The 119,125-nt window shown below is 40.4% G+C and overlaps 13 protein-coding genes across 43 annotated transcripts; 8 read left to right on the top strand and 5 right to left on the bottom strand.

Annotated features, from left to right (window-relative positions):
- Positions 1 to 41,039: 41,039 nt before the first annotated feature.
- On the top strand, positions 41,040 to 43,791 carry LOC119553561 (GA-binding protein subunit beta-1). 2 transcript variants are annotated; one of them, XM_037864005.1, is made up of 9 exons: positions 41,040 to 41,248; positions 41,309 to 41,659; positions 41,725 to 41,937; positions 42,087 to 42,107; positions 42,228 to 42,345; positions 42,402 to 42,730; positions 42,789 to 42,883; positions 42,940 to 43,009; positions 43,124 to 43,791. In XM_037864005.1, exons 1-9 carry the CDS (start codon positions 41,153 to 41,155, stop codon positions 43,586 to 43,588), a joined length of 1,758 nt encoding a protein of 585 aa, XP_037719933.1. In that variant the 5' UTR covers positions 41,040 to 41,152; the 3' UTR covers positions 43,589 to 43,791. The 2 variants fall into 2 exon arrangements, with proteins under 2 accessions (XP_037719933.1, XP_037719934.1); XM_037864006.1 differs by lacking the exon at positions 42,087 to 42,107 and having other exon boundaries at positions 43,124 to 43,790.
- A 158-nt stretch (positions 43,792 to 43,949) lies between these two features.
- On the top strand, positions 43,950 to 46,849 carry LOC119553560 (ATP-dependent RNA helicase DDX54). The gene is made up of 5 exons (XM_037864004.1): positions 43,950 to 44,015; positions 44,071 to 44,620; positions 44,676 to 45,430; positions 45,498 to 45,773; positions 45,831 to 46,849. The coding sequence occupies exons 1-5, from the start codon at positions 44,013 to 44,015 to the stop codon at positions 46,728 to 46,730; spliced, it is 2,484 nt and encodes an 827-aa protein (XP_037719932.1). The 5' UTR covers positions 43,950 to 44,012; the 3' UTR covers positions 46,731 to 46,849.
- Positions 46,850 to 47,377: 528 nt separating this feature from the next.
- Positions 47,378 to 48,644, top strand: LOC119555047 (pyrimidodiazepine synthase). Of its 3 annotated transcripts, none has more exons than XM_037866237.1 (4): positions 47,378 to 47,609; positions 47,675 to 48,258; positions 48,317 to 48,438; positions 48,496 to 48,644. In XM_037866237.1, the coding sequence occupies exons 1-4, from the start codon at positions 47,582 to 47,584 to the stop codon at positions 48,506 to 48,508; spliced, it is 747 nt and encodes a 248-aa protein (XP_037722165.1). In that variant the 5' UTR covers positions 47,378 to 47,581; the 3' UTR covers positions 48,509 to 48,644. The 3 variants fall into 3 exon arrangements, with proteins under 3 accessions (XP_037722165.1, XP_037722164.1, XP_037722166.1); XM_037866236.1 differs by having other exon boundaries at positions 48,488 to 48,644; XM_037866238.1 differs by lacking the exon at positions 48,496 to 48,644 and having other exon boundaries at positions 48,317 to 48,439.
- Positions 48,645 to 48,890: 246 nt separating this feature from the next.
- Positions 48,891 to 51,146, top strand: LOC119555048 (pyrimidodiazepine synthase). Of its 3 annotated transcripts, XR_005219854.1 has the most exons (4): positions 48,891 to 49,049; positions 50,148 to 50,734; positions 50,796 to 50,987; positions 51,040 to 51,146. XR_005219854.1 is itself a non-coding variant. In XM_037866240.1 (3 exons), exons 1-3 carry the CDS (start codon positions 49,019 to 49,021, stop codon positions 50,931 to 50,933), a joined length of 756 nt encoding a protein of 251 aa, XP_037722168.1. In that variant the 5' UTR covers positions 48,892 to 49,018; the 3' UTR covers positions 50,934 to 51,039. The 3 variants fall into 3 exon arrangements, 2 of the variants coding, with proteins under 2 accessions (XP_037722167.1, XP_037722168.1); XM_037866240.1 differs by lacking the exon at positions 51,040 to 51,146 and having other exon boundaries at positions 48,892 to 49,049; positions 50,796 to 51,039; XM_037866239.1 differs by lacking the exons at positions 50,148 to 50,734; positions 50,796 to 50,987; positions 51,040 to 51,146 and adding an exon at positions 49,229 to 50,066.
- On the bottom strand, positions 50,975 to 51,992 carry LOC119555046 (pyrimidodiazepine synthase). Of its 2 annotated transcripts, none has more exons than XM_037866233.1 (3): positions 51,859 to 51,992; positions 51,223 to 51,791; positions 50,975 to 51,169 (listed from the first exon to the last, which is right to left on the bottom strand). In XM_037866233.1, exons 1-3 carry the CDS (start codon positions 51,938 to 51,940, stop codon positions 51,035 to 51,037), a joined length of 786 nt encoding a protein of 261 aa, XP_037722161.1. In that variant the 5' UTR covers positions 51,941 to 51,992; the 3' UTR covers positions 50,975 to 51,034. The 2 variants fall into 2 exon arrangements, with proteins under 2 accessions (XP_037722161.1, XP_037722162.1); XM_037866234.1 differs by having other exon boundaries at positions 51,241 to 51,791.
- Positions 51,993 to 52,359: 367 nt separating this feature from the next.
- Positions 52,360 to 53,944, bottom strand: LOC119555049 (pyrimidodiazepine synthase). The gene is made up of 2 exons (XM_037866241.1): positions 53,836 to 53,944; positions 52,360 to 53,088 (listed from the first exon to the last, which is right to left on the bottom strand). Exons 1-2 carry the CDS (start codon positions 53,861 to 53,863, stop codon positions 52,391 to 52,393), a joined length of 726 nt encoding a protein of 241 aa, XP_037722169.1. The 5' UTR covers positions 53,864 to 53,944; the 3' UTR covers positions 52,360 to 52,390.
- Positions 53,945 to 54,047: 103 nt separating this feature from the next.
- Positions 54,048 to 60,531, bottom strand: LOC119555045. 2 transcript variants are annotated; one of them, XM_037866231.1, is made up of 7 exons: positions 60,394 to 60,531; positions 57,870 to 57,964; positions 56,437 to 57,506; positions 55,718 to 56,262; positions 55,570 to 55,628; positions 55,398 to 55,499; positions 54,048 to 55,343 (listed from the first exon to the last, which is right to left on the bottom strand). In XM_037866231.1, exons 2-7 carry the CDS (start codon positions 57,944 to 57,946, stop codon positions 55,151 to 55,153), a joined length of 2,046 nt encoding a protein of 681 aa, XP_037722159.1. In that variant the 5' UTR covers positions 57,947 to 57,964; positions 60,394 to 60,531; the 3' UTR covers positions 54,048 to 55,150. The 2 variants fall into 2 exon arrangements, with proteins under 2 accessions (XP_037722159.1, XP_037722160.1); XM_037866232.1 differs by having other exon boundaries at positions 60,323 to 60,445.
- On the top strand, positions 58,340 to 59,061 carry LOC119555050. Its single transcript, XM_037866242.1, has 2 exons — positions 58,340 to 58,514; positions 58,570 to 59,061. The coding sequence occupies exons 1-2, from the start codon at positions 58,367 to 58,369 to the stop codon at positions 59,016 to 59,018; spliced, it is 597 nt and encodes a 198-aa protein (XP_037722170.1). The 5' UTR covers positions 58,340 to 58,366; the 3' UTR covers positions 59,019 to 59,061.
- Positions 60,532 to 60,804: 273 nt separating the features above from the next.
- Positions 60,805 to 63,341, bottom strand: LOC119555044 (pseudouridylate synthase 7 homolog). The gene is made up of 5 exons (XM_037866230.1): positions 63,159 to 63,341; positions 62,912 to 63,102; positions 62,479 to 62,850; positions 62,322 to 62,424; positions 60,805 to 62,262 (listed from the first exon to the last, which is right to left on the bottom strand). Exons 1-5 carry the CDS (start codon positions 63,275 to 63,277, stop codon positions 60,843 to 60,845), a joined length of 2,205 nt encoding a protein of 734 aa, XP_037722158.1. The 5' UTR covers positions 63,278 to 63,341; the 3' UTR covers positions 60,805 to 60,842.
- A 248-nt stretch (positions 63,342 to 63,589) lies between these two features.
- LOC119554924 (zinc finger CCCH domain-containing protein 3) lies at positions 63,590 to 65,883 on the top strand. Its single transcript, XM_037866029.1, has 4 exons — positions 63,590 to 64,375; positions 64,492 to 65,040; positions 65,138 to 65,333; positions 65,388 to 65,883. Exons 1-4 carry the CDS (start codon positions 63,699 to 63,701, stop codon positions 65,763 to 65,765), a joined length of 1,800 nt encoding a protein of 599 aa, XP_037721957.1. The 5' UTR covers positions 63,590 to 63,698; the 3' UTR covers positions 65,766 to 65,883.
- Positions 65,884 to 66,362: 479 nt separating this feature from the next.
- Positions 66,363 to 86,384, top strand: LOC119553658 (tetratricopeptide repeat protein 28). Of its 3 annotated transcripts, none has more exons than XM_037864148.1 (8): positions 66,363 to 66,426; positions 67,277 to 67,384; positions 72,066 to 72,256; positions 77,309 to 79,378; positions 79,524 to 80,691; positions 81,009 to 82,671; positions 82,738 to 83,516; positions 83,580 to 86,384. In XM_037864148.1, exons 3-8 carry the CDS (start codon positions 72,125 to 72,127, stop codon positions 85,307 to 85,309), a joined length of 7,542 nt encoding a protein of 2,513 aa, XP_037720076.1. In that variant the 5' UTR covers positions 66,363 to 66,426; positions 67,277 to 67,384; positions 72,066 to 72,124; the 3' UTR covers positions 85,310 to 86,384. The 3 variants fall into 3 exon arrangements, with proteins under 3 accessions (XP_037720076.1, XP_037720074.1, XP_037720075.1); XM_037864146.1 differs by having other exon boundaries at positions 72,060 to 72,256; XM_037864147.1 differs by lacking the exon at positions 66,363 to 66,426 and adding an exon at positions 66,568 to 66,912 and having other exon boundaries at positions 72,060 to 72,256.
- A 669-nt stretch (positions 86,385 to 87,053) lies between these two features.
- On the bottom strand, positions 87,054 to 108,635 carry LOC119553659 (arginine-glutamic acid dipeptide repeats protein). 22 transcript variants are annotated; one of them, XM_037864150.1, is made up of 15 exons: positions 108,090 to 108,634; positions 106,413 to 106,728; positions 96,414 to 96,545; positions 95,166 to 95,399; positions 90,318 to 95,100; positions 90,128 to 90,251; positions 89,908 to 90,052; positions 89,681 to 89,841; positions 89,459 to 89,515; positions 88,866 to 88,949; positions 88,667 to 88,817; positions 88,154 to 88,253; positions 87,953 to 88,047; positions 87,849 to 87,901; positions 87,054 to 87,213 (listed from the first exon to the last, which is right to left on the bottom strand). In XM_037864150.1, exons 3-15 carry the CDS (start codon positions 96,474 to 96,476, stop codon positions 87,198 to 87,200), a joined length of 6,066 nt encoding a protein of 2,021 aa, XP_037720078.1. In that variant the 5' UTR covers positions 96,477 to 96,545; positions 106,413 to 106,728; positions 108,090 to 108,634; the 3' UTR covers positions 87,054 to 87,197. The 22 variants fall into 22 exon arrangements, with proteins under 22 accessions (XP_037720078.1, XP_037720083.1, XP_037720080.1 ...); XM_037864155.1 differs by having other exon boundaries at positions 87,849 to 87,892; XM_037864152.1 differs by lacking the exon at positions 87,054 to 87,213 and adding an exon at positions 87,331 to 87,614 and having other exon boundaries at positions 89,681 to 89,838; positions 108,090 to 108,635.
- A 706-nt stretch (positions 108,636 to 109,341) lies between these two features.
- On the top strand, positions 109,342 to 115,543 carry LOC119554690 (UPF0687 protein C20orf27 homolog). Its single transcript, XM_037865691.1, has 2 exons — positions 109,342 to 109,598; positions 114,460 to 115,543. Exons 1-2 carry the CDS (start codon positions 109,562 to 109,564, stop codon positions 114,963 to 114,965), a joined length of 543 nt encoding a protein of 180 aa, XP_037721619.1. The 5' UTR covers positions 109,342 to 109,561; the 3' UTR covers positions 114,966 to 115,543.
- Positions 115,544 to 119,125: the final 3,582 nt, after the last annotated feature.

Raw genomic sequence — 119,125 nt, 5'->3', positions numbered from 1 at the left:
GTGAGCTTGATGTTGAATTTATGTAAATACCATGTAGAACTAATGTAAATGACATGTAAGTAACAAGCAGAACTCATGCGGATAACATGTATAACTCATGTATATTTCATAGTTCCCCCTATTTGGGCACAAGAAAGTGATGTAACCCCTTATGAAAAATGCAAAATATGGTCTACCATTTATGTCTCCAAAATCTACCTGAAAATTATTTGAATTCTTAGCTCAGGTTGTTAGCAGTTTGAAAAAAATGTTATTTTAACTGAGACCCAATTTATCCAACTGACAACTAAAAAATCAACGTAAAGGTTCCTCTTCTTGTCATAGGTTATGTTTCAAATTTTGCACTAAGTAACATCAGTATTTTGTGCTAGGTAACTTATCATATAGTCCAAATGAGGAGTGTCGTACCGCGTTGAGATCGTAATAAAATTTCCAATCGATTGGTATTCAAACGTAAGAACGTTAGTTTTTCTAAATTTTTGGCAAAAAAAATATGATGTAACCCCTTTTAAAAATAAAATTATTGGCCAAAAATGTAAAACTCCTACATCTACCTGAAATTAATTTGTATTGTATGCTCAGGTTGTTAGCATTTCAAAAAAGTCCTTGCTTTAGCTGAGACCCAATTTAAACAACTTACTAAAAAATATATCGGAAAAATTCGTGTTCTTGCCTTAGATTATAATTTCAAATTGTACACCAAATGCGTCGTACGGCAGCGTATTGCTGACACAATGCGTTAGAAGAAGACAGCAATACGCCCGCCGCCATTTAAACATAAATATGATTTTATTTTAGGGTGGTACCCTTACATATATTATTTTAATTTCCTACTTACGAACTAACACCAACAAATAGGGCTAAATACTAATAGAAGCTAAAATAAAAATAAAATAACCCGACGAATTAAGTCGTATAATTAAAAATATGGAAGTGCACATTATTATATAAGCACATGGTAAGAAGCCAATATTTTAAAAATGTAATGATCACATTTTTTGTTTTGAATTGAAAACAAAATTCGTATTATCTCACAATACTAAACATAATAAAATCCAATTACTCTAAAGTAATATGGCTAGCAGGTTTAAATATTATACGAACGCAGATTGATATTTTTATATGCTCTATTAAAAAAAATCTATATTTGATTGTTGCGATGGATTACATATTCATAATAACTAAATTTTTAAATATATACTTAAAAATAAATTTTTTAACTCTAGAACTAACACAACTAATTCATTTTATTATGTTTTATGTATCTTAAGAGAAAGGCAATGTCGAACCACCCTACAGTATTCGGAGAGCGACACACACGTCGCCATTTTAACAGAACTCGGACGCTGCGATTGGCGTGTTGCAAGCCCAATTTGTTAGAAGAGGACAACAATACCTACGCCGCCATTTTATTGAGGCTTGTGCGTCGTAAGACGGCGTATTGCTGACACAATGCGTTAGAAGAAGACAGCATTACTCTCGCCGCCATTTTAAAATAAATAGCGTCTTATATTAGAGTGGTCCCAAACCATATAATTTTAATTTATCCGACAAAACAACTAACGCCAAACAATAGCTATGAACAACGCCTAAAACTGATCGCAGCTAAAATAAAAATATTCTTTAACGAAAAATGTAGAACTGTATATTATATTATATAAGATACAACGCCTTAATTGCATAAAATTAATCTTGATATTTTTGGGGACTCTATAACGAACAAATTATTTTTAGTTGTTGTGACGCAGTACACAGACTTAAAAAATAACTTTGCTAATTAAATATTCAACAAAATATATTTTTATACTAAAAATATTACAAATTACATTTTTTGGAAACGTTTCATGCGTTTTAGTAAAACTACAATGTGGACAAGGCCAAAAATAATCGCAATTGACTAAAAAAAACCAATGAATTAAAAATCTATTTTAATGAATACACATAGTTATATAAAAGTTAGGGGTACAAAATACAAATTTTTTTAAATTTTCTCAAAAACAAATTTTTTTAATCTAGAACACAACTAATTAATTTTTTTATGTTTCATGTATCTTAAGAGAAAGGCAATGTCGAACCACCCACCTAATTAATTTTACTATGTTTCATTTATCTTAATAGAAAGGCAATGTCGAAGCACCCTACACTATTCGGAGAGCGACACCCACGTCGCCATTTTAACAGAACTCGGACTCTAGAACTAACACAACTAATTCATTATATTATGTTTTATGTATCTTAAGAGAAAGGCAATGTCGAACCACCCTACACTATTCGGAGAGCGACACACACGTCGCCATTTTAACAGAACTCGGACGCTGCGATTGGCGTGTTGCAAGCCCAATTTGTTAGAAGAGGACAACAATACCTACGCCGCCATTTTATTGAGGCTTGTGCGTCGTAAGCCGGCGTATTGCTGACACAATGCGTTAGAAGAAGACAGCAATACTCTCGCCGCCATTTTAAAATATATAGCGTCTTACATTAGAGTGGTTCCAAACCATATAATTTTAATTTTTCCGACAAAACAACTAACGCCAAACAATAGCTATGAACAACGCCTAAAACTGATCGCAGCTAAAATAAAAATATTCTTTAACGAAAAATGTAGAACTGTATATTATATTATATAAGATACAACGCCTTAATTGCATAAAATTAATGTTGATATTTTTGGGGACTCTATAATAAACAAATTATTTTTAGTTGTTGTGACGCAGTACACAGACTTAAAAAATAACTTTGCTAATTAAATATTCAACAAAATATATTTTTATACTTAAAATATTACAAATTACATTTTTTGGAAACGTTTCATGCGTTTTAGTAAAACTACAATGTGGATAAGGCTAAAAATAATCGCAATTGACTCAAAAAAACCAATGAATTAAAAATCTATTTTAATGAATACACATCGTTATATAAAAGTTAGGGGTACAGAATACAATTATTTTTAAATTTTCTCAAAAATAAATTTTTTAAATCTAGAACACAACTAATTTATTTTTTTATGTTTCTTGTATCTTTAGAGAAAGGCAATGTCGAACCACCCACCTAATTAATTTTACTATGTTTCGTTTATCTTAATAGAAAGGCAATGTCGAAGCACCCTACACTATTCGGAGAGCGACACACACGTCGCCATTTTAACAGAACTCGGACGCTGCGATTGGCGTGTTGCAAGCCCAATTCGTTAGAAGAGGACAACAATACCTACGCCGCCATTTTATTGAGGCTTGTGCGTCGTAAGCCGGCGTATTGCTGACACAATGCGTTAGAAGAAGACAGCAATACTCTCGCCGCCATTTTAAAATAAATAGCGTCTTATATTAGAGTGGTCCCAAAACATATAATTTTAATTTTTCCGACAAAATAACTAACGCCAAACAATAGCTATGAACTAAAATAAAAATATACTTTAACGAAAAATGTAGAACTGTATATTATATTATATAAGATACAACGCCTTAATTGCATAAAATTAATCTTGATATTTTTGGGGACTCAATAATAAAAAAAATTCTTTTTAGTTGTTGTGACGCAGTACACAGACTTAAGAAATAACTTTGCTAATTAAATATTAAACAAAATATTTTTTGTATACTAAAAATATTACAAATTACATTTTTTGTAAACGTTTCATGCGTTTTAGTAAATCTACAATGTGAACAAGGCTAAAAATAATCGCAATTGACAAAAAAAACCAATGAATTAAAAATCTATTTTTATGAATACACATCGTTATATAAAAGTTAGGGGTACAGAATACAATTATTTTTAAATTTTCTCATAAATAAATTTTTTAAATCTAGAACACAACTAATTAATTTTTTATGTTTCATGTATCTTAAGAGAAAGGCAATGTCGAACCACCCACCTAATTAATTTTACTACGTTTCATTTATCTTAATAGAAAGGCAATGTCGAACCACCCTACACTATTCGGAGAGCGACACACACGTCGCCATTTTAACAGAACTCGGACGCTGCGATTGGCGTGTTGCAAGCCCAATTCGTTAGAAGAGGACAACAATACCTACGCCGCCATTTTATTGAGGCTTGTGCGTCGTAAGCCGGCGTATTGCTGACACAATGCGTTAGAAGAAGACAGCAATACTCTCGCCGCCATTTTAAAATAAATAGCGTCTTATATTAGAGTGGTCCCAAACCATATAATTTTAATTTTTCCGACAAAACAACTAACGCCAAACAATAGCTATGAACAACGCCTAAAACTGATCGCAGCTAAAATAAAAATATTCTTTAACGAAAAATATAGAACTGTATATTATATTATATAAGATACAACGCCTTAATTGCATAAAATTAATGTTGATATTTTTGGGGACTCTATAATAAACAAATTATTTTTAGTTGTTGTGACGCAGTACACAGACTTAAAAAATAACTTTGCTAATTAAATATTCAACAAAATATATTTTTATACTAAAAATATTACAAATTACATTTTTTGGAAACGTTTCATGCGTTTTAGTAAAACTACAATGTGGACAAGGCCAAAAATAATCGCAATTGACTAAAAAAAACCAATGAATTAAAAATCTATTTTAATGAATACACATCGTTATATAAAAGTTAGGGGTACAGAATACAATTATTTTTAAATTTTCTCATAAATAAATTTTTTAAATCTAGAACACAACTAATTAATTTTTTTATGTTTCATGTATCTTAAGAGAAAGGCAATGTCGAACCACCCACCTAATTAATTTTACTATGTTTCATTTATCTTAATAGAAAGGCAATGTCGAAGCACCCTACACTATTCGGAGAGCGACACACGCGTCGCCATTTTAACAGAACTCGGACTCTAGAACTAACACAACTAATTCATTTTATTATGTTTTATGTATCTTAAGAGAAAGGCAATGTCGAACCACCCTACACTATTCGGAGAGCGACACACACGTCGCCATTTTAACAGAACTCGGACGCTGCGATTGGCGTGTTGCAAGCCCAATTTGTTAGAAGAGGACAACAATACCTACGCCGCCATTTTATTGAGGCTTGTGCGTCGTAAGCCGGCGTATTGCTGACACAATGCGTTAGAAGAAGACAGCAATACTCTCGTCGCCATTTTAAAATAAATAGCGTCTTACATTAGAGTGGTTCCAAACCATATAATTTTAATTTTTCCGACAAAACAACTAACGCCAAACAATAGCTATGAACAACGCCTAAAACTGATCGCAGCTAAAATAAAAATATTCTTTAACGAAAAATGTAGAACTGTATATTATATTATATAAGATACAACGCCTTAATTGCATAAAATTAATGTTGATATTTTTGGGGACTCTATAATAAACAAATTATTTTTAGTTGTTGTGACGCAGTACACAGACTTAAAAAATAACTTTGCTAATTAAATATTCAACAAAATATATTTTTATACTTAAAATATTACAAATTACATTTTTTGGAAACGTTTCATGCGTTTTAGTAAAACTACAATGTGGATAAGGCTAAAAATAATCGCAATTGACTCAAAAAAACCAATGAATTAAAAATCTATTTTAATGAATACACATCGTTATATAAAAGTTAGGGGTACAGAATACAATTATTTTTAAATTTTCTCAAAAATAAATTTTTTAAATCTAGAACACAACTAATTTATTTTTTTATGTTTCTTGTATCTTTAGAGAAAGGCAATGTCGAACCACCCACCTAATTAATTTTACTATGTTTCGTTTATCTTAATAGAAAGGCAATGTCGAAGCACCCTACACTATTCGGAGAGCGACACACACGTCGCCATTTTAACAGAACTCGGACGCTGCGATTGGCGTGTTGCAAGCCCAATTCGTTAGAAGAGGACAACAATACCTACGCCGCCATTTTATTGAGGCTTGTGCGTCGTAAGCCGGCGTATTGCTGACACAATGCGTTAGAAGAAGACAGCAATACTCTCGCCGCCATTTTAAAATAAATAGCGTCTTATATTAGAGTGGTCCCAAAACATATAATTTTAATTTTTCCGACAAAATAACTAACGCCAAACAATAGCTATGAACTAAAATAAAAATATACTTTAACGAAAAATGTAGAACTGTATATTATATTATATAAGATACAACGCCTTAATTGCATAAAATTAATCTTGATATTTTTGGGGACTCAATAATAAAAAAAATTCTTTTTAGTTGTTGTGACGCAGTACACAGACTTAAGAAATAACTTTGCTAATTAAATATTAAACAAAATATTTTTTGTATACTAAAAATATTACAAATTACATTTTTTGTAAACGTTTCATGCGTTTTAGTAAAACTACAATGTGAACAAGGCTAAAAATAATCGCAATTGACAAAAAAAAACCAATGAATTAAAAATCTATTTTTATGAATACACATTGTTATATAAAAGTTAGGGGTACAGAATACAATTATTTTTAAATTTTCTCATAAATAAATTTTTTAAATCTAGAACACAACTAATTAATTTTTTATGTTTCATGTATCTTAAGAGAAAGGCAATGTCGAACCACCCACCTAATTAATTTTACTACGTTTCATTTATCTTAATAGAAAGGCAATGTCGAACCACCCTACACTATTCGGAGAGCGACACACACGTCGCCATTTTAACAGAACTCGGACTCTAGAACTAACACAACTAATTCATTTTATTATGTTTTATGTATCTTAAGAGAAAGGCAATGTTGCAAGCCCAATTCGTTAGAAGAGGACAACAATACCTACGCCGCCATTTTATTGAGGCTTGTGCGTCGTAAGCCGGCGTATTGCTGACACAATGCGTTAGAAGAAGACAGCAATACTCTCGCCGCCATTTTAAAATAAATAGCGTCTTATATTAGAGTGGTCCCAAAACATATAATTTTAATTTTTCCGACAAAATAACTAACGCCAAATAGCTATGAACTAAAATAAAAATATACTTTAACGAAAAATGTAGAACTGTATATTATATTATATAAGATACAACGCCTTAATTGCATAAAATTAATCTTGATATTTTTGGGGACTCAATAATAAAAAAATTCTTTTTAGTTGTTGTGACGCAGTACACAGACTTAAAAAATAACTTTGCTAATTAAATATTAAACAAAATATTTTTTGTATACTAAAAATATTACAAATTACATTTTTTGGAAACGTTTCATGCGTTTTAGTAAAACTACAATGTGGATAAGGCTAAAAATAATCGCAATTGACTCAAAAAAACCAATGAATTAAAAATCTATTTTAATGAATACACATCGTTATATAAAAGTTAGGGGTACAGAATACAATTATTTTTAAATTTTCTCATAAATAAATTTTTTAAATCTAGAACACAACTAATTAATTTTTTTATGTTTCATGTATCTTAAGAGAAAGGCAATGTCGAACCACCCACCTAATTAATTTTACTATGTTTCATTTATCTTAATAGAAAGGCAATGTCGAAGCACCCTACACTATTCGGAGAGCGACACACACGTCGCCATTTTAACAGAACTCGGACTCTAGAACTAACACAACTAATTCATTTTATTATGTTTTATGTATCTTAAGAGAAAGGCAATGTCGAACCACCCTACACTATTCGGAGAGCGACACACACGTCGCCATTTTAACAGAACTCGGACGCTGCGATTGGCGTGTTGCAAGCCCAATTCGTTAGAAGAGGACAACAATACCTACGCCGCCATTTTATTGAGGCTTGTGCGTCGTAAGCCGGCGTATTGCTGACACAATGCGTTAGAAGAAGACAGCAATACTCTCGCCGCCATTTTAAAGTAAATAGCGTCTTACATTAGAGTGGTTCCAAACCATATAATTTTAATTTTTCCGACAAAACAACTAACGCCAAACAATAGCTATGAACAACGCCTAAAACTGATCGCAGCTAAAATAAAAATATTCTTTAACGAAAAATGTAGAACTGTATATTATATTATATAAGATACAACGCCTTAATTGCATAAAATTAATGTTGATATTTTTGGGGACTCTATAATAAACAAATTATTTTTAGTTGTTGTGACGCAGTACACAGACTTAAAAAATAACTTTGTTAATTAAATATTCAACAAAATATATTTTTAGCCGAGACCCAATTTAGCCAAGTTACGACAGAAAAATCAATTGCAAAATTCCTGTTCTTGCCATAAGTTGGGAATCCAAATGTAACACTTCATAATAGTCCAAGTGTGGAGTGTCATACCGCGTTGAGTTAGTAATAAAATTTCTAATCGATTGGCAGTCATACCTGAAAACGTTAACTTTTGTCAATTTTGGAAAAAAAAAGTGATGCAACCGTTATGAAAATGTCAAAAATTGGACAAAAATTTAAAGCTCCTACATCTAGTTAAAAATGATTTTTATTGTAAACGCAGGTGGTTAGCAAATCAAAAAATCATTTTTTTTAGCTGAAACCCAATTTAACCTACTTACGACAAAAAAAATTAAAGAAAAAATTCCTTTTCTTGCCATTAGTTATAATTTTAAATTTTACACTGAATCCGTCGTAAGCCAGCGTATTGCTGACACAATGCGTAAGAAGATAGCAACTCGCCCGTCGCCATTTAAACATAACTTTAATCTTATATTAGGGTTGTATCCTTACATATATTATTTTAATTTCCAACATACGAACTAACATAAGAACTATGGACAAGGCTTAAAAATAATAGAAGCTTAAAAAAAAAAAATTTAATTAAAAATATAGAAGTGCACATTATTAAATAAGCACGGTGCATGAAAACCCGGTATTTTAAAAATTTAATGATCAAATTGTTTGTTTTGAATTGAAAACTAAATTCATATTCTCCTACAATACTAAATATAATAAAGTCCAATTACTCTAAAATAATATCGCTAAAACTACGCAACTTATTAATTTTATTGTTTTATTTGTATTAATAAGAGATAATTTCGAACCACCCTAAAACTATTCGTTAGAAGAGGACAGCGACACACACGCCGCTATTTTAACAGAACTCGGACGCTGCGATTGGCGTGTTGCAAGCCCAATTCGTTAGAAGAGGACAACAATACCTACGTCGCCATTTTATTAAGGCTTGTGCGTCGTAAGCCGGCGTATTGCTGACACAATGCGTTAGAAGAAGACAGCAATACTCTCGCCGCCATTTTAAAATAAATAGCGTCTTATATTAGAGTGGTCCCAAAATATATAATTTTAATTTTTCCGACAAAACAACTAACGCCAAACAATAGCTATGAACAACGCTTAAAACTAATCGCAGCTAAAATAAAAATATTCTTTAACGAAAAATGTAGAACTGTATATTATATTATATAAGATACAACGCCTTAATTGCATAAAATTAATCTTGCTATTTTTGGGGACTCTATAATAAACAAATTATTTTTAGTTGTTGTGACGCAGTACACAGACTTAAAAAATTACTTTGCTAATTAAATATTCAACAAAATATATTTTTATACTAAAAATATTACAAATTACATTTTTTGGAAACGTTTCATGCGTTTTAGTAAAACTACAATGTGGATAAGGCTAAAAATAATCGCAATTGACTCAAAAAAACCAATGAATTAAAAATCTATTTTAATGAATACACATCGTTATATAAAAGTTAGGGGTACAGAATACAATTATTTTCAAATTTTCTCAAAAATAAATTTTTTAAATCTAGAACACAACTAATTTATTTTTTTATGTTTCATGTATCTTAAGAGAAAGGCAATGTCGAACCACCCACCTAATTAATTTTACTATGTTTCATTTATCTTAATAGAAAGGCAATGTCGAAGCACCCTACACTATTCGGAGAGCGACACCCACGTCGCCATTTTAACAGAACTCGGACTCTAGAACTAACACAACTAATTCATTTTATTATGTTTTATGTATCTTAAGAGAAAGGCAATGTCGAACCACCCTACACTATTCGGAGAGCGACACCCACGTCGCCATTTTAACAGAACTCGGACTCTAGAACTAACACAACTAATTCATTTTATTATGTTTTATGTATCTTAAGAGAAAGGCAATGTCGAACCACCCTACACTATTCGGAGAGCGACACACACGTCGCCATTTTAACAGAACTCGGACGCTGCGATTGGCGTGTTGCAAGCCCAATTCGTTAGAAGAGGACAACAATACCTACGCCGCCATTTTATTGAGGCTTGTGCGTCGTAAGCCGGCGTATTGCTGACACAATGCGTTAGAAGAAGACAGCAATACTCTCGCCGCCATTTTAAAATAAATAGCGTCTTATATTAGAGTGGTCCCAAAACATATAATTTTAATTTTTCCGACAAAATAACTAACGCCAAACAATAGCTATGAACAACGCTTAAAACTGATCGCAGCTAAAATAAAAATATACTTTAACGAAAAATGTAGAACTGTATATTATATTATATAAGATACAACGCTTTAATTGCATAAAACTAATCTTGATATTTTTGGGGACTTTATAATAAACAAATTATTTTTAGTTGTTGTGACGCAGTACACGGACGTAAAAAATAACTTTGTTAATTAAATATTCAACAAAATATATTTTTAGCCGAGACCCAATTTAGCCAAGTTACGACAGAAAAATCAATTGCAAAATTCCTGTTCTTGCCATAAGTTGGGAATCCAAATGTAACACTTCATAATGGTCCAAGTGTGGAGTGTCATACCGCGTTGAGTTAGTAATAAAATTTCTAATCGATTGGCAGTCATACCTGAAAACGTTAACTTTTGTCAATTTTGGAAAAAAAAAAGTGATGCAACCCTTATGAAAATGTCAAAAATTGGACAAAAATTTAAAGCTCCTACATCTAGCTAAAAATGATTTTTATTGTAATCTCAGGTGGTTAGCAAATCAAAAAATCATTTTTTTAGCTGAAACCCAATTTAACCTACTTACGACAAAAAAAATTAAAGAAAAAATTCCTTTTCTTGCCATTAGTTATAATTTTAAATTTTACACTGAATCCGTCGTAAGCCAGCGTATTGCTGACACAATGCGTAAGAAGATAGCAACTCGCCCGTCGCCATTTAAACATAACTTTAATCTTATATTAGGGTTGTATCCTTACATATATTATTTTAATTTTCAACATACGAACTAACATAAGAACTATGGACAAGGCTTAAAAATAATAGAAGCTTAAAAAAAAAAAATTTAATTAAAAATATAGAACACATTATTAAATAAGCACGGTGCATGAAAACCCGGTATTTTAAAAATTTAATGATCAAATTGTTTGTTTTGAATTGAAAACTAAATTCATATTCTCCTACAATACTAAATATAATAAAGTCCAATTACTCTAAAATAATATCGCTAAAACTACGCAACTTATTAATTTTATTGTTTTATTTGTATTAATAAGAGATAATTTCGAACCACCCTAAAACTATTCGTTAGAAGAGGACAGCGACACACACGTCGCCATTTTAACAGAACTCGGACGCTGCGATTGGCGTGTTGCAAGCCCAATTCGTTAGAAGAGGACAACAATACCTACGCCGCCATTTTATTGAGGCTTGTGCGTCGTAAGCCGGCGTATTGCTGACACAATGCGTTAGAAGAAGACAGCAATACTCTCGCCGCCATTTTAAAATAAATAGCGTCTTATATTAGAGTGATCCCAAAACATATAATTTTAATTTTTCCGACAAAATAACTAACGCCAAACAATAGCTATGAACAACGCTTAAAACTGATCGCAGCTAAAATAAAAATATTCTTTAACGAAAAATGTAGAACCGTATATTATATTAAATAAGATACAACGCCTTAATTGCATAAAATTAATCTTGATATTTTTGAGGACTCTATAATGAACAAATTATTTTTAGTTGTTGTGACGCAGTACAGACTTAAAAAATAACTTTGTTAATTAAATATTCAACAAATTATATTTGTATACTAAAAATATTACAAATTACATTTTTTGGAAACGTTTCATGCGTTTCAGTAAAACAACAATGTGGACAAGGCTAAAAATAATCGCAATTGACTATAAAAAACCAATGAATTAAAAATCTATTTTAATGAATACACATCGTTATATAATAGTTCGGGGTACAGAATACAATTATTTTTAAATTTTCTGACCAAATTGGTTGTTTTGAATTGAAAATTTAATTTTTATTCTCCAACACAATATTGCACGAATTAAGAACCGCTAATATTTGCCCGAGCAACTCAACAATTTTTTGAAATAAAACAAGGAAGAACGCTATAGTCGAGTACCTAGACTATCAGATACCCGTTACTCAGCTTAAGGGACCAAAGGGAAATGGAAATATGCAAGCAGCAAAGCGAGATTTAAATACGCCACCTACCGGCGGTAGACAGATTTAAGCGTTCTGGGCGTTAGAGTGGGCGTGGCAAATTTGTTTTTGGATCAATCGATAGGTATTGACGAGATCAATACATTTCAGTTAAAATTTTTCATCTAGCATAACAATTGAGGACGCCACAGGTTTGGGCGGTTTGTGGGCGTTATAGTGGGCGTGGCATATTCGCGTGACAAAATTGCGCTGCGTACAAAGCTACAGAATCTAAATCTGAGATCCCGATTCTCTATCTTTGATAGTTTCCGAGATATCCACGTTCATACTTACGATTTTTTGAAGTTTGTGGGCGGTTTGTGGGCGTTAAAGTGGGCGTGGCAAACTTTTTTTTGAGTCAATCGATAGGTATTGATGAGAACAATACATTTCAGTTAAAATTTTTATTCTAGCATCAAAACTGTAAGTGCCACAGTTTTGGGCGGTTTGTGGGCGTTAGAGTGGGCGTGGCACTCTACTGAAACAAACTTGCGCTGCGTAAGAAGCTCAGGAATCTGCACGCCAAATCTCAATAGCCTAGCTCTCATAGTTTCCAAGATCTCAGCGTTCATCCGGACGGACAGACAGACGGACAGACGGACAGACGGACATGGCTAGATCGACTCGGCTAGTGATCCTGATCAAGAATATATATACTTTATGGGGTCGGAAACGCTTCCTTTTGCCTGTTACATACTTTTCGACGAATCTAGTATACCCTTTTACTCTACGAGTAACGGGTATAAAAAGCAAGAAATGTGCCGTTATTGAAGTCTCCTAAATTTATCCGAAAATGATTTGGATCATTAGCTGAGGTAGTTTGCTGGTAAAAACAGTCATTCTTTTAACTCAGGCCGAATTTAGCCAACTTAAGACGAAAAATATCAATCGAAAAATCCCTGCTCTTTTCATAAGTTATGAGTCCAAATATGGCACTAAATAATCAGTATTTGGTTTGAGTTCGTAATAAAATTTGCAATCGATTAGCATTCAAAACTAACGTTAATTTTTGGCAATTTTTAGAAGAAAATATAAATCTGACTTAACCCCTTATGAAAAATGGAAAATCGGCCAATTTTTTAATTCTCCTCAATTTACCCTAAAATTATTTGGATCGTTAGCTGAGATTGTTAGCTGGTAAAAACAGACATGTTCTTAGCTGAGACCCAATTTAGCCAAGTTATAAAAATATATAATTAAAAATATAGAAGTGCACATTATTAAATAAGCACGGTATATGAAAACCCATTATTTTAAAAATTTAATGATCAAATTTTTTGTTTGGAATTTAAAATCTAAATTCATATTCTCTTATAATACTAAATATAATAAAGTCGAATTATTCTAAAGTTATTTCGCTAGAACAAACACAACTTATTAATTTTATTATGTTTCATGTCTTAATAAAAGAAGTAATTTCAAGCCACCCTAGAACTATTCGTTAGAAGAGGACAGCGACACACACGCCGCCACGTGATTGGCGTATTGCCCGCCCAATTCGTTAGAAGAGGACAACAATACCAACGTCGCCATTTTATTAAGGCTTGTGCGTCGGAAAACGGTGTATTGCTGTCACAATGCGTTAGAAGAAGACAGCAATACTCTCGCCGCCATTTTAAAATAAATAGCGTCTTATATTAGAGTGGTCCCAAAACATATAATTTTAATTTTTCCGACAAAATAACTAACGCCAAACAATAGCTATGAACAACGCTTAAAACTGATCGCAGCTAAAATAAAAATATACTTTAACGAAAAATGTAGAACTGTATATTATATTATATAAGATACAACGCCTTAATTGCATAAAACTAATCTTGATATTTTTGGGGACTTTATAATAAACAAATTATTTTTAGTTGTTGTGACGCAGTACACGGACTTAAAAAATAACTTTGTTAATTAAATATTCAACAAAATATATTTTTAGCCGAGACCCAATTTAGCCAAGTTACGACAGAAAAATCAATTGCAAAATTCCTGTTCTTGCCATAAGTTGGGAATCCAAATGTAACACTTCATAATGGTCCAAGTGTGGAGTGTCATACCGCGTTGAGTTAGTAATAAAATTTCTAATCGATTGGCAGTCATACCTGAAAACGTTAACTTTTGTCAATTTTGGAAAAAAAAAAGTGATGCAACCCTTATGAAAATGTCAAAAATTGGACAAAAATTTAAAGCTCCTACATCTAGCTAAAAATGATTTTTATTGTAATCTCAGGTGGTTAGCAAATCAAAAAATCATTTTTTTAGCTGAAACCCAATTTAACCTACTTACGACAAAAAAAATTAAAGAAAAAATTCCTTTTCTTGCCATTAGTTATAATTTTAAATTTTACACTGAATCCGTCGTAAGCCAGCGTATTGCTGACACAATGCGTAAGAAGATAGCAACTCGCCCGTCGCCATTTAAACATAACTTTAATCTTATATTAGGGTTGTATCCTTACATATAATATTTTAATTTCCAACATACGAACTAACATAAGAACTATGGACAAGGCTTAAAAATAATAGAAGCTTAAAAAAAAAAAATTTAATTAAAAATATAGAACACATTATTAAATAAGCACGGTGCATGAAAACCCGGTATTTTAAAAATTTAATGATCAAATTGTTTGTTTTGAATTGAAAACTAAATTCATATTCTCCTACAATACTAAATATAATAAAGTCCAATTACTCTAAAATAATATCGCTAAAACTACGCAACTTATTAATTTTATTGTTTTATTTGTATTAATAAGAGATAATTTCGAACCACCCTAAAACTATTCGTTAGAAGAGGACAGCGACACACACGTCGCCATTTTAACAGAACTCGGACGCTGCGATTGGCGTGTTGCAAGCCCAATTCGTTAGAAGAGGACAACAATACCTACGCCGCCATTTTATTGAGGCTTGTGCGTCGTAAGCCGGCGTATTGCTGACACAATGCGTTAGAAGAAGACAGCAATACTCTCGCCGCCATTTTAAAATAAATAGCGTCTTATATTAGAGTGATCCCAAAACATATAATTTTAATTTTTCCGACAAAATAACTAACGCCAAACAATAGCTATGAACAACGCTTAAAACTGATCGCAGCTAAAATAAAAATATTCTTTAACGAAAAATGTAGAACCGTATATTATATTAAATAAGATACAACGCCTTAATTGCATAAAATTAATCTTGATATTTTTGAGGACTCTATAATGAACAAATTATTTTTAGTTGTTGTGACGCAGTACAGACTTAAAAAATAACTTTGTTAATTAAATATTCAACAAATTATATTTGTATACTAAAAATATTACAAATTACATTTTTTGGAAACGTTTCATGCGTTTCAGTAAAACAACAATGTGGACAAGGCTAAAAATAATCGCAATTGACTATAAAAAACCAATGAATTAAAAATCTATTTTAATGAATACACATCGTTATATAATAGTTCGGGGTACAGAATACAATTATTTTTAAATTTTCTGACCAAATTGGTTGTTTTGAATTGAAAATTTAATTTTTATTCTCCAACACAATATTGCACGAATTAAGAACCGCTAATATTTGCCCGAGCAACTCAACAATTTTTTGAAATAAAAAAAGCAAGAAATGTGCCGTTATTGAAGTCTCCTAAATTTATCCGAAAATGATTTGGATCATTAGCTGAGGTAGTTTGCTGGTAAAAACAGTCATTCTTTTAACTCAGGCCGAATTTAGCCAACTTAAGACGAAAAATATCAATCGAAAAATCCCTGCTCTTTTCATAAGTTATGAGTCCAAATATGGCACTAAATAATCAGTATTTGGTTTGAGTTCGTAATAAAATTTGCAATCGATTAGCATTCAAAACTAACAACGTTAATTTTTGGCAATTTTTAGAAGAAAATATAAATCTGACTTAACCCCTTATGAAAAATGGAAAATCGGCCAATTTTTTAATTCTCCTCAATTTACCCTAAAATTATTTGGATCGTTAGCTGAGATTGTTAGCTGGTAAAAACAGACATGTTCTTAGCTGAGACCCAATTTAGCCAAGTTATAAAAATATATAATTAAAAATATAGAAGTGCACATTATTAAATAAGCACGGTATATGAAAACCCATTATTTTAAAAATTTAATGATCAAATTTTTTGTTTGGAATTTAAAATCTAAATTCATATTCTCTTATAATACTAAATATAATAAAGTCGAATTATTCTAAAGTTATTTCGCTAGAACAAACACAACTTATTAATTTTATTATGTTTCATGTCTTAATAAAAGAAGTAATTTCAAGCCACCCTAGAACTATTCGTTAGAAGAGGACAGCGACACACACGCCGCCACGTGATTGGCGTATTGCCCGCCCAATTCGTTAGAAGAGGACAACAATACCAACGTCGCCATTTTATTAAGGCTTGTGCGTCGGAAAACGGTGTATTGCTGTCACAATGCGTTAGAAGAAGACAGCAATACTCTCGCCGCCATTTTAAAATAAATAGCGTCTTATATTAGAGTGGTCCCAAAACATATAATTTTAATTTTTCCGACAAAATAACTAACGCCAAACAATAGCTATGAACAACGCTTAAAACTGATCGCAGCTAAAATAAAAATATACTTTAACGAAAAATGTAGAACTGTATATTATATTATATAAGATACAACGCCTTAATTGCATAAAACTAATCTTGATATTTTTGGGGACTTTATAATAAACAAATTATTTTTAGTTGTTGTGACGCAGTACACGGACTTAAAAAATAACTTTGTTAATTAAATATTCAACAAAATATATTTTTAGCCGAGACCCAATTTAGCCAAGTTACGACAGAAAAATCAATTGCAAAATTCCTGTTCTTGCCATAAGTTGGGAATCCAAATGTAACACTTCATAATGGTCCAAGTGTGGAGTGTCATACCGCGTTGAGTTAGTAATAAAATTTCTAATCGATTGGCAGTCATACCTGAAAACGTTAACTTTTGTCAATTTTGGAAAAAAAAAAGTGATGCAACCCTTATGAAAATGTCAAAAATTGGACAAAAATTTAAGGCTCCTACATCTAGCTAAAAATGATTTTTATTGTAATCTCAGGTGGTTAGCAAATCAAAAAATCATTTTTTTAGCTGAAACCCAATTTAACCTACTTACGACAAAAAAAATTAAAGAAAAAATTCCTTTTCTTGCCATTAGTTATAATTTTAAATTTTACACTGAATCCGTCGTAAGCCAGCGTATTGCTGACACAATGCGTAAGAAGATAGCAACTCGCCCGTCGCCATTTAAACATAACTTTAATCTTATATTAGGGTTGTATCCTTACATATATTATTTTAATTTCCAACATACGAACTAACATAAGAACTATGGACAAGGCTTAAAAATAATAGAAGCTTAAAAAAAAAAAATTTAATTAAAAATATAGAAGTGCACATTATTAAATAAGCACGGTGCATGAAAACCCGGTATTTTAAAAATTTAATGATCAAATTGTTTGTTTTGAATTGAAAACTAAATTCATATTCTCCTACAATACTAAATATAATAAAGTCCAATTACTCTAAAATAATATCGCTAAAACTACGCAACTTATTAATTTTATTGTTTTATTTGTATTAATAAGAGATAATTTCGAACCACCCTAAAACTATTCGTTAGAAGAGGACAGCGACACACACGTCGCCATTTTAACAGAACTCGGACGCTGCGATTGGCGTGTTGCAAGCCCAATTCGTTAGAAGAGGACAACAATACCTACGCCGCCATTTTATTGAGGCTTGTGCGTCGTAAGCCGGCGTATTGCTGACACAATGCGTTAGAAGAAGACAGCAATACTCTCGCCGCCATTTTAAAATAAATAGCGTCTTATATTAGAGTGGTCCCAAAACATATAATTTTAATTTTTCCGACAAAATAACTAACGCCAAACAATAGCTATGAACAACGCTTAAAACTGATCGCAGCTAAAATAAAAATATTCTTTAACGAAAAATGTAGAACCGTATATTATATTAAATAAGATACAACGCCTTAATTGCATAAAATTAATCTTGATATTTTTGAGGACTCTATAATGAACAAATTATTTTTAGTTGTTGTGACGCAGTACAGACTTAAAAAATAACTTTGTTAATTAAATATTCAACAAATTATATTTGTATACTAAAAATATTACAAATTACATTTTTTGGAAACGTTTCATGCGTTTCAGTAAAACAACAATGTGGACAAGGCTAAAAATAATCGCAATTGACTATAAAAAACCAATGAATTAAAAATCTATTTTAATGAATACACATCGTTATATAATAGTTCGGGGTACAGAATACAATTATTTTTAAATTTTCTGACCAAATTGGTTGTTTTGAATTGAAAATTTAATTTTTATTCTCCAACACAATATTGCACGAATTAAGAACCGCTAATATTTGCCCGAGCAACTCAACAATTTTTTGAAATAAAAAAAGCAAGAAATGTGCCGTTATTGAAGTCTCCTAAATTTATCCGAAAATGATTTGGATCATTAGCTGAGGTAGTTTGCTGGTAAAAACAGTCATTCTTTTAACTCAGGCCGAATTTAGCCAACTTAAGACGAAAAATATCAATCGAAAAATCCCTGCTCTTTTCATAAGTTATGAGTCCAAATATGGCACTAAATAATCAGTATTTGGTTTGAGTTCGTAATAAAATTTGCAATCGATTAGCATTCAAAACTAACAACGTTAATTTTTGGCAATTTTTAGAAGAAAATATAAATCTGACTTAACCCCTTATGAAAAATGGAAAATCGGCCAATTTTTTAATTCTCCTCAATTTACCCTAAAATTATTTGGATCGTTAGCTGAGATTGTTAGCTGGTAAAAACAGACATGTTCTTAGCTGAGACCCAATTTAGCCAAGTTATAAAAATATATAATTAAAAATATAGAAGTGCACATTATTAAATAAGCACGGTATATGAAAACCCATTATTTTAAAAATTTAATGATCAAATTTTTTGTTTGGAATTTAAAATCTAAATTCATATTCTCTTATAATACTAAATATAATAAAGTCGAATTATTCTAAAGTTATTTCGCTAGAACAAACACAACTTATTAATTTTATTATGTTTCATGTCTTAATAAAAGAAGTAATTTCAAGCCACCCTAGAACTATTCGTTAGAAGAGGACAGCGACACACACGCCGCCACGTGATTGGCGTATTGCCCGCCCAATTCGTTAGAAGAGGACAACAATACCAACGTCGCCATTTTATTAAGGCTTGTGCGTCGGAAAACGGTGTATTGCTGTCACAATGCGTTAGAAGAAGACAGCAATACTCTCGCCGCCATTTTAAAATAAATAGCGTCTTTTATTAGGATGGTCCAAAAACATATTTTTATTTTACCGACTAAAGAACTAACGCCAAACAATAGCTATAAACAACGCTTAAAACTGATCGCAGCTAAAATAAATATATTCTTTAACGAAAAATGTAGAACTGTATATTATATAATATAAGATACAACGCCTTAATTGCATAAAATTAATCTTTATATTTTTGGGGACTCAATAATAAAAAAATTCTTTTTAGTTGTTGTGACGCAGTACACAGACTTAAAAAATAACTTTGTTAATTAAATATTCAACAAAATATATTTTTATACTAAAAATATTACAAATTACATTTTTTGGAAACGTTTCATGCGTTTTAGTAAAACTACAATGTGGACAAGGCTAAAAATAATCGCAATTGACTAAAAAAAACCAATGAATTAAAAATCTATTTTAATGAATACACATCGTTATATAAAAGTTCGGGGTACAGAATACAATTATTTTTAAATTTTCTGACCAAATTGGTTTTGTTTTGAATTGAAAATTTAATTTTTATTCTCCAAGACAATATTGCACGAATTAAGAACCGCTAATATTTTCCCGAGCAACTCAACAATTTTTTGAAATAAAAAAAGGAAGAAATGTGCTGTTATTGAAGTCCCCTAAATTTATCCGAAAATGATTTGGATCGTTAGCTGAGGTAGTTTGCTGGTAAAAACAGTCATTCTTTTGGCTCGGGCCGAATTTAGTCAACTTAAGACAAAAAATATAAATCGAAAAATCCCTGTTCTTTTCATAAGTTATGAGTCAAAATATGGCACTAAATAATCAGTATTTGGTCAGAGTTCGTAATAAAATTTGCAATCGATTAGCATTCAAAACTAACAACGTTAATTTTTGGCAATTTTTGGCAAAAAAAAAAGACTTAACCCTTATGAAATATGTAAAAATCGGACAAATATTTTAGTCTTCTAAATTTACCCGAAAATGATTCGGATCGGCAAAAAAAAAAAACACGACTTAACCCTTATGAAATATATAAAAATCGGACAAATATTTAAGTCTTCTAAATTTACCCGAAAATGATTCGGATCGTTAGCTGAGGTTGTTTGCTGGTAAAAACACTCATACTTTCAGCTAAGACCCAATTTAGCCAACTTTCGACATTAAATATCAACGGAAAAATTCCCGTTCTGCCATTAGTTATGAATCCAAAAATGCACTAAATAATATCAGTATTTCGTCCGAGACAACTCAACAAATGGTCCAAATGAGGAGTGTCATACCGCGATGAGTTCGTAATAAATTTCCAATCGATTGACATTCAAACCTAAAAACGTTAATTTTTGTCAATTTTTGGCAAAAAAAAAAAACGCGACTTAACCCTTATGAAATATGTAAAAATCGGAAAAATATTTAAGTCTTCTAAACTTACCCGAAAACGATTCGGATCGTTAGCTGAGGTTGTTTGCTGATAAAAATACTCATACTTTCAGCTAAGACCCAATTTAGCCATCTTTCGACATATGTAAAATATCAACGGAAAAATTCCCGTTCTTGTCATTAGTTATGAATCCGAAATTGCACTAAATAATATCAGTATTTCGTCCGAGACAACTCAACAAATGGTCCAAATGAGGAGTGTCATACCGCGATGAGTTCGTAATAAAATTTCCAATCGATTGGCATTTAAGCCTGAAAACGGCACAAAAAAAAAAACGAATTAACTCCTTATGAAATATTCAAAAATTAAACAAATATTTAAGTCCTTTAAATTTACCCGAAAGTGATTCGGATCGTTAGCTGAGGTGATAACGTTAATTCTTGACAATTTTTGGCACAAAAAAAAAAAACACGACTTAACCCCTTATGAAATATGCAAAAATCGGACAAATATTTAAGTCTTCTAAATTTACCCGAAAATGGATCGGATCGTTAGCTGAGGTTGTTTGCTGGTAAAAACACTCATACTTTCAGCTAAGACCCAATTTAGCCAACTTTCGACATTAAAAATCAACAGAAAAATTCCCGTTCTTGGTCCAAATGAGGAGTGTCATACCGCGATGAGTTCGTAATAAAATTTCCAATCGATTGGCATTCAAGCCTGAAAACGTTAATTTTTGACAATTTTTGGCACAAAAAAAATAACGACTTGACCCCTTATGAAATATGCAAAAATCGGACAAATATTTAAGTCTTCTAAATTTACCCGAAAATGATTCTGATCGTTAGCTGAGGTTGTTTGCTGGTAAAAACACTCATACTTTCAGCTAAGACCCAATTTAGCCAACTTTCGACATAAAATATCAACGGAAAAATTCCCGTTCTTGCCATTAGTTATGAATCCAAAAATGCACTAAGTAATATCAATATTTTGTCCGACGCAACTCAACAAATGGTCCAAATGAGGAGTGTCATACCACGATGAGTTCGTAATAAAATTTCCAATCGATTGACACTCAAACTTGAAATAGTTAATTTTTGTCAATTTTTGGGGAAAAAAAAAACACGACTTAACCCCTTATGAAATATGCAAAAATCCGACAAATAATAAGGTCTTTTAAATTTACCCGAAAATGAATCGGATCGTTAGCTGAGGTTGTATGCTGATAAAAAACACTCACTCACTCACACTTTCAGTTAAGACCCAATTTAGCAACTTTCGACATTAAATATCAACGGGAAAATTCCCGTTCTGCCATTAGTTATGAATCCAAAAATGCACTAAATAATTTCAGTATTTTGTCCGAGGCAACTCAACAAATGGTCCAAATGAGGAGTGTCATACCGCGATGAGCTCGTAATATAATTTCCAATCGATTGGCATTCAAGCCTGAAAACGTTAATTTTTGAAAATTTTTGGCACAAAAAAAATACGACTTAACCCTTTTGAAATATGTAAGAATCGGACAAATATTTAAGTCTTTTAAATTTACCCGAAAATGATTCGGATCGTTAGCTGAGGTTGTTTGCTGGTAAAAACACTCATACTTTCAGCTAAGACCCAATTTAGCCAAGTTTCGACATGAAATATCAACGGAAAAATTCCCGTTCTTGCCATTAGTTATGAATCCAAATTTGCAGTAAGTAATATCAGTGTTTTGTCCGAGGCATTTCAATAAATGGTCCAAATGAGGAGTATCATACCGCGATGGGGTCGTAATAAAATTTCCAATCGATTGGCATTCAAGCCTGAAAACGTTAATTTTTGTCAATTTTTGGCAAAAAAAAAACACGACTTAACCCTTATGAAATATGTAAAAATCAGCCAATTATTTAAGTCTCTGAAGTCTACCCGAAAATAATTTAAATCTTTAGCTGAGGTTATTTGCTGGTAAAAACAATCATTCTTTTAGTTTATAGTTGTCGTTGTATAGTAGTAGTATTATTATTTTAAATTGGAATCAGCAGTATCTGTAGCTAAACTTGAAAGCTGTTTATTTTGCACCATTGTTGATTGTGTTTATTTTTAGTTTTAAACTGTCTGTTTATTTCATGCATTTTATGAATGCACTTTTATTTTTATGTCCACTCACCTGACTTTAAAGTTAGTCCTTGTGTGTCTTGTTGTTAATCCGTTTGTGCCTCGTTAAGCTGTAAAGAAATATAATTAACAAATGAGATATAAGTACATATAACAACAATAAATAAGATATTCATGCCGTTTGCAATATTTAAAGAAATTGGCCAACTTACCGTTTTAAATAAATTGCTTCACCACGCATCCGTTCTCTTTGAGCAGTCCGCTCCAATTGTGCAGTGCTCACGCAGTTTGATCAACAAGAAAACAAGAGAGGGAGAGCGAAAGAAATGATGGCCGTCGGCGCACACTGAATGCTTTCAAATGCACTGTGCCCAAAAATACCTAGTATGAATGTTGTATTACATTTTATTGATTTTTGCTTTTGCGTATATAAATATTTAATTAGTAAATAGCTAATAAATAATGATTAGTTCATTAATGACAAATAAACAGAACGAAATAATAAAAAGTTTGTAATAAATAATTTTGAATTGTACATGAACAAAAATCAATAATTATTATTAATAAAGAGGAACAATTATGGAAAACGCATGGCATTTAAACAACATTTATCCTTAGATATAGATTATTTCTTTATTTCATTTTCTTTAAATTCAACATTCCCTATTTTTCTCCAAGTGCCTGAACCCTCCGCTTCGACCGAGAGAGAGAGAGAGTGGAGTGAGGAATTTAAGGGCAGAGAGTGAAGTGGACACACAGAGAGAACGGAAACGAATGGTACAAAAATAATAAATAATGTTGTATTATATTGAATACTCAATAATAATAAGGTTAATTACAAATAAAAAGAAAATAATAAGTTATGCATGGTATTTAAACAATTATATCTTCGAGTTAGATTATTAAATTTTCATTTTTCTTAAATGTAACATTTCCTTTTTTCTCCAAGTGCGCAAGCCGTTCTCTTCCATAGACACAGTGGGAGAGAAGGAGAGAAGGAGAAAGAGGAATTTTAAGTCAAAGAGAGGAGTGAACAGAAAGAGGCGGGAGGAATACTTTAAATTTTCGTTGAATTCTGTCCATTAAAATATGTTTGTATATATGTATGTAAAACATCTGAATAACGGCCCGCAAAAAAATGAATAAGCAAAGAAAGACTGGTTGGCGCCAAAATTGGTTGCGGTTAATAATGAAATAATGATAGGAAAGTACATATGTATGTATATACAAATGTAAGTAAATGAGCGAAATTGCTTTTGCTTTTTCTGTATTCATTTGTCTATATGTATTTACATATATTTTTGCAACGCCATCGCACAAGTATGTAACAACTTGGCTGTTTGTCAATATATGCAAAAAAACAATGCATGTCTTAAATCTACCCGAAGTCAACCTGAAACGATTTAATGCATTTAATATTTGTGCCGAAACACTGTTTTAATTAATTACGGCCAAAGAACAGTCGTCACTTTTAGTATTTGACGATTTTTGTCAAAAAAAAACGTGAATCAACACCTTATGAATAATGCAAAGATCGAACAAATATTTAAGTATTCTTAATTTACCCGAAAATGATTCGGATCGTTAGCTGAGGTTGCTTGCTGGTAAAAACACTCATACTTTCAGCTAAGACCAAATTTAGCCAACTTTCGACATAAAATATCAACGGAAAAATTCCCGTTCTTGCCATTAATTATGAATCCAAAAATGCACTAAATAATATCAATATTTTGTCCGACGCAACTCAACAAATGGTCCAAATGAGGAGTGTCATACCGCGATGGCTTCTTAATTAAATTTTCAATCGGTTGGCATTCAAACTTGAAAACGTTAATTTTTGACAATTTTTGGCACACAAAAAAAACACGACTTAGCTGAAATATGCAAAAATCGGACAAATATTTAAGTCTTCTAAATTTACCCGAAAATGATTCTGATCGTTAGCTGAGGTTGTTTGCTGGTAAAAACACTCATACTTTCAGCTAAGACCCAATTTAGCCAACTTTCGACATAAAATATCAACGGAAAAATTCCCGTTCTTGCCATTAGTTATGAATCCAAAAATGCACTAAGTAATATCAATATTTTGTCCGACGCAACTCAACAAATGGTCCAAATGAGGAGTGTCATACCGCGATGGCTTCTTAATAAAATTTTTAATCGATTGGCATTCAAACTTGAAAACGTTAATTTTTGATAATTTTTGGCACAAAAAAAAAACACGACTTAGCTGAAATATGTAAAAATCGGACAAATATTTAAGTCTTTTTAATTTACCCGAAAATGATTCGGATCGTTAGCTGAGGTTGTTTGCTGGTAAAAACACTCATACTTTCAGCTAAGACCCAATTTAGCCAACTTTCGACATTAAATATCAACGGAAAAATTTCCGTTCTGCCATTAGTTATGAATCCAAAAATGCACTAAATAATATCAGTATTTTGTCCGAGGCAACTCAACAAATGGTCCAAATGAGGAATTTCATACCGCGACGAGTTCGTAATAAAATTTCCAATCGATTGGCACACAAACCTGAAAGCGTTATTTTTTTGACAATTTTTGGCAAAAAAAAACACGACTTAACCCTTATGAATAATGCAAAGATCGGACAAATATTTAAGTATTCTTAATTTACCTGAAAATGATTCGGATCGTTAGCTGAGGTTGCTTGCTGGTAAAAACACTCATACTTTCAGCTAAGACCCAATTTAGCCAACTTTCGACATAAAATATCAACGGAAAAATTCCCGTTCTGCCATTAGTTATGAATCCAAAAATGCACTAAATAATATCAGTATTTTGTCCGAGGCAACTCAACAAATGGTCCAAATGAGGAGTGTCATACCGGGATGAGTTCGTAATAAAATTTTCAATCGATTGGCATTCAAACTTGAAAAGTTAGTTTTTGTCAATTTTTGTCAAAAAAAAACGACTTAGCCCTTATGAAATATGTAAAAATCGGACAAATATTTAAGTTATCTAAACTTACCCGAAAATTATTCGGATCGTTAGCTGAGGTTGTTTGCTGGTAAAAACACTCATACTTTCAGCTTAGACCCAATTTAGCCAACTTTCGACATAAAATATCAACGAAAAAATTCCCGTTCTGCCATTAGTTATGAATCCAAAAATGCACTAAATAATATCAGTATTTTGTCCGAGGCAACTCAACAAATGGTCCAAATGAGGAGTGTCATACCGGGATGAGTTCGTAATAAAATTTTCAATCGATTGGCATTCAAACTTGAAAAGTTAGTTTTTGTCAATTTTTGTCAAAAAAAAACGACTTAGCCCTTATGAAATATGTAAAAATCGGACAAATATTTAAGTTATCTAAACTTACCCGAAAATTATTCGGATCGTTAGCTGAGGTTGTTTGCTGGTAAAAACACTCATACTTTCAGCTTAGACCCAATTTAGCCAACTTTCGACATAAAATATCAACGGAAAAATTCCCGTTCTTGCCATTAGTTATGAATCCAAAAATGCACTAAATAATATCAGTATTTCGTCCGAGGCAACTCAACAAATGGTCCAAATGAGGAGTGTCGTACCGCGATGAGTTCGTAATAAAATTTCCAAGCGATTGGCATTCAAACCTGAAAACGTTAATTTTTGTCAATTTTTGGCAAGAAAACACGACTTAGCCCTTATGAAATATGTAAAAATCGGACAAATATTTAAGTTATCTAAACTTACCCGAAAATTATTCGGATCGTTAGCTGAGGTTGTTTGCTGGTAAAAACACTCATACTTTCAGCTTAGACCCAATTTAGCCAACTTTCGACATTAAATATCAACGGAAAAATTCCCGTTCTTGCCATTAGTTATGAATCCAAAAATGCACTAAATAATATCAGTATTTCGTCCGAGGCAACTCAACAAATGGTCCAAATGAGGAGTGTCGTACCGCGATGAGTTCGTAATAAAATTTCCCAGCGATTGGCATTCAAACCTAAAAACGTTAATTTTTGTCAATTTTTGGCAAAAAAAAAAACGCGACTTAACCTTTATGAAATATGTAAAAATCGGAAAAATATTTAAGTCTTCTAAACTTACCCGAAAACGATTCGGATCGTTAGCTGAGGTTGTTTGCTGGTAAAAACACTCATACTTTCAGCTAAGACCCAATTTAGCCAACTTTCGACATAAAATATCAACGGAAAAATTCCCGTTCTTGCCATTAGTTATGAATCCAAAAATGCACTAAATAATATCAGTATTTTGTCCGACGCAACTCAACAAATGGTCCAAATGAGGAGTGTCATAACCGCGATGGCTTCTTAATTAAATTTTCAATCGATTGGCATTCAAACTTGAAAACGTTAATTTTTGTCAATTTTTGGCAAAAAAAAAAACGACTTAGCCCTTATGAAATTTGTAAAAATCGGAACAATTTTTAAGTCTTCTAAACTTACCCGAAAATTATTCGGATCGTTAGCTGAGGTTGTTTGCTGGTAAAAACACTCATACTTTCAGCTAAGACCCAATTTAGCCAACTTTCGACATAAAATATCAACGGAAAAATTCCCGTTCTTGCCATTAGTTATGAATCCAAAAATGCACTTTATAATATCAGGATTTCGTCAGAGGCAACTCAACAAATGGTCCAAATGAGGAGTGTCATACCGCGATGGCTTCTTAATAAAATTTTCAATCGATTGGCATTCAAACTTGAAAACGTTAATTTTTGACAATTTTTGGCACAAAAAAAAATACGACTTAGCCCTTATGAAATTTGTAAAAATCGGACAAATATTTAAGTCTTTTAAATTTACCCGAAAATGATTCGGATCGTTAGCTGAGGTTGTTTGCTGGTAAAAACACTCATACTTTCAGCTAAGACCCAATTAAGCCAACTTTCGACATTAAATATCAACGGAAAAATTCCCGTTCTGCCATTAGTGATGAATCCAAAAATGTACTAAATAATTTCAGTATTTTGTCCGAGGCAACTCAACAAATGGTCCAAATGAAAAGTGTCATACCGCGACGAGTTCGTAATAAAATTTCCAATCGATTGGCACTCAAACCTGAAAACGTTAATTTTTGTAAATTTTTGGCAAAAAAAAACACGACTTAACCCTTATGAAATATGTAAAAATCGGACAAATATTTAAGTCTCTGAAGTCTACCCGAAAATGATTTAAATCTTTAGCTGAGGTTATTTGCTGGTAAAAACAATCATTCTTTTAGTTTATAGTTGTCGTTGTATAGTATAGTATTATTTTAAATTGGAATCAGCAGTATCTGTAGCTAAACTTGAAAGCTGTTTATTTTGCACCATTGTTGATTGTGTTTATTTTTAGTTTTAAACTGTCTGTTTATTTCATGCATTTTATGAATGCACTTTTATTTTTATGTCCACTCACCTGACTTTAAAGTTAGTCCTTGTGTGTCTTGTTGTTTATCCGTTTGTGCCTCGTTAAGCTGTAAAGAAATATAATTAACAAATGAGATATAAGTACATATAGCAACAATAAATAAGATATTCATGCCGTTTGCAATATTTAAAGAAATTGGCCAACTTACCGTTTTAAATAAATTGCTTCACCACGCATCCGTTCTCTTTGAGCAGTCCGCTCCAATTGTGCAGTGCTCACGCAGTTTGATCAACAAGAAAACAAGAGAGGGAGAGCGAAAGAAATGATGGCCGCCGGCGCACACTGAATGCTTTCAAATGCACTGTGCCCAAAAATACCTAGTATGAATGTTGTATTACATTTTATTGATTTTTGCTTTTGCGTATATAAATATTTAATTAGTAAATAGCTAATAAATAATGATTAGTTCATTAATGACAAATAAACAGAACGAAATAATAAAAAGTTTGTAATAAATAATTTTGAATTGTACATGAACAAAAATCAATAATTATTATTAATAAAGAGGAACAATTATGGAAAACGCATGGCATTTAAACAACATTTATCCTTAGATATAGATTATTTCTTTATTTCATTTTCTTTAAATTCAACATTCCCTATTTTTCTCCAAGTGCCTGAACCCTCCGCTTCGACCGAGAGAGAGAGAGAGTGGAGTGAGGAATTTAAGGGCAGAGAGTGAAGTGGACACACAGAGAGAACGGAAACGAATGGTACAAAAATAATAAATAATGTTGTATTATATTGAATACTCAATAATAATAAGGTTAATTACAAATAAAAAGAAAATAATAAGTTATGCATGGTATTTAAACAATTATATCTTCGAGTTAGATTATTAAATTTTCATTTTTCTTAAATTTAACATTTCCTTTTTTCTCCAAGTGCGCAAGCCGTTCTCTTCCATAGTGGGAGAGAAGGAGAGAAGGAGAAAGAGGAATTTTAACTCAAAGAGAGGAGTGAACAGAAAGAGGGGGGAAGAATACTTTAAATTTTCGTTGAATTCTGTCCATTAAAATATGTTTGTATATATGTACATATGTAAAACATCTGAATAACGGCACGCAAAAAAATGAATAAGCAAAGACTGGTTGGCGCCAAAATTGGTTGCGGTTAATAATGAAATAATGATAGGAAAGTACATATGTATGTATATACAAATGTAAGTAAATGAGCGAAATTGCTTTTGCTTTTTCTGTATTCATTTGTCTATATGTATTTACATATATTTTTGCAACGCCATCGCACAAGTATGTAACAACTTGGCTGTTTGTCAATATATGCAAAAAAACAATGCATGTCTTAAATCTACCCGAAGTCAACCTGAAACGATTTAATGCATTTAATATTTGTGCCGAAACACTGTTTTAATTAATTACGGCCAAAGAACAGTCGTCACTTTTAGTATTTGACGATTTTTGTCAAAAAAAAACGTGAATCAACACCTTATGAATAATGCAAAGATCGAACAAATATTTAAGTATTCTTAATTTACCCGAAAATGATTCGGATCGTTAGCTGAGGTTGCTTGCTGGTAAAAACACTCATACTTTCAGCTAAGACCCAATTTAGCCAACTTTCGACATAAAATATCAACGGAAAAATTCCCGTTCTTGCCATTAGTTATGAATCCAAATATGCACTAAATAATATCAGTATTTTATCCGAGGCAACTCAACAAATGGTCCAAATGAGGAGTGTCATACCGCGATGAGTTCGTAATAAAATTTCCAATCGATTGGCATTCAAGCCTGAAAACGTTAATTTTTGACAATTTTTGGCACAAAAAAAATAACGACCAAACCCCTTATGAAATATGCAAAAATCGGACAAATATTTAAGTCTTCTAAATTTACCCGAAAATGATTCTGATCGTTAGCTGAGGTTGTTTGCTGGTAAAAACACTCATACTTTCAGCTTAGACCCAATTTAGCCAACTTTCGACATAAAATATCAACGGAAAAATTCCCGTTCTTGCCATTAGTTATGAATCCAAATATGCACTAAATAATATCAGTATTTTACCCGAGGCAACTCAACAAATGGTCCAAATGAGGAGTGTCATACCGCGATGAGTTCGTAATAAAATTTCCAATCGATTGGCATTCAAGCCTGAAAACGTTAATTTTTGACAATTTTTGGCACAAAAAAAATAACGACTTAACCCCTTATGAAATATGCAAAAATCGGACAAATATTTAAGTCTTCTAAATTTACCCGAAAATGATTCTGATCGTTAGCTGAGGTTGTTTGCTGGTAAAAACACTCATACTTTCAGCTTAGACCCAATTTAGCCAACTTTCGACATAAAATATCAACGGAAAAATTCCCGTTCTTGCCATTAGTTATGAATCCAAAAATGCACTAAGTAATATCAATATTTTGTCCGACGCAACTCAACAAATGGTCCGAATGAGGAGTGTCATACCGCGATGGCTTCTTAATAAAATTTTTAATCGATTGGCATTCAAACTTGAAAACGTTAATTTTTGACAATTTTTGGCACAAAAAAAAATACGACTTAGCCCTTATGAAATTTGTAAAAATCGGACCAATATTTAAGTCTTTTAAATTTACCCGAAAATGATTCGGATCGTTAGCTGAGGTTGTTTGCTGGTAAAAACACTCATACTTTCAGCTAAGACCCAATTTAGCCAACTTTCGACATTAAAAATCAACAGAAAAATTCCCGTTCTTGGTCCAAATGAGGAGTGTCATACCGCGATGAGTTCGTAATAAAATTTCCAATCGATTGGCATTCAAGCCTGAAAACGTTAATTTTTGACAATTTTTGGCACAAAAAAAATAACGACTTGACCCCTTATGAAATATGCAAAAATCGGACAAATATTTAAGTCTTCTAAATTTACCCGAAAATGATTCTGATCGTTAGCTGAGGTTGTTTGCTGGTAAAAACACTCATACTTTCAGCTAAGACCCAATTTAGCCAACTTTCGACATAAAATATCAACGGAAAAATTCCCGTTCTTGCCATTAGTTATGAATCCAAAAATGCACTAAGTAATATCAATATTTTGTCCGACGCAACTCAACAAATGGTCCAAATGAGGAGTGTCATACCGCGATGGCTTCTTAATAAAATTTTTAATCGATTGGCATTCAAACTTGAAAACGTTAATTTTTGACAATTTTTGGCACAAAAAAAAATACGACTTAGCCCTTATGAAATTTGTAAAAATCGGACAAATATTTAAGTCTTTTAAATTTACCCGAAAATGATTCGGATCGTTAGCTGAGGTTGTTTGCTGGTAAAAACACTCATACTTTCAGCTAAGACCCAATTTAGCCAACTTTCGACATTAAATATCAACGGAAAAATTCCCGTTCTGCCATTAGTTATGAATCCAAAAATGCACTAAATAATTTCAGTATTTTGTCTTAGGCAACTCAACAAATGGTCCAAATGAGGAGTGTCATACCGCGACGCGTTCGTAATAAAATTTCCAATCGATTGGCACTCAAAACTGAAAGCGTTTTTTTTTTTGACAATTTTTGGGAAAAAAAAAAACACGACTAACCCTTATGAAATATGTAAAAATCGGACAAATATTTAAGTCTCTGAAGTCTACCCGAAAATGATTTAAATCTTTAGCTGAGGTTATTTGCTGGTAAAAACAATCATTCTTTTAGTTTATAGTTGTCGTTGTATAGTATAGTATTATTTTAAATTGGAATCAGCAGTATCTGTAGCTAAACTTGAAAGCTGTTTATTTTGCACCATTGTTGATTGTGTTTATTTTTAGTTTTAAACTGTCTGTTTATTTCATGCATTTTATGAATGCACTTTTATTTTTATGTCCACTCACCTGACTTTAAAGTTAGTCCTTGTGTGTCTTGTTGTTTATCCGTTTGTGCCTCGTTAAGCTGTAAAGAAATATAATTAACAAATGAGATATAAGTACATATAGCAACAATAAATAAGATATTCATGCCGTTTGCAATATTTAAAGAAATTGGCCAACTTACCGTTTTAAATAAATTGCTTCACCACGCATCCGTTCTCTTTGAGCAGTCCGCTCCAATTGTGCAGTGCTCACGCAGTTTGATCAACAAGAAAACAAGAGAGGGAGAGCGAAAGAAATGATGGCCGCCGGCGCACACTGAATGCTTTCAAATGCACTGTGCCCAAAAATACCTAGTATGAATGTTGTATTGCATTTTATTGATTTTTGCTTTTGCGTATATAAATATTTAATTAGTAAATAGCTAATAAATAATGATTAGTTCATTAATGACAAATAAACAGAACGAAATAATAAAAAGTTTGTAATAAATAATTTTGAATTGTACATGAACAAAAATCAATAATTATTATTAATAAAGAGGAACAATTATGGAAAACGCATGGCATTTAAACAACATTTATCCTTAGATATAGATTATTTCTTTATTTCATTTTCTTTAAATTCAACATTCCCTATTTTTCTCCAAGTGCCTGAACCCTCCGCTTCGACCGAGAGAGAGAGAGAGTGGAGTGAGGAATTTAAGGGCAGAGAGTGAAGTGGACACACAGAGAGAACGGAAACGAATGGTACAAAAATAATAAATAATGTTGTATTATATTGAATACTCAATAATAATAAGGTTAATTACAAATAAAAAGAAAATAATAAGTTATGCATGGTATTTAAACAATTATATCTTCGAGTTAGATTATTAAATTTTCATTTTTCTTAAATTTAACATTTCCTTTTTTCTCCAAGTGCGCAAGCCGTTCTCTTCCATAGTGGGAGAGAAGGAGAGAAGGAGAAAGAGGAATTTTAACTCAAAGAGAGGAGTGAACAGAAAGAGGGGGGAAGAATACTTTAAATTTTCGTTGAATTCTGTCCATTAAAATATGTTTGTATATATGTACATATGTAAAACATCTGAATAACGGCACGCAAAAAAATGAATAAGCAAAGACTGGTTGGCGCCAAAATTGGTTGCGGTTAATAATGAAATAATGATAGGAAAGTACATATGTATGTATATACAAATGTAAGTAAATGAGCGAAATTGCTTTTGCTTTTTCTGTATTAATTTGTCTATATGTATTTACATATGTTTTTGCAACGCCATCGCCCAAGTATGTAACAACTTGGCTGTTTGTCTATATATGCAAAAAACAATGCATGTCTTAAATCTACCCGAAATCAACCTGAAACGATTTAATGCATTTAATATTTGTGCCGAAACACTGTTTTAATTAATTACGGCCAAAGAACAGTCGTCACTTTTAGTATTTGACGATTTTTGTCAAAAAAAAAAACGTGAATCAACACCTTATGAATAATGCAAAGATCGGACAAATATTTAAGTATTCTTAATTTACCTGAAAATGATTCGGATCGTTAGCTGAGGTTGCTTGCTGGTAAAAACACTCATACTTTCAGCTAAGACCCAATTTAGCCAACTTTCGACATAAAATATCAACGGAAAAATTCCCGTTCTTGCCATTAGTTATGAATCCAAATATGCACTAAATAATATCAGTATTTTATCCGAGGCAACTCAACAAATGGTCCAAATGAGGAGTGTCATACCGCGATGAGTTCGTAATAAAATTTCCAATCGATTGGCATTCAAGCCTGAAAACGTTAATTTTTGACAATTTTTGGCACAAAAAAAATAACGACCAAACCCCTTATGAAATATGCAAAAATCGGACAAATATTTAAGTCTTCTAAATTTACCCGAAAATGATTCTGATCGTTAGCTGAGGTTGTTTGCTGGTAAAAACACTCATACTTTCAGCTAAGACCCAATTTAGCCAACTTTCGACATAAAATATCAACGGAAAAATTCCCGTTCTTGCCATTAGTTATGAATCCAAATATGCACTAAATAATATCAGTATTTTATCCGAGGCAACTCAACAAATGGTCCAAATGAGGAGTGTCATACCGCGATGAGTTCGTAATAAAATTTCCAATCGATTGGCATTCAAGCCTGAAAACGTTAATTTTTAACAATTTTTGGCACAAAAAAAATAACGACCAAACCCCTTATGAAATATGCAAAAATCGGACAAATATTTAAGTCTTCTAAATTTACCCGAAAATGATTCTGATCGTTAGCTGAGGTTGTTTGCTGGTAAAAACACTCATACTTTCAGCTTAGACCCAATTTAGCCAACTTTCGACATAAAATATCAACGGAAAAATTCCCGTTCTTGCCATTAGTTATGAATCCAAAAATGCACTAAGTAATATCAATATTTTGTCCGACGCAACTCAACAAATGGTCCGAATGAGGAGTGTCATACCGCGATGGCTTCTTAATAAAATTTTTAATCGATTGGCATTCAAACTTGAAAACGTTAATTTTTGACAATTTTTGGCACAAAAAAAAATACGACTTAGCCCTTATGAAATTTGTAAAAATCGGACCAATATTTAAGTCTTTTAAATTTACCCGAAAATGATTCGGATCGTTAGCTGAGGTTGTTTGCTGGTAAAAACACTCATACTTTCAGCTAAGACCCAATTTAGCCAACTTTCGACATTAAAAATCAACAGAAAAATTCCCGTTCTTGGTCCAAATGAGGAGTGTCATACCGCGATGAGTTCGTAATAAAATTTCCAATCGATTGGCATTCAAGCCTGAAAACGTTAATTTTTGACAATTTTTGGCACAAAAAAAATAACGACTTGACCCCTTATGAAATATGCAAAAATCGGACAAATATTTAAGTCTTCTAAATTTACCCGAAAATGATTCTGATCGTTAGCTGAGGTTGTTTGCTGGTAAAAACACTCATACTTTCAGCTAAGACCCAATTTAGCCAACTTTCGACATAAAATATCAACGGAAAAATTCCCGTTCTTGCCATTAGTTATGAATCCAAAAATGCACTAAGTAATATCAATATTTTGTCCGACGCAACTCAACAAATGGTCCAAATGAGGAGTGTCATACCGCAATGGCTTCTTAATAAAATTTTTAATCGATTGGCATTCAAACTTGAAAACGTTAATTTTTGACAATTTTTGGCACAAAAAAAAATACGACTTAGCCCTTATGAAATTTGTAAAAATCGGACCAATATTTAAGTCTTTTAAATTTACCCGAAAATGATTCGGATCGTTAGCTGAGGTTGTTTGCTGGTAAAAACACTCATACTTTCAGCTAAGACCCAATTTAGCCAACTTTCGACATTAAATATCAACGGAAAAATTTCCGTTCTGCCATTAGTTATGAATCCAAAAATGCACTAAGTAATATCAATATTTTGTCCGACGCAACTCAACAAATGGTCCAAATGAGGAGTGTCATACCGCGATGAGTTCGTAATAAAATTTCCAATCGATTGGCATTCAAGCCTAAAAACGTTAATTTTTGAAAATTTTTGGCACAAAAAAAAAACGACTTAACCCCTTATGAAATATGCAAAAATCGGACAAATATTTAAGTCTTTTAAATTTACCCGAAAATGATTCGGATCGTTAGCTGAGGTTGTTTGCTGGTAAAAACACTCATACTTTCAGCTAAGACCCAATTTAGCCAACTTTCGACATTAAATATCAACGGAAAAATTCCCGTTCTTGCCATTAGTTATGAACCCAAAAATGCACTAAATAATATCAGTATTTTGTCCGACGCAACTCAACAAATGGTCCAAATGAGGAGTGTCATACCGCGATGGCTTCTTAATAAAATTTTCAATCGATTGGCATTCAAACTTGATAACGTTAATTTTTGACAATTTTTGGCACAAAAAAAAAAACACGACTTAGCTGAAATATGTAAAAATCGGACAAATATTTAAGTCTTTTAAATTTAACCGAAAATGATTCGGATCGTTAGCTGAGGTTGTTTGCTGGTAAAAACACTCATACTTTCAGCTAAGACCCAATTTAGCCAACTTTCGACATTAAATATCAACGGAAAAATTCCCGTTCTTGCCATTAGTTATGAACCCAAAAATGCACTAAATAATATCAGTATTTTGTCCGACGCAACTCAACAAATGGTCCAAATGAGGAGTGTCATACCGCGATGAGTTCGTAATAAAATTTCCAATCGATTGGCATTCAAGCCTAAAAACGTTAATTTTTGAAAATTTTTGGCACAAAAAAAAAAACGACTTAACCCCTTGTGAAATATGTAAAAATCGGACAAATATTTAAGTCTTAAATTTACCCGAAAATGATTCGGATCGTTAGCTGAGGTTGTTTGCTGGTAAAAACACTCATATTTTCAGCTTAGACCCAATTTAGCCAACTTTCGACATAAAATATCAACGGAAAAATTCCCGTTCTGCCATTAGTTATGAATCCAAAAATGCACTAAATAATATCAGTATTTTGTCCGAGGCAACTCAACAAATGGTCCAAATGAGGAGTGTCATACCGCGATGAGTTCGTAATAAAATTTCTAATCGATTGGCATTTAACCCTGAAAACGTTAATTTTTGTCAATTTTTGGCACAAAAAAAAAACGACTTAGCTGAAATATGTAAAAATCGGACAAATATTTAAGTCTTCTAAATTTACCCGAAAATGATTCGGATCGTTAGCTGAGGTTGTTTGCTGGTAAAAACACTCATTCTTTCAGCTTAGACCCAATTTAGCCAACTTTCGACATAAAATATCAACGGAAAAATTCCCGTTCTGCCATTAGTTATGAATCCAAAAATGCACTAAATAATATCAGTATTTTGTCCGAGGCAACTCAACAAATGGTCCAAATGAGGAGTGTCATACCGGGATGAGTTCGTAATAAAATTTTCAATCGATTGGCATTCAAACTTGAAAAGTTAGTTTTTGTCAATTTTTGGCAAAAAAAAAAACGACTTAGCCCTTATGAAATATGTAAAAATCGGACAAACATTTAAATTATCTAAACTTACCCGAAAATTATTCGGATCGTTAGCTGAGGTTGTTTGCTGGTAAAAACACTCATACTTTCAGCTTAGACCCAATTTAGCCAACTTTCGACTTTAAATATCAACGGAAAAATTCCCGTTCTTGCCATTAGTTATGAACCCAAAAATGCACTAAATAATCAGTATTTTGTCCGACGCAACTCAACAAATGGTCCAAATGAGGAGTGTCATACCGCGATGAGTTCGTAATAAAATTTCCAATCGATTGGCATTCAAGCCTAAAAACGTTAATTTTTGAAAATTTTTGGCACAAAAAAAAAAACGACTTAACCCCTCATGAAATATGCAAAAATCGGACAAATATTTAAGTCTTCTATATTTACCCGAAAATGATTCGGATCGTTAGCTGAGGTTGTTTGCTGGTAAAAACACTCATATTTTCAGCTTAGACTCAATTTAGCCAACTTTCGACATAAAATATTAACGGAAAAATTCCCGTTCTGCCATTAGTTATGAATCCAAAAATGCACTAAATAATATCAGTATTTTGTCCGAGGCAACTCAACAAATGGTCCAAATGAGGAGTGTCATACCGCGATGAGTTCGTAATAAAATTTCCAATCGATTGGCATTTAACCCTGAAAACGTTAATTTTTGTCAATTTTTGGCACAAAAAAAAAAACGACTTAGCTGAAATATGTAAAAATCGGACAAATATTTAAGTCTTCTAAATTTACCCGAAAATGATTCGGATCGTTAGCTGAGGTTGTTTGCTGGTAAAAACACTCATACTTTCAGCTAAGACCCAATTTAGCCAACTTTCGACATTAAATATCAACGGAAAAATTCCCGTTTTGCCATTAGTTATGAATCCAAAAGTGCACTAAATAATTTCAGTATTTTGTCCGAGGCAACTCAACAAATGGTCCAAATGAGGAGTGTCATACCGCGACGAGTTCGTAATAAAATTTCCAATCGATTGGCACTCAAACCTGAAAGCGTTATTTTTTTGACAATTTTTGGGAAAAAAAAACACGACTTAACCCTTATGAAATATGTAAAAATCGGACAAATATTTAAGTCTCCGAAGTCTACCCGAAAATGATTTAAATCTTTAGCTGAGGTTATTTGCTGGTAAAAACAATCATTCTTTTAGTTTATAGTTGTCGTTGTATAGTAGTAGTAGTATTATTTTAAATTGGAATCAGCACTATCTGTAGCTTAACTTGATAGCTGGTTATTTTGCACCATTGTTGATTGTGCTTATTTTTAGTTTTAAACTGTCTGTTTATTCATGCATTTTATGAATGCACTTTTATTTTTATGTCCACTCACCTGACTTTAAGGTTAGTCCTTGTGTGTCTTGTTGTTAATCCGTTTGTGTCTCGTTAAGCTGTAAAGAAATATAATTAACAAATGAGATATAAGTACATATAACAACAATAAATAAGATATTCATGCCGTTTGCAATATTTAAAGAAATTGGCCAACTTACCGTTTTAAATAAATCGCTTAAAAACGCATCCGTTCTCCTTGAGCAGTCCGCTCCAATTGTGCAGTGCTCACGCAGTTTGATCAACAAGAAAACAAGAGAGGGAGAGCGAAAGAAATGATGGCCGTCGGCGCACACTGAATGCTTTCAAATGCACTGTGCCCAAAAATACCTAGTATGAATGTTGTATTACACTTTATTGATTATTACTTATGCGTATATATGTAATTAGTAAATAGCTATTAAATAATGATTAGTTCATTAATGACAAATAAACAGAACGAGATAATAAAAAGTTTGTAATAAAGAATTTTGTATTGTATCAAGAATCAATAAGTATTGTTAATTAAGAGGAAAATTTATGGATATGTATTCTTACATTCAGATTATTTCATTTTCTTTAAACTAAACATTCTCTATTTTTCTCCAAGTGCCTGAGTCGTCCGCTTAGACCGATTGAGAGAGAGATTGGACACAGAGAGTAAAGTGGACACATGGAGAAAAAGGAAAAAATACGTTACATTTTCCTTAAATACTGCGCACTATTAATAATTAAATCGATAGGTACAAAAATAATAAATAAATAATAGTTTATTGTAAATAATAATAAAATACAAATAAAATTAGTGGTTAATTATAAATAAAAAGAAAATAATAAGTAATGCATGGTACTTAAACAAATATTTCTTCGAGTTAGATTATTAAATTTTTATTTTCCTCAAATTTAACATTCCCTTTTTTCTCCAAGTGACCAAGTCGTGCTCTTCCATAGACACAGTGGTTCAGGGGGAGAGAGAGGATTTTTAAGTCAAAGAGAGAAGTGAACACAAAGTGAGGAAAAATAAGTTGAATGCTACGCATTAAAATATGTACATATGTAAAGCATCTATATAACGGCCCGCAAAAAAAGAATAAGACAAAGAAAGGAAATAAAAACAAGTAACTTGTCTGATTGGCGCCAAAAATGGTTGCGATTAATTTTGGTTGCATATGTGGTTGTCTTTGTACCATTTGATTTTCTGGCCGTGTGTGTGCGCTGTATAATTGGTTGGTGGTTTTGTTTTGTTTACGTTTTGTTGCTGGTTGTCAGAGATTAAAATGCCGGCAATCAAAGGTCAGAAAACCTATCCAAACAACTCGTCATAGGTGTTGTACATATGTACATATGTATTGTATGGAATATTTATGTGATGAATAATGATAAGAAGTACATATGTATGTAAATAAATAAGCGAAATTGCGTTTGCATTTGCTGGGGAACATTTGGATTGGATTGGATTTGTCTTCGGTTGAATTTTAATTTCATTTGTGCAACGCCATACCGCAAGTACTTTGTATGTACATATGTAAGAACTTGGCTGTATGGCAAAAAATTTAATCTACCTGAAAGTGATGTGGATCGTTGGCTTAGGTTGTAAGCTGGTTAAGGCATTCTATCTTTGAGCCAATACACTATATTTAAATTAGCCCGAAAAAGAGATGGATCGTTGTGTTGTTAGCACAACTAACTTTAAGCAGTCATTTTTTTTAGCAAACTTTCAATTTAGCCAAATCAGTAAAACAAGAAAGGAAGCCAGCTTCGGCAAGCCGTAGTTAAAATACCTCACCAGGTAAACATAGAAGTACAAGTGTAAAGTTGAGCTGATCTGTAACTGTAACAGAAACTATAACTGCACCTGATCACACACACACACATATATATGTGTATGTCCAAATGTGCATGTCTATACACGCATGCCTACGCAGCACAGTGGGAACTGCGTCACTCAATATTCAGCAACATAACTTACACTTTTTTGTGGTTGTAGAGTCCATCCTATGGCTTTCACTATTTTTGAGGGACGCTACGCTAGCCATGACTACTCTTGCATTCGCGGGCCAAGGTTAACTTGCGGTAAGCACTCGAATTATACAGCGCGATTTAAGCTTTTTTTGTCCGTATTCCACTTATTTATTGCAGCCCAGCGACCGATCAATGTAATAGTGCTATTTTTGCCTATTTAGCTATCTCTGTGTTGCTGTTGTTGTTGTTGCTGCCGCACGAAAATAAATAATTTGCATTTACACACAACAGCGAACTCACTTTTTTCTATATTGCGCGATTTAAGCAGCTTTATTTTTATTTTATTTTGCAGCGAAAACGCGCCAAAAAAAACGCGCGCCCGGTGGGGCAGAGTGACCGTGGACCATCGATGGAATCCCTTAAAACGATAGTAACTTCGATAATCATCGCAAGAAAAAACCATTTGACTGTTCTACCATCTGGTAACACTACGATTACAGAAAAAACGTAAACATTATATTTTATGCGATTCCAATAAAGTAATTGCAGTTATGCCAACTAACGTCAACCAATCGCTTGTAAAAGTGTTCGCCTGCTAAGATGAATAGCCACGGCGCCAGCAAAGTTGTTGCTACTCTCCGGGCAGATGGCCATGTCTACCCCATGGAAAACTCCAACTTGATGCACTACGAGATTGTGAGTTTGGCGGTAGGGCTGTTCCTATACCAAACTAAAATGGGGGCCTCCTTCTTTCAGCGCACTGAAGGAGAAGTTCAGCAAAAGAAGGGCAACCTTCTTCCCGCCACATGCGTGGACCTGGGCAAGCAGCTGCTGCAGTGCGCCAGGGACAGTGATGTATCTGGTGTCAAGACTGCGTTGGCACATGGAGCGCCCTTTGCGTCCGACTGGCTCGGTATGTCGGCGCTGCATTTCGCCGCCATGAACAACCAGCTAGAGATTTGCGAGATCCTGCTCCAGGGAGGCATCAACATGGACGCCAAGACCAAGGTGGACCGGACCCCCCTACACCTAGCCTGCTACTACGGACACGAGCGGGTGGTCAGCCTGCTGCTAGCTCTCAAGTGCAGCGTCAACTCCCGCGATATGGTAAGAATATTCGAATCTTGTTAGCTCATGACGACCAACATGTTTTGTAATTCTTCCTTTGTCAGCTTCGCATGACCCCGCTCCATTGGGCCGTCGAGAAGGGGCACAAGGGCATTGTGCGCCTGTTGCTTAAGTGTCAGGCAGATGTCGCCTTGGTTTCCAAGTTTGGCAAGACACCGATCGGACTGGCCGTTTACACAGAACAGGCAGATGTGCTGGCAGAACTCGAAGCGGCGCGACAGGCGCAGGCTAGTAAAAAGTTCAACGAGGAAACGGAGGTGAGTGCGTCAATAATACGACTTCGATGGAGTCTAATATATATTAGTTAATCATAAGTCGTAGTTACATTTCGGTTGACTGACTCAAAAACTTACTAATGTTCGATTTCTTGCTGCCATTGGCTTGCGCTGCGTTTACCGAACTACAGCGACTAACGCATAAGAGTAAAGTATGTATTCTCAAACATTCGGTAATTGTTTGATTATAAATTTTCCAAGCTTTGGAATAATTCTAAAATTTACTATTGCGTCAATAATTGCTAATACATTATTACAAAATATATCCACAGAAAGAAACCAGCGAGGCCGTGAACTCAATAATGGATGAGCCAGAAGTTGCTAAAAACCTTAATGACCGAGAAATGTCAGTTGAAGAACGAATGGATGTCCTGGAAAACCTGCGAGGGCGTGAGTGAAATAATTGAATCACAAGAGAAGAATGAAAACCTTATAAAACCTTGCAGATACCAATGTGCTGGGTAACTCTGCGCTTAACATGCTGAAGTCGCACGGAATAGCAGACATGGTGCAGGAAAACGATGACGAGGCCTCGAAAGAAATGCTAAACACGGCGTTGCAAAATGGGCGCCAACTTGTCCTCTCCGAAGGTGGACGTATGCTACTGCACGAAACAAAAGCGGGCATTAACGGCAGGCAATCAGTAAACGGCAATGTCAGGCCCCCAGTCGTGGCTCTCCGCCCGAATGTCAATAACTCTCCTCCCCAGAAGATTCGCATGAATGTCATCAAGCAAAAAGATCTTCCGTCTCCGGCGGGGGTTACCAAGAACAAGGTATTTATTTTGGTTTTTTGTCCCACATTTTTGTATAATAAAAGCCGTTTATGAACAGAATATACGCATAATCTCGTTGACTGATTTCAAGAAGCTCTGCGGATCGGACAGTCAAGCAAAAGCCCTACAAAAAATACCCGCATCGTTGGCAAGGTAAAGAGATTTGACTTTTTATGCCGAATTTTAACATATCGTGTACCCCTCAACAGCTCTGGAATGGTACGTCAGCTACCCGATGGCACCAAGCTAGTCAACATGCGCCAGCTGCAGGCAAGACAGGTTTGTATTGGTTGCTTCATTAGATTTATGATTAGTTGTCCCTAATACCTATCTAGTTTTGATCACAGATAAAGTTCAATATACTGAAACAGCTGGCATCTTCTCTACTTTTAGTTAAAGCTTCCTTCCCTGCAAAGGCCCCTGGAGCCCACCACCATATTAGAAGAGTCACACGGACCCAGCGAACCCGTGGCTCAATCTACACTGCCAGCGAATAATCCTGCGTCCGGCAGTTCACTCAGAGGGCAGGTGGGCACCGTGCAGACAATACAGCTGCGGCCCTCGCATTCGGCAGGATCTGGACAAGTGCCAACGAACAACGGGCTGACACCCAGCAAACCATTTGTTAGTGCGACAAAGCTGCCATCGGCAAAATCTCCAAACGTGATGCCACTCCTAACGTCTTCCGAGATTTGTCGTCAACTGCACGAGCTGCGGCGCCAAAACGAAGAACTGCGTCGGCGGGCAGACTCCTTTCAGCGGGAAAAGGAGGAGATGCTGAGGCGCATCGACCGACTGGAGCAGATGGTGCTAGTTCGAGAGTCGGAGGCAGATATTGATTTTGGGGACGACGGTTAACTAGATCTAAGATAGGATTATTGTAAATACGTTAAGGTAGGTGTAAGAAAAAGTTATTCATATACCGTTAAGTGCATTTGTTAATCCGCTCAGTAAGCGGAGGATTTCATAACAATATCAGAACCGTATTAACTTAAATGTTAAAAATAAGTGCAACAGGTTTCGACATTTAGTAATCTACCTTAAAATGCATTTTTAGTCGATCATTAAGAACTTATTTTCATTATTTTAATAAATCTTTTTAATAAATATAAAAACCGTTATAAATAAATTACTTGAATCGGAAAGCAAGCAGTGCTGCAGTAAGGCGTTAGTGTAATAATCGATAGGTTAAGGGAAAAGTCGAAGTCGCCTAGTTTCTGAAAATATCGATATATCGAAAAAACACGATTCTGCACGTGTTTTAGTCACAACAAAAGAAAAAATGGTAAGAAAACAAGAATATTGCATCGAATAAATAATGTATTAATACAAATTGGCAGCGTAAAAAGCAGGCAGATGAAATACCCGGGTTTCCCTCGCTGGACAACGAGGGTGGCGCCGGTGGCCGTGGCGACGACATTCTCAAGTCGAAGCCCAAATCCAAGAAGAGCGGTGGCTTCCAGTCGATGGGTCTCGGCTTTGAGCTTATCAAGGGAATAACCAAGCGGGGATACAAGGTGCCGACTCCCATCCAGCGGAAGACGATTCCCTTGATTCTGGAGGGTCGCGATGTGGTGGCTATGGCCAAGACGGGATCCGGCAAGACGGCCTGCTTCCTCATTCCCCTCTTCGAAAAGTTGCAGCGGCGAGAGCCCACAAAGGGTGCCCGTGCCCTGATATTGTCCCCCACGCGCGAGCTGGCGGTGCAAACGTACAAGTTCATCAAGGAGCTGGGCCGCTTTATGGAGCTTAAAACTATTTTGGTGCTAGGAGGCGACTCAATGGACTCGCAGTTCTCGGCCATACACACGTGCCCCGACGTTATTGTAGCCACGCCAGGTCGTTTTCTGCATTTGTGTGTGGAAATGGACTTAAAGCTTAATTCCATAGGTAAGGTTACATTTCGAAGACATCAAAGCAAGGACTAATGCTATTGGTTTCGCAGAATATGTGGTGTTTGATGAAGCCGATCGACTCTTTGAGATGGGCTTCGGCGAGCAGCTTAACGAAACGCTGCACAGATTGCCGTCCTCCCGTCAGATGGTCATGTTTTCGGCCACGCTGCCAAAACTTTTGGTGGACTTCGCCCGCGCCGGGCTGAACGACCCAGTCCTTATTCGCTTGGACGTCGAGTCCAAGCTCCCAGACGCACTTGGTCTGAAGTTTCTTTATTGCCGACCGGACGACCGCTACACAGCTCTTGTGGTTCTTCTTAAATACGTGATTCCGGTGGAGTCGCAAACTGTGGTGTTTGCTGGTACACAGCATCATGTGGAACTGATTTCGTACATCCTTACAGAGGCTGGCATCTCTAATGCCTCTGTCTACTCTAGCCTGGACCCGGCTGCTCGAAAAATAAACACCGCTAAATTTGTGAACAAGAAGGTTTCCGTGTTAATCGTCACAGACGTAGCGGCGCGCGGAATCGATATTCCCAGTCTTGACTTTGTTGTGAACCTGCATTTTCCGGGTAAACCAAAGCTGTTTGTGCACCGTGTGGGTCGTTGCGCAAGAGCTGGTCGTACAGGGACCGCATACTCTATATTTTCTACAGACGACACAGCCCATCTACTAGATCTGCACTTGTTCTTAAACAGGCCATTTAACATAAACGACAGTTCGGCATTGGGAACCATTCCGCAAGATTTACTCGAGGAAGAGCATCTCACAGTGACCGATATAAAGAGGAGCCACCACATTGTAAGTACAAAATGTAATCAAGAGGCGATCTCTATTAAATTGTAAACGACTGATCTACTTTTTGAAGGCTGGCGTATTGCGCACCAGCGAAAACGCCTACAAAAAATACTTGAGTACCCGACCAGTAGCATCCACTGATGCCAATGCACGAGTAAAGAAAATAAAGTTCTTTGCGCTAAAACCGCTGGAGGATTTCTATACAGCTGCCCCTGTTCTCGAACAAGCTGCTAAGGTTAACGGACAATCAACAGAATCGCAGGCGAAGGTGGCTGCAGACGAGCGCAAGTTGCATGAGGAGAAGCACGATATTCTGGTCAAAATGCGCAGTTTCCGACCAGGTGGGGTAAGTTGATGGCCGTTTTTATGTGAGTAATTTTCTTATTTGTTATGACCTTCTCAGACCGTTTTTGAACTTAACACCACGCAAAAGTCTACTCAATTCGTTGTAATGAAGGAAAAGCGTAATCAGCATGCGGAAGTGATTCAAAAGTTCAGGCAGCAGCGCGCAGACGAGGACATCGACGAAGCGAAGAAAAACGCCGAAGAGAAAAGTCCAAGTTTGGCCAGAATGCCAACTGCCGACGAGGAAGCCATTAGCAATACATTTGATAGGGTCGTTGTTCCCAAGAGGCTCCAAAATATGGACGCTCTTTATAAGGATAAGCCAAAGAAAAAGAAGCGTAAAACAAATAGCAAAGACGAGGAGCACTATGTGCCTTATCAGTCAGCGGATAAGCACACAGAGGATGGCCTGGCCATCAACACCTTTGAGCGACAGGCCCAGAATGCCGAGTTTTCTGTGTCGGACCGCAATTCATCCCAGGATATAAAACACAAGCCAGGGCTTAAGAAGTGGGACCGTATCAAGAAAAAAATGGTCTCAGTACAAGATCCTCGAGCCAACAAAATTCGTACCGAGTCCGGTGCGTGGATTCCTGCCTCCTTCAAAACAGGTCGTTATACTGAGTGGAAGGAAAAGTCCAAGATTGAGGACCAGCTGCAGCGTGAAAATGCAGGCAGTGACGACGACAACGCCAAGCCCCTAAGCCATGCCCAGCGCTATCCAGTTAGTCGTCATGCCCGGCACAACGTAAAGTTGGAACTTAAGAAACGTCTGACAGGAAACGACAAGGAGATGCGGCGCCCCGAGCAGATTGTCAAGTCACGCATGCGATTGGAGTTCATTAAAAAGCGGAACGAAGAGAACACGGAGCGAAAATCCCAGAACCGCAAGCGTAGCATGCGGAAAACTCAGCGTCCAAAAACTCAATCAACTGGTGGGCCTAGGAAAAGGAAGTAAGGCATTGAGGCGATTTGGTTAAGGATTGTTTGGAAATAGTTAAGTCATTTGAGTCGTCTTGCTGAGATCTTCCTCTATTTAACTTTCGAGAATAAAACTGTTACATACCCAAGCCGAAATCAGCAGCAGCTAAAAACTGTAAACAACTTATTGGTATATATTGTGTGATTTTCAGCGTTCTTTCCAAATGACGCTTCCGTTCGACTTTTAGTGGTTGTCGAATTGAAAGACAAAGTCAAGACATAGGCGTTGGGTATTTGTTGGTTTAAACTTATAGTGTTTCAAGTGGATGGGATGCACACAGGATATCAAACCCATGAAATGCTTATTTGAAAGAAGACAGAATTATTTTTTTTTTCATCCACTTTCGAAGTATTGATATAGGGTATCGATATAAGGTTAATGTGTTCCTAGTTACAATTTTTGGAGCAATTTTTGGCGTAACGTTGGCGGTCTTCTCCATATTGAAGCGCCGCCAACACCAATATTTGTCGAAATGTATACCAGTTTGAACGTATATTTTAGTTTATTTTACTTAATTAATCAAAGATACTTTTCTGGGTAAAGAGGAAACATCGAACATCGATGTTTGAAAACCACGATGTTTTGGAAAACATCGATGTATCGATACATCGCCGATGTTATTTTCAGCTCTAATTCGCACAAAAAAGCTGTTTTTACTCAACAAATTTGTAAAGTGCAGATGTGCAGGAAAATAATAATATAGGGAATAACAATCAATCTTTTTTGGCTTCTTTTAAAGGCATTTCCTTTTCTATCAAATTCAAATTCCGATAGCTTCCCAAAAAAACAAAACAGGTAGTTTTTTTACCCATAAAATTTTTGCCGAAATGAGCGAGACTCAGCATTTAACCACGGGTTTGTGTTACAAAATTTCAAACTATAAAACCAAGACTGGTATTAAACGCAAGTCTCCCTCGCAGGTTCGAAAAAGCCTCTTTTCCCGGATGATGGGGTCTTGAAGTTGTACTCGATGCGCTTTTGCCCCTATGCACACCGTGTGCACCTGGTGCTGGACGCCAAGAACGTGCCCTATCACAGCATCTTCATCAATCTCCGCGAGAAACCCGAGTGGTTCCCGCAGGTAAGCAGCACCTCGAAAGTTCCGGCATTGGAGCTGGTCAAGGAACCGGGAAATCCCGTGCTGATCGAGTCGCTCATTATCTGCGACTACCTGGACGAGAAGTATCCGGAGGTGCCGCTGTACCCCAAGGATCCGCTGAAGAAGGCCCAGGAGAAGATCTTGATCGAGCGCTTCGGGCAGTTCATCACCGCCTTTTACCGGCTGGTGCTTCACGACAATCCCGACCAGCTGGGCGACACCGATCACTACGCCGGATTGGACATTTACGAGGAGGAGCTGAAACAGCGCGGAACCCAGTTCTTTGGTGGCTCCAGCCCGGGAATGCTGGACTACATGATTTGGCCCTGGTGCGAACGTTTTGCCTCCTTGAAGTTTACCATTGGTGATAATTTCGAGTTGAATCCGGATCGCTTTGCCACATTGGTAAGTGTGGACTGCATTCTAACAATGTTTCTAAATAATTAAGGAATTCTTATTCCAGCTTAAGTGGCGCGACTTGATGCTCCAGGATCGTGCCGTCAAGTGTTTCTATCTGGATGGTCAGACTCATGCCAAATACATGAGTTCCCGTCGAGCGGGCAACGCCGACTACAATATGTTATAGTAAGTTTATGGAAACTTAATAATGCACATCTGATTCATTTTGTTTCAGCAACGCAGCCAAGCGTGCTAAATTGGAGTAGGCATCAGGTTAATGATTATAGACCCCAGCATTTAGTGTACACATTATGGAGATTGATTTTAAATGTACATATACATGGCAGCATTATTGTGATTGAAGAATAAACACTGATACGATATCCACCAGATTTGAACAGCTTAAAAATATCGTTGTACTTAACGCAACTTGTTTAATTTTCTCAAGGTCATAAAAACCAATTTTTTAATTTAAACTTAAAGTTTAGTATATTTCCGTTTAAATAGATATACATTTTATGGTAATCTTTTGATTTCACCTGTTTTACGGTCAGATAATCTATATTTCCAGCTAGCTTAATGTACAAAGTTTAAATAATTTAAAGTGGACCGCGCAACAATCGCAAGACCTATTCGATATACTCGCCCGTCCAGCGACTGCGACCACTATATAAGGTTCGACGAGACCCCTTCCAACGACATTAAATTGAAAACACTTTCTACCAACATTTCTCGCCTAAGGAATTATCTTAAAGTTTTTAATAATATGGCCCTGCCGCGGAAGCACTTCAAGAAGGGTGAGTGGGGGCACATCAAGGTCAGCGGGATAGTGACGCGGCAAAAAGCTGGCAATTGATTCCATCGTTTTATCTACCCCCCGTCACGAGAGGCGTAAATTACCCGCAGATAGAGATTTAATTTTAGCCCAAGCATAATGGAAAACTTTCCCCTGACGTCACAAATCACCCATCAACAGGTTCGCCCAAACCGGAAATTCCCGAGGATGGAATCCTGCGCTACTACTCGATGAAATTCTGCCCGTACTCGCAGCGTGCCGGTTTGGTTCTGGCCGCCAAGAAGATTCCCCATCATACGGTCTACATCGATCTCAGCGAGAAACCCGAATGGTACATCGACTACAGTCCTCTGGGCAAGGTGCCGGCCATCCAATTGCCTCATCTGCCAGGACAGCCCGCTCTGGTTGAGTCCCTGGTCATTGCCGAGTACCTGGATGAGCAGTATCCTGGCGAGGGCTCCCTCTTTCCCAAGGATCCGCTGCAAAAGGCACTCGATAGGATCCTCATCGAACGCTTGGCACCCGCTGTCAGTGCTATTTATCCCGTGTTCTTTACGAAGGACCCTCCCGGCGATGCCATCAAGAACTTCGAGACCGCGCTGGATGTCTTCGAGCAAGAGATCACCAAGCGGGGAACGCCCTACTTTGGCGGCGAGAAGATCGGCATTGTGGACTACATGATTTGGCCCTGGTTCGAGCGATTCCCCGCCCTCAAGTACTCCCTGGATGAACCCTACGAGCTGGACAAGACGCGCTATCAGAATCTGTTGAAGTGGCGCGATCTGGCGGCCCAGGATGAGGCTGTCAAGGCCACTGCTTTGGATGCCAGGATCCATGCCAAATTCATGCGTACCCGCCACGAGGCAAAGCCCAACTACGATATCGCCTTCGAGCCCTTGTAAAGGATCCAAAAGCTGGCTCATGTATATCCTATAGACAGGAATCAAGATACTTAAACAGAGATTGTGAAACCGCTCAGCGGAAAGACATTAAATCCATATATGTACTCCACATCGAATCGATATCTTTTCATCTTCGACTGGGACTTGGGTTTCTGCTCAGACCATTGCCATTTAATAACCTTTTATTGAACTTACAGGTTCCACTAAACCCGAGCTGCCCGAAGATGGCGTCTTCCGTTACTTCTCCATGGCCTTCTGTCCCTTCAGCCATAGGGTTAATCTCCTCCTGGCCGCTAAGCAAATTCCTCATCACAAGATCTACGTAGATTTGATTGAGAAGCCGGAATGGTACAAGGACTACAGTCCACTGGGTAAAGTGCCCGCTCTGCAACTAACTGGAGTTGAGGATCAACCTACTCTCGTGGAGTCCCTCATCATAGCGGAGTACTTGGACCAGCAACATCCTCAGCCACGTCTCTTTCCGACGGATTCGCTTCAGAAAGCGCTGGACAAGATTCTCATTGAACGCTTTGCTCCTGTGGTCAGTGCCATTTACCCAGTGCTGACTTGTAGTCCCAATGCACCGGCAGATGCTATCGAAAAGTTTGAGAACTCCTTGGATGTTTTTGAGGTGGAGCTGGCCAAAAGGGGAACACCCTACTTTTCTGGCCAGACCATTGGAATCGTGGACTACATGATTTGGCCCTGGTTTGAACGTTTTCCCAGTATGAAAATCAATACGGAGCAAAAGTATGAGCTGGATGCCAAACGATTTGAGAAGCTGGTATGTACAAGTATGATATCCCTAGATATCCCTAGATAGAATCTTATGCCCATTCTTGCAGCTCAAATGGCGCGATTTGGTAGCTCAGGATGCTGCTGTGCAGAAGACAGCTTTAGACGTCCAGCTGCATGCCGATTTCCAAAAGTCCAAGACTATGGGCAATCCCCAGTACGATATAGCCTTCAAGGGCAAGCTCTAGAATGCAAACTGGTTATGCCAAGATCAAATCTTCGAAACCGGTTATGGACTGCCTGTATGTTTTATTCATTCCAAGCTTATAATTCAAATAAACCAATCGCATCAAGCATCCTTGACCAGCAGATTGTAGTTGGGCTGACCCAAGCTGCGAGTGCGAAGGAACTCCGCTTGAACCTCGGCCTCCATGTAGAAGGCCATCACAGCCGGATCCCGCTTCATGCGCTCCAGCCAAGGAGTCTAAAAAAAATGTACTAAGTATGTACTGTCTGGAATCCTCAAGATGAACTCACCAGCTGCGGGAATCGCACCTCGTCATAGTTATAGTCCTTTCCTCGCTGCAACTTAAGAAGCTCGAGGCGCTCACACCACGGCCAGATCATGTAGTCCAGAATGCCCGTCTGCTCGCCGCCAAAGAAATCCGTGCCGCGACGGCTGAGCTCCCTTTCGTAAATGTCCAGGCCGCTCCAGAAGGGCTCCAGTTCGCCGCCATCGGAGGCCTTGAAGAAGGCACCCAGCACCGCTCCAAATCGCTCGATCAGCAGCTTATCCTGCACCTTCTTGAGGGGATCGCGTGGATAAAGCGGCCTCAGGGGATACTGCTCATCCAGGTACTCGCAGATTAAAAGTGACTCCGTGAGCACAGGTGGTCCTGGTTCACGCACAATCTCCAGCGCCGGCACCTTGCCCTGCGGATTCTTGTCCAGCAGCCACTCCGGCTTCTCTGTCAGATTGATGTAGGTGCTGTGGTACGGGATCTGCTTGGCGTCCAGCACTAGATGCACGCGCTGGGCAAAGGGGCAGAAGCGCATGGAGTACAGCCGCAGGATACCATCCTCGGGCACATCCGGCGTGGATGAGCCTGTGAGTGGCAGGGCAGATTTATATATTAATAATCCAGGGATACCTGGTGTTCTGGATCTACCTACCTTTAGCCAAATGCCTGCCGTTGCTCATGATGTGCGTGCTCTGGTTTGATCTGGAGATGCAAGTGATGACAGTGATTCCCATTCCAGGGGTATATAAAGTGCCGCTGGCTGCCCTTCGTCGGATGGCTTTTCTTACGCGGTTGAACTTGGTGGTCGGCGCAACCTTTGCGGCTGACACACATATCCAACCTGTTGGACACAGTGGAACCTACTAAGAAAAAGAAATTCGTTCTAAATACGCATCGCTTAAATTCTTAATCGCTGTCTAATTTAATCTAATTTAGAAAAGATTATTGTTGAATAACAGCAATATCTGATTCTTTCTTGGTAAGTAATTCATTTAAACCAATTTTCATAGAGTCCTAATTATTAATATTCAAAATGTATTTAACTTTTTAATATATTTTATTTTATTTTGGAATTGTTTTTCCTTAGTTGTCTTTGTTATTTGGATTTTCTTTTAAATAATTTGTTCTTATATATTTTTTTTAAATATTTCAATTTTTTTTTAATTAATGTTAACATTATTGATTTAAGCCAGCAGATCGTAGTTGGCATTGCCGGCCTTGCGGGTCCGCCAGAACTCGTTATGCTGCTCAGGAGTGGCATAGAAGGACTTGACCACCGAATCAGCCTTCAGATCGGCAATCCACTTGGTAATCTTGGGGAAGCGCTTCTCGTCGAAGTTATACTCCTCAGGAAGCGTGAACTCAATCACAGACAGGCGCTCGAACCAGGGCCAGATCATGTAGTCCACGAAGCCGGGCTTGTCGCCGCCAAAAAAGGGGGTGCCCCGCTTGGTCAACTCCTTCTCAAAGATGTCCAGCGCCACCCAGTAATCCTCCAGACCAGTGCCCTGCAGCCGGATCTTCATAAAGGCATTGATGATGCCGCTGAAGCGTTCCAGCAGGATCTTGTCCTGGGCCCGCTTCAGGGGATCCTTGGGCAGAAGGGGATTCTCCGGGTACTTGTCGTCCAAATACTCGGAGATTATCAGCGACTCGATAAGAGAGGGCTGATCCTTCTCTTCCACCAGCTGCAGGGCAGGAACCTTCAGCAGCGGGCTGAAGTCCACTAGCCACTCAGGTTTCTCGGTAAGATTGATGTTCACCGTGTGGTATGGAACGTTCTTGGCATTTAGGACGAGATGGGCACGCTGGGCATAGGGACAGAACCTCATGGAGTACAGCCGAAGGAGTCCATCTTCCGGGAGCACAGGCTTGGGGGAGCCTAAAAATATTGATTTACAGTGGAAATTTTAAATGCTGGAAGGTTTAATATCAAAAAGTTCATCATGTCATTATATTGATACGCCACTTATGGAGTTCTGAAAACCACGTATCAAAGAAATAGCCAGTCATTGACTTAAAATTGATAGAACCAGACGTGAAATGGCAAACAATGATAATGATACGTTATCTATTTGAAGTGTAAATATTATATTATATACATTTATTAATATTAAGTAAAATTCTGGAAACATATGGTGGAAGGTTTTATTATTAATCTGTTATAAATAAAAAAGTTGATCATATCATTATATTTATTAGTCACGTATCGAGTTATGAAATCCCCAAACGAATAGCAAGTCATTGACTTAAAGTTGGTGGGTCAGACGTGGAAAGGTAATACGTTATCTTTTTGGAGTGTAAATATTATGCGTATTTTGATAAAGTTGTATTAATTTATTTAATAATTTTATCATGTTAAACAACTTTTTAAGTATTTGACTGATAAAAAATGTTCAAATGTATTGATAACATATAAAAAATATTTAATTTTTGCACTAATATCGCGCTCAGTATATGAACCATTTAATTAAACTTTTTTTTTTACCAAAAAATCACAATTTTTATGGGTGTATGTGTATTGTCGTGAAATTATGGTTGCTTATCAAGTCGATGGAATGTTGGAGAACTTGTTTTAGATTGACTTAAGCTTCTCTCTTACCGTTGGTAACACGTCATATTCTCTTACCTTTAGCAAAATGTTTAGTAGTACTCATTTTTTTAGCAAAAATTTAATCAAAAAATTCACTTAACTGTTGAAGTCAACTCGACGTTGGATTCCAAACTGAAATTTCTCTTCGACGGTGCTCTGTATTTATACAACCGGCAAATAATCGAGTACGAGCTTTTCGCAACATGACTCTTAGTTTTCTGGGTGCTCTTCGGTATCGCTTTTAAAAATGATTTCTCATCGTAGACGTTTATTTCGATTTAAAACGCTTTGCTACATTTGCCATTTGTTTGGGGAGGAAACAGTCTCCTCCTGCATTGTTTTTACATCTACTTAGTTTGTTAATAATCACGCCTGCTTGTAAATATATATATATTATATTTATACATGGTTGGGGGAAGTTTTTTAATTAAACTTCCAACTACTACACATACATTTAGAGATTTAAGTTCTTTAACTTTTCGCAAAAAGTTTCGATCGGCGGACTTTCTAAATAAAACTTAATCTATGTACAAAAAAGTTCTCGAAATGTCTATTGAAGCCTTATAAAAAATATAAAAAAAGTTCATATACAACAGAGTTGGTGACATCATAAAGCCGCGAGAGCGTCATACAAAATAGTACTTATCAGTTATTACATTCGAAAAATAAAAAGTTTAAATAAAATGGAAAGTAATAAAGAATGATTATTAACTCTTTATCAAAAGTAATTTAATGTCTTCGCTGTTTTTGGTCCTACGACTGGAATTTTTTCGGTCTAAATCTTTATGATTTGCATAAAAAAGAAAGAATTTTTTAAAGAATTCCTTGTGTCAATGTCCGCTAATAAAAAAGAATTTCAAATTAATCGTACATTTAAAATGATTAAGTTGTATAGTTATCTTTTTCGTATCAATTGCGCGTTGTTGCTATATTTAATTACATGGGGAGTAAGTAGCTAAAACTAAGTAAATACGTACACTTAAAAAAATTCTACACACTTGAGTTAAATGTTGATTTTGCTTTCGTTTCCAAATTTTTTGCATCGTTGCCTGACGATTCCGATTCTAAGTTTCGTTTACAGTTTCGTTAATTTTTTTTTGTGATTTTGTATTTTGTTTGTTGCTCTATAAAATATGCAAACTGGTTGCATTTTGATCACGGTTCTTGCTGTTGCATTATAAACATCCCTCTTTTTGATTTCTGGAACGACTTGAATTGTATGGTGTCTTGATGTTGCTGATTGATCTCATAAAGACGCAAAATCTTCAACCTCCTTCATAGGTCAAACATTTAGTATGAAGCAATGGTGTTTTGATGTTGGCGTTTCTGCTCCAAGGATCCATGGGTGTACTTAGGCATTCGGTGTGGTGGATGGCCCGGGAGATGAGGAGGATGTTGCTGCAGCTGCCACTGCATCGACGTTGCTCATCTTGAGCAGCATGAGGGACTGCGACGATCGAGTGGCGGTGGAACTGGGATACTTTGGCTGCATTTGGCTGATGGACACTGTGGAAGAGCTGCTGGTCGTCGGCTGTTGCTGCTGGCTGCAAGTGAACAGAGTTCATCAGAGTGCTCTGGCTAGCCCTTAGGACACACACCCCTTCTGCTCGCCATCCTTTTTGCTGTTGAACATGGCCAACTCGATCTCCGTGTGCTGGCTGTTCATATGGCGCACCCACTCCGCAGGCGTATCGAAGGATCTATAAAGACAAAAGGGAAATATTAGAGATAATTCTGGACTTTGAAGATATTTTGAAAAAGTCTTCTTACGTGGAGCACAAATCGCAGAGCAGGGTGACGTGATCGTGATCCATGTTGTTTTCCTGTTGCTGCAAAAAAAATATACTTATATGCATAAGTTCACGGTACCATTTATTCATTCTAGATCTCAATGGGACGTTAGATCATCAAAACTTACCGAAACTCGGCGACGTTTCTTTGGCACATAGGTTTTGACTGTTCGCAGGGCGAGATTGCTGGAGGCGGTGGCAGTACTCCCACTGGCGCTGGATGGCAGGAGGTTCCTATCCGTACCGCCTCCCGGATCACCGGCATGTGTGCCCAGGTGGCGGACCAGCATCTTGGTGTCCTCGAAGGACTTTTGGCAGATCTCGCACACAAGCAGCTGTTTGAAATTGTTGTAGTCACGCAGTGTGTGCTCCTCATTCTCCTCGGAGGGTGTTCCTCGGTCCCTATTGACCTCCAACTTGACGGCAGTCATCTTAAAGTCCAGTGGCTGTTTTGGCGAACCCAGTGGCCCCTCCTCCAGGTTGTTGTTGTTGGACGCAGTGGAGGCATTTGGTGGGTTGTTGCTCCAGTCGGTCGGCTCTTGCTTGATGGTGAGGAAGTTGTGCGGATGTCGCAGTGTCGACGGATGTGATGGTTGCTGTGATGGCGGTGGTGTGGCAGCAAGGCGGGATGGGACCACGTGCTCAAAGTGAGGAGGTTCGTAGTAGTCATGAGCTGATGGAGGTTTACAAAAGTCATTAGAATTTATTTAATTTAATTTTAAACCGAATAGGGTTTCTTTAATGTTGAAGAAATAATTTTTTTAGGACTGCATATACTCATTATCTGAATAGAATTGGCATTTTTTAATGAATATTAATTTTTCATGGAGTACTGGCATAAACTTACATCTTTCGCAGGCACTCTCCCTCCTTAGGCGTCGCTCAAAGACCAGTCCCACCTCATTTCGCTCGCGAAGTGCCTGCTCTTCGTAATCCGTCCTCCGAAGCGTGGTCTCGGCCTGATCAGCACTTGGTCCGGCGGTCATGGGACAACTACTGCAGCCCACCTCTGTGCAAATGGAAATGGGCTGGGATGGCGGGGCACCTGATCCGCCAACTCCTCCACCTACGCCCCCGCCAGTGGTTGTCGTTGAGGTTGGTGGCGGTGGATGTGACTGGGATTCAACCTGCCCGGGAGCCGCAAAGCAGCATTTGTCTTCCGGATCGATAGCCACTTCCTTGTTGACCGATATGCCCAGTTTACTGCTGCTGGCCACCGTGAGGAGTCCTGTGTGGGCGGCCATTTTGGGTGATTTTATGATCACAGGCGAGTCCTTGGGCATCACCGAGACACCAAGACCACGGAATTGCTGCTGCTGAGGAGGGTGGCCCAGGTGGGACGACAGGTGGGGGTGGTGGTGTTCCAGGCCAAATCGTGTGGATCCTCCTGGCTTGCTGGCGTAGATATCGCCTTGAAGTTGGGCCGACATGGTTGATGACGGGGGCGGCGGTGGAGGTGGCAAGGCGGATCGTGTGCCATTCGACATGTACATGGCGCTCGCCTCCCGTGAATGCAGATGTCCGGCCAGCGGATGCGGGTGGTGCGATGTGGTCACAACGGAGCCGGAGCCGGAGCCACCGCCATTGGAAGTGCTGGTGCGGCACAGACCGCGGATCTTGAGGATCTCGCCGCCGCGCAGCACCTCGTTGAGGATGTCGTTGGAGACGGTGGCCTCGCCGCTGTACATGTACTGCACCAGGATCTGGATGGCCCGATGGCTGAGATCCGGCGGCAGGACCACATAGAGCACTCCGTTGGGGTTCGTTATCGGTGCCGTTTCGAACATGGTGGCAAAGAACTGGGACGAAGCACTGAGGATGAACTTGTGGGCCGAGATGCCCACCGTGGGTATATCGGAAGGGATTCCGCTGCTGTTGTACGAGCTGTACAGGACCACATCGGCAAACTTCTCGTTTCTAGATAGAAATTATAACATCAGAATTTGTTTATAACTAGTGTACTATATTTATTTTATAACAATTTTGAAAAAGTTTAAATATTTTTTTATTGAAATAATAATTGAATCACGAAGTATAGTAAACTTTTTCAGAAAAATTGTAACTTTAATGTGGACACTAAACGTTTTCTTTTGTTTTACAAAGCAAATTATTAAAGAATCCAACTTTGTTAAAAGGTACTTCTTACTATTATTGTTTTTGTATGTATAACAAATGAAGGCATGTCGTCACATAAAAATGTATTAAAAAACAAAACTCATTTTCCAATTTAACAACAATTGCAAACATTTATTTTTTAGGGATTCCAGTCATGATACTTACTTGTAAAGCGTGGCTATGGAAGAGTTCAGATAGGAGAGGTGCGAGTCCCACTTGAGGTGATAGTTTTCGGCGGCCATCTCTGCGGCCAGCAGCGCCTGCAAGACGATAAAATCAATAAATAAATCAATAATGCCGACAGTCGGGTCGGATAGGTGGGCTTTTTGAATCTCGCGCCACCCCCAGGTATGTGTCGAACCACCCTGCTTTTGTAGCGGCATATTTATCAGATAGAGTAACGGTCATACTCCTCCGCAGAGTTCCCTGATCCGGGAGCAGAAGGCCGAGCTGCAGCGAACCAGGGAGCTCCTGGCCCAGTTGGAGGAGCAGATTCGTAGTCTGCAGACCAGTACTCCCCGCAAGTACCCGAAGGTCAAGTACCTCAATTACAAGAACCGCAAACGCATCCCGATCACCGGCGGAGCTGGCTTCGTGGGCACCCACCTGGTCGACCATTTACATATTTTCTTTCCTCCTGTTTTTACTTTGAAAATATTGAAATGTCCGAGTTCGACACGCGACTTATAGAATTGGTGAGGGCTAATCCCAAGCTTTATGAGCGGGAACTAAGGAGCACGCCCTATGAAGCCCATAAAAAGCGGAACTCGGAGATCTGGGGCAGCATCTCAACATCCTTGAATACCGATGGTAAATACTTTGTTTTTCTATATAAATATTGTTAAATTTGTATAACTTCAATTAGTTAATGCCTGCGTCAGTCGCTGGAACCATCTGGTGGCCAAGCAGCGTCGAGAGTTGGCCAAGGAAAAATCCGGAGGCACTGGCTCCGATTGGAGCCTTCTGCCTCATCTCCAATTTCTGCAACATCATCACCATCCTATTAATCATCGAAATTCGGGAGATTTGAGTCGAAACTCCCTGAAATCCATCGAGGAAGTCCACGACGAAGAGGATCCGCTACAGGAAGCCATGGATGAGCAGTTGGCCGTCGCGGGAGTAGCCCCGCCACCCACAAATCCTCATCCTGCCCCGTCCACTGCACCCGTTAGGGCAGAAAAGAGGATAGAGGCCCTGTTGGAAGGGCTTGGAGAAGCCAACCGCATAAAGGCGGAGAAAAGGATTCTGGCCTACCTCTGCAAATGCAATCTGCGCGCCCTTAACGACGAACAAATCGATGATATAGTTATATAGAATGGAATATAATTTAGTCACAAAACATCTCTAAAAAACGTAATATTCAAGTCTTTTTAATTTTTAGGCTAAGAACATTTTTGCAACTTTAAATAATGCACGACATTTACAAACCAATATTTTCTTAAAAATTAATTTTAGCAATATTATAAAGCAAATTTAATCGTTAAATCAAATTAAGTATAAAGTTTAATTCGCAACCATTTAGAAATGAAACAAAGAAACTTATGATCAATTAAAAGGATAGTTTAGAGCGCTTCCTTAAATTATTAGAGCCAGTAAATTACAATAGTCTCCTTAAAATACAAAATTGATTTTATTATTCCAAAACAAACAATTTTTGCAACGTTTATCAATGTTACATTAATTTATTCGTATGCAATATTAAAAAATCATACCAGCGATTAATTTTTTGAATTAAGAATTCGATTGTATGTACCAAACTATTGCATTTTAAAATATAAAAACAATGTTTTGATCTCTAGAAAATAATGCTTTATTCTGTAATTGAGAATCTTAAAGAGATATATTGGAATTTATATCTTCTCAATACACCTGAGGAAATTACAACCTGTATTGTTAAATATAACAAAGAAGTGACTTTTGAAGCTCTCGACAAAGCATCAATTATTTAAATCCCAGTAAGGCAGAGATTTGTCTCGAAAGGTCATTTATAAACCAAGGATTCAGGGGATAATATAGTAATGCAAAAGGAAGCTATCTGTATGGTCTTTGGTTGACGGGGCATGTGGTAGGCGACGGAAAATCGAATTCAGCCACGCCAAAAAACTCCTACTATGACGCAGCTGCTGGGAGCTGGTCAAAGAGTCAAAGAGTGCGCGCGCAAGCAATAACATGTCCAATATCCATGTCTGGATCGGATCGGGGGGAAGCCCCCATCGAAGGGGAGCGACGACGCCAAAACAAGCATTTAGTTTATTAATTTGAGGACTCCCAAAGGGGGGGAGGTGCTGGGCCGAAACAAAAACATAACGAGCGGGGAGCGTCGTGCACCCTTAACGACTGATGCCACTACCCCCTGGTATTCCCCCACCCCCTTGTAAACCCCCGACGCACTAAACCACTATGTGAACTACTCCTACGGCCAGCCACCTTCCCATTCCCGGACCCTGCTCTTGGTATTAACACCGTATTATCGATTGATTTCAGCACAAGCACACAACAAAAATCAATAAGCTGGCAGGGCCAAAATAAAATATTGTACAGTTCTGTATCGTTCTAAGTTCAATGTTGTCGACCGCTCTTTAATTATAAACAATTATTCCAATGCAAAAAATACTTACGGCTAAATAATTTGGGTTTTTCAAAATACGCGCCCAAAACGTTTAAATGCTACATTTAACTGGTAATGTACCTTGGCTCTCCTCCTGGTATCTATTTGGTTTAAATCCCTTCGCTGGATAAACACGATCGAGTCTGGGGTTTTTTTGTTTTGGAAGGAACCGTAGATATTCGTTATTTGTTGTTAATTATTAAATTGTTATTGTTCTTCATTTAGAACGCTGGGGAAAACCGTGCGACTTGGACTTTTGAGCTGGAAAAACTGCGCAGCGCGTCGTTTCGAGCTTTCGCGTTGCTGGCCACCGAACGAATGGAATCGCAGTCAAAGGGACAGGACCAAAAGGACTCTCCTAGGCATGGATTGAGAGAGAGCGGGAGAGACTGGCATAGAGGGTGCGAGCCACAGGATGCGAGAGAGCAGCCCTCGTCCTCACGTGCGCATTGTTATTGTTGTGGTTGCTTTGAAGTTGGATACGAAGCGCGCGTAAAATTGATTTCCCGAGCATATTGATTTTTGGTATCTCAGTTCGCCTGCACCACCTCCACCTCCTCCTTAACCTCCTGTACCTCCTCTTCGGCTGCTTCCTTGCCCACCTCCATTGCCTCCTCATCCTCTGCTACCACCTTCTTTTCCTCCACTTCCTCCCTAGACATGGCCTCTTTTTCCAGCTGGGTTTGCGAGGCCGACGAAGTGTCCTGCTTTAACAGTTCCCGCAGGAACATGGTGGCATAGGCGGCCGTGGGCAACGAGAATTCCAGCAATAGTGCCAGGAATTTGGCCTCAGCCTCTGCCGGTTCTGGTGTTATTGGAATGTTCTTTAACAGCTCCCAGTCGGAGGCAATCAGGGTGTCCTCTGGCGTGTTGTAGAACCTAAAGTTCCACTTGAGATCACTGGACGAAATGATCATCTTGCGGTAGGCCCCAGCCAAGGCATAGGTCTTCTCCTTGTGCTTGAGTTGATCCGAAGAGAGACCCACCTCGGCCAGCAGTTCCTCGTACCAGGCACCGCACTCGTTGCTGGGATAGGTGATGTCGTGTCCCGGCAAGGGGAGTACCACATCGGAGAGTTTAAATTTGCCGCTGGCGATGTCCTCTGCTGTTAGCGGGCGAACTTTCCGTTTGAAAACAGACTCCTCTTCGATGGCTTCGTCCTCTTCAATAGGTTCTGGAGGATCTTCAGTACTGTCCTCTTCTTTTTTCTCCTCCAAGTCCTCCGTCGGCTGCTCCTGCTCCGCAGCGACTTCTGACTGATCCTGCTCCACATAAACCAAATCACCGGGAATTAGTTTCAAGCCAAACTCCTTGATTCTTCTAGAGGCAATCCTGTTGAAGATCAGACTCTGGTAGGCATGTGGATATAACATAAGCATGTTCCGTGGTATCTGCCGAAGAGCTGAAGAGTAATCCGATTCCCCAAATCTGGCCAAGCCGTCCAGCAGCTTCTTTTCAATGAATTTGTCGCCGTAGATTTTTGCGGCTGCCGCCACGGAGTCGCGGTTCTTCCACCACTCTTCGCGTATTGTACGCATAAACTCGACATCGGAGTCGCGTGGCTTTAGGATCAGTTCGGAGGCCAGTTTATAATCGCTCTTAAGCAGTGCCACACCCACTTCGTGGGTGGGCACGCTAGCACTGTTGCCAAATCGCTGCAGGCCATAGTAATTTATGAAGCCACGATCTCGCAAAGATTCCAGCGCCAGCTCGATCTCGCCCCGTTTATCCTTTGCTATGTGGCGCAGGGCGATACGGAAACGATTGCCCTGCAGATCGCCCAACTTGAGTGTATTCGACTGGAATCCAAAATTACCGATCTGGACATTCCGCAGGCAGCGAGCTGCATTCAAAATGCTCTCCGGCGTACGGCGTTTGATGGAGAAATTCTGGGTGGTCTTTGCCCGCTTATCCTTGATGCCGCAGTAGTTGACCTGCGAGGGTCGCATGCTGTTGGAAATCAAAGTCTTTTCAAGATATGTACCGGCTTTCTGTGGATTTTAACTTACTTCAGTCGCGAGGCTAGAGTTGAGGCCACATCACTGGTAACCAGATTGGTTTTGTGCACCAGGAAGGTCACATAATCGGCGGGAAAGCTCCAGCGGTTGTCTCCTATAGAAATGGAATCACTAGAAAGGGTTTCTTCAGCTAATCGTTACTACTAACCGCGTCCTGGCTTTGGCTTTATTATCCTTATGGTTTTCTTCTCCTCCGCCGGAACCTGGGGATCTTCCTGGCCTAATGTTTCATCCTTAGCCGGATCCTCCTCCTCCGCGGATGGCTCTTCTTGTGGCTTCGGCTTTACCTGTTGCTGGCCAAGGGTGGTGGACAGTAGTTTACCCTTGTAAAGCTGCTTGATCAGCTGATGTACTTGTGTTCGCTGCTCCTTGTCCAATGTAGTCACATCAATCTCCACCTTCTGATCCAATTTGGGATCGTTTTTGGCCTCGGCCAGATTGGCTATGTCCTGCCATACATCCGGACCAATAACTGCCCTCAGTTCCTCCCGCCAGTTGTCCAGTTCTTTTTCGGCCACAGCTGGAATATTATGGTGTAAATTAATTCCTTTAAGTCTGGAGAATAGCTAGCAAATACGAACCCACAATAGCCACCTTTGGAACACTTAGATCATTTAGTTCCAGGACTCTGCCGGAGCTATCAATCTCGTTTACATGAAAATCAGAAAAGCGGGACTTCAGAATGCCGGTGAAACCAGGTGCATCTGGATTAGTGAACTCCGTAATGCCCACTTGGTTCTCCCGCAACGTGGATTTCTGTTGTGGCGTAGTTCTACAAACAAAAAAAGCCGGTTAACAATAAGGTTGTTTATTGGATAGTACATTTACCTGTTGCGCTGACCACCTCCATTGTTCTGGGGCCGATCCCTCTTTTGGCCACGCCAGTTGCTTTTGTTGTACGGCCCGGAATGATGGTTCCTGCGTCCCCTGCCACGATCCTTGCCCATTTTAATTCAAAATTGCCGTTTAAAGAAGCTCTCGACAAATGAAATCCACGTTTTGCCAAACATATGCCGATGCCATTCACAATAATCTTGAACGTTTTTAGAGTGACCACAGTTAAGCGGTATTTAATTAAATTTAAAAAATTGTAAATAAAAAATACTTGGTAATTGGTAATTAAAAATTATTATTATTATATTTAAATTTTAAGTTGTTTTTAATTTAATTTTAGTATTTGTAGTATATTCAACAGCACCAGTATTTTTCCCGCCATCGATGGTACTGAAACGTTTACCAACACTAAGTTTCTTGAGTCATCTGGCAACGACGTAGACAGCATTGAATAGGTGTTAAAATTGAGAAATAACCAAAAATAGGAACAAATATTCATTCGCTAGGTATCCCAAATCCCAAGGAAGTGACGACATGTTGCCCCATTTGAGCGCCGACGAGGGACAGCCGTCCATGACGCGGAAGGTGTACATCAATCCCAATTTCCATTTGCAAGGTCAAACTGCGCATCAGCTGCCCTTCCAAGTGCCCTTCCAGGCCTTCCAGGCGCCACCGCAGCCGCAGCCCGCGATCCACATCAATCCGCACTTCCTGCAGCGCCAGCAGGCCATGTATGAGCAGTTCCAGTGGCAGCAGCAGGAACAGCTCCTGCTGCAACAGGTTTCCGCCTTCAATTACATAAAGAATCCTCCCTTGCCTGTGGCTCCTCCCCTTGCCACTCCCCCACCCCCGCCCGCCAAGATCATCAGCAAGGCGAGCACGTGTCTAGTGCGTAAGGCTCCAGTAAAGATTAAAGCTGCTCCGGTGAGGCCTATCGCTCCGCCGGCAGCGTCAACCTGTGTGCAGCCTCCACTGGTAAGCATATCCAAGCGAAAGATTGTGCGCCAAGGAGCTGTGAAGTCCACGCCAGCGGTTTCTGCCCCCCATCCTCCACCACCTCAGCCGCCTGCCAAACGCACGAGGTACAAACTAGTGCGCTCCATATCGCTCACCTGTACGCCACTCGTCAAGAAGCGTCGTTCTCTGAAGGAGTTTGTGGGCCAGTATGCCCTGAGACGCACCAATGAAGCAGAGTCCAGCAAGAAATTGAGGTACGGTCTAGTCTATAATGGAAGAAGCATCTGACTGTGAACACTAAAGGCGACTCTGTTAGATGTATAAATGTATATTTCTATTTCACTAGTTGATCTTCCTTATATCCTTACAGCTCCAAGCCACAGGTGCTGAAGCTGGGCGTCAACAAGTCCCTCAGCATGGTCAGCATACACGGCGTGATGTACAAGAAGATATCGAAGAACAAGATAACCAAGCTGGATGCCAGTTCGGCAAGGGTAACTAAGTCCGCGAGCCCTAGGACCCTGAAGCGTTCCCTTTCCGGCAGAACACTATTCGTCAGCGGCAATAAGTTTATCCTAGATCCCTCGGGCTGCCGTCTCACCAGAGTTCCTCCCGCAGCAGCTGCTGCTGCGGCTCCCCAGATGAGCGTGAACCGTAGCATCCTGCGACGCATCGATATCGGCGGTCTTACCTATGTGGCTTCACCCAAGACTCAGAATGTCTTCATACGCACCACTAATCACGTGTCGCGAGCCCACCTGATTACCGCCAGGCAGAGAAGTCTGACGTTGCTCAACAAGTCGTTGGTGAAGACCAATGTGCCTTGTGCCATCTTCCAGAAACTGGGCAAGTGCGCCGCCCATAGTCGCGGCAAGTGTCGCAAGCTGCACGACAAGCGGCAGGTCGCCATCTGTGTCAGGTTTGTCCCAGACCAGTCGTTGAGTACTAAATCTTCGATGGCTTTCTAGATTTGAATTCCCCCATGCGGTTACCTCCTTGAAATACTCTAATTTCAGCTTTCTGCGTGGCGAATGCACCAAACCCGACTGCCTACTGTCCCATAACGTGACCCTGGAGAAGATGCCCGTCTGTCGGTACTATTTGCGCGGCGTTTGCGTCCGAGAGGACTGCCCCTACCTGCACAAGAAGCTCAGCCGCAAGGCCGAGATCTGCATTGACTTTGTTCGCGGGTACTGTCCGCTGGCTGCCGAAGTATGTTGGTAAACTGTTGCGGTGATAACCTATTAACTCCCCTGTTCTTTTAAGTGCAACAAGCGTCATGAGTTCGCATGCCCGGAATTGGAGCGCAAGGGCAAGTGCGAGTTGTCCAAGTGCGTGTTCTGCAAGAAGCCGCCATCGAAGCGGTTGGTCATATCGCGGCCCAAAACTGCCAGTAAACCTCGGGGCATCCCGGAGACACCGAAGGAGCCAGCCAAGAAGGATGATTTACCCACCAGTTCTCGGTATTTTGGGTGCCATAAAGAACCGATGGAAGTAATATTGCCAAAAGATGACATGAAGAAGGAAGAGATCGAAGCGGAGAAAGAGGACCCAGCGGAGACAGCAGCAACTCCAGTTGGCCGACGACCACAGCTGGGCACCCTTCCCGCTTTTATTCCCCTGGGCGGCGAAGAGGAATTGTAAAACAATTTGAGACAACTTGGACCCAACGTTTCAGGTACAAATTAATTTGGTTAAGTATCATATTATCGTTATTCTAAGATAAACTTTTAGTAGCTTACGTTCAATATTTAATAAAAAATAAAAACCAATATACTTGCGTTAAATTAAAGTGTCCTTTCTTGGGAGGTACTTACTCAGTTTATAATATTTAGCTTAGACTAGGTAGTTGTAGTAATATTTGTAGCTTAAAATATTAAAAAAATCGATTTTTCACAATTACGCATTTTGTATTTGTAACGATCAACAAAATACGATTTATTTTTCGGCCACAGTATTGAAAGACATGTAATATGCACACAGTTCAAAGATACGGCTTCAAGATGTAGGAAAACTAATGCAATGATCATCCTAACAATATCCAGAGTCCTGATTCAGGGCATGAAATTTTGTTTCAGTGCATAAGATCACCTGGCAACCCTAATCGGTCTCTCGCGTCTCTTGGTGTGACCAGATCACCTCGTTATAATGGGTTTTGTGGCGCCACATAGTTGTGTACCTGTTTTTTAAGCCGCTCTCCCGACTTGAATCTCGATCTTCTCGCCACAGTTGAATTTTGCATGCGGCTCGAACAACAACTTAACAAAAACGCGGACTCCGTTTCGAGCAACAACAAAAACTACCAGTGAGTGTGTGTGTGCTAGTGTGTGTAGCGGTTGCTGTTGCAAATTTGTTGCTGGTCAGGCCAACAAACAAAAAAAATGAAACGGAAAGCCAGTGAAGTTACGAAAAAATGCGAACCAAAAAGCTGAACGATTTTCGGCAAAACGGCCTTTGAACTCGACCACTTTGACATCTGTTCGCGATCGGAAATTTTCGAATTTCTCTCTCTATCTCTCTTTCTGTTTCTCCTTTTTGCTCTCTTTCTGTGCTGGAAAGAAAACCAGGCCAAAAGCATTTTCCAGCCGATTTTTTCAATTGTGCACTTGTGGCTTTTGTACATTTTTTCCGAAACGTTCTCGCTTTGGTGCATTCCAAAGTAAATGCTACTAATAACAAGAGAAACAAAAAGAAGAAGAAAAAAGGAAGGCAATCCGAAGATTGGCCAAAGAGATGAAAAAAGTTGCTTGACTTGTTTGACCCGCGTTTGTGTTTTTCCGTGCGTGTGTGTGTGAGTGCGACTTCACCTTCTTCCTCTTACTCGGATTCTTGTTGTTGGCCAAGCAGTATTCTACATAAATTACTAACCAAAATGACACATAAGAGCCATAAAAATGAATTTTTAATTTATGCAACCTCTCTTCATAATTCCTAAATGTATATAAAATCTTACAAAACAAATAACGGTCACGCAGTTAAGCAAATTAATCAATCTCACTTTATAAATTAAGCAAAACCGATCATTACTCATTATTATTGACCTAATATCCAGTAAATCGTTAGAAAATCGACACTAATTTTGCTCTAATTCCGTATAACTACCATTTGATGTGCCACATTTTATCCCATTAAATTAATTCAATGTAATTCTGCAGAACCTGTGTTATTAAACAAAGCGAGAAACAATAAAAAGAAAAGAAGAGAGTGGTGAACAAAATAAGGGGTTTCCAGTCCCAGTCTCCAGTCTCCAGCCACATTCCATGGTGAGCATGAATCCCCATAAATTTTCAACTAAAGTCTTGACCGAAAATGCTTAAACTCGAAATTTATGTGACAATCGCATTAGGAACTCGAATCTCCAGCACGAAAATAATTATATTAGTTTTTATTTTCATTTAATAATTTGCATAATTGGGGCCTCGTTGGTTCGCAGTGGGGTTCCTTGGCGTTTTCCCCATCGCTGAGGGTCGTGCGGCCCGTGGAACGGTAATCGGGTGCTGTGCAGGGCAGGGGTTACTTGTAAATCGGACTTTGTTTTAATGATGTGAAATCTTTAAAACCTTTAAATTGAGGCATAGTAGGCTATTAAATTAACAAGTTATTTTAAAATTAAAATGCTAGCTTGTACATATTTTTCTCCAGAAGTGACTCAAATTTAATTTTAAAGTCATTTCTAGATCAAACCGAAAATTTGAAATATATATATTTAATTATAAAATTGTTTCGTGATGTCAATACAATGTTCAAGTGGATGAACAATGATTATCTCTAATGAGTATTTGCTAACAAATCAATAGACTTAGGACACGAACTTTTTCAATTTCCTTTTCTTGTTACGGCTTTTACAATTAGTATGAAAAATTGTAAGTCAAAATAAAGATTATAATATTATTTAAATTTGTTTATTATTTCTTGATAATACTTTTATTAAAATGCATGATAGGTAAATTTTTTAGTTATATTTCACCATAAATCCAAAAGATATTAACTTGTGTCTACCTTAATCATATATGTATTTTAGAAAGAAATTTCCTTTCATTTAAATTAAATTTAAAGTACATAGCAGAAAGTAGTTTCCATATAAATTCTTTTTGAATTAACTAAAAAAAATACAATAGACTGAGGACACGAACTTGCAGTGGGTGGGTTGTGTCGCCCGCAGAACGGTAATATGGCTAACGGTGCCGCTCGGCCGGGAAGGAAGAGGAAGAGCCGGCCACTTTCTAGTCGAACCCGCTGCGCTTTAGTCTAATGATGTCAATTACATCGTGCCACTCGCATTGCGGGCAACAAATGCATGCCGTGCTTATAAGGCAGCAACAATGCGGCCTGCCACAGAAACAACTGCAACTGCAACATCAGCCACTGCAACTGCAACAAGTGACTGCGACTTTGGCTTCATTAAAATTGCTTTTCGTTTGGCCTGCCTGCATCTTTCTTCTTTCGTCCGCCTGGTTTCCTTTTTCTATTCAATGCTGTTTTCATGTTGTGGCAACTGGGAAATATGTTTCCACCACTCGTATGTTTCTCGGCTAGCCAACAATTTTAATGAGTTTTTAAGAAATTGTACAAGATGCCAGTTACGGCTGCGAAAACCCAAAGCCTATGAAAAAACTTAAACGCCTTTTGGCCGCAACACATCTCATGTTGTGTGATTAATTTTGTTGCCGATTTGTCCGTTAACAAGTGTCCAATGTGTTGAAAAAGACGCGGACATTTAAAGGGGAAAGTGACAGCGATAAAAACCCTGGGAAATTCAATTTTAACAGAAGGAGGACAGGTATATGAAATATAAACCAAATTGAGATGAAATCAAAAATGGCTTACTTTTGATTAGAAAATACGTTGGGCCATAAAATGTGAACAAGAATTGTATTTTTTCATAGATTAAAATAGTAGTGATGTAATCACAGATCATTAAAAATAAGTAAATTGGCTTAAAACTAGGAAGTGATTGCACACAAACTTTACAGATTAAAATAATTTAAGTACAAGACATATTTATGATCTTGATTATATTTTATTAGCTCGCTATGGTTATTATAAGTCCTTTCCTTACTATGCCCATATATTAATGCACACAGGCATCCCACCAACTGCACTTAAGCTCAAAATGTAATAAACATAATAATTTATGACTCAATTTTCTGCACTAAGAACGCACCAAATATATTTTTCGGCATTTTGGGCCAAAGAAAAGTTAAAAAAAAATCCGAACCAAAATCGTTGCTGTCACGCCCACGTTTCATGCTCGGGGGTTTAATGGGACAGAATCTCTGGGATGGAGGAAGGACCAGGGCCTCTTTACGCCCAATTTGTCACACATTTCAACAGGTTACGAGATGGACGAATCGGAGGAGGGGTCTTCAGAACGGCGTTGGTGATGGAGGAGGGAGGCATTATCAAAAACCAACCGAAGAAGACGTTGACGATGACGATGAACGAGGTCTGGCAGGAGGGCCTTCTTAACTCGGATCACGAGTATATGGTACATATATAAATGGGCCTGGGTCTGGGTAGGCGTTGTATGGTGCCGTGTGTGGAATTTTCGGGCATACCTGGCGGGCCTCATGAAGCGTGAGGAATTCCCCCGATTACCTCCTCACCCATCGGTTCCTGATCGATTTCGTTGGTGCCTGGTGCCCGCTGCCTTGTTGTCCTTTCTAAGTGAAAAATTATGCAAAAATGTTTCACTTTAATAGCGGAAATCATTTATAGAAGTTGTAATAAAGTCTCAGCATGCCCGCCGCCTCTTCTGAAGCATCTGAACCATCGGTGGTCATGTTTTTTTTTTGGTTAATGCGGCCGAGTCCTCCTCCTCATCCGTGTTGTTGTTGCCATGTTGCCCAGGGCTGGGTTTTGTGCTCGTTAAACGACCGCCAACGTCGTAGCCAAATGCAACTTTCTTGCAACACTTTGTTACGGTGACAGTGGCTTGGCAGCAGAAGGGGTTGTGGGGTTGTGGAACCCCCTCCCAAAGGAGTCTGAGTTAAGGCGACTTTAGTCAACGCTAATGACCTGACAAAAGCAATTCAAAGCGGTTCTCGTTGGTGCTGGTGTGGCGTTTGTTGACTTTTGGGTGCAAATAAAGTGGGAGAGTTCATTAGCTACAAAAAGAGACAAGAAACTACACACTATGCCTTATTTGGGGCAATAAAAAATGTGTTTCCCCAATCGCAAAACATGGTGAGTAGGGGGTAAGGATGCAAAAAAGAGTTGGGAAAAATGTTAAAAACTTGTTCAAACTGCAGAGCTCTACCAATAACAAGCCTTTTAACTAAATGCATTTTAAACTTATAACTTAGTGATTTTGGAGTTCATTATTGTACCTTTAAATTCGTATTTTTATTAAGTGTCTTTTTAAAGTTTTGGAAAAATGGGCTTGGGTTAACGTAGACATCTTTTTTTCCAAGTCCAAGGCCAATTCATGATCTGAAGAGATGTTGTCCAAGGCTAACAAATTTGGAAACCAATGATATATTCAGATTTCCTACTTCATTAACTAATAAACATCTGCGATGACTTTATTTCCAACCAACTAAAAAAAAACAAAAGACTTGGGGCACGAACTTGCAGTTTCTCTCGCAAAAAGTTCGACAAAAAAGCTTAATCAAAACCGAACAATTCGCCGGGCATCAAAATCTGCAGCTCACAAAAAAAATAAACCGAAACATTGGCCATAAAAAGCTGCGACCAAGTACAATTATAAAACCATTAAGGCATCTAAATTAGCTCATTTGCTATGAAACCGGGAATCATAATCGTTAAAAGCCGGCAAAAACTCGCAATCGCAGAAACGAATGATAATTGTGAAGGAAAAAAAATGCCGAGCAGTTGGTGGAAAATAAGAAAAACACAGCCAATAAAAGTAATAAAAGCGAACTGTTAAAAGTGCCGCCACACAGACGCTGGCCAATTGATAAGCGCTTTATGACAGCAGGCTGAATGCATTACGGTTTATGATTCCTTTTTTTATGCCTATTTGTTGGCAATTTGCCCGAGAAGCGCCAGTGAATTGAGAGCACAGCAGCGGTCATAATAATATGGCAAAGCGAAGTAAAATTGCCGGTGGTCAGTGGTTGTATTGTGCACTCAATAAAATTTGACTCGGGAAATTCCCAATCCTTTAATTAGAATTCCGCGGCAGTTGCATTGAAATGAATTCAGAGGGAACGTACGGCTTTTCTTCCCAGGGACAGGGATCCATACTGACTGCGGTTTTCCTAGGCCCTGTCACTCAACTCAACTCATGTCACGGGGCCTAACATTTCAATTAAGGCCGTGTGTATCTATGGCTTCTGGCCAACAATGGAAGCCTATTAAAAGACACGCACTATTGCCACATGAGAATGGGTCGAATCGCATCTCAGGCTCTGCGAATTTCCGCTTATGAAAAGCGCCTGCCTTAATTGATTTTGTGATTTTGTGGATTTTAATTACAGCCTCTTGTGTGTTTTGGCTCTCTGCAACTTTCTCTAGAAGGCGAGCCAATTAAATGATAACAAATTCGAAGGGAAGAGGCGGTTTTCAATTCCGATGCTGATGATAGGCAGGCGCCGCTGGCAAGTGAATGGCGCAATCAGAATCTCGGCAACCCAGAGTCGACACCAAAAATAAAAAAAACCGAACCCAAAGTGGCAACAGAATTCTCAGCCAAGTTGAGGCCACTGTGCGCCAAGTCTTGGCTTTCAAAAGGGGAAAGGGGAGGGGGTCTGGGGATCGCACAAATTTATGGCCACATTCAATTGTCAAGTTTATGTGACTGCGGCTGAGGATCGGCCAATATTTGCATAAGAGGCGACTCTGGCTTCCCTAGAAATCCCTGGCATTGGAAAGTCTCATTGTCAGGAGCTTTGGCTTATGTATTTATTTTTGTATTATCCCTCTCTTCAAAACCGCTCTACATATAAACACCACATACTCTTCTTTTGTTTGCAGAAACAGAACCCAGAAATCAAAACAGAGAACTGAGAGCCCCCTAATGATTCCTAGCTGGCACACAAATGACGAATTATGAGAACATTATAAATTTGCCATTAAACTTTAATGCAAATAATCACGCCAGTAATAATGAGAACAATGCCAAAATTGGCGAGCAGCTGCTGAATAAGATGTCGCAGCGGGATTTCTCCGAGGTAAGTCGAAAGGCGAAAGGAAATCGAATTATTGTTCAATTATTGTTTTGTAAGTCAAACCCCCTACCCTCCCATTTCCCCTTTTCCCCACCCAAAAAAATACATATTTGCCGACCAGGTATTTCCAGTTTGCAGCTCCAAACACCATGACAATTATTTATGGCCTTCAAATATATTAAACTTAATCAGGCATTACGCTCTCCAAAATTTCAACAAAGAGATGAGGCAGAGATACACAAGTACTTACGAGAAAAAAAACACAGGAAAAAGAAATAAAACAATCAGGGGCAATAATCAAAATGATGGCAAAATGATTTCAATGTTGATTAACTCAGCGGCAAGACTACAAAAGGGCTTAGCTACAAGGGCCAAATTAAACAAAAGCCCAGCCGAGCGGGGAGATAAAAATGCCGAAACCAAAACGCAAAACCTCATGGATTGCGAACGGAACTGGGATTGGGAATGGGAATAACCCCAGCTCCTGACCCTGACTCTTTGCCCGGCCCTTTCATCATATTCCGCGCTGTCATGTCAGGGGCAAGAACAAAAAAGAGCCAACATCTTGAGGAACAGACGACAACGTCAACGATGTTGGATAAGTTTCAGTCCCTGTCTGCGCGACGTACCAGTCCAGAATTCGGAATCCCCGCACCAGGGAGTCTGGGAGTCAGAGTCGACCATCCAGATCCAGACCCCTGCGGCCTGTCTCGCCGACTGACTGACTGACTTGCTGCCTGCCTTTCGAGTGTCCCTTTTGCCAGCTAGACGGACGATAGGAAGTGACCATTCCCATTCCCCTGTCCATTCCAAGACCCAATCCCATTCCCATTTCCCATCCGCACTCCCCCAGATTCTGCGATCAGAGAAGCGTGGCCAGGAATTTCGGGTTGGTTGGGGGCTACAGCAGCTAAATGAGTGCATAAATTCCAGACTAATGTCGATTCCTATTAAAGCCTAAACACGGGCATCTTTAAAGTTTACTTTAAATGCAATGTGATGAGTCAGAAAGACCGTGATGTTATTTAATTAACATAGGCTAGGCAGATCATTTATTATATTTTTATGTAGTAAAATAAAAAGTCTTTTTATGACCTTAGTAAAAAAAATAAGACTAAAACTAATGGTATCTATAGCCATTTATGAATAATCAAAATAGTTATAAAATTACACTGATAGAAAAAAGAGCAATAGAAATAAGAAATATCTTTATTTTGAATTTAAAATTTTTTTAATTTAGAAAAACCACATAGCATAAAAACCCAAAAGGAAACAAAATTTTTAGTATATTTTAGTACTTACTAAGGGATTTACTAGGTTGTTTTATTGGTGCATAGTTTTAGAAATGTTATACTTAGGAATTTTAAATTTTTTAGACCATCTAAGCTAAAACAAAATGTTAAAAAAATACATCTCCTAAGGTTAACGTAAATAAATAAAAGAAAACTAAAGTTCCTGGTGATCTACGTATATATAGTCTATAGCGTTCAAAATATGGTCTTATTTTAATTAGGGTTTTTTCAATTGGCTTTTAACCTGAGAATAAATAAATACAGTTAAATTAAGTAGTTGAAGAAAGATAGTACATAATACCGATCGAGTTCGACGTTGGCAAATAAAATTCAGAGTTGAGTGCCTAGATCTCCTGCCTACGCTGCAATGGAATAATTAGGGATAATCCGCCCAGCTTGTGCGATTTTTGGGGGAAGAGGCGCTGGAGAATTAGTAGTAGGAGGACTTCAGCCCGCAGCTAATTATTTTATTACGCGTTAAATTGCAACAAAATTCTCGAGTGGAGCGCAAAACATGCCAGTGTGCGCCACAAGCAATCGTGAAATTGTTCGCATTCCAATGCGGTGGACTTTATCGATGCTCCAGCCTCTGGGGCTAGCTCTCACACAGATATAAACAGACATATAACTATACGTATAGAAACCAAGTTGGCTAACACATACCAGCCCGTTTTGGTTCCAGGCAGCCGCCCGAGTGCATCTACGGGTGCCACTTTTTGTCTTACTGAGCGCTTATTTTTTCTTTCTTATTTTTTCCCCTTTTTTTGCTCTTGTGCTGGGCGGACAGCCAAGAAACCAACGACCAGTTCTCGAATCGCAGGTTTTTCTTTTACATTCCTGAATTCCAACGCCGACTTCCTTTCTCTACCCGCTTTTTCTCCCTTTTCCCATTGCATAAAATTCTTGTCCGTCTTTGACTATTTTCTAAAATGCTGCTGTTGGTTTGCTGCTGTTGCTGTTGGCCATGTTGCCGCTGCAACTGCAACTGCTGCTGCTGCTGCTGCCAATTTAGCTGGAATTGGCGAAGCGAGATGGCTGGCCTATCACTTTACATGACTTCTCTATGTGCCATTTGGGCGCCAATTCCTGAATTGACATACAGAACGGCGCAACAAAAACGGAGCGAAAGGGCACCGAATGCAGAAAAAGATCCACAGAGATTCATACCCTCTGGAGAAGAAAGAAAGGCAGTTAATTAGCCGATGCACATACTTGTAAAGAGAAGTGCTTGTTACTTATCCTCAGGTTATCCACTAAAGGAAATAAAAATGTCTCAAGCCATGTGGCAGTCTTTATAGAATGAAAAGAGTTAACAAAAGCTGTAGTCAACTATTTAAAAGAAATTAAACCAATAAAAGTTACTATTTTTATTTACATTTATAGGCATCCTTTTATGAATCTTTAGTTAAACTAGAAAAATATAAAATGCTTTAAGCTATGTGCTGTAAAACTCTAAGTTTAAATACTCCATTTAATCGTTAAAAATACAAAAATCTTAGCCTTTAAAAAAAAACATAACTCTCCTGTACTTTGAAGTAACGTCTTCTATCTGTCATTGCTGGATCACGTTATTCCTATTCAGAATTCCCACAGCTTGGGCTTATCCTAAGTCATCGACATTTCGTCTCAAGTTCCCCCTAACTGCTATTATTATTATTTTGGTTAAAATGATTACATCTGCTAATGCCATTCCGTCGGGATTCTCAGAGCGCGCTCCCTTCCGCCGAAGATATTCGTTGGCCATTTGGAGGGCATGTTCCCCTGTGCGTGTTTATTTAACTTTGACCATTGGCAGCAGCCCCGCAATCTCGTCTGCAAGATCTAGTCGGGTAGCACCGCCAACGCTCCGAAGATGAGGAGTCCAGGTTCTTTTTGTTACCCTTGCGGGGAGTATTATTAATTTTACCAAAAGTTTGCAACACAGAAAGGAAAACATGAAAAAACATGAAAACATAAAATATTTAGGTTATACATAGGGCTGAAAATTGGTAAACTGCATATAGATTTAATACACATAAGGATCACCGTTTTTCCAGGTTAAAAATTATATTCAAAACTTTTTTATAAAGCCAAAGTATTCACTAAATAAGTTCCATAAATAATTCAATATATATTTTTTAACAATCATTTTTCAAAGCTTGGTAATATAACTAGATAACTCTATACAACAATACACATGGAAATATGTTTTTAATTTTTTTTTTACCAAAATATTTTTCTTTAATTTTTTATAATACGCAAGGGTATTCTTAAATTCGTTTCCCGGACCCATCTTTTTTCTTTGTTTTTTTGGTAACGCCCTCTTCATTTGGGGCTTATTGCTGGGGCCAAGTCCGTTACCGGCTTTTATAAGCTGCATAAAACGAAAATTGCGTTCTGCATCTGTCAGATACTTTGTAGCTGGCTGATTTATTCGGAGCTGTGGCTGGGAGTCCGGCCAGAAGGCAAATCTAGCTGGATCATGAGCACTTGCTGGCCACGTTTGCTATCCTATATCTCCCATATCAAGGACTGGCCAACTGGGACTCGGTCGCCGTTTCGGCGATGCTGCTGCCTAATGCATTTGCATACTCATTGCATTTAATTGCTTCAAAAAATATGTAAAAATTTTCACGTCGTTGTCACGGTCTCGTCTCGTTTCGCGGCCGTGACCATGGCCATCGGTTTCGGTGGACTATGCCAAAAAAGGCCTCAACTCTAGCTACCACCAGGCTACTGATTCACCAACAGTCGTGGCTCAGTTCGGTTCTTGGGCCACGAATTCGTGGAATTGCTTCCGCATTTGATGGCCAGGCCGGCGAACAGGATCGGGAGCTGTGAGATGTGAGCTGTGCGAGCTGTGAACAGCAGTTGGCCGGGAAACGTGACTCGGTGGCCGCATACCTTCCTATGTATACCTGTGTTCCGAGGGCAGGCGACTTGGCCGCCAAGCTGGTGCGTCGGCATTTAACATAATTACAACCCAGTGACGACCGCACAGTGGGTCACTCGTAGCTCGGCAGGAGATTGCCTGGAAAAGTTCCAAGGAATAAGCAATTGAAACAGGGTCGTTGTAGAATTAGGAATATAAAAAGGGTTCCTAAGGGTTTTAAAAAAAAATTTATTTTTAACAAATCTTCTGAATATTTCCTCACGAGAGACAACGGAAACAAGTTAAATCTATTAAATAAATAGTTTTATCAATTTTTCAAGAAGGCAAAAAGTTCGCTCGAGTTTGTTTTTCGAGATAAAGACATAATTAAATAATATTGAAATTTATTTAGATATATAAAGCCATTCAAAACTATTATTTTTTTAATCCATTTAGGAATTTGCCTGATTACACCCCGTAAACCAAGTATTCGAAAAAATTGAAATGTAGCCCACTGTTCTTCCCAATAACAGCGGCAGATGTGCAATCATCCCAACTCTTCCCTCAATTCTGCAAATCCTCTCCTGCCACTCCTTTCTCCGCCTGCTCCTCCACATTTGTACAGTTGTGTTTATTGCTCTACTTAGGCCATCGCATTGTGGAATGCTCTTCATCCCAGTAATTTGGCCAATAATCAATGCTAACTCTGCAGAGGGAAAAATATCATTTGAAGTTATCATAAGATATTTTTAATATTAATGAACAAATGAAATATAATCACCAATTAATAATATATAATTTATTTATTTGTAATCCCCTTTTGGGCATTTTATTTATAAAAAAAAACTTGATGATATAAAAATATTATATTTTATTTATTTGTATTCCCCTTTTCTATTTTTTCCTCCGTAGAATGAGCCGGAATGCACACCGGAGTTGCCCGCAGCGAACCGCGCCCTATTCTTGGAGAAGGTGCGTCAGTCGAACGCCGCCTGCCAGAGCGGTGACTTCGCCACGGCGGTGCTGCTCTACACGGATGCACTGCAGCTGGATCCGGGCAACCACATCCTGTACAGCAATCGATCGGCAGCCCTGCTGAAACAAGGACAATTTGCAGCCGCCTTGCAGGATGCCACGCAGGCGAGGGACTTGTGTCCCAAGTGGCCAAAGGCTTACTTTCGCCAGGGCGTGGCACTGCAGTGTTTGGGGCGTTATGGCGAGGCTCTGGCCTCCTTCGCATCCGGTTTAGCGCAGGAACCTACCAACAAGCAGCTGATGGGAGGCCTGGTGGAGGCCTCCTTGAAAAGTCCACTGCGAGTGGCCCTGGAGCCCACGTTGCAGCAGCTGCGCACCATGCAGCTGCAGGAGTCGCCGTTTGTGGTCAGCTCGGTGGTGGGTCAGGAGCTCCTCCAGGCCTCCCAGTATCCGGCGGCGGTGTCCGTTCTGGAGGCTGCCCTTCGCATCGGCAGTTGCTCCCTGAAGTTAAGAGGTTCCGTTTTCAGCGCCCTGAGTTCCGCCCACTGGGCTCTCAATCAATTGGATCAGGCGATTGGCTATATGCAGCAGGATCTGGCAGTGGCCAAATCCCTGGGCGACACGGCTGGTGAGTGTCGGGCACATGGCAATCTGGGTTCCGCCTACTTCAGCCAGGGAGCCCACAAGGAGGCACTCACGGCGCATCGCTACCAATTGGTTTTGGCCATGAAGTGCAAGGATACGCAGGCGGCGGCGGCGGCATTGACCTCACTGGGTCACGTTTACACGGCTAGCGGGGATTACCCAAATGCTTTGGCATCCCACAAGCAGTGTGTGCAGCTCTTTAAGCAACTGGGAGATCGATTGCAAGAGGCTCGGGAGATTGGCAATGTGGGTGCGGTGTATTTGGCCCTTGGAGAGTGTGAAGCCGCCTTGGATTGCCATTCGCAGCACCTGAGATTGGCCCGCAAGCTGCACGACCAGGTGGAGGAGGCCAGGGCGTACTCCAATCTGGGTTCTGCCCACCATCAGCGGCGGCAGTTCACTCAGGCGGCTGCCTGCCATGAGCAGGTACTTCGGATTGCCCAGGCTCTGGGTGATCGGTCCATGGAGGCTGCCGCCTATGCGGGATTGGGTCATGCGGCGCGCTGTGCCGGCGACGCCAGTGCCTCGAAAAGATTTCATGAGCGGCAGTTGGCCATGGCGCTTGCAGCAAGAGATAAACTGGGCGAGGGCAGGGCGTGCTCCAATCTGGGCATTGTCTACCAGATGCTGGGCTCCCACGATGCGGCGTTGAAGCTGCACCAGGCGCATTTGGGGATTGCCCGTTCCCTGGGCGACCGGACGGGCATGGGCAAGGCCTATGGAAACATGGCCAGGATGGCGCACATGGCGGGTAACTACGAGGCGGCGGTGAAATACCACAAACAGGAATTGGCCATCAATCAGGCGGTGCACGATCGCAGTGCCGAGGCAGCCACGCACGGGAATCTGGCGGTGGCCTATCAAGCTCTAGGTGCCCATGATGCAGCCCTCACCCACTATAGGGCTCATCTGGCCACCGCCAGATCCCTGAAAGACACCGCCGGCGAGGCGTGTGCCCTGCTCAACCTGGGTAACTGCCTCAGCGGAAGGCAGGAGTACGAGGAGGCGGTGCCACACTACGAGAGCTACCTTATGCTCGCCCAGGAACTGGGTGACGTGGCCGCCGAGGGCAAGGCGTGCCATCTGCTCGGCTATGCCCACTTTTCGCTAGGCAACTACCGGGCGGCGGTAAGGTACTATGACCAGGATCTGGCCCTAGCCAAGGACGCCCAGCATCGTCCGAACATGGGAAGGGCCTACTGCAATCTAGGTCTAGCCCATCTTGCCCTGGGACACACTGCCGCCGCCCTAGAGTGCCAGCAGCTGTTTCTAGCGGTGGCCCATGCCACCAACCAACTGCCGGCAAAGTTCAGGGCCCTTGGAAACATCGGAGATATTCTAGTCCGCACGGGATCACATGAGGTGTGTATTATATTAACTTTGTTTAGAGCAAAAATAAAAAAATTGCAATTTATACTATAATTTTAACATTATTCAATGGCTAAATGTACTACCCTCAAACAATTTTTCTGCGTATATTTAAATAAAACTAAATCATAATCTCCAGGAGGCCATCAAGCTGTTTCAACGTCAGTTAGCATTAGCCAGAGCTGCTGGAGATCGTTCGATGGAGGCAGCTGCCTGTGGTGCCCTGGGAATGGCTCATCGACTGATGCGGCGCTGGGACAAGGCACTGGGTCATCACACCCAGGAGTTGACGCTGCGCCAGGAGCTGGGCGACTTATCCGGCGAATGTCGTGCCCATGGACACTTGGGAGCCGTGCACATGGCACTCTGCAGCTGGACAAACGCCGTTAAGTGCTACCAGGAGCAATTGGAGCGGGCTCAGGAGCAACGGGATGCTGCAGTGGAGGCCCAGGCCCATGGAAACCTGGGCATTGCTCGGCTGAACATGGCCCACTATGAGGCAGCCATTGGCTGCCTGGAGGCGCAGTTGGGCACCCTGGAGCGTGTTTCTCTGCCATCTACTCAGGCTGATCGTGCTCGAGCCCTGGGACATTTGGGGGATTGTTATGCTGCTTTGGGAGATTACGAGGAGGCGTTGAAGTGTCATGAGCGGCAGCTTCAGCTAGCACTTGGTTTGACAAGCCACCGGGATCAGGAGCGCGCCTATCGAGGATTGGGCCAAGCTAGAAGGGCACTGGGACAACTGCCGGCTGCTTTGGTTTGCCTGGAGAAGCGTCTAGTGGTGGCCCACGAGCTGCACAGTCCAGAGATCAAGGCACTGGCCTACGGAGACCTTGGACACGTCCATGCCGCTCTGGGCAATCATACCCAGGCTTTGAACTGCCTGGAACATCAGCGTGAGCTGGCTCAGGGTCTTCAGGATCGAGCCCTGGAATCGGATGCCATGTGTGCCCTGGGACAGGTGCAGCAGCGAATGGGTCAGCACTCAGAGGCATTGGAGCTGCACCGGCAGGATCTGCAGATCTGCACGGAACTCTCTGCGCCCGCCCTGCAGGCCAGGGCCTTGAGCAATCTGGGATCCGTCCATGAATCTTTGGGTCAGCAGGCAGAAGCCCTCAAGTGCTATGAACGGCAATTGGAGTTGAGTTCGGATCGTTTGGCCAAGGCAATGGCGTGCTTGGCCCTGGGCAGGGTGCACCATCAGCTGGAGCAGCACGGTCAGGCGGTGGACTATCTGCGGCAGGGATTGGCCAGTGCACAGTCCATGGGAAAGTCAGAGGAGGAGGCCAAAATAAGACATCAATTAGGTGAGTGGATAATAGCTGGTTTAGTTTAGATATTGATATTTTAAAAAATTTGATTATAATTTAACTGGATTTTAAGTTTGGACTACTACTAAAAAAAACGTTAAATGTATTTTGATGTCCAGTAATACTCTATTGGTTACTTATTGTTTTCATAAAATGTTAGTTAATTTAAAGCTTTAAACCATATTGGTCACTCAATGGAGTGGATTGTGAGAAATTTTGTTTTATAAATGATTTTTTATATTATTCGAGGTATACTTATAAGCATTTTAAGTTGGTTATCCTTTTTTAACCGTATCCCTGCTTCTCCTCCTTAGGTCTTGCCCTTCGCTCCTCTGGCGACGACGAGGGAGCCAACCTCCAACTGGAAACCGCCGCTCAGCTGCTGGAATCCGTGCGCCATGAACAACGGAGTCCGGAGACGCGACAGGCACTCTACGATCTGCAGACGAGCTGCTACCATCTGCTCCAACTGCTGCTGGTGGCACTGAATCGCAACGAGGATGCATTAGTGGCCGCCGAGCGCTGCAAGGCTCGTGGAGGAGCCGATGCCGTGAGCGGGGAAAGCTCCAAGGTTCCATTGGCCAACAGCGAGGCCATCCAGGAGACGGTGAACCGGGGAAGGATGCCCGTACTTTACTACAGCTTGGCTGGGGAGCAACTATTCGCCTGGCTGTTGCAACCACAAACCGGAATCGTGCGTTTCCATGCCGCCAAGATAGATGCCCACAGCTTGCAGCTTCCACTATCCCTCAGCGAGGAGGAGGAGGAACTGGAAATGCAGAGGGAACTGGGATTAGACAGGGAACGCGACCAGGGAGAAGATCAAGCGCAAGCCAATGGATTACTGGAACGTTATGTAAACCTAGTAAGAGATAATCTGGGTGTAAACTCTCAGAGTCTCCTGCACGAAGGCGATGGCAGTGGCTGGCGCGCCAGTACGGAGCAGCTGCTGGAAGATCTGCCTGGAGCTGGGGGATCTGGTGGAGGAGGCTTTCTGCGCATGGTGAGCCGCAATCAGCTGCTTAACTCCTCGAACTACTCCCTGAGTTCACTATTCTCGGTGGGCTCGGTGGGTGGCTCCGTGGCCAGTTTGCAGGGTTCCACGCGATCAGTGGGCAGTCGTAGCTCCCGGCGAGCTCCAGCCCTGCCTGCCTGGCGGGGACCATCCTGCCTCCACACTTTGTACAATCTGCTGCTAGCTCCTTTTGATGATCTACTGCCAGCTGGAGGAGCAAATGCCAGCAGACAGGGCAGAAGGGAACTTATTTTAGTACTGGACAGCTCGCTGTACTTGGTACCCTTTGCCATTCTGCGGGCAGCTCGAGAGGATGGGGAGTATCTGTCCGAAAGATGTGCCATCCTCACCGCTCCCTCACTGCAATCTCTACGCAGTCGTCCAAAAACCAGAAGAGATCGAGCTCGTCCGCCTAAAGCGCTGGTGGTGGGAGGACCACGTATTCCATCCGCCCTCGCCGAACGCTGGGGCTGGGCTGGAGCGGAATCCCCAGCAGCCTTGCAAGAGGCCGCCATGGTGGCAGATATGCTACAGGCCACCAACCTGGCCGGTTCAAATGCCACCAAGGAGTCGGTTTTGGCGGAACTTCCGTCCGCCGATTGTGTCCACTTTGCGGCCAATCTTAGCTGGCAATCGGGTGCTGTGGTCTTGAGTCCCGGCGATGTGGTCACGGCTGAGCAGCAGGAGCAGCAAGAGGAACCACATGAGCCCCAAATGGCGGACTTCACCCTGGCAGCCGCGGAATTACGCCATTTGCGACTAAGTGCCCGCCTGGTAGTGATGAGCTCTTATCACTCCGTGGAACCCATCACCGGAGCCGGGGTTGCCCAACTGGCAGGCGGTTGGCTTCTGGCCGGAGCTGGAGCCGTGCTCATTTCCTTATGGCCCGTTCCGGAAACGGCGGCCAAAATCCTCTTGCGTGCCTTCTACTCTGCCTTGTTGCAGGGTGCCCGAGCAGCCCGGTAAGTAGTCACTAATGTGCCTTAAAAATGATTCCTTTTAAATCCATGTTTTATCATCTCTTTCAGGGCCTTGGCGGAAGCCATGCAAACGGTGCAGCACACCAAACACTTTGCCCACCCGGCCAACTGGGCTGGTTTCCTTCTGGTGGGCAGCAATGTCAGGCTGTCGAACAAGGTGGCCATGGGCCATGCCCTCTGTGAACTTCTCCGGACTCCAGAGCGTTGTCGGGATGCACTGCGCGTCTGCCTGCACCTGGTGGAAAAGAGTCTGCAGCGAATTCACCGTGGCCAGAAGAACGCCATGTACACCACCCAACAGAGCATCGAGAACAAGGCTGGTCCGGTGGCCGGTTGGAAGGATCTGCTGATGGCTGTTGGCTTCCGTTTCGAACCAGCCGCCAATGGAATTCCGTCCAGCGTGTTCTTCCCCCAAGCGGACCCAGAGGAGCGACTATCCCACTGCTCGGCTAGTCTCCAAGCTCTTCTTGCCCTGACTCCGGCTACTCTGCAGGCTCTGGCCAAGTTGGTGCATGTAAATAGTGCCGAGTATGCGGAGGACATTATTGCAGTGATGCGCAATATTCTGGCCCAGTTCCCGGTCTCCAATCCGCCAATCACGGGCTCCAGTTCGAATTCTATTAAAACGGAAGTGATCGCCGAGACTTGCTTCATTGAGATGCCGTTGAGTGTGAGACTCTGGAGGGTAGCTGGTTGCCATGAACTGCTGGCTTCCGTGGGCTTCGACCTGACGGAGGTGGGTGCTGACCAGGTGGTCCTGCGCACGGGAAAACAGGCCAATCGCCGTCAATGCCAGTTTGTGCTGCAGGCACTCCTTGCCTTATTTGGTATGTGATTTTAGTTAATGCTTAACATGTGATATAGATGATAATTTTTCTCCCCCTTTCTAGACACCCGCGAGGCGCCCAAGAACGTGGGAATGGGTCCAGACTCTGACCACAGCAGCAGCTGTGAGTCCTTGGCAGAGCCGGAGATGGATGCACCTCCACTTCCACCGGCGGCCAGCAGCACTCCCTCAGTGAACGGCGGCAATAAGGCTCCACTTCCGCTGCACCCTCGCAGTGCCTTCATCTCATATGTCCGACGTCGTGGAGAGCCAGATGGCGGACGAACCGAAGCCATCGGTGGTGCAGGAGGTGCTTTAAATGGCACCTTGGATTCCAGTCTGGCCAACACCACCGACAGCGAGCATTCCCTGTCCGATGGCTATGCTACTCAAGCGGGCTTTGGCCTGTCCAATCCTCGTCTGGGCTATGCCAGCATGCGTGCTCCGGTAAGGGTATCCCGACCTGGAGGAGGTGGCGAGAGCGATGCCGCCTTTACGCCCAGTCCACCAGTGACCGATCCCAGTTTGTCCCTGGCATTGGCCCACCAGACGCGCATTAGGAGTCTATACTCCCAGACCAGTTCGGCAGCAATAGCTCCGCCGGCAGCGACAACCATGAGTAGGAGACCGGATAGTTCCAGTTCCGCCAGCAGCACGACGGATTGGGAGGGATCCGGACATGCCACGGTCCTGAGACGCGGAGTAAGTGCAGCAATGCCGCAACAGCAGCCACCACTGCCTCCACCACGACCACCAACCTTTCACAACTTGGGCGTGGGTCCAGGAGGACGTAGCAAGCCCAAAATCAAGTTGGGAAGTGCCCAGAGCTCTCTAGCCGCTCGCGTTAACAAGGAACATGCCCTCTTCATGGACAGGTTGAGTGTGAGGACGGAATTGAGCACACCTGGAGGAGGTAACTCCATGAACGGCGGACCTGCTGCTAGAAAACCCCTCGCCCTGCCCGAGGAGGAGGAAGTCTCCAATGTGGTCTTCAATCCATCCAGCTTGTACTTCTCGCAATCGGACGCCGATTTGCTCAACGAACCCAAGCAGGAGGAGGCTCCGCCGTCTTCAAAGTCAAGTGCCAAGAGCCTGCAGGACAGCATGCTGCGTCACATGAACCGCGAACTGACACCCAGCATTTCGGAGATGTATCACGAACGAAATTTGAATTTGGGAATGGCTCCACCGCTGTCCAAGCTACTGTTGAGTCCCAACTATGAGGAACAGGAGGTGGTTTCCATTTCAGATGGCTGTCCACCATCGGCTGCTGGCCTAAAAACCCTGGTGGATGCTGTGAGTGAGTTGGAACTGAGCGGCAGCTCATCCGGAGCCACCATGCCCACGGTGGTGGGTGGTGGGGGAAATGAAATGGAGGTATCAACGGTCACCATAGTAGAAGCCACCTGCCCCATTTGCGGTGATCCCGCCGACGTCATCTGCCGCTGCAAGGCAGCCACCATTCAGAAGAAGAGCATCCTCAAGCCCTGGCTTAGCAATGTCCCGGATAGCAGTTTGGTGCAGGCCAGCGAACTGACCACAGCTGATATTTTGGAGCGTCGTCTTGAGATTCACTCGACCAGCTCAGCAGCTCCCTACTCCGTTGATATGTGTCGACGCGATGAGGGCGATGGACGATCTGTGGCGGATTCTCAGTGCAGCAGCAACTACAAACGAGTGCTGGCCAACGCCACCGGAGGAGCCGTTAGCCTGGTGGGGATCGCAAATGGAAACGAAGTAGAAAAGCAGATGGCAACTTCGGTGGCAACCTGCTCATCCGCCCGCCTTGTCTAGACCTACTTGATCCCTAGGTTTCCTTACTTTATTATAACATGTATTTATTTTTTTCGTAGTCCTCAAAAAAACTCACTTTACTGATAACTTATCTTCATAACCAAGCCACTGATTAAAATTTATTCAATTATGTTAGTAAGTTTTTTAATAAGACCCCCCTAAGATAATAGGTTTAAGTAAACTGTTATAATAAATATCTCAAAAAGTAATGTTTTTTTATTATGTCAAAGCTGATAACCAATTTAAATCTGATCTGTTGTCTGGGAAAGAGGTCCGATCGGACCACTTTTGGAAATCCATTTAAGAGGGAGATTATTTAGAATCACAATAATCCCCCAATTTTTGTTTGATTTATTACCTTTCCCAACATTTTGACCGCCGTCTGTGAAAGCAGAGAAGTTATTCTGGGATTTGGTAACTAATGTAACTAATTTTATTTTGTTTTCCTTAGTTTTTTACAGGTTTTAATAATTTATCTTTTCTGTATGATTTTTTTGTTTTATAATTTATTTAGTAATATAGCTGCAATAATATAGCTGCATTTGTTTGTTTTTTGTTTTGTATATATAAATATGTATGGATCTTCACTTTACAGTTCTTATATGTTAACTACGCAAAATCTTATCCATTTTTTTTTCATTTTCTTCTCGTTTGTGTGCCATTGAATATGCTTGCAAGACTCCTACAATAAACTTTCATAATTAGTGTATATAGCTACAATATATTTATATCAATGTGTATATTCAAAATGTGAAATAAAAAACTGTATTTAAAAATAGGTTTCCTTTGTTTTCCATCTTTTTGCCATTCAATCAATCCACTTCTGCGGTTTGTTGGCCTTATCAATAAAATATTTTGCGTATTTAATGCATGTTTTTGTATCGTATAATAATTGTATAAATTACTAATATAAATTAAGCACTCAAAATTACAGCTGCTTCAAATGCTGCCATGACACATCAATAAATCGCTGTGCTATGCTTTTGGGTTTGAGAGCAGCATCATTAAATCATTCACATAATACCTATATAATTATTTCGTTATTTTTATGCACTTTTTACAAACTTTCATCTCCCGTCCCTATAATACTCTCTAGTCGTAGCAAAATAATAAATAATGAGTAGCAGTTAGCTGGTAGACAAAGCTGCTTGCTAGGCTAACACAAACAGGGGACTACAAAAAGCGAAATCTAGGCATTGGCGTGATTCGTTTTCCATTTTATTTTAGCTAAAAAGTCGAAAGCAGCAAGCATATATAAACCGTACATTAAATAGTTCAATTGTGGCGGGAAGTACATTTAATTTAAATTAGGCGTATCTATTGGTTAGAGTGTCAAAATGTGTTGTAAAAAGAAAGTCTATCTCCCAATCCATTTGTACAGTACACTCGAATATATGAACGGTCTCCATCCTTCTATATCCTTAATAATCGTTTTACTATACTAATTTATGTACCTTGCCTCCTGCAGCAAGTGCGGGTGAGTTTGTGTTTTGGTTTTGCTTAGTTATCATCGTGTCTAAATCAATTAATTTGTGGTTCTTACTAGATAGTGCATTGTCGAAGTGCAGCACATTCATATACACATACATATAAGCTGTTTGAAAACCTCAATAAAAATTTGTGTGCCAAGTTCGATTTTGTTCCATTGCCTTAATAAGTCTAAACCGTATTTAACATGCTCCGTCGCGTCTCACTTAGGTTTAAGAATTTAACACTATACACTATGAAGAGGATACTTAAGATATTGCGACCATCGTGTCCTGTTTTGTTTAGTTTAGTTTTGTAGTTGGTTTTTGCTTTCTTTTGATTCTGGATGCCTTGGTCAGTAATTGTGGTCTGGTGTGAAGTGTGGTGTGTGCAGCCGGAACGATCGACGATCCACTCCCGATTAACGCAGCTGATTCCTGTTTAGCAAAATATCGTATTAGATCCGGTATGGCAAGGTCTCGAGATAGACATTCACTACTAGATGATTCTAAGCATAGAGATGAGTGTTAAATTAAAACAAAGGGCTTACTAACTTTTTACATAAAAACTTGACAAGGCGTTGCGCAACTTAGAGTTGCTTGGATTTCTGGTTTCTGGATTCTTGAGCCATACGCTGACGTCGTCTCTGCTGATGATGATGATGTTTTTTCTTTTTTTGTGGTGAGTATGTGGGGATTGTATGTGTGGGAAACAAAATGTAAACGCTTGAACACAAAAATCACACAAAGCAGTTCCTCACGGCCGCGGCCCGAGTATTGTCTTTGTTCAGTTGCTTGCTCTCTACAATTGCCGTCTGTCCACTTATCTGGGCCGTTGTCTGTGGGGATGAGAGAGAGCGGGCGATGATCAAACGGAACCGGAAACGGAAACATAAATGCAACATAAGCGACAAGAAAACGATGATAAACTATACATTTTATAATGGGGTGGATGAGCCTAGCCTTAATTTTGGATACACTTGTCGGATTCATACTTGTCTTGGTTTACAGATCATATCAACCCATTATCGTGATCTTCTGTTTTATTCCTATCATAGGTATTTTTAACTCACCTAAAGTACTGATCGTGCAGGGACTGTCGCTGGAACTCGGCGGCCTGTAAATACTGTATATATGTAATTAATGAGTTAGGAGGTGGATTAGGGAATTGGGAAACCTGTAGTTGGTCGGCATAGGACATGCGCAGCAGGACATCCGAGTGCGGCTCCCTAGGTATAAGCATATTTGGCCGCGGATACTGGCCAACATTCGCTGAAATGTAAACAGGAGGGGAAAACAAAAAGTTGGATCAGTTATTTTTCTATCCTTTTGGGGGGCATAAAACAGGGCGAAAACCTCAAGGGCTATACAAACTCACGTGGCAGTTGGAAACCGGCCTCCGGTGGTTGCGGCTGTGGATGCAAAGGCAAATGTAAATGAGTATGAGAGTGTGCATGATATTCTCTCGTCAATCGTATCTGAAAATTATCGAATATCGTAGAAAGTTTCAAAAGAGCCAGTGCTGCGTGGGCGTGGTCGCCAATAGAAGATTAACAGAGTTTTATGTAACGATGCGTAATGCGGGTTATTAGATGGCGACAAATGTCGTTTCGATTTTGGTTTGGTAATTTTTATTGTGGTTAGGTGCCCCTCCATCGAGAGGGCAAAAGCATGGCATGGCAAATAAAATGGTTAGCACAGAGAACATGAACAGCATGACTTTGGGACACGTGCTGGGGGGTTTTGTATGCGGGTACTGGACTGGTTAACAGGTGAGCTGACAAGTGGACATAGTGATTGGTTCGGTTTTGCGGTTCGATCGCTTGACGTTCCAAATACGATTGATTTTGTGAATATGAGTCGAGTGGAGTAAAAAAGAAGTGTAGCCTACCATACGCACCATGTGCTCGCCCGGGTCCAACCCCACATGGTGCGGAGGTGGGATTCCCAGACGCTCCCTCTCCATCTGCGATATCGCCGGATTCGCATACAGGGGGAACTGCGAGGGGTGGATGCCGCTGTTGGGATGGTTAGAAATAGATCTACACAATTAATTTCATATTAATTAAGTCTAAGGAGCCTCAACCCACCGTCGATAGTACTCCATCCAGTGCGGATCTAGTCGGGATTGACTAGCCGCAGCAGCTTGTGCGTTCTTGATCTCCTCCAGTTCTCTGTAAGTATTTTAAGATTTAGTATGTAGTAGCCGCATTGGCATCCATGTGTTTTTGATTGGGGAATCGTGGCTTGGAGCAGGGAAAATTGCAAAAGATAATCATAAATTTTGACGTGCGCAAAGTTATACCGATTTCTTAAAAAGCTGGCAGGCAATAAGCAGGGGATGACAATGCCTTTTATAATAGTTTGGGTTTAATAAATGATTGTGTTAGTGCGTTTCAGAATCGAGTTAACATGTTAGGAAATTTCTTTTTTATAAGGTTACGACCCAAATTGAATTGGATCATTAAAGTTATTTATTTAATTTGTATGTCAATATTTTAAGCTGTGTCTAAAAATTCCGAAATGCACTGGGAAATGTGAGGAAATGATGAATATTGATTAAGTTTTTGTGAGGTAGGTGTGAATGGAATTTATGAGGCGAGAAAGGGTTTATGGTTGTGTTTGGGATATGTGATATGAATTTCGCATTGAAGTGGGGTCTTGGCAGGCTTTGGTACTGTACCTCTCTCTGTACATGGGGCCCATTGGATGATGATATGGCACCATCTGCTCAACAGGACTGAAATTGAATCGAATGGAAATAATTACAATCAACGAACGCGACTTGGTCGGCTCCCAAAAGGAGTCAGGCAGGGGAAAACGACAGAAGACAACTGAACTGAATCCTAACACCAGACAAAAGATTCCGGGGGAGCGTTGTTCTTTCAGCACCCCCGACACTTACCTGAAGGCGACATGGGGACGAGCGTACTCCGATAGTTGGCGCAGTGCTGGCGTATCCGCATACGGAGGCTTCAGCTCCGCTTTCATCTTGGCCTGCTGCGCCGCCTGTTGGGCGGCAGCTGCTTGCTGCTGTTGCTGCTGCTGTTGCTGTTGTTGTTGCTGCTGTAAAGGATTAGACATCGTATTAGATTGTGTCCACTTTTAAATGGCATATTTATGTCGGCTTACCTGACGCCGCTCTCGCTCCTTCTCGGCCAGCTTGCGGTCGCGTTCTTCGCGCTTGCGGGCCAACTTTGAGTCAGCCACCGGTTTAAAGATCAAATCCGTTCGCGTGCATGAATTGTAATCTCCACGATCGATGTGGCGCACAAATCTGTGGGATAAATAAATAACATAATTATTAATGTATCAGTTTAAGGCCATGGCTTTCTTTTAGTAGGACACTCACATGGCAGACTGAGAGCGATGGCATTCCGTGTCGTCCGGTTTCGCTTCTGGACTGGGACCACGTGGTATGTTGTGCGTGGGACTGGGTATCTCTGGCTCCGGATCCGGCTCAATATCAATGGGCACTACAAAATTAAAAAAATTTAATTAGATTAATCTATTAGCTTTTACATCCAAATTCGCAATATTACATGGCTCCGTGGGATGATGTCCTCCGCCCATTCCCGCCGAGTTGGCCGAGTGTGCGTGCGCTCGCAGGGCGTCCATGTGCGATGTGGGCTTCAGGCCGTGAGGCTGACCATCTTGCGGGGCGAAGGGCGATCCGTGAGGCGGTCCTTGTGGATATCCCGGCATATGGCTGCCAGGATAGGCACCAGGTGGAAGACCCGTCGGTGTTCCAGGTCCACCCATTCCCGGAGGCATTCCACCGCCCGGACCCTGTGGCGTCTTTGGCGTCGGCGGTTTGTTTGGTTGCATTCCGCCAGGCGGTTGTTGCTGCGGCGCCTTGTGCTGCTGTACTGCCGCCGCTGCTGCTGCTTGGTGTTGCTTCTCAGCAGCTGCTGCTGCTGCGGCTGCCGCTGCATTCTGCTCATCCTGACGCATCTGCTGTGGCGGCGGTCCCTGCAGACCAGCATGGTGGGCGGCCATCACAGCTGCCGGGTCAAGTTGTCCCGGCTGTGGCGGCGGCTTCATGTAGGCCGGAAATCCAGGACCATAGGGCGCATAGCCGTATGGCGAATTGAAGGGATGGTGATGCGGCGAGTAGAAGACCGAGGGATGCAGTAGCGGGTGCGGATACGGTGACTGACCCGGATGCACTCCAATCTGCGGGATTCCCCCGCCAGGCGCGATTAGTGGCAACGGCAGAGGCATCTGCGGGTGGCGAATGACTGGCGGCGAGGCTCCTGGCCGCAAATGCGGTGGTGGAGACGTCCCTAAGCCCCTCTGACCTGGTTGAGGAGCGTACATCTTGCTCAGAGGACTAGCCATCAACGATGCATTGGACACCGGTGGAGGTGTCATGTGTGGCGATTGCTGACGCATCAGCGCATGTCGATCCCTTTCCGCAACAGCTGCCGCCGCAGCAGACAACGCAGAGGACGAGGGATGATGGCTGAGCGGCGACTGTGGCACCGGATGCAACGGACTCTGACGACTCAGGCTGCTAACGCTAGACGCCGGCGAAGCCGCTCGATGAGCAGCTGCCGCTGCAGCCGCCGCCGCCGAGGAGTTCGGCAACCCTCCGGGTCCAACGCTTCCGGGTCCCGATGGTCCACCTCCACCGCTCGAGATCTGTACGCTGGGACTGGCGCGGCTGAAGGCGGACGATGGCACTGTGCTGGTGGTCAGCGACATACTGCTAGAAGTCATGCTGGCCACCGAATGCGGCGTCAGCGGAGCCGAGGAGGCGTGCGAGTGTGGCAGGTGAGAGGGCGGGGTGCGGCGACTTAGAGCGGACTCTGGAATTCCTCCAAGTCCACCGGGTCCGGCCAGCAAAGCGATGGGTCCACCGCCAGGTCCCAAGCCTGCTATCGAGTGTGTGAGCAGATGGTGACCCGGATGAGCCAGCGCTGCGTGGGCCGGATGACCCGGTGGCAGGTGAGCCAGATGCGGGTGTATGGCCATCGGATGGCCGATAAGACCTGGGGGCGGTGGACCACTGCCCGCTAGACCAGGCAACGGCGATGTGCGATGCGCGTGCGGCGATTGCTGCGGCGGTGGTCCACCAGGACCACTCGATCCCGCCATCGTGGTTGAGGGCTGCGAGCTGGGTGGCTCTCGAGACGATTGCGGATCGTGCATGGATCTCGGCGGCTGCTGGGCAGGTGATGGAGTTCGCACCGTGCCAGCCTGGCCACCAGGCGGCTGTTGTTGTTGCTGCTGCTGCTGAGGAGCATGCGAGGGCGGCAGTCCGTGACCATGTTGCGGATGTCCCTGCAGCGACAGTGGCATGGGAGCATGCGGATGCATACTGGGTGGCAGATCGTGCGGCCGATGGAGACCCTGCAAATGTGCATGTGGGTGAAGGTGAGGGTGCATGTGCGAGGGCGCCATCGTCGAGAGCGTGGGAGGAATTCCAATCGAGCTAGGCGGCATCGACGAGGCCACAGACAGCTGCGGATGCGGGTGACCAGGATGCAAGCCATGTTGCAGGCTGGGCGGTCCTTGAGCCGTGGGCGTGGGCTGGTGCAACGACGTGGGCGGCGGAGGCGGCTGGGGGCCACCACCCGTTGAACCTGGTGGCGGGCCGTGTATGAGATTTTGCGGATGCATTCCCGGGGGCAGGCCACCGCCGGCTGGCGAAGGCATGTGCGGCGAGGGATGCGGCGACTGGAACTGCTGCGGTTGCGGTGGCATTGACGGGGGCTGGGAATTGCTGTTGCTGCCCTGGCTATCCTGACCAGGCGTAGAGCGCGCCGAGGCGTCGATTGGACTCTCTGGCGGAGGGCCGTACGGCGAGGACTTGATCAGATTCTCGCCGCCATACGGCTTCACGTCCGCGGGTCCTGCCTGGGAGACCGGTGGCATAGGGTACTTGAGATCCTGCGGCGGGCCGTATTTAGCCCCTAAAGGATCACCATACTTGAGCATGAGACCAGTAGGTTCGAAGGGTCGTCCCAACGGTGGTGTCTGCACATCATGCTGGTAGTGCGGCTTGGGCATGGCGATGCCAGGCGGCGGCGTGGCTCCCGGCGGCACCTGATGTGCCGGCGGCTGGGACTGCTGCTGCTGGGACTCTTGGGACGTTGGTGGCGGTCCATATTTATGGGCAACGTCCAGTGGTGAGCCCACATTGTGCGGCAGGTGACCAAAACCGGGCTTCACATCGGGTATCTTTAGCGAATCCTGGTAGCCCTGCTTGCTTTGCGGCTGGTGGGCAGCGGACAACTCCACGGGATACTTGCCCTGCTGCTCCATCATGTACTTCATATCGTATTTGCCAGCAGCAGCTGCTGCTGCCGCCGCCGCTTGCATCTCCTGGCTGTACTTGAGTGCATCTAGGGGCGGTGGTGGTGGATACTTAAGATCCTGGGGAGCGAACTTCATCTCCATTTCGGGCGGATACTTCTGGGGCGTTGTCGGCGCTCCAGGCGGTGCTCCAATGGCTCCTCCTGCCGCATCGCTATGCAGTTGTGGTGGCTGTGAAGGCACACCTTGTCCCGGTGGTCCATACTTCAGCTGGCCATCGATGAGGTAGCCAGGAGGCGGTTGCGTCGACAGCGGCCCATGAGGCATGTGCTGCAGGTGCAACGGCTCTTGACCACTTTCCACCGGAGCTCCGGAGAGCGGATGCAGGGCTGAGGATGGTGCACCGGGACCTGTCGGCGGCAGACCTCCAGCACTGTGCTTCAGTGCATCCTCATTTTTAATCTCGATCTTCACCTTTAAGTCCTGTGGCTCATTGCTGTTCTGATTACAGGTGGCGTCCATTGAGTCCTCCATGGGCTCCTTCTTGATGTAAACCGACTCCGAGGGCGGGCAAGCTGGAGGTGGCTGAATGCCAACTGGAGCAAGTTGTTGCTGCATCTGCTGCTGTGATTGCTGCTGCAGCAGCTGTTGCTGTTGCTGCTGCTGCTGCTGCGGAGAACCCTCTTGCTTGATGGTGGCCAGCTTCTTGAGCATCTCTGGGTCACTGTCGCACGACTCCATTTTCTCGATGGCCTCCTTGCGATCCACGGACGCATTCAGCGCCTCAACAGTGGCAATTGTGGGCACCTTCATGGTAATCGGCGGCGCCACGGGATTGGCCAAGGCATTAGGATTGGGTCCGTCTACCGAACTCGTGTCCACGCTGCTCGGCGCCTGGATGTTTGTCTCCTCGTCCATGTTCTTAATAGCGCTATCCTTGCTGTCCTCCGCCAAAGCTTCTGCCTTTATGGTCTTCTCCTCGGCCTTGGCCTCCAAATCGTTGGTGACCATTTCGCGCTCCTCCTTGCAGCTGATCGTCTCCTTGCTGTCCTTGGTGGACTGCTGCTCGGCGGTCGTGGTGTCCGTCGTATTCGACTCTCCATCATCGAGCACAGAGTCCGGTCTGCTGTCCGAGTTCATGCTCTCCACCGGGCTATCCGGTCGCTTGCGCTTCTCCTTGACAGCATTCTCCTCCTGGGCACTAGGCTCGCTGGCCTCCTGTTCCGTTCGCTTCTTCTTGTTGGGCGTATCCTGCTTGCCACCCTTGCGCTTGTTGGCCGAACTCTCGGCCACGGCCTTTGTCGGCGTCTTGGGACTATCGACCGAGGCTCCGCCGGCAACATCCGGTGTTTCGGAGCCTCGCTTGGGCCTCTTGCCATTAGCCACGGCGTTGGCTGACTGATCCTTGGAGGAGCTATTGCCGCCAGCGGCACCGCCGCCGGTCGAACCGCTGCTTATGGATGTGGCGTTACCGCCACCGTTGCCGGCCGCGTTGTTGCTGCTGCTGGTGCTGCTGTTGTTGTTCTGTTGCTTATTTCGCGTCCTCATCCTTGAGGGTGATTCATCCCTTTTGTGGGTCAGACTCGAATCACTGTCGCACTCGCTGGCGTCGTCCTCGGTGAGCGAACTGTTCTCCTCCTTGGAGACAGCGGGCGAGGAGCGACTCGCCGTCTCGGACGCCGCGGTTGCCGTCGCCGTCGCCGTCGTCGCAGTTTGTGGTTCTGGAGTGTCCTCCTTCTTGGGAGGTGTGTTGCTGCTGCTACTGTTGTTGGCCCGCGTGACACGGTTGCGGCGCAGGGCGCTCTGTCGTCGCCGCCTGTGCGGCCGGTTGTTGTTTGCGCCGGGCGTCTTCTTCCACAGATAGTAGAACTCGACCAGCTCCGGCGTGTCCTTGTGCGGGAGCAGGTCCTTATGGATGCGGAAGAAGTTCTTCCCAAACTGACGCAGACCCTTGATGAATTTCTTTGTTTCGTCCTCGGTCCACTTCTTGTCGATGCCCTTCGAAACGGGGCACTTTACGAGCGCTTGTAGAGCTTTGCCTGGATCGTAGCCAGAATCGTGGAGCTGCAAAGGAATTTCAGATTAAAGAGTGTTCGGTGCATATACATATATCATCTCGGGTAACTCACCACGTCGAGTGCGTTTATTGTGGTGTCGTCGCGACTGGCAGCCAAACAACCGTCTTCTAGTCCGCCATCACACATTCCTTGAAATGCAGCCATGGAGCGAGCCGCACGCAAGAACATTAATAAGTCGCCATCGGCCACAACGCCTGGACTCCATCTTGATTCCTCTAGTTCACGTTCATCGGTTTCCTTGTCGATTGGGAAGCTTGAGATTGGATTATAATCGGGCAGTTTTGCCTTCAGTCGTCATAGGAGACAAACGAAAATTTCTGGGATTAGTTCAAAAACTCCAGGAGAACGATTGATGGGTTAGTCACACAACCACACCACGCACAATACACACCACAGGCAAGACAGCTAGTGCCGGCAATCCGGGGGGATTACCAGCACCCACGAGATGATACACAAACTTAAGTCTAATGCATGATTATGGATGAATAATGAATAATGTGTGCTACGGATTCCTCGAACGGATTTTGGGAAGAGAACAGAAAGGAAGTAGGTTTTGGGATCTGGTTCTGGGTCAACTTCTAATTGTCGAGGATTCGAACTAGTAATAGCCAATTGGATAAACGCTAGAACTACAAATTATTTACAGGAATTAGGCATTATATACAGGGAAATTTTTAAAAGGTTATACTAAGAGCAACCGAAATGGTTAAGGAATGCATTTTGCTGTAGCCTTTTCGAAGAGAACGGTAGAATCAAATGATTTAGGATAGTGATGAGTTCAAGTTGGGTATATATTAGTATGCAGAAGTGAAGAACTAAGGTAAGGGATGTCAAATAATTAACAGGAATGAATTACTTGTACAAGAGATCTGGTACTTAACAAGTTTAATAACTCATTGATAAACATATAAAATGTTGAATCTTATTAAATAACTTAAGGGGTCCTGTTTCTTAAAATAACTTTTGTTCAGTGACGTAAAAGAAGGAAAAAAGTTTTCGTGTTTGCGAAACTTGATTTAATTCGAAAACGGAAACAGGACCATTAAAATCTTTAATTATTTTCCGTTTCTTCAAAGGCTTCACGCAAAAGAGTTTGTGAAAGGTTTTTTGTTTAGGACATCCGAGAGGAAGAACAAAGGAATATAAATTTCAACTTTTGCTATAAACAAAAGAAACAAGGGCAATATTTTCGTTTTGCATAATTGTTAAATTTAGCAGTTCTTTGTTTTTTGGTTTTCTTTTTTTTACTTTTTTGTTACCGTGAGCTGAATTTCTGATTTGTGAGAGTTATGTACGTACATAGACATCGTTTACCTGGTGGCCGGGACCCACTCGAATTTCTCCTTGAGTGGAGGCCGCCATCACCCTTTAAAAACACGCTTCCGGTCCAGTGTTAAGCCTTTTTATGCCCTCTATGATATGAAAATTCAACTGCAAATAGATCCAAGCACACAGAGAAAATTCGTTAAAAAAAAGGATTCAAACAGAGAGAGAACGCACGGCAACAGGGGGAGATGGGCGGGGGATAAAAAGCATTTTCAATAAAGCGATGAAGTTCACATCAACATGCATAAATAAATAATCCATAAAAATAATGCCGTGTAATGTGCGAACGATGGAGTGGCGATGAGAGTGGGGGGGACTTGGCTGACGGTACCGGGAAATTAGGGGTTTACGCTGTCGGACGATTGAGCTCTCTGCCACTTAATCGCCTGCATATGTTAATGCGCCCGCCACGTACAGACCCCGAGGGATTCGGAGGATTGAGGGGTAGGACTGTGGCACTGACAGACGAATGGCTTTGCTTTCGGTACGCGTTTGCTTCGGTTTACTCTACTCGCTGTTCCATTGTACCCTTCATTAAGAGGCTTTAGGTTCTCTTACATTATCTTTATTTTCCTTATAGGAATTATAGCCGTAAATATTGCGATTTTGAAATATACGAGTATAACCAAAGATAACTTTAAAATTAAATGTATTATTAACTTTTCAGTCAAAACATCCGAGAAATTTAGAACAGATCCAATGTTCTTAGTTTTTCAGGACTAAAGACTCATGAAATCAAGAACAAATTACTCTGGAATTTCTCGGAAGACTATTTTAGCCAATTTTGCACTTGCTTTCCTCAAATGTTGGTATACTGGTTTTATAGGTTATACCTAACCAGGGTATTTTCAGCATCGTTGCCCCACATATATCTTCTTTTCAGTTTTTACTCAATTTTTTCCGGCCATCACAGGCTCTTTTTTTTTCTTTTTTTCTTCGCCTTGTCTGGCGTTGTCTCTCGAGTGTGCGTGCAGCTGTAAACAGATTTTCCGCTCAAGTAAGTCCGCGAATAACTGTAACGAGGCGGTTAAGTAAGCCTCCTCCGGTTCCAGACCATCCCAGACCATCCCATACGGCCAGGCCATACACCTTCCATGCTCCCATACCCCCACACCAGTGCCCATGTCAACCCCACCAAGAGGAATTATCATTAAATTTGCTTATGAATCAATATCATTGGCTATGCACAATGACAGGCAAACTGAGGGACCAACGGACAAACCGACGGACGCAGTGCGTTGCCTGCCGTCGCCTCACATCAGGAATGCCGGCGGTGTTGCGGTTGTGTGGCAGCGGCACACAAATTATGGCAATTAAAATCAATTAATTAAATGCAGCGACAGCTACGGGAGCGACGACTACGGTTGCCCGACTCACATCGGATCTGCACAGGCAGGCAAAAAAAAACCAGATATATATATATATATCTGTATACCTATATAGATGTGTATGTGCGCATTGTCGACAGATTTACACTCAATAAGGCACGACACGCCGCCTAAATGACTGACGACAACGGCGAGCGGGACGAAGAGGAGGTGGGTTCCTCAGTTGCACAGTTCCACACCGCGATCCCGGAGGAGGTGGACCTGGAGGAGGGGCACAAAACGCCTGGGAGTGGAGGACCTGGACCTGGGGTTGCACCGTGGTCACATTCGATTCGATTCGATTCGGTAATCCCCTCGGCACACGAACACAAATGAAATATTCATGACCGTCACAGTAGATGTCAGCGGGGAGAAATTCGAGTATTTATGCTGCCTTTTGTTTGACTGTCAGGCCAGCGAAATATGCCAATGAATGTTTACTTATGAATAATTGTTTACCCAGCGTAAGAGCCGAGATATCAATGGATTGCCTTTCGGTATCAGTACTGTTCTACTTATTTCCTCATCATTTTTAAAGTCTAATAAACCAAGAAAGAGTATTCTTAATTCCTATTTTATGTATTGTACTTAAAAGCAAAAATTAATCATTTTAAAATGTATTTAAAAACTTCTTATAGACATAATATATTCTAAGTTAGATCTTATCTTCTAGATATAAAGAAAAAACCCTAAAATATTCCACTATACCCAGTACCACTGTGCAACGAACGGTCCGCGTTTGGGGCCAACACTTATCAACGACATCAGCAGCAACACCATACTATACCACACCACTCCATTCCGAACCACACCACACCTCACCATACCATACCATACCCGACCAGAGACCAGGTTACTTGCTTTGGCTTTGGCCTGGCCCTGTTGGCCTGGTTGGGTTTTGACTGCTTGGCTGGTTGGTTTAACTGGCAGCAAACTTTTTTATGGGGGAGTCGTGAGTGGAAAAATTTCATATAAACACACACAAGGTGGCGGTGGCCACCAGGGCGCAGGGCACGCGACCGACTGAATCCCGATCCCCACATGCCGAGCATTGTCGGTGGATTGCTGCTGTTGCCCCCAGGCTGCTGCACAGAAAGAAAATCATAATAATTGAATCCTATGTCTTAAATGATTTTACATTCTAATGGATGTGTGACACTTCTTTAAGTTTCGACAGATATTATATAGGTAACATATTTTCAGTGTCAACTGTTATATAATCATGAAAGTTCCAGTTTCAACAGATAAATTAATTTTTTATGAAGTAACACCTTAAAAAGTTAAATAGAGCAACTAAATAAATGCGTTTTTCTGTTTCCAAGACAATTGTTTTAATATCAGTTGATGATATATGATTTTTGAATCTAGATTATTTAGGAATTTAACAGATTGCTTATAATTTTATAAAGTAACCCGACCAAAATTTAACAGATTAACTAAGCCAATATATTTCTATTTTTCGAAATCAATTGTTAATTACTTTTGGGCTACTCTAAAAATAATTGAGCAAATTTGCTTGTCGATTGGGTTCCCAAACTACCCAATAGACCAGCAATAACCTTAAAACAAGGGTTGTAATTCAGTCACCCCGGAAAATAATCGAATTAATCTTTGCCCAAAATATGTATACCCCTGATTTATTACTAAATTTTCCTCTCTGCATTGCCTTTTGGGCTGCTGGTTGGTTGGCGCTTGGGGAAAAATTGTGTAATAACTGCTGGCAATGAGCTAAGCTGTTCCTCCCGCCGCCTGTGGGCTCTATTCTGTGGCGGCTTTCCGCTGGCTGTTATAAAACAAATGTACTACAAAAAGCGACGTTGTAAACGCACAAAGCCATAAAATCTGAAAAGACAAAACGAAAGGCTCGAACGAACACATTTGCCACCACCAAAAAGTGCCCTCCATGTGTTTGCCACTCCCCTGGTTTTCCCTGCTTTTCGTGCCTTTCCCCGCATTTCCTGCCTTTCCTCCCTCCGCTCCATGGTCCCTTTTTCCCTGTAAAAGACCACAAATTATGGCACAATCCGGCGAAAGAGAGGGGTATACACAAAGCGAAAGAGAGAGACGGCACGAGTTGGGTAGAGTCTGTACATTGACTACGTGACGTTCTCGAGTACTTGGCTCTCACTTCTGTGAGTCAGCAATGTCGGTTGGGATCCAGCTCTGGCTTGGCTCTTTCCAGGTCCCCTCCCTTCTCCCCAGGTCTCCCCCTTGGCCCATCTGACCTCCGAGCAAATTTAAGGCCAATAATGCTGTCAGACTCAACTGGCGCGTCCGTCTTCGCTCAATTAATGTCATCGCATATTATAAAGTTACACTGGATTAACAACTTCGACTCGCCACTCGCCCCCTATATCTGTGGCTGGAAATTGTTTTCTAAACAGCCCATAAACATAAACGAAAACAAAGCGAGAAATGTAAATGAAAATAAAAACTGGGAAAGCCAACGGCAGCAAAAGTACACAAAGAACACATATTTGAATTTTTTTAACAGAATGAAATTTTTTAGTTAAAAACTGAAGTGTATTTTAAGTATTTGGAAGATCAAAATATGTTGGTTTTACAAACATCTTATATTTTAATCTTTACATGGTTTGATTACCAAACTTGTTTTAAAAAAAGTTGTTTGTCATTTCTTGATCTACAAGATTTTTTGAAGAAGTCAACTCTAAGAAACACCGTTTCCAATACAATTTATCATATCAAAGGTTAAAATTTTACGCATTGAAGAATTACAAGATTGTATTTTAAGGTAATATCAAGGGTTCACCTAATTGAGTTTTTCTTTGTTTTTTCTCTGTGTGTAACAACCAACAACATCGACAACGGCCGCATAAAGAGGAAATTCAATAAACAATTTGTAGCATGAGTAGCGGAAAATTGTGTGTACGCACGCGGCTAAACGGACGCGAGTGGCTCCCAAAGGGGGGCGAAAAGGAAAAGTGGGGAAAATCCGACGAGGTGCCTCTCGTTTCCTCCGTCTCTATCTCTTGATGTCTCTTTCTCTCTTTCAGCCTTGCCGAGTATAATTTTGAAATGGAAAAGCTGTCGACTGTCGTCGGCTGGCTTGTCGGCTGTTTCTGTTTGGCTCTCCCGCTTAGCTTTAGCTTTTAGCTTGTTTTCCTCTTTGTAATCATCGCTTGCCAATAAGCTGACTAATTGACTGACAAATAGGCATCAAGCTCCACGGCAGCAACAACTACTGATACACAACGATGGCGTTAATAAGAGCGTCAGACAGTCAGACAGACGGATAGATAGATAGATAGATAGACAGGCAACTGAGAAAGCCCATTATATTAACCATCGACGCCACAACTGTACATTAAGGGTGGCCCATAAAATCCGAGACTTTATCCTTATCTACACGGGGCTCTCAGCAAGAGATTATTAGGTTAGTTCCCCGGGCCCTCGCGATGGCCAAGTTTAAGTGATATGGCTGTAAATGAATTAGAACCCCGGCTGTGATTGAGAGACCGAAGAGACTCCGAAAGGGTGGAAAACATGGAATCCTTCAGTTTTTCAATTGACTCGCCACAATTCGAGTGGGGCTCAATCGCTCTGAACTTGTCCAATCGACCGGAACTTTCAATTGAACCACTCAACCGAACCTTTGATCCCAGTTGTAGGTATACTCCTGTATTCTGTGTATAACCAGGCTATTTTGTTTATTTTATTTATAGACCATTTGTGTATTCAATGACTCATTCAGCTTAGACCTTTAAATTAACACACTCAAGTGCACTCTGAAAATTCGGTATATACACCTTTAAGTTTGCCTACTAAATTTATGAAATGTTTTTTCCTGCTTAAAACAGTTGCTCTAAATATATATTCTTCAATAAATTAGCAATCTACAACTTGTTATATAAGCATTACCATTATTACTTTTCTTCATTTTGTTTATCCTATAAACAACCACATTTCATTGGCATTGAGGGGAAATGCCATTTTCCATCCAAATTAATTCTGTAAATTCCTGAACTCCCCGCATAAACAATGAGAAATTCCTATAATTCAACCGTTTGGAAACCCCTAAAAACCTCATCTAAATAACCCAACTGAAATTACCCATCTACGGCGCATTCCCGAGGGCATAACAAAAGCCTGTCTATTAAGACCTCTGAGAGGAGTCCATTTAATTACCAAGACGAGAGCCGCACACACAAATTTAACCATGCAGCACGGCCAATCGAGTTCGTCATAGTCATTTTGACCAGGAGAGGAATAGGATATAAGGTAGATGGGTATGGTATATACATACCTACCATATAGCGCCCGTTTGAGTGAATAACTGTAGGCACACGGTGCCTGTGCATCTGTCCATTTGAAGGGTTCGTGTCAAGTACGGAAATCCCATTAAATGTTCGTAGGCACTTTGCAGAGACAACTCTTTGGTGTGTGTGTGTTTGTGGGTACAAGAGTAGCCGTATTCGTGTTGTGAAAGCCAAATTTTCACAACACAAGTCAAAATAGACGCTGCAGAAGTCAGCAAGAAACAAACAAAGGCTGTTGGCAAAGTGGCGAGGAAGTGAGAGAGACGAGTCGAAGCGTTTAACCAAAAACCCATAAAACAAATTTCTCTTTTCTTCGCCCGTGTAATGGAATTGTTTGCTTCTGTTGGACATTTCTCGACTCTCAACGCTACGAGTTTGTTTCAGGTTCAGTTTCCAGATTCTCGCTATGGTTCTCGTTTTTGTCTGGACAGGCAGAAGCTTACAGTTGTTATGCCCATTACTCAACATCAACAAGAACATTATGCCACCGCAGTGGCACTCACGCTGGTGCCACGACTCCTCCGCCTCCTCGCTTCCTCCATGGCATTCCTATTCATGCTCCAATCTCTGCCACACACACGGATACGGACATGGACACGGGACTCGAGGCCACTTCACTCCATTCCACTCGCCCCTCCACATGCTTTTCTTCATTCAACCCAAACGATTGAGCATCTATTCAAGCAGCCTCGTCTCCATCGTCTCCGACGTCGTCGTCGTCATCATCATCAGCAGCAGCACACAGCCGACGACGACGAGTCAACGCTCCAAAAGCCAAATAAACGACCCACTACGCTGCCCCTGCATCGCCTCTAAGGCCAACCTGTGCTCTTTGAGGTGGACCTTCCAAAAGATTCGAAATTAGAATTGGATTTTACCACTCATAAAAAACAGCAGTCACCAATTTAGCAACTATAGATTTTTAAAAAAATATTTTAGAATTTCGGTGTTTTCTTTTAGATTTTTATGTTTAATCGTATTTGTTGGAGGAGCAACACTCCCATTTTAAATAGCCTTTTTTTATTGCTATTATTGATTTTATAAATAGGTCGAAATATAGCAATTTTTAACATCTCATACTTTTTGGTTATAATTTTCTATAGTGAATGATTGACTACCTGTCCAGTAGACCAATCACCGATAAAATGCAAGTTATAAAAACTGAACATTGCATGGCAATGTGAATCCATCTTTTGTCTATACTTATTCGTTGTTTTATGACAGCCCATAAACCCTGAACACAAGGTCCACCCCAGGTGCAAATTCATTGGCCCGATCCGATGCGAACTGAACCGATCCGAACTGGGGTCGTCTGCATCCGAAACCGAATCCAAAAGCAAAACCGAATCTGAATCCGAATCGTAGAACGACGTCCGCTCGTGTCTGTTGGCCTGCTGTCGGCTTCGTTTCATACGATTTGTTGGATTTGCTCATGAAGTTGTTAAACAGATTGTCGGTGTAGATACCTTCATCATTTTGCACGCCGTCCTCCGCCTCCGCCTCCTCGTCATCCTCAACCTCATGCCCAACCCCATCCTCCGCCCGCTTTTTCCGCCCCAAGTATCCAGCCAATTCTGTAGTCTGCGGCTTGGTGTGTGTGCGTGTGCCTGCGCGATTAGTTTTATGTAATTTTATCGAGTATTTTAAGGATTTTGCGGCTTATCCGCGCTTCATTTGGAAATTGTTTCGTGTTACTTATGTCGGGATGTGTCTTGTCTGAAGGAACGGCAGGGCAGGATGTTCGGGGTTCCGTGTGTCTGGCCCCTTTTCCTTTTTATTCCTCCTCGTCGCTGTGGTTCCATCTTTTTTTCTAGTGTTTATGGAACTGTCGTTATTTGTTTGTTTGCCACTGCACGAGTGGATGTATGTTTGTAAATGAGCTCTTTGCATGTGCCTCCCACTCTTGGGCCACATTATTTCGCTCAGCTAATAGAATTACACACAACGCCAAAGATTTATGGGCCCATTTAACACGCTTTTGCATTATATTCTCACCCATTTCGGGCAGTTCATTGATTTTACACTGATTAACACGAGCTTAATTATTCATCCTTATTTCTTTCTCTGGCTTTATAAATAAAGTATAAATAATAATAATACGCCGACATACAGCTTGCCATTGTGTATTTTAATAAGCACTTTGTGTGTGCTAATTATCTTATCGCTAAATGGAGTTAACACGTAACAGAAACAGTAACTGGAATTGATTTAGCACTGCCAGTGCTTGTCTAGCTATAACATCGTGAGGCGATGTGACGTATATCATTTAAAAGGGATATTTAAATAATGTTTTTATGAAGGTTTTTAAGACAGTATGGTCTCTAAGATTTAGTTTACTGTGAGTGCTAGGTAAATTGTTCCATCTTAAAAAAACATTCTTCGTATATTGCAGTTATGTTATGATTTTTCTAAATTTGGTCCTTCGAGCCGGATTTTGACAATCTATTCTTCTATTTATATTGAATGTTATGAAAATCAATTTTAAGCGAATCTTAACATATCCATAATAATTGATTATTATTTGTCTGCATGTTTCAGTCGCTTAAGCTAAGTTGTCTTTACACTTTAATTTACCAGTTGCCACCATACAAGTTAATCTCACGTACACACCTCTAGGGCCAAGGTTTAACCAGCTTTAGTCGAGGGGATGGCTTAGATCAAGCCGCTTGGCTGCCCAGTCAGCAATGCTAATTAATTCGCTTATGTAATGGATAGCATAGCTAAAAGGGGGCAGAACTCAGGAAAGTTGAACAGGGGAAAACCTTCCGTATACTTCAGTGTCGTCTAATCGACATCAATAAATCGACACACTCGAGTCAAGTGTGCGCGGTTGGGCGGACGGACTTTTCAATCAGATAAGCAGCACTTATAAATTAAAAGCGCAACAAAGCAGATTAATAAAAGTTAAACTTTAACGGCACCTTATAAATAAGCCAAATGACTAATAATAAAATATGAAAGCGCGCACAAAACCCCGACATCAAAGGCAACCAACAACTGTGTAACATAAAAAAAAGCGCTCAACACAAAATCCAAAACCGAACCGAACCAAACCAGAAGAGCAGGAAAACCGCAAGGGAACTCATCCATTTCTCAACAGCATTTTATGTTTCTTTTTTGGTATTTGTATTTTAGAAATATGCGAGCTATTTGTGCGCCTTAAGTTTCCGTTGGCGTCGTTCGTTTTGCTTTTTTATTAAATGCATTATTAGCACGTTATTTATTAATTAAACACTCCACACTCCAGCCTTTAATGCGTCTCTAATCAGATGGCCTCGCCGCCGCCTTCTTTGTGGATTGGGTGGTTTGGGTGGCTTGGGTATTGGTGGTGGAGATAAGTAAGCGCGCGCTAAGCAAATGAAAATGTGGAAATGAGATAAGCACCGCAGGCGGTGCAAATTGTCTGGGCATTTCCTCGAAATCAATCTCCTTCTTTCCAAGAACCCACTGACTGGGATTTCACTTGTCGAATAGCAGGTTAAAGGTAAAGAGGCACTTCATTAGAAGAGATAACGAAATCAGTAAATCCCCGTTATACAATGGGTAAATGCGGGTATCAGACGACTGGTAATCCCTCATTAGCTCGAACTTAAGCCTGCACAATAATATTTAAATTACAAGTGGCCTACAATAACTAGGTTACCTATTTAACCAGATTTAGGCTAAGCATTTGAATGTGGCTGTAAAACAATAACCCCATAAACAGCCTAATATTTAAAATGATTACTTGAATTACAGCAACTCATTTCCTAATCGGTTTAGTGTTTATAATGCTTTTTCTTATAGCTGAGCAATAAAAAAAGTTGTGTAACAATAGTTAAACAGTTTTGTGAATTCCTGTACCTATTAGCAAGTGGAAAATTATGGAAAACACTTGTTTTTACAAGCCCACACCATCCCCTTGTTAAATTTAACATTATTCCGACCGAAACAAGAGAATTATAATTGCCCTACAAGGCAACTCATTAGCAGTCTACAATATCACCGATAACAATCTGGTTTAGTTGGGTTTGGGTCTACCTTATCTTGGGAACCAATCGTAGTTCCCCTAAATACCAGACCAAAAATGAACACCAGAAATCCGAATATGGCCAACAATAGCAACGGATTATATGGGCACACGCCCCCAGTTGTCTCATTGATTTGGGATCCCATTGAAAAATAGTTTCCTCCATTAGCCCGGCAGAAACCCTTCCGAAACGAAGCGAGACCGAACCGAAGAACAGGGGATGTGACACATGAGACGGGGGCCAGCGTGGAGTATCGAATTAAGCAAACAAATAATTATAATTAAATGTGTGCCCGGGTGAGCAGATGTCTTGGCTCACCATGAATCCGGGGTCGGGGTTGTGTATCGTCGAGGCGTTACTCCCGAAGAAGCTCCTCTCTCCAGCAGCAGGCGGCAAAGTAACTCCGGTCTCCGGTCTCCGTCTCCAGATTCCAGACTCCAGTAGATGATGATGATGATGATGTGCTGGGTCGATGGACGTAGAAGGGGATGGGCGGACTTGGTGGTTGTTGTTGTTGCTCTGCTCCTGTTGTTCTTGATATCGTTGCTCCAGTTGTTGTTTTTGTTGTTGCTGCTCAGCGAGGGGGCAGCGAATAGCCGGAAATGTATATTTTGGTTAATTTGCACAAACACAGCTGGAAGGCGAAGAGATGACGTAGGTGAGAGTCGAGGCAACGGAGATGATTAAACAAGGAGAAGAAAATAAAAGAATAAAAAAGAGCCCAACTGAAGAATTGAGCAGGTGGGGCGGTTCAAAAACCCCACAGAAAAACAATGCAACAGTAGCAGTCTTTCCACGAAAAGCGGTCAAAAATTTGGGTATATTTGCAATTATAAATATTTAATTTTATTTTTATAAACCTAATGGTCTTTGTGATAATGGAAAATTTAATGAACTCAAACAGTTTTTGCTTTAGAAATAAAATTATTAAATAAGTTTTTAAACATTAGGATTTCAAATTAAGAACAAGATTTAGGATTGAACAGTAATGATTGACTTCGCTATATAATTAAATAGTAAAATCTGCTTATACTGATTGAATTCATAGGTTGATCCCTTTTTGTTCTTTTTGTTACTTTTTAAAGGATTATTTTGACAACCCGAATTAAAGCCAAACAAAAGTTGTTGATAAGGATTACATAAAATATGTTGTAATTTCAGTACAAGCTTAAGTCAGCTGATATACCATATTCAAAGTTAAAACTACAGGTTTAGCACGCTATTACCCATATAAGCTTTATATCTTTTCACTACGAAAGTTTCTCTGTATTATATAAAACCTTTTTGAATAATGCACATTTTAACTTTGCTAAATGGGGATATCCTGGGAATCCTCTAGCATAAACAGTAAGGATTTCTGCTTATTTATCAGCCGACAAAAGGGCAACAAGACACATTTTCCGGCAACGTCAGCAGCAGCAGTTGAATAAGAAGAAGCACAGGCAGGAGGAGCGGTCACGGGAACAGGGGCGTGGGCAGAGGATGCGGAGGGGGGTCAAAAGCAGGAGCATCCTTGGGGGGTGGTGGGTGCGCTGGCCGCAAGAGCGTCGCGTCGCGTCGGTGGTGACGCCGACGATAACAACAACAGCAACAACAATAGCTGAGGGGGAAACAACGGTGGTGGGTTGTTGTATTGTTGTTGTATTTTAGTTGTTGCCTTTACTGCTGACGCTTGGATTTCGCCTTGTTGTTGTTGCTGCTGCGCTTGCGATTCCTTTTCAGCAAATTTGTTGAGCCTTCGTTCGTGTTTGCATTGTTCTACCCCAAAAAGTTCATAATAGACTGGATTCGCCCGCCGCCCCTTTAAAAACTCAGCCACTGTTTTTCTTCTTTTTTCTCCCGTTTTTACCGTTTTTAGGCCCGTTTTTTTTGTACTCGACAGACGTCGCATAAATTTAAATGATTTGCACGCTGCGCAACTGCGATTTCAAATTAAATTAGTGACACACTTAGTAATAATTAATTTTCGCACACTTGTTGTAGATTTTTCCTTACGTTTTTTTTTTTTGCTGCTGCTGTTTGTTGTTTTTATTGCTGCCGCTGCCAAGAGTTGTGGTTTTTGTTGCTGGTGCTACTGCTGCTTTTGGTGTTTTTGTTGTTGGGCGCGTGAAACTCGTCGTACGCTGTTTTTTTTTAATGCTCTTCTCCGTTTCTCTTCTTCTTTTTTTGCATACACTTTGCGCACACACTCACACACACTGACAGAGAGACACACACACACACATGCACAGACAGAGAGCAGCCGCACACAGACGCAGAGAAACACACACACACACACAGGCACGCACTTTGGTTGCTTGCTTGCGTTTTTTTTATTGCCTGCCTTCGCTTTCAGTTATTTTCACTGGGTTCGTGCGCGTTTTTCGGTTGCTTTTCCGCGAGTTTTCCAGCCAAACGCCGCAGCCAGCGTCGTTGCGAGTGTTTTCGCCAACAATTTGCTATAATTGGCTGGCCAAATGCGTGCTTTTTGTTAAAAATCGCCACTACGAATTTCTCCGCGAAGAAGCCACCATTTTGTAAAAATATATACTTTGCGAGGTCTGGCAATGCTGGTTGCGCAAGGGTGGCAGCCCTGTGGCGGGTTAGGGGCTAAAAAAGGCGGACATTTTCGCATAGCAGGCAGCCTTCGAGGGTGAGCAGAGGTCTGTTGGCTTTACAATTTGTAGGCTAGTTTTTTTAAATTTATTTGATTTTAAGTAAAACTAAACAATCGGTATTGCTTTTTTAATGAAATGGCATGCCTTTATCCGAGTAATATTTCTGGTGTGTTTGAATATGTACCAAAATAAAACTTAAAATACCAAAAATACTACAAATGGTCACCCTGGATTGGGTGAGGTGGGTGTATCGGCTGTCAGGAGCATGTCTTTGAAATGATGTTGGTATATTTGAATAAATAAATATGGTATATCACACAGGAATTTCCGTGGTATTGCAATTTCCACACTGAACTATATTTATTTTGTTATTCGACGTTCTTCCATTCTCCATCTTGCATCTCCCTTTTTCACTTACGTTTTGCCGACACTTACGTCTTACGTATTACGTTGTTTTGATGCTTGACGAAATGTATCGAATTTGTGTATCGAATGCTTCTCGGAGAGCAGAGAGAGCAGATCTTGCATCTCCCTTTTTCACTGACACTTACGCTGAGGCTGTCTCGTTTTTTTACTGGCTTACGTTCGGTGACACTTACGTTTTGCCGACTTACGTTTTCTTACGTTTTTTGTGTTAAAAACGCGAGAGCAGACTGGCTCTGTTTATTTTGATAATTCGAAGTTGTTGGTTGTTGGTTGTTTTGTTGCTGGATTGTTGGATTTTAAATATCTTTTGGCTGCTGGAAAATTAAGAAACCTGAGAGAAAAGCGCCGCCGGGTTCCTTTAAATTCAGGGATAACATAAAAACGCTGGCATTTAACCACCCCACCAAGAAATTAATTACCAACACAACTTTTTTGGATTCCAAAATGTGCGACGAAGCCACCGAAAACGTGGATCATCAAGGTAAAAATTCGCATTATACCGGTGTTTGCTCAACCCATTTGCATAGCGCTCTAATATTGCATAGAAACTCCTCAAGTGCGTTAAAATACCATTAAGGCCAAATCCAGTGGTTTGGGGTTTTCTTTGCTGCTTAAGTGAAGGTGGTGGATTTTTGCGAATTAATTCCGATTAATTAGAACAGTAGTTGGCTAAATTTAGGCAAGTCAGGCAACTCAAGAAAAATCGTTTCCTGTTGACCTTTTCTGGGATTCAGCACAGCTGCATTTTTATCCACACTCGAAAAAAGTCGAAGTTAGGGGATAAATAAATAGTGAGAAAATTTAATACAAAATTCATGGAGTAGAAACAAGCTTTTTAATTGATGTTACTTAAAAAAATTCTATTTTGGCTCTACTCCAATGTAAATTCTTTGCAAATTTGTCATCTCGGCATTTTAAGATTATTTTTTAATGACAAATTCTTTAATCATTTTGTACAGGAAATGTGTACAACTTGCTAAGCTTTCTGATTTATTGTTAAAAAAATGTTTTTTTAAAATAATTTAAACATTTTTGCTGGCGAAAATAGTTAGAAAGCTAATCAAATTTTGTTTTGTGTAGATGTACACGAGTGTTTGGCCATTTCCTTCCTGTCCACTTCACACATTCGGTTTTCCGCCCTCTCCCTTTTCCCTACTTATTGCAGTTTCCTGACCTCTTCCTGCTTTTCTGCCGCAATATTAAAAATAATATTGGTTCAGGGCCAAAGCTAAGCCAATTTTCCCCACATACCACCCCCTGGGCCGCCCTTGCAGAAATCATTTGACATTTGTCGGCGGTATCGATGATATTTTCATTTTCCCGCCTCAGGTTTTTGCCGCAATTCGCGTGACTTAAATGGGTTCCCTTATCATTTCAAACGGCGCTCGACCAGAATTTTATCACTGGCAGTTGAGCCTGCCGAAGCGTTCTTAAATTGTCTTAGATTAATTTTAATTTATGATCTCCTGACAGAAGTTAATTAATTGTGTGCCATAAACACATGGAAAACGCACATAGTTTTCACTTTATGAGTGTATGCACACTTTCATCAATTAGGTTTTATCTGGCTGTTCGGGGGCACTTTCAAGTGGCGTTATTATTCGATATATTATGGAAAATAACTTTGTATAGGTTGGTTTTATGAAGATCTACATTTTATAGGGGGTATGTTGGAAAAACATATTTATTATATGATATTTTACATTTTAAAGATGGCTTATAAGCAAAAATCAGACGAGAATATGGTATAGAGAATTTAGGTGACATATGTACTTCAAAAATCCATCACCCATATATCCAAATCGTTTGCTTTTACCCAAACGTGGTTATTTGTAGAGCATTTAAAAATGCTCTCTCCTACACTTTATCGCCGAACCATGCAAATTGTCGTGAGTTAACGCTTGATAATATTTGCCGAGCGTTTTCATGAGCAATGCTAATTGTAAATTCATTTAGCGCCCGTCCGGAGATTATAGTTTCAGCACCCCAGAACCAAATGAAAGCGACAACACAAGCCGTAATGGCGATGACAACGATCCCCCTAATTAAATTGCATATAACCTGACCGCCAGCAGAGGTTCCCATTGTTGTAGTCAGGTTTTTTTTTATTGTTTCTTTAAAGTGATATGCAATTGTGCAATCCTCATGAGGTGGGCTATTTATAAAGCCGGGGAAACCGACGGGCACGTTGTTTGGCCTCGTTGTTTTTGTTGCCTGAGGTAGCACCACTTGGGGCTACTTTTGCACACCCCCCTTTTGGGCCACCCAACTTCACCGCCCACCGCCCATGAGGTGTTCGTGATTGATATTTGTCTCGTTGGGACACGGGCACCCCTTCAATTGTTTTGATTTGAAAATCAGAAAAACACAATTTACAATATTGTTATGCATGTTTGCATTTTGTTCTTGTTTTGCATTTCCTACATTCGACTTGGCACGTACGGATGCCTTTTTATGGCATCCCCCCGCAGGGAAGCACCTGCATTGGTTATGGGGCAGACCCACAAGTATTGCCCAACAAATAATAAATACATAAAATCTAATGGGCGGGAATTATATAATTCAGAATGTGGGGGGGCCAGTTGGCACTTGACAAATTGGGCTAATAAGTGGGACAGAATATAACCAAGAACAGGTTATTCTTGAAATATTTCTCAAGGATATTCTTCATAAAAAATATGAATTCTCTTCTTTAAGTTCTCTTTAAAGGATAGATATGCCCAGCTTATGATTAGATCCTTTAGTTCACTGCATGAAGAGTTTCATGGATTTTCTAGCCCCCTTTTCCAGACATTAAATTAAAATATATTTGAGTAAACGAACCAATTGAAATACATAGACAAAAGCCAACGAGAATTCAATTGGTACACAATCTGTCAGATATGCATCGGATAATTTATTTGAATACAAAAATTGATGCTACTGCGGCGAAGGCATCAGATGAAATCCCAAAAATGTTCTACTCAATTTTGAATTTCCAGCAATAGCAGTTGCCGACTTGATTGTAAATTTCCATTAATGGTTAATCAATTGTGATTGGGGGGCACGTGAGACTGGTTTCAACAGCCAGCCGGATTTTTGAGTGTGGCGCATGACTTTAAATGAAATTTATAAAAAGAACAATCCACTTTTTCCCGCGACACTTGGCAGAGCGGATGAATTGGCATTGTGAAAGCGACGCCTCCATTGTTGAATCGACTTTAAGCAGATTAAGCTGGATTACAATAAATTGCTTACATACTGGGAAATGGAAATGGCAAAGAAACGACCGGAAAATTGCTTTAATTTCGCATTCGTCTGCGTTTACAAAAATGAAATAAATTACAAGTAAAAATCATGTTCTCATTTCCTGCACACTAAAGTGCTAAACTGAATTATTACGTTCTGCTGAGCGGGCGATCAGCCAAAATAAACAACAGAATACAGGGGAATCGTAAGGAAAAAAATGAAAATAAAATATCAACTGTTTGCGCAGACATTCCAATGATTGCGACATCAGAACAGAAGAAAATATCTATTTGAAAACGGAAAACAAAAGGAACAACGCGTTTCAAAATAATAGGAAATCTGTGGAGGGAAGAGTTTATTTTAAATAAAATAAAAAAAACTCATTATTCAAACTACAATTTATTGGCGAATTGGAGTAAAAAGGAAAATTAAAGTATTGCATGATAAGTCAAGTCTATAATTGACATCTGGTGATTCCCTATATTTTAAGTTTTCGGAACGCACTGTCTGTATTTCCACATCCATGTGGAAATGGTTTTGCCGAAAAGAACAAACTTTCGCCACAATTGCCGATGCCAGTGGCATGACCAACTAGTCAAGGCTTCTATTTTTAGCAAAGACTCGACTTTTTCGGGGCCCTGATAAATGGCCAACAATATCTGAGGCAATCGCCTATGATTAACTGGGGGACCTTATAGATACATATATTAGGGGCATTGCTCGGTTGTGATTAGAAGTCTGATTAGAGGCCCATTTGTATTTCAGCGAATTGTTAATTGCAAGGCAAAGCAAGCAGTCTGATAAAAACTATCTGTTTCTAGTAGTATGAATAGCCTTATGTCTATGATTAGCACGATTCGCTTTGATAAATTTTAGGCGCTAATTTTGGTTGAACATTGTAGATATGGATAATGATTCTTATTTATAGACGGTCATCTGATGCAAAAAAAGAGGTGTCAATAATGTATAGTTTTAGTTGGAATAAATTTATTAGAAAATATTTTATAAAGAATTTTGTTGAGTCTGAGGTGTAGGTTATATAAAAAAACACATTAGAAGTGATTTCCAATGGGAATATTCATCCATCGGGAAAATATTATAGTGATCAATAAAAATAATATATATTTTTGATCATTCATCATGGTATACGCACAATTGGCATGTGCTGACAGCAATTAAAAGCCGGCAAATGGTTTTTATTTATAAATTCAATTCCACGTTCCCAAATTCGCTCTCTGGAGTGCGAAATTAGACGCCTCAAGTCACATAACAACAGCCAGTGCACTTGGTCCCAATTGACCCAATTTTAATGTGATTTAAGCCCCCACTCGTCCGTCGTTTCATACAGAGAGAAAGTACCCGTAAAATATAAAATCAATATTGAAAACGCATTTTAAGAATAATAAAATTAACAAAGTCAAGATGATATAACATGAAATATCTTACCGATAATAACGAGTCAAACGTAATATAATTGTTTACTGAGTAAGGACAGGGGAAGCGGTAGGGGCGTTTAATTACACGCTTACACGCAATTTCCGCTGCAAATGCCGCTGGGGAAAATTTAACCGAGGCGGGCCCAAGACTTCTGTTTGCCTGTTTGTTTATCTCGGACTACTTAGGTTTATTACGGCAATTTTACTCGATTTTACTTGTCTACCTGTCCGACCTTTGGCTCCGGACAACGCAATATTTAATTCATCCGTTCAGCTTGTTCAACAAACACGATTCTCAATTAAATTCTGTGTAAACTTACAAATCGCAGAAATGCAAATAATTTAGAAAGCTCCGCGGACGGGCGGAATTTTGCTTTGTAGTTTGTAAAAGGTCAGGTTTACTGGTAAATAAGTTTCTAGCTTCTAGACCTATACTAGAATTATAATTTGTAGTGAAGTTTTTTGCTGTTATGATGTTTATATGAATGCCTTTTTCTCCTGTCCAAAATAATTGCTCTTATATCATTAAACACTAATGGTATATGATGCTTACAAAGTGTTCTAATCAAAATTTACTATACATATCTCATATATTTGTTAGGCCAATATTGAGTTAGTTAAATATTGAGTTATCTTAGGAATTTCCGAAAATCTGACCTTTACCTTCCTCTTTTTCAGACCACCATGTCCATTTTGACTCCAACACGGTGAAAGATGGCTTCGAAACGGACAGTTGTGTCACATATCAAAGGTCAGGCGACACGATTGTCGTGAGCCTGGGCTTTCTGCAGATCAACCATCGCTACTTGATCGAACTGAAGCTACCGACGTCGCTTTTTGGCGACGCGGGGACGCTGGGCAGCAAGTTTGAGCCGCTGGTCAGTGCCACGCCGAGTCTGCACTGCAGGATCACGGAGTTCGAAGGCACCAAGCATGACGAGCATGACTTCTTCGAGATGAAAATCGAGTTCTTCGCCTACAAGGAGAAGCTGCTGCGCGAGGTCCTGCACATCGTTAGCTCGACCAATGCCAAGGAGCTTCTCCAGCTGGTGATCGCCGCCCGGGTTTTGGGAAAGGGCAAGGGAACGCCCATGCTGCGCACCGGGATCCACTGCATCGGCGTCGAAAGGGATGAGGATGAGTCCGAGGCATCAGATTTCGCTGGCTTCGATAGCAAGCCCTAAAATGGAACCCCAATTATCTCGCCATGCCGAAAACCTGTTTTCTTAGTTAACTGCAGATATTTACATAGTTCTTAAGTTAAGAATAACATGTAACGTTAGTTATTACCTACATAGCAACCAATTGTGTATGTAATACTCATTGAGCATTTACATTTAGGTTTCGGTCCGGTTTTGCTTGTTGTACTTAACATTTGTAAATTACCCCGTGTCCGCAATTGTCAAGTTTGTATTACACGTGAGTGGGCGAACTGCCAGAAATCCTTGACTTTTATAACGATATTGATGACCAATCTCTTGATTTTGCCAGTAAGACTAAAATGTATTTGCAATGTGTCATTAAGTGAATTTAAAAAAAAATTTGGTTTTATTTCCACTTTTAAAGCCATAACAAGTTTATTACGATTAATGTGTTGGAGTTATTCGATCAATTAAACTGCGGTTGAGAGTCAATTCAATAACTTTTAAACACTGAAGCATTCTTTCAATGATTTATCAATATAATGTCCCTATTTAAACGGTTTTAAAATGTAAAAGTGCACTGTACATACATAAAGTCAAATATAATACTTCAAATTACACCATATACAAATTATTTTCACAAAAAATTAAGCAGAGTATATGAAGTACGCAAAGACCAAACTTTAGACCTTTTCCAGATGCAATTTATTGTGTGACCAAATCGAGGTGCTCGCTAAGACATTATGCATTAACAAGAGGCAAGATATTACATCTTTTTGACTAAAATTAGCCCACAGACATATTTACCCAGGGCGTTTTGATAATCTATTAAAGTTGATAACATATTGCACTGTCAAATGTATAAAAGGCACTATAACCAATTGACTAGATTTTGTAACTTAAAATCTATATAAGAAACTGATCATGGATAACCCAATTAGCAAATTAGTTGAGCCCATTTAACATCATACAAAATACTATTTAAGTTAATTATGGATTAGGCTCCTAATAAAGCTGCTTAGGAAGCCGTAAATAAAAATTCGTTTAAAACTTGTTTTGTTTTCTTATGGAAAAAAGGTAGAATACAAATCGAATTTGGTTGGCAATTTAAAGGCACTTTTGTCAAGTAAACATTTCTTATCACTTTCGGGAAATTTGAATTATAGTGATACCAGGCATTTCAGGTGAAAAATTATTAGTATAAATAGTAGATACCGAAACAAATTTTTGTTCAATGCAATACATTTTAAGAAAGTTAAAATGAGGCCTTTATATATCTATATATCTAACTTAAGAAAGTTATTAATTCTGGAATGTCCACAGCATATTAATGTCTTTTGCAATTCCCCCTGCTCTACGCTCATGGCCAGTGGCGTTTTTTTTTCAGTGTTGTTAAGTGTTCGTGAAAAGAGCGACACCACGCAGATTTGAGAAACCACGAAAACGCAAATATGGCGTCCGCTGGCTTGTTGTTGCGCTCTCGGAGAGCAGATCTTGCATCTCCCTTTTTTACTGACGTTACGTTTTGTTGACACTTACGTCGCATTTTGCATCTCCCTCTATTACTGACACTTACGCTGAGGCTATCTCGTTCTTACGGCCACAAACCCGTGGAAATCCGTGTACGAAATTAATCATCCGCCACCGAAACAAAAAAATCATCATCGCATTTTTTTGCTTTTTTTATATTATGTTTTATATGTATTTTGTTGAAGAAAGTTATTGGTTTTATTAGAATATTCCGTCCAGACTTTTTGCCATTTTAGGTGTCGGTAGGGCCAGGTGCCGGGACGTAGGCGTAGGGTGGTTGGTACCGGCGTGGTGGTACTGCCCCTTCCACGATGCATCTGGAAATAATATGTAATTGTAATATTGTAATTAACTAAATAAACACAATAACACACTAAAACCTTACTCTTAAACTTTTTTCCTTTGATAAGGAAAGTACGCGCTCGAAGGTCGAAAAAAACATTGCAAAACAATGCTGGAAAACGTTTAATGGGTAGCTGGTAGATATCGAATATCGAATAGGAACAGTCGAATTGCGTTTTTTCGAAGTTGCGTCGCTTCTTAAATAGAACTAATTTTCATTGTGCGTCGTTTAGATTTTCGATTTGGGATGAAGTCGTTAATATGTTTTTAAAGGGTGGCAACACCTTAATTGCGCTACGTAATTAAAACGCGGGAATTCCCATTTTTTGATTCGGCTCACTTATTCAATATTTTTTTTTTTGAAAGAAAGCCGGCCTACGACACAGACACTAAAGATTCGTCGTAGAGTGATTAATTCTTATTTTATTTTTCATAATTGAGTATGTAATTGAAGAATTTATTTTGTTTTAAACGAATTAGTTTCTTTTTGTTTTTATATGTATAATATGTAATAAAATGAAATGTTATTTTGTTTTTTTTTTAATGATCACTTTGCTCAATTTTCTTTATAAAAAGTATTATTTTTGTAACCCTGGAACCAATCTTCGAACTTTACATTGTTTGCTATAGAAAATCCTAATTCACTTTGCGTCGTTTCAATTTGCGTCGTATTTTTTTGGAACGTATCCCCGACGCAAAGCGAGGGATTGGTGTACTTCAAAATAAATGCAATGTTATTAAGTTTACATACATACTTTTTATTTATTTATTATTATTATGCTTTTTTCATTTGGTCATTTGGATTTAAAGATTTAAATTTTATTCTCATTACTTACATTTTACATAATACCACACGATCGGTTCATCACTTCTTCGTCGTAAAATGTTGTGTACTATCGTCCAGAAGTGACTCAGAAGTTACTTCTTGGCGATACATGAATATTTTGTTTTTGTAAAATGTGTACTATCGCCTTTCTATCGCTCAGAAGTGTCTCAGAAGTTACTTCTTCGTGATCCCGACCCTTTTTGTTTTTGTAAAAGCGTAGTACTCACATCGACGAAAACCGCGAGCTAACCATAGGAGTGAGCGAGAGGCAAACAGGCGGCTAAAGGTTTTCGTCGGGTCTGTTTTTCAGCGTGGTACTCAGATGAGCTAAGGAAATACCAGAAAAATACCAGATTTCGAGAGTGAATTTTCGATGAACGAGGTTAGCCGCGGCCCAAAGAATAAGAAATTTAATCTTTGGGGTGATCGTGCAGAAGCGGTGGGGTATTTAAAAATTTTAAATGGAAGAAAAACACCAAAAACGGTCAAAGGAGGTCAGTGCAGATGAAAATGGACGCCTAATCCAAGCTGTTGCCCATTATTGTGGGACTTGACCGACAGGAAGCAAAACCACATAGGGGCAAATCCGCAGAATAGTTGAAGGGCTGGAGGAGATCCACTAGAGAATCCCAGTGGGAAGGAACATGCCTAGTGGGACTTCGATCTCTAAATGGACATCCTGCCGGGCGTGTCCTCGCAAAGAATGTAAGATCTGGCCAAAAGATTTTGGTTGCGTTGTACTAATAGAAGAATCTTTTTAGCAGAACCACCAGTAATATGATCTCCGAAGACCTCTCCATTTGGACTCCGTATACCATAACCACCAGCTAATTGGCAGCTTAAGCGGAGCTGGAGCTCGCGCTGGCTTCTATAGGGAGGAGGAAAATAGGGCGCCCGCTAAGGAACAGTTGGAGAAGCCATGGCCAGCCACTGCCAGGATGCCGGGCGACTTCATGCAGCATCAGTGGATCGACCCCGTTCCCAATCCGGCTCCCACTTCCTCAAGGTCCAAAGTGCCTATTGGGACTCGGAGCTGGACTGCGGTGGCGCGGGAAAGATGGCGAAGCATTCATGGGACGAGAAGTAAGCTTTAAACTACTAATTTACATAAATAAAAACATTCGTTGAACATTCCATTTATTTTTATTTTACTTTCTTTGTGTACCAGCAGACTCCTCCTTTTTAAATTTCTCCAATTGATTTGTTTTCCGTTTGGCAACAAACCCAGCCGCTTGACAGTAAGACCATGCCACATGCATTGCGGGTGAACTTTGAAAACTTCGATCACACTACAAAGAATAAGATTTTTCGACTAGTGAAACTCTTAGCCGATCTGAGTACTAGGCTAAAATGTGTTCTATCGCGCAGAAGTTACTAAAAAGTGACTTCAGGCGATAGAAATATCGCAGCGAAATATCGCCGGCGTCCGCCAGCCATGTTGTTGTGCTGTCGGAGAGCCGGAGAGCAGAGAGCAGATCTTGCATCTCCCTTTTTTACTGACACT

Source organism: Drosophila subpulchrella, chromosome 3L (genome assembly GCF_014743375.2).
Source record: "Drosophila subpulchrella strain 33 F10 #4 breed RU33 chromosome 3L, RU_Dsub_v1.1 Primary Assembly, whole genome shotgun sequence".
NCBI classification, from domain to species: Eukaryota; Metazoa; Arthropoda; class Insecta; order Diptera; family Drosophilidae; genus Drosophila; species Drosophila subpulchrella.
Note: the sequence above shows the minus strand (reverse complement) of the source record. Positions and strands in the feature narration are given on the sequence as shown.

Coding starts and splice junctions, on each gene's coding strand:
- LOC119555047 (XM_037866236.1), top strand. CDS start 47,582: ATGAGCGAGACTCAGCATTTAACCACGG. Junction 48,259..48,316: donor CGGATCGCTTTGCCACATTG/GTAAGTGTGGAC, acceptor TTCTTATTCCAG/CTTAAGTGGCGCGACTTGAT. Junction 48,439..48,487: donor GCCGACTACAATATGTTATA/GTAAGTTTATGG, acceptor ATTTTGTTTCAG/CAACGCAGCCAAGCGTGCTA.
- LOC119555048 (XM_037866240.1), top strand. CDS start 49,019: ATGGCCCTGCCGCGGAAGCACTTCAAGAAGG. Junction 49,050..50,147: donor GCGGAAGCACTTCAAGAAGG/GTGAGTGGGGGC, acceptor TTGAACTTACAG/GTTCCACTAAACCCGAGCTG. Junction 50,735..50,795: donor CCAAACGATTTGAGAAGCTG/GTATGTACAAGT, acceptor CCATTCTTGCAG/CTCAAATGGCGCGATTTGGT.
- LOC119553659 (XM_037864150.1), bottom strand. CDS start 96,476: ATGGCGGCCTCCACTCAAGGAGAAATTCGAGTGGGTCCCGGCCACCAG. Junction 95,400..96,413: donor ACCAGGTAAACGATGTCTAT/GTACGTACATAA, acceptor TGACGACTGAAG/GCAAAACTGCCCGATTATAA. Junction 88,254..88,666: donor GCGAGCACATGGTGCGTATG/GTAGGCTACACT, acceptor GATAATTTTCAG/ATACGATTGACGAGAGAATA.
- LOC119554924 (XM_037866029.1), top strand. CDS start 63,699: ATGTTGCCCCATTTGAGCGCCGACGAGGGACAGCCGTCCATGACGCGG. Junction 64,376..64,491: donor GAGTCCAGCAAGAAATTGAG/GTACGGTCTAGT, acceptor ATATCCTTACAG/CTCCAAGCCACAGGTGCTGA. Junction 65,041..65,137: donor CAGGTCGCCATCTGTGTCAG/GTTTGTCCCAGA, acceptor CTCTAATTTCAG/CTTTCTGCGTGGCGAATGCA.
- LOC119553561 (XM_037864005.1), top strand. CDS start 41,153: ATGAATAGCCACGGCGCCAGCAAAGTTGTTGCTACTCTCCGGGCAGAT. Junction 41,938..42,086: donor AGTTCAACGAGGAAACGGAG/GTGAGTGCGTCA, acceptor ACCGAACTACAG/CGACTAACGCATAAGAGTAA. Junction 43,010..43,123: donor GCCAGCTGCAGGCAAGACAG/GTTTGTATTGGT, acceptor CTCTACTTTTAG/TTAAAGCTTCCTTCCCTGCA.
- LOC119555046 (XM_037866233.1), bottom strand. CDS start 51,940: ATGGGAATCACTGTCATCACTTGCATCTCCAGATCAAACCAGAGCACG. Junction 51,792..51,858: donor CGGCAGGCATTTGGCTAAAG/GTAGGTAGATCC, acceptor TGCCACTCACAG/GCTCATCCACGCCGGATGTG. Junction 51,170..51,222: donor AGGTGCGATTCCCGCAGCTG/GTGAGTTCATCT, acceptor CATTTTTTTTAG/ACTCCTTGGCTGGAGCGCAT.
- LOC119555049 (XM_037866241.1), bottom strand. CDS start 53,863: ATGAGTACTACTAAACATTTTGCTAAAG. Junction 53,089..53,835: donor TACTAAACATTTTGCTAAAG/GTAAGAGAATAT, acceptor CAATATTTTTAG/GCTCCCCCAAGCCTGTGCTC.
- LOC119555045 (XM_037866231.1), bottom strand. CDS start 57,946: ATGGCCGCCGAAAACTATCACCTCAAGTGGGACTCGCACCTCTCCTAT. Junction 55,629..55,717: donor AGAAACGTCGCCGAGTTTCG/GTAAGTTTTGAT, acceptor TTTTTTTTGCAG/CAACAGGAAAACAACATGGA. Junction 55,344..55,397: donor AAGGATGGCGAGCAGAAGGG/GTGTGTGTCCTA, acceptor GTTCACTTGCAG/CCAGCAGCAACAGCCGACGA.
- LOC119553560 (XM_037864004.1), top strand. Junction 44,621..44,675: donor CTTAAAGCTTAATTCCATAG/GTAAGGTTACAT, acceptor TTGGTTTCGCAG/AATATGTGGTGTTTGATGAA. Junction 45,774..45,830: donor GCAGTTTCCGACCAGGTGGG/GTAAGTTGATGG, acceptor TGACCTTCTCAG/ACCGTTTTTGAACTTAACAC.
- LOC119555050 (XM_037866242.1), top strand. CDS start 58,367: ATGTCCGAGTTCGACACGCGACTTATAGAATTGGTGAGGGCTAATCCC. Junction 58,515..58,569: donor AACATCCTTGAATACCGATG/GTAAATACTTTG, acceptor AACTTCAATTAG/TTAATGCCTGCGTCAGTCGC.
- LOC119554690 (XM_037865691.1), top strand. CDS start 109,562: ATGTGCGACGAAGCCACCGAAAACGTGGATCATCAAG. Junction 109,599..114,459: donor CGAAAACGTGGATCATCAAG/GTAAAAATTCGC, acceptor CCTCTTTTTCAG/ACCACCATGTCCATTTTGAC.
- LOC119555044 (XM_037866230.1), bottom strand. CDS start 63,277: ATGGGCAAGGATCGTGGCAGGGGACGCAGGAACCATCATTCCGGGCCG. Junction 63,103..63,158: donor GGAGGTGGTCAGCGCAACAG/GTAAATGTACTA, acceptor TTTTGTTTGTAG/AACTACGCCACAACAGAAAT. Junction 62,425..62,478: donor AAAGCCAAAGCCAGGACGCG/GTTAGTAGTAAC, acceptor CCATTTCTATAG/GAGACAACCGCTGGAGCTTT.
- LOC119553658 (XM_037864148.1), top strand. CDS start 72,125: ATGACGAATTATGAGAACATTATAAATTTGCCATTAAACTTTAATGCA. Junction 72,257..77,308: donor CGCAGCGGGATTTCTCCGAG/GTAAGTCGAAAG, acceptor TTTCCTCCGTAG/AATGAGCCGGAATGCACACC. Junction 82,672..82,737: donor CAGGGTGCCCGAGCAGCCCG/GTAAGTAGTCAC, acceptor CATCTCTTTCAG/GGCCTTGGCGGAAGCCATGC.